The 115,251-nt window shown below is 38.1% G+C and overlaps 5 protein-coding genes and 3 long non-coding RNA genes across 18 annotated transcripts; 6 read left to right on the forward strand and 2 right to left on the reverse strand.

Moving 5' to 3' along the window:
• Window positions 1–4,056: 4,056 nt before the first annotated feature.
• Window positions 4,057–11,003, reverse strand: LOC136241053 (uncharacterized). Of its 5 annotated transcripts, XR_010694117.1 has the most exons (8): window positions 10,892–11,003; window positions 10,561–10,611; window positions 8,935–9,038; window positions 4,829–4,964; window positions 4,625–4,776; window positions 4,537–4,579; window positions 4,446–4,488; window positions 4,058–4,259 (listed from the first exon to the last, which is right to left on the reverse strand). It is a non-coding gene; the product is annotated as an uncharacterized lncRNA (long non-coding RNA). The 5 variants fall into 5 exon arrangements; XR_010694121.1 differs by lacking the exons at window positions 8,935–9,038; window positions 10,561–10,611; window positions 10,892–11,003 and adding exons at window positions 8,297–8,435; window positions 8,488–8,827 and having other exon boundaries at window positions 4,057–4,259; XR_010694118.1 differs by lacking the exon at window positions 8,935–9,038 and having other exon boundaries at window positions 4,060–4,259.
• On the forward strand, window positions 10,737–13,038 carry LOC136241054 (uncharacterized). Of its 2 annotated transcripts, XR_010694123.1 has the most exons (6): window positions 10,737–12,314; window positions 12,370–12,439; window positions 12,494–12,548; window positions 12,602–12,696; window positions 12,750–12,840; window positions 12,896–13,038. It is a non-coding gene; the product is annotated as an uncharacterized lncRNA (long non-coding RNA). The 2 variants fall into 2 exon arrangements; XR_010694122.1 differs by having other exon boundaries at window positions 12,494–12,696.
• A 4,513-nt stretch (window positions 13,039–17,551) lies between these two features.
• Window positions 17,552–21,123, reverse strand: LOC136240383 (uncharacterized). Of its 2 annotated transcripts, none has more exons than XR_010693786.1 (3): window positions 21,023–21,123; window positions 18,851–19,155; window positions 17,552–18,620 (listed from the first exon to the last, which is right to left on the reverse strand). It is a non-coding gene; the product is annotated as an uncharacterized lncRNA (long non-coding RNA). The 2 variants fall into 2 exon arrangements; XR_010693785.1 differs by having other exon boundaries at window positions 17,552–18,256; window positions 18,529–19,155.
• Window positions 21,124–23,307: 2,184 nt separating this feature from the next.
• Window positions 23,308–68,665, forward strand: LOC136240380 (uncharacterized). The gene is made up of 10 exons (XM_066031341.1): window positions 23,308–23,508; window positions 51,732–51,895; window positions 53,016–53,137; window positions 54,848–54,961; window positions 55,017–55,082; window positions 55,144–55,212; window positions 55,260–55,398; window positions 66,705–66,881; window positions 66,927–67,031; window positions 67,367–68,665. Exons 2-10 carry the CDS (start codon window positions 51,745–51,747, stop codon window positions 68,287–68,289), a joined length of 1,866 nt encoding a protein of 621 aa, XP_065887413.1. The 5' UTR covers window positions 23,308–23,508; window positions 51,732–51,744; the 3' UTR covers window positions 68,290–68,665.
• Window positions 68,666–74,707: 6,042 nt separating this feature from the next.
• On the forward strand, window positions 74,708–76,375 carry LOC136239860 (uncharacterized). The gene is made up of 2 exons (XM_066030610.1): window positions 74,708–75,803; window positions 76,364–76,375. The coding sequence occupies exons 1-2, from the start codon at window positions 74,724–74,726 to the stop codon at window positions 76,373–76,375; spliced, it is 1,092 nt and encodes a 363-aa protein (XP_065886682.1). The 5' UTR covers window positions 74,708–74,723.
• Window positions 76,376–85,776: 9,401 nt separating this feature from the next.
• On the forward strand, window positions 85,777–97,286 carry LOC136240556 (uncharacterized). Of its 2 annotated transcripts, none has more exons than XM_066031550.1 (12): window positions 85,777–85,972; window positions 89,133–89,290; window positions 89,485–89,606; window positions 91,332–91,445; window positions 91,504–91,569; window positions 91,970–92,038; window positions 92,100–92,247; window positions 92,632–92,814; window positions 92,880–92,975; window positions 94,199–94,570; window positions 94,622–94,699; window positions 96,277–97,286. In XM_066031550.1, exons 2-12 carry the CDS (start codon window positions 89,140–89,142, stop codon window positions 97,122–97,124), a joined length of 2,247 nt encoding a protein of 748 aa, XP_065887622.1. In that variant the 5' UTR covers window positions 85,777–85,972; window positions 89,133–89,139; the 3' UTR covers window positions 97,125–97,286. The 2 variants fall into 2 exon arrangements, with proteins under 2 accessions (XP_065887622.1, XP_065887623.1); XM_066031551.1 differs by having other exon boundaries at window positions 89,133–89,255; window positions 89,495–89,606.
• A 2,714-nt stretch (window positions 97,287–100,000) lies between these two features.
• LOC136240557 (uncharacterized) lies at window positions 100,001–103,695 on the forward strand. The gene has a single exon (XM_066031552.1). It carries the CDS (start codon window positions 100,146–100,148, stop codon window positions 103,389–103,391), a length of 3,246 nt encoding a protein of 1,081 aa, XP_065887624.1. The 5' UTR covers window positions 100,001–100,145; the 3' UTR covers window positions 103,392–103,695.
• Window positions 103,696–104,346: 651 nt separating this feature from the next.
• LOC136240558 (uncharacterized) lies at window positions 104,347–113,516 on the forward strand. Of its 4 annotated transcripts, XM_066031554.1 has the most exons (9): window positions 104,351–104,938; window positions 105,114–105,235; window positions 109,614–109,727; window positions 109,785–109,850; window positions 109,906–109,974; window positions 110,758–110,917; window positions 111,840–112,022; window positions 112,078–112,173; window positions 112,389–113,516. In XM_066031554.1, exons 1-9 carry the CDS (start codon window positions 104,749–104,751, stop codon window positions 113,390–113,392), a joined length of 2,004 nt encoding a protein of 667 aa, XP_065887626.1. In that variant the 5' UTR covers window positions 104,351–104,748; the 3' UTR covers window positions 113,393–113,516. The 4 variants fall into 4 exon arrangements, with proteins under 4 accessions (XP_065887625.1, XP_065887626.1, XP_065887627.1 ...); XM_066031553.1 differs by having other exon boundaries at window positions 104,347–104,938; window positions 109,614–109,850; XM_066031556.1 differs by lacking the exons at window positions 104,351–104,938; window positions 105,114–105,235 and adding an exon at window positions 109,090–109,454.
• The last annotated feature ends 1,735 nt before the right edge of the window (window positions 113,517–115,251 follow it).

Raw genomic sequence — 115,251 nt, forward strand, 5'->3', positions numbered from 1 at the left:
TAGCTGATCCCTCTACAGGGGGATTTATGTGTAGCTGAACTCTCTACAAGTGATTTATTTGGAGCTGAACTCTTTATGTAATGGTTTCTTTGTAGCTGAACTCTCTACAAGGTGACCTCTTCTAGCTGATCTCTCAACAGGGTGATTTGTTTTTAGCTGAACTCGCTACAGGTGATTTTTTGCAGCTAAACACTCTACATGGTAGTTTCTTTGTAGCTGAACTCTGTACATGATGGTTTCTTTGTAGCTGAACTCTTTACAAGGTGACTTCGTCTACCTGATCTTTCTACTGGGTGATTTGTTTGCAGCTGAACTCTCTACATGGTGGTTTCTTTGTTGCTGAACTCTCTACAAGGTGATTTCTTTTACCTGATCTCTCTACAGTGTAATTTGTTTGTAACTGAACTTTGTACAAGGTGCGTTTTTGTGGGTGATCTCACTGCAGGTTGATTTGTTTGTAGCTGAACTCACTAAAGGGTGATTTGCTTGTAGCTGAACTCCTTGCATTGTGTCTAGTTTCTAGCTGATCTCTCTACAGGGTGATTTGTTTGTAGCTGATCTCTCTACAAGTTGATTTGTGTGTAGCTGATCTTTCTACAGGTTGATTTGTTTGTAGCCGATCTCTCTACAGGGTAATTTGTTTGTAGCTGAACTCTGTACAAGGTGCTTTTTTGTAGGTGATCTCACTGCAGGTTGATTTGTTTGTAGCTGAACTCACTAAAGGGTGATTTGCTTGTAGCTGAACTGCTTATATACATTGTGTCTAGTTTCTAGCTGATCTCTCTACAGGGTGATTTGTTTGTAGCTAATCTCGCTACAAGTTGATTTGAGTGTAGCTGATCTCTCTGCAGGTTGATTAATTTGTAGCCGATCTCTCTACAGGGTAATTTGTTTGTAGCTGAACTTTCTATAAGGTGATTTGTTTGTACCTGATCTCTCTGCGGGTTGATTTGTTTTAGCTGAACTCTCTACAGGCTGATTTACTTGTAGCTGAACTCCTTACATTGTGTCTAGTTTCTAGCTGATCTCTCTACAGGTTGATTTGTTTGTAGCCGATCTCTCTACAGGGTACTTTGTTTGTAGCTGAACTCTCTATAAGGTGATTTGTTTGCAGCTGAACTCTCTACATGGTGGTTTCTTTGTTGCTGAACTCTCTACAGGGTGTTTTGCTTGTAACTGAACTCTCTGCAGGGTGATTTGTTTCTAGCTTATCTCTCTACAGGTTGATTTGTGTGTAACTGGTCTCTCTACAAGCTGATTTGTTTGTAGCTGATCTCTCTACAAGTTGATTTGTTTGTTGCTGATCACTCTAAAGGTTGATTTTTTTGTAGCTGAACTCTCTGCAAAGTGTTTTGTTTGTAGCTGATCTCTCTACAAGTTGATTTGTTTGTTGCTGATCACTCTAAAAGTAGATTTTTTTGTAGCTGAACTCTCTGCAAAGTGTTTTGTTTGTAGCTGACCTCTCTTCACGGTGATTTGTTTCTCTCTACAGGGTGATTTTTTGTAGCTGACCTCTCTTCAGGGTGATTTGTTTCTAGCTGATGTCTCTACAGGGTGATTTTTTTATAGCTGATCTCTCTACAAGTTGATTTGTGTGTAGCTGATCTCTCTGCAGGTTGATTTGTTTGTAGCCGATCTCTCTACAAGGTAATTTGTTTGTAGCTGAACTCTCTATAAGGTGATTTGTCTGTAGCTGATCTCTCTGCAGGTTGATTTGTTTTAGCTGAACTCTCTACACGGTGATTGCTTGTAGCTGAACTCATTACATTGTGTCTAGTTTGTAGCTGATCTCTCTACGGGGTGATTTGTTTGTAGCTGATCTCTATACAAGTTGATTTGTGTGTAGCTGATCTCTCTGCAGGTTGATTTGTTTGTAGCCGATCTCTCTACAAGGTAATTTGTTTGTAGCTGAACTGTGATTTGTTTGTAGCTGATCTCTTTGCAGATTGATTTGTTTTAGCTGAACTCTCTATAGGGTGATTTGTTTCTAGCTTATCTCTCTACAGGTTGATTTGTGTGTAGCTGATCTCTTTGCAGGTTGATTTGTTTCTAGATGATCTCTCTACAGGTTGATTTGTTTGTTGCTGATTGCTCTAAAAGTTGATTTGTTTGTAGCTGAACTCTCTGCAAAATGTTTTGTTTGTAGTTGATCTCTCTACAAGATGATTTTTTGTAGCTGACCTCTCTTCAGGGTGATTTGTTTCTAGCTGATATCTCTACAGGGTGATTTTTTGTAGCTGACCTCTCTTCAGGGTGATTTGTTTCTAGCTGATCGCTCTACAGGTTGGTTTGTTTGTAGCTGAACTCTCTACACGGTGATTTGCTTGTAGCTGAACTCCTTACATTGTGTCTAGTTTCTAGCTGATCTCTCTACAGGGTGATTTGTTTGTAGCTGATCTCTCTGCAGGTTGATTTGTTTTAGCTGAACTCTCTACAGGGTGATTTATTTGTAGCTGAACTCCTTACATTGTGTCTAGTTTCTAGCTGATCTCTCTACAGGGTAATTTGTTTGTAGCTGAACTCTCTATAAGGTGATTTGTTTGTAGCTGATCTCTCTGCAGGTAGATTTGTGTTGATTTGTTCATTGCTGATCGCTCTAAAGGTTGATTTGTTGCAGCTGAACACTCTGCAAAGTGTTTTATTTGTAGCTGATCGTAATTTGTTTGTAGCTGATCTCTCTGCAGGTAGATTTGTGTTGATTTGTTCATTGCTGATCGCTCTAAAGGTTGATTTGTTGCAGCTGAACACTCTGCAAAATGTTTTATTTGTAGCTGATCGTAATTTGTTTGTAGCTGAACTCTCTCTACAGTGACTTGTGTGTAGCTGAATTCTGTGTAACTGAATTCTCTAGAGAGTGACTTAATTGTAGCTGAATTCTCTACAGGGTGCATGACTTGTTTATAGCTGAACTTTCTTCAGTGTGACTTGTAATGTTCTGAATCTCTATAGTGATATATTTGCTTAACTCTCCACATGGTGACTTGCTTCTTGCTGAACTGTCTATAAGATTAACTGTTTGCATCTGAACTCCCTACAGAATAACTTGTGATGTAATAAAATTCTATAATGGAGTAAATAAATTAGCCGAATGCTCTATTAGGGTGACTGTTCTATTAGAGTATCTCGATCTCGCATTTGCTACACGGAGTTGGCTTTAGAATCATAACTCGGTGGTTTGTAATTCGATTCTTCTGTACTACTGCAAGGACTTTCTATGAAGATTATTCCAGCTATACACCGATTTTCAGCTCATTGCTCTAAGCGGTTTGCCTAGTACGCGTGTAAACTATTACTTTTTTATTCATAAAAATCTATCGCGTAATTGTGACACAGGTTGGGTTTTGTGTCATATCTCCATGGTCTTTATCTCGATTCCTTTCAAACCACCAAAAGGCACTCCCACGATGGTTACTCCATCTACATAGCAATTTTCAACTCATTCCATGAAGTGGTTTACCCTGTAGGCGTGACAACAAATCGATCTTGTTTTACGCGAATAATCGGTCATAACTCCTGAACCATTTATCGGATTTGTACCAAATGTGATGCTAGGATTCGCCTTTGGACTCCCTTTCTGTGTGCCAAATTTCATGATGATCGGAGTACGCGTTTGCTTGTTATAGCAATTTTTGCAAGTGTGCGAAAAGACGAAGAAGAAAAAAAAACGAAGAAAAAAAAACGAAACTTTGGCAGCTCGTATCTCGGAAATGGCTGGAGCGATTTCCTTCAAATTTGGAATGTAGACTTCCCTGGCTGGGGGGCAACTGTGTAGCAAATTTGGTTCCAATCGGATAAGTGATCACTGAGATACAAAGGTGTGAAAATGACGTTTTCGTTCTTCCTGTCAATATACTCACGGGTGTGGCGCGCCGGCTTCTTGGGCCGCACGACACACTACCGTGTGTCTTGATACACAATGTAGTATAGCTTACCACAGCTTGTTGGCATGGTTACGTGGGCACAGTACATACAGCTAACGTATTATTAAGTTCTTATGTATTTTGTGCTATTTTTTAAGAATTTATGTATAAAAATGTAATTCAATAAACTGTAACACACACAACAACAGGTCCATTGTCATCCCAAGTGGCATTAATTTAAGCTTGCCTTTATGTAGAACTACATTTGTATAGACAAAAAACATTAAGATGTTCCCTGTCACGGTGGCTTTTCTTCATCTATACCAGGCCTGACCCAGTTGGTGGTTGCTGTACATCAATTCAAGCCATACATGTAGTACTATTTTCACCAGGCTGCATCTGCCAAGACATAGTTATTTTAAAGAGCACATAAGCTACAATTACCAGTATAAAATTTATGGTACAACTTTATAACTGACTGAAAGAAACTGCAAAAGAATAGTTGTAAATGCTCAGAACAGTTGTAAAGTTGTAAATGCTCAGAACAGTTGTAAAGTTGTAAATGCTCAGACATACAGTACTTACCAGTTGTATGTCATACAGCTTCAGTTCTCTTCGCTGACTGAATCTGCAAAGGATATCAGTTGTTAGTGAACAAATGCTAGTGAAAACTTACCAGCTGTCCATCGTACAACATGGGTACTCTCTGTTGAGTGAATCTGCCAAGGATATCGGTCATTATTATGCAAAGGCCGTGGTCATACTTAGCAGTTGTCTGCCGTAAACTTGGGTACTCTTTGATGGCCGAATGATATTGGTTGTTAGTGCACAAAAGGCTATTGCAAGTTGTCCATCATACAAAGACCATGGTCATTATTGTCTATTGAACAACTTGAGTATACTTTGCTGACTGAATCTGTCAAGAATATAAGCTGTTATTAGTATGCAAAGGCCATGATCATACTTACCGATTGTCTGTCATTATAACGTCAGTACTCTTTGCTGACCGAATCTGCCAAGGATATCGGTTGTTAGTGCACAAAGGTCATCGTACAACTTGAGTACTCCCTACTGAGTGAATCTGGCACACTTTACTGGTTGAATCTACCATACCAAGAATATCAGTAGTAAGTGCACACAGGCTATAAGTTATGAGGGACAAAACGTTGCAAAACTGTGTAAAACATGACTTTAAATTCACAAAAATCTAGAGAGCATCATTCGAGAATACATTACTTCACTAAGGTAATCACTATAATAACCTCAATGATTTCATCAATATAATATTATATCACTATAATAACCTCAATGATTTCATCAATATACAGGTTTTTGCAATTGAATTCGGCGACTTTGCAATTGAATTCGTCCCGTTTGCAATTGAGTTCGTCGCTTTTGCAATTGAATTCGTCCCGTTTGCAATTGAATTCTTCCCGTTTGCAATTGAATTCGTCGGTTTTGCAATTGAATTCGTCCCGTTTGCAATTGAATTCGTCGCTTTTGCACTTGAATTCGTCGCTTTTGCAGTTAAATTCGTCCATAACAAGAATGGCAGCTGGAGCAAACATGAAAACATGACTGATGTATGGCCTCCCTGAAAAACAGCTGTCCTTCCTGCTACGTGCTGGTTGTGACACTCTACCAACCCCTATGAACCTGGCCAGATGGAACATCATTACTGACCCTAGATGTGCTCTTTGTCAAGCTCCTCAACCCACAACAAACCATATTTTGACTGGCTGTCCTGCTGCTCTAGATCAAGGCAGGTATACCTGGAGACATGATTCAGTTTTACAGGTCCTTGTTCATGGGCTCCAACAGCATTTACCTGAAACATTCAAACTTTACGCTGACCTTCCTGGTTATCTAGCTAGTTCCAGCCCCCCTAGTACCATCCCAACCAATCTTTCCTCCACCCTCAGCAGGCCTGACTTGGTATTGGTTTCTAATGATTCCATTTGTTTGTTCGAATTGACAGTACCAACTAATACCCAGCAACATCTTCTTGCTGCTAGAGCTAGAAAGGAAGATCGATATAGCTCCTTGCAATATGACCTCCAGCTTTCTGGGTTAACTGTCAATCTTGTTCCAATTGAAATTGGTTGTTTAGGCCATTTTTTGCCAGAAACAATTGCTCAAATGGCTACTGCTTGTGAAGTGCCAAAGAAAACCATAAGATCCTTGTTTGAGCAGGCAGCTCGCATTGCTGTGTCCTGTTCTTACAGAATTTTTAATTCTAGAGCCTCCCCGGGCTGGGATCTTTTAGACCACCTTAGGTAAACTTTAAGTATTACATATATGTAGATATAGTTTTTTTTTTTTTTGTGTGTATTGTAATTTAATTTACCTTTAGTTAATGTAAGTCTTGCCAGGGCTCCTGTACTGATCCATCAGCACATGGTACCCCTGTGTCTAGGCCCCTGTATGCTTGTAATGTATATTTTGTCTTAATCATTAAGACGTTTATTCTCTCTGTAGCAGCTGCTACAAGAACTTGTTCAAGTACAACAGTAGTAAACAACTCTTTATAAGGCAATAATTCTTCCTCTACAGCCTCTCCAACAACATTCCAAACTCTACTACGCCATTCGCGATGGGTGTGGTCACTCGCGAGCAAGCTAATTAACTTGTCAGACAGCTATCAACTTCGCGTACTACCAGCTTCAATTACCTTCTAGTGTCTCAAGTGTAACTCTCCAAGGCATAAATAGTTCATCTCTTAATGAACGGGTTGGTTTCTTGGAGCCGTTTTGTTTATGACGAATTGTAATGCAAACGCGACGAATTCTATTGCAAAACCGACTAATTCAACTGCAAAAGCGACGAATTCAATTGCAAAACCGACGAATTCAATTGCAAACGGGACGAATTCAATTGCAATACCGACGAATTCAATTGCAATACCGACGAATTCAATTGCAAACGGGACGAATTCAATTGCAAAGGCGACGAATTCAATTGCAAAAACCTGTAATATTATATAGAAAACTGTCAATATTCACAAATTTGCAAGAATTTCATCCCTCAAACATTTCTAGCATTTGTTGTCATTTCATCGATGCTTTTTTAATTATACAGTATTTAGGCATACTTAGCAGTTGTTGGTGGAACATGACTGTTGGCGTACATAACATCTATGCTTTTGGGTAATGTCGTACACCACATTTATACCGCTGCAGTACCGGGAACATTGGCTTGATCGTCATATCATACACAAAGTATTAGGAGGATCTGTAATTATTATTAAGTCCTATATAAGGTAGGTAGTCAATTTAACTTTTAGGAACAGTATGTAAGCCACAGTGGTAGCTAGCAACATGCATATATACATTTGGCCAAGACTGTGATATTAATATAGTCACCTGTAGTAACACTGGTCACCTGGCTACTTGTTCTTCCTTAATAAATTTTGTTACAAAGGCCAGCTACCCAAACATTTGATAGCACACACTGAAAGAACAAGTAGGCCTTACATAATATACATTTGGTACGGACTATTCAAGCGTAGAGAAACATGTGTAAAACTACTGGAAGCGAACACATGCTCACCTCTTTGATATGATTGGTTATAGTACCTATCTCTAATGAAAATTTTAATGAGCTGGACACATGCAAGTACTGTTGTTTTCCATGAGTAATGGTGCACTGCAGTGCTGATTCACTGGGTAGGCGCGACCACATGTCTGCACATCCCAGACCAAACTCGTTTCTATCAAATTTTCTATTTAGCCAAATTTTCTGCTGACGCCTTCATAACTCTATAATGTTTAGCACTATGGGTATGATTTCAGTTAAGTCATACAAGAGACCAAAAAGTAAGCTGCATACTTTCGTATAGTGTGGTGGAGACTTTAGTCTATAATAAAAATGATTCATTGTAGATTGGTCACTTACTACGCACAGTGTAGAATTATTCACAGATTCTTTAACTATTATGTATGTGATTGCACCCAACATTCTTTGTTTGTGTACAGTCATGAACATCCATTGTAATGCCAGTTTACAGCAATGATTACCATTTTACCAGACCACCACTGGAACGTGAAGCATGACAAAGTGAAACTTGACAATCTATGAGGTACATACAGGCTGCTGTTGCTTCCTCCAAGAAAATTTCGTAGATCCTCTGAGGATGAATTACAGAGAAATTTCAGTAATTTATCATAATTGTCTCAAATGCTGATTCACTGGGTAGGTGCGACCACATGTCTGCACATCCCAGACCAAACTAGTTTCTATGGAATTTTCTATTTAGCCAAATTTTCTGCTAAGTGACTAACCGACTGACGCCTTCATAACTCTATAATGTTTAGCACTATGGGTATGATTTCAGTTAAGTCATACAAGAGACCAAAAAGTAAGCTGCATACTTTCGTATAGTGTGATGGAGACTTTAGTCTATAATAAAAATGATTCATTGTAGATTGGTCACTTACTACACACAGTGTAGAATTATTCACAGATTCTTTAACTATATGTATGTGATTACACCCAACATTCTTTGTTTGTGTACAGTCATGAACATCCATTGTAATGTCAGTTTACAGCAATGATTGCCATTTTACCAGACCACCACTGGAACGTGAAGCATGACAAAGTGAAACTTGACAATCTATGAGGTACATACAGGCTGCTGTTGCTTCCTCCAAGAAAATTTCGTAGATCCTCTGAAGATGAATTATAGAGAAATTTCAGTAATTTATCATAATTGTCTCAAATTATGGCTGATCTCATATCACTCACTAGTCTGGTTTCATTTAGCCACCAGGGTATAACCAGAAAACGCCAATTCAAGTATTTTAGTCATCATAGTGTAAAAACAGTGTGTGTGTGTGTGTGTGTGTGTGTGTGTGTGTGTGTGTGTGTGTGTGTGTGTGTGTGTGTGTGTGTGTGTGTGTGTGTGTGTGTGTGTGTGTGTGTGTGCATTTGCATGTGTGTACTGTGTAGCATAAATATTTATTATGTATATGTGTGGGCATTTGTATGTGTGTACTGTGTAGCATAAATATTTATGCATATGTGTGTGTGCATGTGTAATGTACTGTAGCCTACCTATACACACATGTAGGCTCACTTATCTCATTCATAAAAAGGATAAGCTTGATCACTGATGTAAGTTCCAGGGGAGACTACAGTTCTCTCCTGCAGTGTAGCCTTCTCCATCACATCGTGTAGGTACTGTAGAAACAGGAGTACACACCATAAAACTTTTAGTAGCCACCCACACTATGAATAGGAACACATATATACATGGAATCCTTGCAGCACACTAATCCCTATAAACACTGTAATCAACTAGGATGACCTTCACACATACCCGTACAAACATATGACACTCAGTTATGTAGTAGCCCTACGTGGAATTTAAAAAATCGATGCACTAAAATTTTCTCCAATTTCCTTCTTCTATAGCTCATTTAAATTGCCATGCACTACTCTTTCCATCAAAATCTTAGGTATCTATCATGTGTCATGAGATATGTCTTTTATTGCATTTCGCAATACAAAATTTGTTACACCAGGTTGGTTGGGACATTGTGGGTGCCAAAATTTCCATGAATTAGATCATTGTGCTGATTGAGGGTTGCTCTACACATATCACACCTGAAAAGTTACCAGACACAAAGTAGGCTGTACACAATAATTAATTTTACAGAAACATATTGCACATACCTGTTAGCTGTCATTATAGCCATGAGCAAACAGTTTGTACAATGATTGTTTTACAGTATACAGTCAAACCTCTCTAATGCAACGCTCAATGGGAGCCATAGATTTTGCTGAATCAAGGAGGTTGTTGGATTATCAAGTCACCTCTGTAATCCGACATTATGCAATAATTATGTCAGATTATGCAGTAAATAATAGGTAAAACAGATCACACAATGTTTTTAACATGAATTAATTTTAGAATTTGTAAGTACAGCTTTTTTCTATTACTGTCAACCAATTAAATACTTTGGTTGCTTAAAAATTATTTTCTGTGATTATTCTAATGCCGCTATTATTCTCTGTCAGATTACAAAGGTCAAAAACAATGCATTTCCAAGTTTAGAGAATCAAAGTTTGTGTCGGATTACAGGGTACAGAGTTGTCAGATTACAGAGGTTGTTTTCTATACAAAAATGTTGGTAAATGACATTTCGGTCGGATTAGAGAGGATTCTGGATTATGCAGGGGTTGGATTAGAGAGGTTCAACTGAATATACAATTACTGTTTTACAGAGGACACCTGCATAACCTGGACATGTAGTTGAGGCCCCAAAGTACCAGCTTTTACATGTAAACTGACCTGGAAAATCAGGACATCTTAATAATCAGGACATCTTAATAATCAGGGCATTTTGGTTGATCCCAAGGTGTCTTTAATACACAGGTTCCACCGTAATGAATTTATATTTCATTTTGAATATCAGTACACTCTCCTATCTCACATAGCTAGACCAACTTTTTCGGGGGAAGTTCCACTGCTTGGTGCATATTGGCAAAGCCATTCTCTTCTTACTGTTTAGGCTCTGAGACTATTATACTTTAAAATGTGGCACAGTGTTTGCTTGAACACAACAGGATACAAAACAAGCACGTTGCTCGATAGCGAAAGGCTTAGTCAGTCTGGCTATGCGAGATTTGTTGGACTCCTGAACATACATACAAACTAAATCATCTGTACATAATACTTGATACATCACTCTTAACCTACACTTCGGATGGTGGTGGTCTATCAAAGCGTCGTACCAATGATGGTGACTGGCTATACAATATGACACAGTGGGACATACAAAATGACACAGCGAGACATACAATATGTATGACACAGTGAGACAAATAATATGACACAGTGGGACTAACACGTGCAAAGCAGTGATGTCATGCTTAGAGGTGTGTCCAGAATGCGTGTGACTATTCAAACTGGACCACACCCATTTTTCTCCCTACAAAGATAAAGTGGTCTAGCCAGGTGAGACTAAAGGACAATACAAACATATCATAGATCCTTTACACTCTAAGGATCTATGTACATATCCACTCACCAAGAGGAATGTAGTAGTGAATGTAGTATTCACAGCGGAATCAACACTAATAACTAACTAGTTACTGTCTGTCCAGTTTGCCACATAACTGTAGGAATTTGGGCAGTGGTCTCAATGGCGGATCCAGGATGGGGCATTTGGGGCAAATGCCCCCCCCTTCAAGAAATTGCATACAAGATCGAGATACTCTAATAGAGCAGTCAATTACTCTAATAAAGCAGTCACAATGTTCACGAGGCAGTGTAGCTTACCTATGAAGCTATAAATAGGATTTTATTTTACATAACAGACGTGATATATTTGGTAAAGGATAACTAGCTATTATTGTTGTGACCTTTTTTTTTGTTTTGGTCTTCAACTGTTTTTCAGCAAGGTGCCCCCCCTCTTTCCAAACTCTGGATCCGCCCCTGGGTCTAGGACGATGAGTATCAAATCACGTGATTCGTAAGTGTTCGAATTTATAAGCAACACTAGTTTACAACCGGATGCGGTTAGACCTCTTTTGCCCAGAGCTCAGACTAGCAGTGTGTGAAGTCTAGTGCAGTTCTTTTCATCCGAGTTTTTATCGATGATTCTTTGTTTCATTGCGCACTGTTCTATCGGGTCGGAGGCACTTTTATGCGAGCACCGCCTCCAGAGCTGAGTCAGTGTAGCTATTAATGTTCACTTCTTATTGCCCGGCGTGGTGTACTAAATATTAATCTTTTAGGTGTTAGCTAGACGCGCATAGTTGTATCGCTCTCAAGACTAGGTTCGCCACTAGTATTACGGTAAGCGTACATGAATTGTGCGTGTGGTTCATTAAAGTTTCTGTTTATTATTATTATTAAATACAGAGAAAAAGGCATTATGCCTGTGAGTCCTGCTCATTACAATAAACAATTACATTAAGAATAAAAGTTATCAATCAAAATTTTAAAGTTGTCAGTAGAATTAGACGACACTACATAATTGGGTAAATTATTCAATGAATTGATGGTTCTTACTGAAAAGAATTTACTTCGAACATTCTTTTGGGCATGAGGTTTAAAAAGTTTGAAGTCATGTCCCCTTGTTGCACTTGACAAATTCAGGTGGAAAAATAATTCAGGTTGAAGATTAACATTCCCTTGTAAGATATTATATAGCATAATCATGTCAGCCCGATGCCTTCGATATGACAAAGTAGGAAGCTTGAGGGTAACCAGACGTTCATCATACTCCAAACTAGACAGATCCTGAACACATTTAGTGGCTCTTCTTTGCACTCTCTCCATCCTGTCACAATCTCCAATATAATTGGGTCCCCATACAACATTAGCATATTCAAGGTGAGGTCTTACCAGAGCCTTGTAGAGTATTGGAAGGGTCTTTCTATTTAGAGTGTTAAATGATTATGTAGTTTTGTCTTTAGGTACAAAAGCAAATACAACACATTTAAAAGGTTTGTTAGTTTACTTGTTGTCTATACTGTTTTACGGGCTGATGATTCAATGCAGGTACTGTATGGAAGTTGCTTTGATGGCATAGTTTGCTGCATCATGCACTGACATAGCTAATAATAGCTTGGTAAGCAGTAGTGCTTCTTTCCTGCCAGCTTTAATTTTTTCTTTTCAATGATAGTAGCAATAGAACTGCTGCTGCTTATTATGATTGCACAGCAGTTCAATAGTTACAGGTATGTCTGTTGTCGTATTACTGACTAACTATTTTAAAGTATTCATTTTGTAGGGCTGAATTGTAGAATCACATGCTACTGATACTTCGTTGTGTAGATGCCAGGCACATGATCATGATTGAGTTAACTGTGTTTGCGCAGTGAACAGGTATAATAGCTTTTCATAGTTGTCTATTGGAGAATACACCTCTTCTATTGTAGAACAGCGTGTGGAGTTTAGGAGATGTGAACTAGGAAGAAGAATTATGTCCACACATGTACGTCTGGTGAATTTATCAGCTTCGTTTCAGTGGTAAGGCCACAAAAGAGCATTTGAATCATTGTTAAGTGATCTCTTTTGTCTGTAGGCGTCGTTTGATGATGAGACCTATATAGAAGAAGAATGATGTACCTGCTACTTTTATCAAAGTGAACACTACTGGACACATTTCATGTTGTTTACTCAATGTTGTACAATTTAAAATTTTTTTATATGAAACCTCTAATCTTATAATAGTAAAGATATTCACATCAGATATACTACATTGAGTTACACCACAATTATACATTGGTGAGTATATCAAATATGTATTTCTTACATATGCACATATTATACTTATGTAAACAGAGGTTATACACGTGGTTAACCAGTAGTGTATAAGTTAATTATACTCATATCAGGGGTGGATCCAGAGTTTGGAAAGAGGGGGGGCACCTTTCTGAAAAACAGTTGAAGACCAAAAAAACTTACTGAAAACCAGTTGAAGACCAAAAAGAAAAAAAAAAAAAAAAAAGGTCACGACAATAATAGCTAGTTATCCTTACCAACTATATCACGTCTGTTATGTAAAATAAAATCCTATTTATAGCTTCATAGGTAAGCTACACTGCCTCATGAACATTGTGACTGCTTTATTAGAGTAATTGACTGCTCTATTAGAGTATCTCGATCTTGTATGCAATTTCTTGAAGGGGGGGGGGGCATTTGCCCCAAATGCCCCATCCTGGATCCGCCACTGCATATATTATACATAGTAGTGTAAATGGTATCTATACACAGGTACAACCATGGTGTATAACAGATGTGCCACACATGTGTATCCTTGGTGTATATAATAATACATCAGTTATACACCTATGTATTTCAAATGTTTTGCATGGTGTAACTAAAATCCTATGGAAACCTTTTATGAGAAACTTCGATCCAGACAACAAACATAGTTTCCATTTTGCATGTCCTTGTATCATCTGCTCCAAACATCCCAAGCCACCCAACTTTGGTACACTTGGCAGCTAATTGTAAATATATCAGTAATAATAAGTACTACATTCTAATCTTAAGTTATGGGGTCTGGTACTTACCAGATTACCTTTAGTACAATTGTACACTAACTCACTTTTACTTTTGTGTAACCATGTACACCTTTAACATTACACTACAAAGCTAATAATTGGAATTGGAAATTGTATCTGCAATTACTTCTGCATCTCCTGGACCAGGACCTTATTAGTGCCGAAGGTGTAAAGGAGCGTGATACTAGTGGTTCCAACATTTGACTACATAATTACTTAAACCTCAAGTAAACTTCGAGCTTCAAGTCCATATAGGGCATTCATCCTATAGTATATTCACTGTTGCTCAGTGGTTTATTGCTTCATCACCTTCAAGCTGTTTATGATACTGGCTTTTCAAAGAAAGCCAGGATTAGTCAAAGTACTTTTTGTTGTTGTTATTATTATTATTACTAGGACCGTGTCACATACAACCAACATGACCACCTAACACCAGGGCAAGGCATTTACAGTGTGCAGCTACCACCATATTGTTCAAAAGAATAAAACATATGTGATAATACCTAGCATGAAACTGACTGCTATTAAGGTAAGTGACTGCTCTATTAGAGTATATCAACCTATGCAAGTTTGCAAGCTGGACACACTGAGCTTAACTTTTGTAAACAGTAAAGGATGGAGCTAGACTGTTACTAATAAGTAAGTGTGTGTTATATTACACAGTTAGCTAAGTGACTGCTCTATTAGAGTATCTTGATTGTACACTATACAATACAATTAGCTAACAGACTTAATTTCACCCTTCTTATAACATTATCTTGCAAGCGCCCTCCCTCCAATGCCTGACAAGCAGGTGAAACACTAAAGTATTTATTATTATTATTAACACTTTACAGTGACCAGCACTAAAGGTTTGATAGCAACTTGTGCTGCAGCCTTAGGATTACCTAACCTAATTACAAGGATTTAGACTTCAATGAGTTATAGCTAATATGGTGTAACAGAAAAGGGACCAAACCTGCATGCTATTTGTAAACTAACAGAGCCTGAACAACTCTTAATAATGAACTCAGTAATAATTTTGTAAGCTTTCTGTGCTGTAGAGCACCAGAAACAGAACTATGTTGAAATCATTTTTTAACTACCCTACCAGTATTACTGACACTCTATGGCTGCATATTAACTGCTAGTACCTGTTAACGTAACCAGGCACAACCCAGGCAATTACTGCTCTCTCTATAAGGACATGTGTCTGCAAAGGTATATCATAAAAAGATGAAACACAGCTATATCCTGAGTGTTACGCTCCTTTGCACTATGCAATGCTTCTGAGCTCCTGCCTGGACCAATGACATTAACTTCACATTCTGATGCATTGTACACACACATACTGAGTGAGTGCCACTCACTCCTGCTAAAACACAATGTTTAGGTATCAGTTCAGCAATGCAAATTTTGAGAATCCAATTTTGCGATCTGGAAATTTCTGCTTGAACTCACAGTACACTTCTTTAAAATTGCTCAGAACCAGTCATTTTTGAATATGCCCACGTTTTCCCTCCTTCACTGATACGAATCCTACTTTCCAGGAATTACGCGACTGATATCATCAGATTCATAGAAGCTACAAACAGTGATAACTGTTTCTGGTGGCAGTGAAGGTCTGCTTGATGGACCAGGAAGAGAAAGAATGCTTTTTTCTTCTACCAGCTTCTTTGACTATCATTCCAAATACTCTGAGCCACCAAACTCCTGCTGTACGTTCTTCAATGACCAGCTCTTTAGTAAAACTGTAGCACCTGAACTTGCTCACTTGTTCTCTTTGTTTTCCATAATTTTAAGTCACCAAACTCAATAAATACTAGTCATGCAGCAACTGCATGTGATATCATGTACATTTCTATGTATAGGTAAGATGTGCAGTGCTAGGAATAGGATTCTTCAGTGGATAAACAACCCCCATGCATGTAATAATCATCTAGGTGGAGCGAGGCGATTATAACATCATTCCTGAAGGTTGTTTATTCACTGAAAAATCCTAGCAATGCATGTTCATCCACAAACTCATAATTATGCTTATAGTTTTTCAGCACTGGCACTTACATCATAGGGACTCTTATAGCACTTTTGTGGTAGGGCAGTGTGTATGTAAAAGCTTCTTTCCACTTAATCTGTATGACACTTTGTTCATATTTATGTACCTGGATGATTGCACAGGTACTACTGTGCATCTGAAAAATCATATTACTAGCACCATACAGAAACCATAGTTCACACCGAGGATTTGTGTGTGTAATTGCTTGACCTGTCACAACTATTTCACTACATCCTTTCTTCTAGGTCTGCTTAAAGGATCATAAATATTAATGATGATGTTTAAACACCTTCATGGGGTTTTGTATAGCAAGAGGTATATGTGTCACTACAACATTAAAACAGAAAGTGCATAGCTAGCATAGCAGGGGAAGTAATTCTGAACCTTTGCTTGCCATGCAGTATATAATTGCAAATTGGGTTGGCTTTGATAGCACAAGTTCATTTCTTTCTATTGACACTAAGGTATTTCTTTTTGTTAACAGTAAGGTAAACATCATGTAGAAACTGAAACTGTGCTATGTGTACACCACCTGTCATGTAGGTTTATAATTATACAATTACTTTAACTATAGCTTGCATGTAGTTTAACTAACCCGACATGTTTATTATTTATTTAAATCATATTATTTATTTGTTTATTATGACATGTACTTTAAAGCACTATCACCATGCACGCTACACAGCAATATAAGACACTAACTAATATGTCAGGTCAGTTGTCCTGCATGTAAAGCAGGTACCAATTAATGCTTTTGTTTGTTTTTTTACAGCACGTTGAAGGCACTAGTAGGGAAGACTCACTGAATAATTGAACTACATTCCTGTCAAAACACAGACGAACAACTTTGGTGCTTTGCATCATTAATTTCAGTATACTTGCAGGATGGCATAAGGAAACCTCATGTTCTTTGAAAGTAACATCACCATGCATGCTACATAGTTATATGAGCGGTGCTGGTGATCAATGCTTGGTCTCTGTGCTAGTACCCTAATAAAATGCTAATCATGTACCTTATACTCGTTATTGAGGTCTTGCACATTACACAATATAATAATAACAGCCAACGCTAGAGCAGAATCTTGATTTTAAGAGCATAACTTTGAGCATAATAGGCTGGATTTTTAATAAACTATTTTTAAAGCATAATAATTGGCTCAAGCCTATTGTTCATATACAAAATTATTGCCAAAACACATGAAATCCTTAGAAATCATGTGGCTGTTGTCATGGTAACTTATGTAAAAATAGGCAAAAACACATTTGAGGATAATCATGTGCATAAAACACAGGTGGTGTAGATCTGAAGCTATAATAAAAAACTTGAAATCTAAGTCAGGGAAGTTTATAGCTACATTATAACTATTCACAGTATGTTCAAGTCATGTAAACAAAGTATGTGCATGGCTACACATGATGCATGCTGGCTGTTATAAAACACACTAAAATTTACCTCACCATACCATATTAGGTAGCACATGGATTGCTATATATAGCTACATTGTGGAGGTCTAATGGTACTCATAGATAATTAATCACTAAATCACACTTATCATTAGCTAATAAGAAGTCATTTCATTATGGAAAAACATCATACACATGAATAATAATATTATACTGTATATGTGACCAGATTTGCAAAAAGGTACCTTTTCCACACATTTTACATACCTGCAAACAAAATGATGTAACATTTGAATCCTTACACTGATTAACTTGCACTTGGTATCAAACTGCAGCCAGATACCATAGCTACACTCATGGAAAATTTCAGGCAATGGTATGCTATGATTAAAAAGTTATGATGCTTTGAAGTTCAAAATATGGGTCAAATTTTGTGTGTGAAAAAGGTACCTTTTCGCAAATCCAGTCACATATATGAATGTAAGTAGTATGGCATCTGAACTGACTTATTCAAGTGAATATATATCATAACACATCACTGCGATGGTCAGCCATGGATGGTCTTTTATGTCAATGTTTCAGTGTTCTTCACCATTCACAATGTTGTGGACTCTGCTACAGTGGCAGAAGATTTTTCACAGTATAGGAGAGCTTTATTATCCAATTTATTGCTAACTCTACCTGGAATGTGGGAAATTGAGTGACTGCCCCATACTATACAATTCCTTCATTAACTATCCCAGACCTAGTGATTTACAACAAGGAAAACAACTCACTGGCCATGTTGTAGCAGACTTGCCCCTTGGGCTCAGGAATGAGGCTGCCAGAAATTGCAAGCAGGGACAATTAAATGAAGTATCAAGAGATTATGGGAGTTGTCTGTTACAATCGAATAAGTCTATAGTTAAGCCACCATATACCATCATCACTAACATCCCTACATTAAAGACAAAAAGGAATCACATAGTTGGTTGCTGCAGTTTCCAACTCCTTATCAAGAAGAATATTAATTATATAGCTATATAGCAAGAAATTAAACTACCCTGAATGGTCCGATTACAACTATTTTGTTCAATATATAGACTCTAATAAAGACAGCTGTAAGGTTGTTTTTACAAGGCTAATAATATTGTTGTTCTTGTTTCTCCTTGTGGGATAATACTACCCCATATCTGTGATATTTGTAGTGTATCTGAGGATTCACCTCACCTCAGTAAAATATGAATTTCTGCAATTGTTAGTTCATCAATGGTTCTTCCTTCAATTTAATCAATTCTGAGTCCTCGTTGATGCTGCTGCTGCTGCGAGAGCCAAGAAGGTACTCATAATGATAGTCTATAGTTTACCGTATAGTCGGAAATAAGCTAGTGGGGTTTTGCCAAACTAGGCTAAAATCTGCCATATCTCTTGTCAATTTGTATTAGTAACTAACAAATTCGCCAAATTTTTCTTGCCAAAATTCTATATGGTGACAAATTCGCTAAAGTTTCCTCCTGCCAAACTTTCTGGCTATATGGTATGTAGCTCTTACTTGCCACTGCCTGCAAGGTACATCCTTTCATGTACCGTAAAGATACTCAATCTGTGACTCAGTTATTCAACAAACCAATAGTGCCAGTTAAGGATTCTCTCATGGTCTGAACACATCAACAAGATAGCTAACCAACAAAGCCAATTCCACCAGTACTTTCTTACAAAAAAATCTTAATCAGTCATGAGTGCCAACCATAACTGTCAAATCAGCTTAATACACAACCTACATTAGCCCCCATACTAGAGTATGCTTCAACTGTCTGGTCTCCCCATCTAGCAGAATTGAAATGGTCCAACGTGACTCTACATAACAATTTTAACATAACATGTATACAACGCAGAACAGCTAGTGTCACAACAATGTTAAACCACCTGAACTGGCCAACTCTTGAGCTCAGAAGAAATAAAGCCAAGCTAGCTAAATACTTTTTACAAAATCATCAATTATCTTATCGCACCACATGACTATTTTACTCAGTCATCTTCAACCACTCGAGGTCACAGCATGAGATATACACAGCTCAGTGGCAGCCAGAACAAACACATTACACTCCTCCTTCTTCCCATCCACTACTATGGAACTCCCGGCCCTCCCAGAAGAAATTGTTAGCTCACCAGACTAAGAAAATAATTTATATATGTGACTGGATCTACGAAAACCGTTCTTATCGCCCAAGACAGGAAGTTTGATTTTTTCACACAAACACAAAGCTTAATAATGAATGCGCTATCAAGTTTCACTGCCACAGTCGACCAGAGTAATGTGGTCTGCTTTTTTAGAGCACAGTGGCAAGCCGTACGAGTGGTCTGGAGTCTTGATGGAGCCCTGGCCAACCAGGAGATGGCTCCCAGTCTGTGCATGTGGCTGTACAGCTCCGTGTTGTTGGACAATGACCTGTGGCAGTGCTGTGAATTTCCTTTCATTTTAGCCAGTTCTGAGCCCTGAATGGCCCATAACTTGGCCTAATTTATCCCAATTAACACATTTCTTTTCAATTTTTGAACACCATCTTGCACGCCTTCCAGGGCCCCTGCCTCCCACCCTTCTGGAGCTCGCCTGATACAGGCAATCTCGGTTTAAAAACTATCTAAAATGGCGGGAAACTTAGCTGTTGACTACTTCTTCAGTGGATGATCAGGAAGGTAAGAAATTGTTGTGAAACGTGTGAAAATTTGGTATGCGTAGCTACCACCATTGGCCAGCACTCTGAATATTTAAAACCGACGTTTCTCGATACTTTTAAATGCCGCGGGGCGATAAGACCGGTTTTCCCAGAGACAGTCACATATTAATTTGATCATTAATTTTGTATCTGCAGCATACATGTAGACCGCCAAGGCGTGGTCTTGCAAAAACCGGAAAAAAGTTGCTACGGCTTCAAGTTTCACGATAGTTTATGAGAAAAGTGAGGACAAAAGCGAGGGTAAAAGTATCGAGCGTTCTATATATATTGCAAAAACCTTCCCTATAGGCGGAATAACTCACCATGCAGCAAATATGTTATATACTTTTACCCAATAACTCATTTTATACCAGTGCTACTCTATCTTTTATTATTATTATTATTATTACTAGGACCGCGTCACATACAACCAAGTACATACACCAACGTGAGGCTATTAGGTGGTGAATGCATTATCCCCAAATCAACTCAATATGTCACAGTAGTGACAGATATAACACAATAGTGGCATCGTAACTAATGGCCACCAGTAGCTAAGTGCCAGTACATCATTGGTGTGGTATAAATGGCACAGTGATGTGTACAAAGTATATGTATACAAAACATACAGGAGAGAACTATACATTATTGTAGTATTGTATGCAGCAATACAATATAGGCAACATCACCATGCAGATAAAAATTATTAGCCAATATACAGCAATGCATATCAACATCAACTAGAGCTAAGTAAGGTTCATCAGTGATGTAGCAATGGCACAGTGATGGGTGACACACTATAGTTATGCATACACAACTTGCAGGAGATAGCTACACAATGTTGTAGGCGTATGCAAGCCAGATGAACCAGATAAAGAAAGACGCTTATTGTAAAGAGCTTTAGTGGCATATGTCAGTTTAATGTTTTCTTGTATTGTTTATTTACGTGAATGAATCCACTGGCAGCTGGCATGGAGACTTGAGATGTTACAAACATAAAAACTTACTTGTAATCTTCTTGTTTACACAAGTGGCTTCTGGCTCTCCTGCACGGGCATCACTGGTCTTCTTCGCGCAATATGTAAGTAATTAAGCAAGGGTGTGGTACTGGGCGTTATATAGAATTACACGTATGGTCAAGCCATCAGCACAAACAGGAGCGACGATTATACGTTTGTGCCTTCATTCACAGGCGAATCTACCCCCGGTTAGTTCATGTCTCTAGGCCTCGTAGTTTTCTCAAACATTAATTATTAATTATTTAATTATTTATTTATTTATTTATGACGTAATTTTAACCGCGTTTCGTATTATTCTTAGTACTTGGTTATATAATAATAATTGCAGGACTCTGAAAGAGTATACGTGCAATATAGTATGTAGTTAAATTAAGTAGTTAAGTAGTTAAGTAGTTAATTAAGTATAAAAAGAATTATAAATTATAATTTGTTTTAAAAATCAGTAGCAGATCTACGGAATGCCTCAAAGGAATCCAAATTAACAACTGAGTTAGGTGAACTATTCCACAATCTGACAGTAGCTGGGAAAAAAATGAATTTGTGTATATCAATTCTTGAAAAAGGTGTTTGATATCTTCTATTGTGCCCTCTAGTAACAGTGTCGATGAGAGATATCTCATACTAGTGCGACAGAACCTTGCAATATCTTATAAAACATCATCAGTCTACTTACTTGTCTTCTAACCTCCAAGCTACACCATTTAAGCTCACTCAGAATACTGGAAACACTACTTGAAAAATCATAATCAGACACCACAAATCTGGCAGCACGTCGCTGAACACTTTCAAGCTCTCAATGTTAGTCTTAGTATATGGTGCCCAAACTATTGATGCGTATTCTAGTATTGGTCTCACATACAAGAAATAGGCTTGGCTTCGTATTTGAGAATTACAATGATATAGATTACGCTTAAGAAGTGCCAATACACTATTAGCTTTTCTGCAAATAGTGGTAATATGTTTGTTAAAGTTCATCTTAGAGTCCAATATCACACCAAGGTATTTTGCGTGACTAACCATTCTTAGTTGATTATTATACAGGAAATAGCTTGTGGGTTTTGGATTGCTTAAAGTAACTTGTAATACTTCACATTTATCTGTGTTAAATGTCATCATCCACTTATTAGCCCACTCTTCAATTCATAACAAATCCTCCTGTAAGAAACGACTATCATCCGTAGTATGTATTGGTCTATAGAGCAGACAATCATCAGCAAACAAGCCACAAGAAGATGATACACAATCAGGCAAGTCATTAATGTAAACTAAGAATAATAAGGGTCCGAGGACAGTGCCCTGGGGCACTCCACTAATAACATCGATGGGTGATGATTGAGAACCATTACAAGTAACATATTGAGTGCGGCTGCTCAAAAAGGATGAAGTCCATTCTAAGATCTCATGACGTATTCCATAATGCTGCAACTTATGTAGGAGATAACGATGTAACACCTTATCAAATGCCTTAGATAGGTCAAGTAAGATAGCATCAGTTTGAGTTTTCTGGTTAAGGTTTGACACTAAGTCATGAACTGTGTGTAACAATTGTAGCTCATGCAGTAGAGTGTTTGGCACGAAAACCGTATTGACACTTTGAGAGTATATTCAGACTATTCAGATGTTCCATAATATTAGTGTGTACTATTCGTTCCAGAGTTTTGCAACACACAGATGTTAATGAAACTGGCCTATAGTTTGTAGGGTTACTACGATTGCCCTTCTTAAATATAGGGGCCACAGAGGCTATTTTCCAGTCGTGTGGAATCCCTCCTTGTTTCAATGATGAATTAAACAGCAATGTTAAACTAGGAGACAATTCAAATGCCATCTCTTTCAATAGCTTGGGAGGGATACCATCTGGACCTGTAGCCTTGAAAGGATCGACTTGTGTCAATAGGGTATATACTTTTCAATAGATGTTTCAAATAATGGAAGATCAGGGTATGGGCTAGGACCCAGGTGTGGAGCTGGTGAATCATTATCATGAGTAAACACTGAGGCAAAATGTTTATTTAATACTTTATCCAAATTATCAGTATATGTAACCCCTTCGTTCTGTAACATAGGCACACCACAATTATCTTTACGGAGAGATTTAATGTAACGGAAAAAATTCTTCTTTCTTCCACTTCTAAATAGGTTAAACAGTGAGTTTAGCACGGTTCCTTCGTATTAGCATTAAAAAAATTTCGTAGGAATAGAATTCGTACGTTTTTTACCCTCAAAAAATGGCGGATGCGTTGTTTTGATGACGTAATAAAGTGCCACGCCTTGGCGCGTACATGGTCTATACGCTATATCAGTTCCGAGTCTTGTACGCTATAGAATAATAAATAAAATAAAAGCTGAATAAATATTGTGCGGTTAATTAAATATATGGAGTGGTCAGATTAAGAAAGGAAGTTGGACACTAGTAGAAACAGAAGGCATTCAAGGCAAGAATCCTATTCAACGAGCAGTGAGACTTCGGAGGGGTAAGTCATTTTGTGAATAGCTAGCTAGAGCTACTGTCACATCAAAAGTTTTCATATAGAGCAGTTTCAAAACCATGGTAACCAAAAATTACGCAATGGACACACCCAAATCGCCATGTTTTTGTACCAGACTGTTTCATGTTGCAAGTTGAATTCCTCGCTAAATTCATGCCAAGACTTATTAATACGTAAGTAAAAGAGATGCCAGTGATAGAATAAAGCATGTAGTTGAGTTATTACGCATTGAAAGATCCGTACTGCTTCCCAACAGGGTAGTTTCGTACTGTAGGAAGGAGAAATGCGTAAAGATGGATTTGGCCAAATTTTGACCTCTTCACCGCCCAAAGATGGTTAAAACTCAGGGGCGGATCTAGGATTTGTAAAAGGGGGGGGCTAACTCAAGGTTGGGTAGAGGTGTGCAAAGCACACTTCCCAGCATGCAAAGCATGCTGGAACTAGGGGGGTCTGGGGGCATGCCCCCCCAGGAAAATTTTGAAAAATAGATGCTAAAATACTGCAATTTGGAGACATTTCCACATAAAATTCATAATATTTTCTGCCTGTAGATATTTTATGTACTGCCTTTAGATTATAGGTATGGCTCTCTAAAGCATTTTGCTAATGGAAAAGTTTGGTAGGTACAGACAACCAAGTACATGATGCACCCCTCTCACAATTGCACAATACTGAATAGGTGCATGTTAGAATTATTAAGAATGTTGAAAGTGGAAAATTTTGAAATTTGAACAACACAAGATTGAATCTGAGAGCATTTTCAATGGAAATTGTGCACTTGAATTAAGTATTGCCATACATATTAACTACACTAGTAGATGAAAGAAGCCCTTTAAACAGACCAATGCACTTCATTGTATGTATAGGGGCTGGCAGATTTGGAAAAATTCCATAACAGAACCAACTACATGTTTCCAGTGAATGTTCTATTAGAGTAGTTAGCTGACTGCTCTATTAGAGTATCTCGATCTTGTACACCTCCAATGCTGATCCGGGTCCTTGTTACATAAACTTTAGCATAAATCCACTGATAATACCTTGGAAAGATGTTTATAAGGTGGTTTTATGAGTATTTGTATTATTAGTGATCATATAATTATGCTATAATAATAATAATTAGCCAGAATCGCTCATGTGCTGGGATTCCCACTTCGTGTGAAAAATCAGACAGCAAAATAAGACGGCTAAAGTTTAACTGATGGTTGATTTCGACAATAAAACTTAACTCTAGCAAAATTCACCACTAAGAGTCTTCTTTTGCTGGCGTTTTATCACAGTTTGGTAGTACGCCATTACCGGTCTCGTGCCTTTCAGGAGCTCTGGCTAATCCTGGGATAGCTGGATGTGGCTGTACGCTGCTGTGGTGTTAGGTAAAGACCTATACTGTAAGTTTCCCCTAGTTTTAACCACCTTTGGGCGGTGAATAGGTCGTAATTTGGCCAAATCCATTTTTACGCATTTCTCTTTCCTTCAAAACTGCCCTGTTGGGAGGCAGTACGTATCTTTTAATGCCTAATAACTCACCTGCACATTTGTGACCGGGCCTGCGAAAACAGGGCATGTGGGCACAAACTACACCCCGTCACTCTACAGGTCATATCTCAGTACTGGTACAGAATATCTGCATTCTGTAACTTGCATCATAATGCCAATTAAATGCTAACCAAAAGCTGAAAATTGGACCGCAATAGCATAATGGTATAAAAAGTTATGAGCGATGGAAGTTTGAAAAAGTAGGTAAAAATCATGTGCCCACATGCCCTATTTTCGCAGGCCCGGTCACATTTTATTCTATCACTGGCATCTATTTTACTCACGAATTAATAAGTCTTGGCATGGATTTAGCAAGGAATTCAACTTGCAACATCAAGCAATCTGGTACAAAAACATGGCGATTTGGGTGTGGTCCATTGCGTAATTTTTGGTTACCATGGTTTTGAAACTGCTCTATTTGAGAAGGTAATCAACATGTCATGAATTCGTAACTAAAAAACGGCTTTGTTAATTGTTGCAGAGGTTAAACACTGTAATACAAAATGGATATTTAGCCCACGGTATGCTCAGTTTAGTTGGTCATTTGTTGTGTAGCTATATAAAACATTAGGCTGAATTCGCGGGGGGTAGCTATAACAGTAGCCATTTCCAACCTACTGCATGACTTTTCACCACATGTATACATAGTTTGCCAATCAAAAATACAACCACATTCAACAATTCTTTTACGAGCTGCTGTACATGATAGCCAATGCTTCGTACAATATTGAAATACGCAAAACCAAAGTCATTAGGTCAAGTCATTAGGTCTAAGTCCTTGAAATTAGGTTAGGTAATCCTAAGGCTGCAGCACATGTTGCTGTCAGACCTTCAGTGCTGGTCACTGTACAGTGCTAATAATAATAATAACAAAGTTAGAGAAATAAAATTCCCCATAGGAAGCCCATACAAAAATTCTGTACGGCGTAATGTATGGGAAAATACAGGGCACCATGGGCACTTATTGTCAACGGTTATTGAGTTTTCCGCAAGTTTCTGTGTCATCTGGCAAAGTGGACATGCTGATTTTGATCGTATTTTGAAGAAGAGACGTTTCCGGTGGTCCACAACAAAAATGTTACTGGATCTGCAAAATGGGGTCTTATAGCCTTTCCAAATTTCCAAGTTTGACGAGTCATGTGTTTAACCTATTGTCTTAAAATAACATCCAGAAATATTGTTATGTTAGGAGTGTAAAGTGACTAAATTTCAGGCTGGTAGCTGCCTTGCTCACAAGTCAAGTTATGGATTGTCAAGTAGCGGGGGGCTACATGCCTATAAGACATTTTTCTTAGATCTAATTGGAAAGGCCCCTTTTTGCAGACCCGGTCACAAATATGTCTTGTGAAAAGCTATACTACCATCTAGGACTGTTCAGAATTCTGTGTACAACCATCCTGGTATAGCTATCCATGCACATCAATCCAAGTATAGTTTGTAAGTGAGCAGCCAAGTCTGTTGTGTTATGAGGAATCACTTTATAGTGTGCAACATTATGCATAACTTTTGAAAAAACAATGTTAGGCATGTGATACCACTTTGTAAGAATTCATAACTACCTGTTTGTGATTCCTAGAAATCATTAATTTTTGTACTTGCTGCAAAAGATCGAGATACTTTAGTAGAACAGTCAGTTGGAATTTTGATCTCATAGATCACTTTACATCAGCATGTTCCCACCCCCCAGCTAAGAAAATCTATGAAAGCTATACCAATACAACTACTAGCCATTTATAATACATAATTATACTAGAAGGGATTTGACAGGCCTGCATACAGCTAAATGTTTCTTTAATGTGAATCACTGATCCATTTTGTAATGAAATCACAAACATAGCTATATCTAAAACTAGTTAGCTAGCTGTTTTTTTTTGCCTACTGACCGACCCATTTGTCTTAAAATAAACCCAAGCGATAACTTTTCAAATAGATAAGGCCTCAACTACCAAATCAACAACACAATTTCACCCACAAAAATGATTAAATTCCTTGAAAAGTAGTTTGAAAACACATTTCTAAACAATACAAGCTCACAGTGATACAATACTAGTTTTCAATCATGAACTATTACACTTCAGAACCCAGTAAATCACACTACAGCAAATCCAATCACAGATCATCATGAAATGATTTCAAATCACGTACAGACTGCAAAGGTGTCGCACCCCTCGGAATGTATCCCTATAGCCGTTAAGAAATATGGTTTTAGGATTAGGAACAGCACCTCTAGGATTAGGAACAGTGCCCCTACGATTAGGAACAGTACCCTTAGGATTAGGAAAAATGCTCCTAGTTAGGATTAGGCCAGGAATACTTGATTGCTTGTTTCATTATTGAAGAAAATGCTCTACACTAGGCTGTCTGTTACTATAAAGGTTAGCTGAAGTCTTGTGAAGGCCAATACTTACTTTTTCTGAGGTGCAAGAAACATGCAGGTGTGCTGTGAAATGATACCCAGCTGCAGCTTTCTTAGCGTGTGCATGTGATTGATAATAGCAATAATGAAGTTTAAGGCAGTGGGGGAATTTCACGTCAGGCATTTTTCTAATCCTAAGAGCGCTGTTCCTAAGGCCAGGCAAACTTGAACTTGATTTATTAATATTGTTTGTCATCCCACCCTGAATCATGAAAGATGCCTGACGTGCAACTAGGATTAGGGGATGGTTTTAGCCGTTAGGTTAGGGTATGAGTTAGACTTTTATATTTGTAGTACAAAAGCAAAACAAGTAGCCAGCAAGCACCGGTGGTACAGTGGTAGGGTGTAATACTCCAAACCTTGATGTACGGGTTTGAATCCTGGTTGAGTCACTTTTTTCTTTGTTTCTTATATCTTTTTGTGTTATGATCTTTCTAAGCTTGTTTTGAAATTGCAATGACCGGCTAAATATCAACAGCCTAATAATCAGTCAGTCAATCAGTTAGTCAATCAGTTAGTCAATCAACCAATCAATCAAAAAAGAGTAAAGAAAACCGAGAGCAGGAAATAGGGGGATTGAGAGATCATTTGTGTTCACTGAATTCACTTGTGGCATACAAGAGGGGTCAATAGGACTGTAACGAGAACAGAATAGCAATGCTTGTTATATATTGCATGTTGGATTTTTACATCACAAAATACATTTTTGGCAGCATTTTTACTAAATCCTTCTATCAAACAATTGAGGTACCGGTACCTATCACTTAATCGACAGCAGTCTTTGCCTGACACAAGACAAAGTCTCAGAATAGCTTCTCTTTGCTCATCTGCTTTAACTAGATCCCAGGATTTGGTCTGGGAATGTAATTTCAGAAAAGGAAAAAAATGGTTGTCAAGTAAAAATACATAGCAAAATGGAAATGTTCTATACCAAGTCTACATAAAAGACTTAAATTCAACTTGCCAATGGCATCAACATGCAAATCAGCTACGTACCAGAATTGAATGGGTACCAGAATCAGATGGTAAACAAGTACCTGAAGCTCCACAAGAGATTGTACAATCTTCAAATGTGACCGGATTTCATATAACAAGGCTTCCACACACACAAAATCAAACTTACGATTTTACCAGAAATGGATTGCTGGTCTAATACACTATCATATTTCACACTGTACTTCCTTCAGCACTGGCAAGTCTGGTTTCTGTAGCAGCTTTCTTCCGACCCTGTCAAAGCCACGAGTGTGAGATTGGCACCATTAAATGGCCATGGCTTTGTGATAATGGTGTGTAGTGAGCTGGGACTTTACAGAGAGCTCGCCAATAGTGTTCTCAGTCAATTTGGAGTAATTTGAGGGCCATGGAGGGCCATGGAGAGCCCAAACTTGGCCTCTGGATTCCAATTGTCTTCTTACTCCATTTTTTACCCGTATATTAAGACCACCGTCCACCCCCACCCTTCCACCCTATTACTACCACCTGTGATATTATTACCCGCTCGAAAAAAGCTGCTCAAAACAGGGCAAATGTTGGGTATCAGAAATGTATACACCCACTCAGTGATAGCTAGTGAACAGATGAACAATTGGTGTAAATTTTGTCTGCACAGCTGTAGGCACTGGGAAGTTATTACACAATGATTCCTTAAAATTGCCATATCTCCTAACAAAGCTTTGTGCGTCGAAGCCTTGTTTTGTCAAATTCAGTCACAAATGATACTATACCTCCACTGTGTAGATCTACAAGACTGGTAACTTATAAATTTAACAGGGAGGAACTATAGTATTTGCATGCATGTCTGTGCTTACGTAGTCCATAGTTGTGGTTGTAATTGCATACTTGTAATCTACTTATGTAGCTGGCACATGTGTTGTGAGTTGTAGTGCCTACTAATCTTTGTGATTGTGCGTTGTAGTGATTGACAGTGTTTAATAGACTACATACTATTCGGCTAAACTTCAACTTACACTATTTAATTAAAATGCAACTTTGTGATTGACCCCCAAATGGATGTTGTAATATGTAAGTTGCCACCAACTTTAAACTTGTTTGGCTGGGTATGAACATCATAATCAGCTTTCTGTCATTGTTGTGACTTAGCTGCAGAGATGTAGCCAATTAGAGTTGTTCTCATTCAACGATTGCTCAGCATTTCAGATGCCATCTGATTTATAGCAGAATGAAGCGTTGATCTGTACTTGGCTAAGAAATTGACAATGGCTGCTTGAAGTCGTGAATTAGTGTGGGGATCAATTTTGTTAATGGCATTTTTGAAAGTCTGCACAAGCCTTTCAGCTTCACCATTAATTTTGATCTTGGTATGCTGAATGCCTCGACTTTCACAAAACTTCTGAAAAGTAGCTGAAACAAACTGTGGACCATTGTCGGGGGTGGCAAACCAAAAATTTGTCTATTAAGTGACATGTTTGATAGTAGCTTCAGATTCCATAGTGCGAATTTCAGGCCACTTACTGTAAGCATCAATGATCAGAATCCACATTTGTCTCTATCAGATGCAGTGAAGTCTATGTGAAGTCTTTGATATGGCTGAGCTGGTAATTCTGATTGGTGCAATGGTACTCTGACTGGGTCTCTATAGCATTCTGAGAACAGTTTCTGCAAGCTTTGACAAAATTTTCAATTTGATTGTCAATACCTGGCCACCAAACATGTAAAAGAGCTAGTGACTTCATTTTCGTCTTGCCAGGGTGACTTTCATGCAAAAGATGTAAGATTTTTGAATGAAAATTCTGTGGGACAACAGCTCAAATACTCCAAAGTAAACACTTGTTGGCAATTGCGATATAAAATCTCTTGTTGAAGAATGGTTTGAGGTTGTATGTCTGGTAAAGATCGCAAAGAAGTAGGCCATATGTGTAAAGTATAGCTGTAAACTTGTGATAATACTGATACTTGCATAGTAGTTTTCTGGATATCTGTAGCTGTGGTAAATTAGACAGTCCATCTGCATTGGTGTGTTGTGTTGATGGCTTGTATTGAACAACATAGTCATAAGCAGACAAAATAATTGCCCACCTTTACAAATGGCTGACGGCTGTTTCAGGGATACCTTTGGTTGAATGGAAGATTGGTTTGTGATCTGTAATAAGGTTGAACTTTCTTCCCAGTAGGTGTTGTCAGAATTTCTGTACACCATAAATGATGGCCAGAACTTCTTTCTGTGTTTGAGCATAGCTCTGTTTGGCTTTAGTCAGTTCATGCAAAGCATAAGCAATAGGTTTCTCCGAATCATCTGAAAGTGTATGAAAGAGAACTGCTCCAATACCTACTTGGCTTGCATCATAGGAAATGCTCAGAGGAAGATTGGGATCATTGTTTGACAATGTAGTGGAGGATGTCAAAACTTCTTTGATAGCATTTACAGCTTGTGAGTGTTGTGTGGTCCAACACCAATGGGAATCTTCGTGCAACAAATCATTCAACACTGCACACATTGTTGATAAACCATGTGTAAATCTGTCATAGTAATTAGCCATTCCCATGCAAGCAGTTCTGCTGGTTCTTAGGAAAGGGCATTTTGATTATTGTGTCAATCTTGGCTGGTTGAGGATGTATACCTTCTCTTTCAATGACATATGACCAAGGTATTCAATATTATTTTGAAAGCACTTACATTAGCTTTGTCCATTCTGAGACAGAAACCATATTCTTTGAGTTGTGCAAAAGTTGATTCAAGGTTTGCAAGATGCTCCTTCTCTGTACTGCTGGTAACAAGACGTCATCAAGATAATTGGCTGTGCCAGGAATATTTTGTATGACTCTCTCAATAATTCTTTGAAAAACAGCTGGGGCACAACTAAGGCCAAGCTTGTAGTGGTAAAAGCCTTGATGTGTGCTATTGACAACAAAATTTTGAGATTTGGCATCAAGCTGAATTTGGAGATTGGCATCTGCTAGATCATGTTCAGTTTTTGAAAACTTGCGACTTTGATTGAACTTGTGAAATATATAGGTCTTCTGGAAGTGGAAATGGGTGAGTATCAGTTTTGAGTACTGGATTTAGTGTCACCTTATAATCATCACATATTCTTACTTTCCCACTGGGTTTCTTGACAAACAACTATGGAGGTTGCCCAATCTGAGTGCCTACCTTTTCCAGTACACCATCTTCAATATAACTCAGCACCAACATTTAGTTTAAGAGCAAATGGCAATTTATGTGGCTTGCGATACTTTGGTTGTGTCATCTTTGAGGATCAACTTTGCAGTAATTGTAGTAAAGCAAGCAAGGCTTGGTTTGAACACTGAATAATATTCTGAATGAATTTCAAGAAAGATTTGTGAACATTCGTCTTGTACACTCACCAATGACACAATTCCAAACTACTGGAGGTCAATTTTGTTGAGCTGCATTTGACCATCTCTGTCAATAATATTTACACCATTGCGTGATCAGAGTTGGGGAAGTACAGTTACATATTACTTAAAATAAAATGTAACTTAATAATATTACATATTAAGTTACTTGTGAAATGTAACTTAATATTATTAGCTGTAAATATTAAAGTTATTGAATGCAAGTAACTTCACGTACTTTAATATTATGAATACTTCACATGTTTTCACACAGATGGTGGGCATTAATAGCAATGGTCTATGTGGTCACGTGGTACGCATCAGTCCAATGGACTGGGCAGCATCCTTTAATATAGGTGAAAGGTTAATGGATTGAGGTAATGGATCACTGAGTAGTTTAATGGATAAGGTAGGGGCAGGTGTTTCCGAACAAAATTTGTACATGTATTAGAAAATTGTTTGTTTCTCCTTGAGAGAAGAACATATTCTAACATGCTTGGTGCCGAATTGTAGCCAATAAACTAGGCTATCAGTGGTATAAATTGTGAGTGGTAAAGTATAGGGTGCTAGGAGAAAGAACAGCCTAAACTTGCAATTTGAGAAAATGCTAAAAATTTATGTGGCTGGGGTTTCCGGACACCGGTAAAAGTAGGCGTACCTGGCATTGCTATGGGAATTGCTGCACTCCACTGAGTGCCGTGGCCCAGCAGAGGCTGATAGCGTTCTGTTTGGCTGGTTACTTTGTTTATGGCAGCGATTTTTTTAGCAGCAGAAATGCGTTATGCTGCTCCGGACCTTGCAGTTGTCTTACAACGCTTTCGAAGATGCGACGTTTGATCTACTGCCTGGAAATCTGTACCAGCCCTTACCTGAACACACAAACAGCATACTTTAGCAATGTGGCCCAGCGGATCCTTGCTGCAGGCTTCTCCGGGCTGCTGGTTGTGTGATTGCGCATTCAAGTTGACACGACGCAGGTAACGGGCTTGGAATCCAGTTATACTATCTCTAAACCGTATATCCGTTCACTGTATAGTGTGATTGACAATTTGTGGTGCATATGGTCGCTTAGAATTACGAACGATGCCCTCAATCTACTGTTAACACGCGTATAGAAAGTTTTTTACACAAAATATTCTACATGCGCAAGCAAATCGTGACGAATCTCAGTAATCCTTGAAGCTATCGAGATAAAACTTTGGTATTTTATAGCACACAAGTGGATTACTTAGGTACTCAAACCATAGCCTGATTGGTTTCCATTCCATCCTTCAGTAGCGGATTATAAACGAAGTGTCCGGAATACGCAGCTGTCCGGAAACCCCCTTACTTACCTTAGTAAATAGCAGTATAAAAGCCATTTGTAATGTATTACTGGCTCATTGTTGCTCATAGTATTACTCGTTACATCGCGCTGATCGCCACTCGTTACCTTGCTCGTTATGTAATATTATTACTTTGTTCGTTACTAGTAACGAGTTAATAGTTTCTAAAAGTAACTTAAGTTATATTACATGCATTTCGCAATGTAACGCGTTATATTACTTCAACTCGCAAATTGTAATTAGCACATATTTATCGAATCACGTATTGTGGTTGTTGGTGGTATTAAGTATTCATCGAATTACATTTAGTAGATGCTGGTAGTATCACTATTAACTATATTTTTGGCAGGTGGTCAGGTTGTTTAATCACGTGATCGGGTGCACGTGATCCCCTCTCAACGCAGGTCGGTGACAAGCACGTAGCTGCTATTGCGTTTTCGAGCCTTTGTTGTAATCTGTATGGCTCGATGTAGGATTTTTGGCCCCTGCAGCTAACTCGAGCCTATCTGGATGAGAGTTCCATAGCCCAAAGAAAGCCCATAATGGGGTAGCAGGGGGTTCTAAGTGGCTAGTTGGAGTAGTTTAAACCTTGTCAAAAATGATCATCTTGTTTGACCTTGGTTTTCCTATCGCCCAGATGAGGTCTTGTCGCCTTTGATAGGCACTGTTAAGCGTTAGCGCCATATGGTTAGCACGTGTGTCTGCCTATTCATGGCTACCTGGCCACCTCTGTAAACCGTGCCAGCAGCGCAGTTTAGGAGCTGCAAATTGCTATTGGTTGTTGATACTGGCCGGTATAGAAAGGAATATATTTCAAAACGTTAAGTGAGTGATGTTGTATCAGTGCCATGCCCCGCTGGTCTGGCGAGCAATCCGCTGTCAGCGGACTACCCCAGCTTCATCGATACTTAGCTGCGTGACACTACAGCCTTTGTTTGATTGAAGTTTTATGGTCATAGTTATGACTTATGCTAAGACTGCTTGCTATAGGTGTGTCACCAGCGTGGTGCAAAGTTGGCAGTATCAGTAGCCGTAGCTATAGCTTGTTATAATGTACGTGTGTATGCAAGTGCGTTTTAGTGGCTGCATGGCCTGTTGGATTTTAGCACTGTAGTCATGTGATGACCTAGCTGATGTGCAGTTGCGCTCTGTCCCCAGCTCGCAGTGCAGTGATAGTGAGTAATATTGGCTCACCTATTTGTGCACTCTTGACACAATCATGATTGACATGTTCCCCATATCCGGAGAATTGAGGCACAGCCCAGTCTGGTGTCTATGTGTCACTACTCTGATACTGCTTAGGGGAATCTCACATCTCTATTTATAGTGTAAGTATGTGTGTTAACCATGCCTGGTATGATTTCAATAAACTAGTACATGATACCGCTGGCATGTGGTAATGATCAAATACCTTAGTACAACTTTGTCTTGTTGCCTGAAGTAGTGCTACTAGATCTAGACTCACTCGGTTGCTTTGTTCGGTGGTCACCATAGCTGTTATAGTGTGTTGCTTATCTGTCACATCCTGACTAGCTGGATATAGAATATTCTAGTCTGTTTTTTGTTTGTTTTTCTTTTTTTTGATTGCTAGGAGTTCTAGTCAAGGTGTTCCCAGCGAGTGAGCTGTACTAGTCGCAGCTGGTCATCTTGATTATTGGTTATTGATTTAGCTGATATGTGTGTACTGTACATGTGCTACTGAACATCGCTGCCACATCTAGCTACGGCAAATAATATAGTCTGGTGCTAACGCTCAAGTTGATGACTGACTACACTGTGCTGGTCACTTAGCAGGTATAGTCATATGCTCTCGGTGTAACTGAAGCGTGCTTAAACTGTGGCCACAGCTGCTGCAAGTCCTGCCATTTAGTGGTAGTGATTAGCTGATGTGTCACTGTACCATGCTACAAATGTAGCTGTCCTGTCATTCAGTTAAGTGTAGTAACTGATATGCTACTGTATAGGCAACTGAGTAGCCATTTTGTTTACTGCCATCGATGTTGTCATGTATAGCTGATACATATCTGTAGTGAACTGTGCTATACCACAGTATAACTGTCAAATATACTGCAAATGACACTGTCAGGTGCTATCGTTATAGCTGATGCAGGAACTAGGCCTTTATGATCAGTGTGGGTGAAGAGGAGTCTTTAGAGCACATGGTTGGACATGCTAAGTATGTAAGATTTTGCAGAGACCAAAGCCCAACCTCATGCGATTGCTATGGCCACTGTACTGCATTACTGACATAGTTGTCTCACCCACTGTGACTGATACTGAGTGATAGTGATGCAGTCAGGTGAGAAAGCTCATAGCTGCCCTGTGCTGTTACTATCTGTAAGATCTGTCGATGGTGCAGGTATAAATAACGCAACTAATGTGTAGCCGCAATTGTGATGTGGTCAGGATTATCTATCCTGGCATGGCTGTTACGTCTGCAACTAATGCGTCAGGTGTTTTCAGTATGCAGTTGAAATTCCTGACACTTCTGCTGTACATTATTTGTAGCAATCTATCTGATGTGTGGATGTAGAATCATGACAAAGCCAGATGTCACATCTACTACAATTGATACAGTCAGATGTAACAATATACCTGATATATGTGACTGCACAGTGCTACTGATGTAGCTGTCGTGTCCACTGAAGCTGCAATTGATGTAGTGAGCGTGTGTGGTTACACTGGTGATATTTCTGCTACCTCCATTGTAATTGATATAGTCTGATGCTAACAGTATAGACTGTACAGTGCTACTGGTGTAGCTGTCCTGATCATGATGCAGTCAGGTGATGATATAGCTGATATGTAGCTGCCCTGCTGAAGTTTCTACCACCTCCGCTGTGACATGTTCCTAAGTAACAATATAGCTGATGTGTGGCTGTTGCTACAGTGCATGGTAATAATGTATAGCAGTACTATGGCTGTCCCATTTTTCATTTTTTTTTTTTACCACTGATGTAGTCAGAAGCTAGCAATATAATGACTGTACAGTGTTGTTGACGAAGCAACTACAGCTGATGCATGCAGTATAACTGTCGTGTAAATGTGTGATGACAAGAGGTCACGTTCGCTGTGATTGATAGTCAGGTAGCTGATGTATGCATAATTGTACTGTGATACCAACATAGTTATCACATTAATTTTACTAGAATTGATGTTGCATCATTCATGTTTGAGAGCTGCCAATGTAGCCCATGTTTGAGTACTATGGATTTAGCCCACGTTTACTGATGTAGCTCATGGTTGAGTGCTATCGACATAGCTCACGTTTGAGTGTTACTGGCGTAGCTCATGTGTGATTGCTACTGACATCACTCATGTTTGAGAGCTGCGAACTTACCTCATCTGAGTGCTAGTGACATAGCTCATGTATGGCTACAACTAATGTAGTTCATGTCTGGTGCAGCTCGTGTTTGAGTGCTACCAGCTTACCTCATTTGAGTGCTACAGACTTACATAGCTCATGCCTGGGAGCTCCTGTCTGGGTACTATCAATATAGCTCATGTCTGAGTGTTACCAATGTAGTTTCTGTTTGAGCATCAGCGATGTAGCTCATGTAAGCATGTTTGAGTACTACCAACATGGCTCATGATCATGTCCACATAATGCTAATGATATAGCTCATGTTTGAGTGTTACTGACATAGCCCATGTTTGAGTGTTACCTGGACGTAGATCATGTTTGAGTGCTACCAACACAGCTCATGTCTGAGTGCTACTGATGTAGCTCATGTTACCAGCTTACCTCTTTTGAGTGCTATGTACCAAGTAGCTCATGTACGAGTGCTACTAATATAGCTCATGTTTGAGTGTTACCAAACATAGCTTATGTCTGAAATTGAGTGCTACTAATGTTCGTAGCTCATGTTTGCATGCTACTGATGTAGCTCATGTTTGAGTACTGCTGATGTAGCTCATGTTTGTGTTTGAGTGCTACCAACATAGCTCATGTCTGAGTTTAGTAGCCCGTGTTACCGACTTGTATAATTACCTCTTTTGAGTGCTACTGACATAGCTCCTGTCTGAGTGCTATTGATATAGCTAATGTTTGAGTACTACTGACTGCTCGTGTTTATGTGCTACCAAGATAGCTCATGACTGATACTGAGTGCTACTGATGTTTGTAGCTCATGTTTGCTTGCTACTGACATAGCTCATGTTTGAATGCTACCAGCGTACCTCTTTTGAGTGCTACTGATGTAGCTCATAATTGGGTGCTACTCACTCTTGAGTGTTTGCAATGTAGCTCATGTTTTGAGTGCTACTGATGTAGTTCATGCTTGAGTGCTACCAATATGTTTATGGCGGAGTTCTACTGTTGTAACTCATGTTTGAGTGCTACCGACATAGCTCATGTGTGAAAGCTTTTAACTTACCACATTAATTATGGGTGCTACCGATGTAGCTCGTGTATGGGTGCTACCGATGTAGCTCATGTCTGGGCACTACCAATGTAGCTCATGCCTGAGTGCTACCGACGTATAGTAGTTCGTGTTTATGTGCTACTGACATAGCTCGTATTGTGAGATGTAGACTCATGTTTGAGTACCAACTTACCTCATTTGGGTGCTAGCAACATAGCTCATTTCTGGGTGTTATAGCTGCTCATGTCTGGCTACTAGTGATGTAGCTCATGTCTGAGTGCAACTGACAGCTCATTTTGGGTGTTACCAACATATTGAGTACTACCGATGTAACTCAGATTTGGGTACTACCAATGTAGCTCATGATCATGTTTGAGAACTGCTGACATAGCTCGTTTGAGTGCTATACCGTCTTAACTCATGTTTCGGTGCTGCTGACATAGCTTATGTGTGAGTGCTACCAATGTAGCTCGTGTTTGAGTGCTACCGGTGTAGCTTATGCTGTGTGAGTACTACCAACATGGCTCATGTTGTGAGATGTAGCTCCTGTTTGAGTACCAACTTGAGTGCTACCAACATAGCTCATGTCTGGCTACAGCTACTGATGTAGCTCATGTCTGGGTGCTACTGACAGCTCATGTCTGGGTGTTACTGACATATTGAGTGCTACCGATGTCACTCAGGTTATTACCGACGTACCTCATGTTTGAGTGCTACCAATGTAGTTCATATGTGACTGCTACCAATGTATTTTTCTACAGTTGTGACTCATGTTTGAGTGCTACCGACATAGCTCATGTGTAAATGCTTTTAATTTACCACATTTGAGTGCTACCGATGTAGCTCATGTATGGGTGTTACCGACGTAGCTCATGTCTGGGTATTACCAATGTAGCTTATGTCTGAGTGCTACTGATGTATAGTACAGTGGAACCTGTCTATAATGGTCACCTTGGGACCAGATATATCTGGCCTTTATATACAGGTGGCTGTTATAGAGAAAACCTGTATAAGGTGGTCAGCAGCATTTTAGTGGCTATGGCCGTTATAAATGAGTGATTATTATTAAGAGGCTCGCGCCAACCGCAATGCAGTAATATTTTAGTACAGAAAGGACAAGGTGAGCTTGTTATGAATGTTGGTTATAGCTATTGAATACGTTTAAGCAATGAAGCCTGATAGATTATATAGTATTCATTGAAAGGCAGGAAGTGTGATAATTGTGCATTAATTAAAACGGTGCCGTGGTGCCAGACAGTTGGCTTAACAAGCCACCATAAAAGGTAGCGACCGCTATATGAAGGAGAAAGTTATGTATACAGTGATTCATAGGCGAATTCTTGGTTGGCCGTTATACGCGTTAGACAGGTGACCGCTTAATGCAGACAACAATGCATACATTTGTATGGGAAAATATTTGGGACCTTTTGTCCATGGCCGTTATGCAGAGGTGACCGCTTAATCCAGGTGACCGTAACACAGGTTCCACTGTAGTTCAGTTTGAGTGCTACTGACATAGCTCATACTGTGAGATGTAGCTCATGTTTCAGTACCAACTTACCTCATTAGAGTGCTACCAACATAGCTCATCTCTGGGTGCTATACGTGTCTGGCTACTAGTGATGTAGTTCATGTCTGGGTGTTACTGACATATTGAGTGCTGCTGATCTACCTCAGGTTTGGGTACTACCGATGTAGCTCATGTTTGACTGCTACTGACATAGCTCATGTTTGCAACATAGCTAGTGTTTGACTGAGTGCTACCAATGTAGCTCATGTTTGAGTGCTACCGTTGTAGCTCATGTGTGAGTGCTACCAACATGGCTCACATTGTGAGATGTAGCTGATGTTTGAGTACCAACTTACCTCATTTGAGCGCTACCGACATAGTTCATGTCTGAGTGCTACTGACAGATCGTGTCTGGGTGTTAATGACAAATTGAATGCTACTGACGGCTCAAGTCTAGGTGTTAATGACATATTGAGTGCTACTGATGTAGCTCAGGTTTGAGTACTACTGATGTAGCTCATGTTCGAGTACTATTGACATAGCTCATGTGAGAGTCCTACCGATGTAGCTCATGTGTGAGTGCTGCCAATGTAGCTGATGTTTGAGTGCTACTACCGTTGTAGCTGATGTTTGAGTGCTACTACCAGTTAGTGTAGCTGATGTTTGAATGCTACCAACGTAGCTGATGTGAGTGCTACTGACGTAGCTGATGTTTGAGTGCTACCGACGTAGCTGGTGTTTGAGTGCTGCCAACGTAGCTGATATTTGAGTGCTACTGAAGTAGCTGATGTTTGAGTGCTACCGAAGTAGCTGATGTTTGAGTGCTACCGACGTAGCTGATGTTTGAGTGCTACCGATGTAGCTGATGTTTGAGTGCTACCGACGTAGCTGATGTTTGAGTGTTACCGATGTAGCTGATGCGAGTGCTACTGAAGTAGCTGATGTTTGAGTGCTACCAACGTAGCTGATGTGAGTGCTACCGACGTAGCTGATGTTTGAGTGCTACTGACGTAGCTGATGTTTGAGTGCTACCGACGTAGCTGGTGTTTGAGTGCTACCGATGTAGCTGATGTTTGAGTGCTACCGACGTAGCTGATGTTTGAGTGTTACCGATGTAGCTGATGCGAGTGCTACTGAAGTAGCTGATGTTTGAGTGCTACCAACGTAGCTGATGTGAGTGCTACCGACGTAGCTGATGTTTGAGTGCTACCGACGTAGCTAATGTTTGAGTGCTACTGATGTAGCTGATGTGAGTGCTACTGAAGTAGCTGATGTTTGAGTGCTACCAACGTAGCTGATGTGAGTGCTACCGACGTAGCTGATGTTTGAGTGCTACCGACGTAGCTAATGTTTGAGTACTACTGATGTAGCTGATGTGAGTGCTACTGAAGTAGCTGATGTTTGAGTGCTACCAACGTAGCAGATGTGAGTGCTACCGACGTAGTTGATGTTTGAATGCTACCGACGTAGCTGATGTTTGAGTGCTACTGATGTAGCTGATGTGAGTGCTACTGAAGTAGCTGATGTTTGAGTGCTACCAACGTAGCTAATGTTTGAGTGCTACTGATGTAGCTGATGTGAGTGCTACTGAAGTAGCTGATGTTTGAGTGCTACCGACGTAGCTAATGTTTGAGTACTACTGATGTAGCTGATGTGAGTGCTACTGAAGTAGCTGATGTTTGAGTGCTACCAACGTAGCAGATGTGAGTGCTACCAATGTAGCTGATGTTTGAATGCTACCGACGTAGCTGATGTTTGAGTGCTACCGACGTAGCTAATGTTTGAGTACTACTGATGTAGCTGATGTGAGTGCTACTGAAGTAGCTGATGTTTGAGTGCTACCAACGTAGCAGATGTGAGTGCTACCAATGTAGCTGATGTTTGAATGCTACCGACGTAGCTGATGTTTGAGTGCTACCGACGTAGCTGATGTGAGTGCTACCGACGTAGCTGATGTGAGTGCTACCGAAGTAGCTGATGTGACTGCTACTGACGTAGCTGATGTTTGAGTGCTACTGATGTAGCTGCCAATCCACCTGTCCCCAACTGAACCAGGCCTAGCTATCATTCCCCTTTTCCCTCCCTCCTAGGGGCTATACTTTAAAATGTGGGATCCAACCAGCTTAATTTGTGGTCAACCAATCCATAAATTCCTTTCAACAGAAAATTCCAGCAACCTTACCCTAAAAAGGCCAGGTACCCTCTACGCCTACCTCCAGGATGTACTATATTTCACTCCCTTCCTGTGTGAAGGGAGGAGAATGAGTATAAAATCGATGACTGGTTAGTGGGGACTTCCGGTGGTAGGTGATAACTCACTCGGCGAGACGATACTGGAGCATCTACCGATACAATCAGTTGTGATCTGTGTGTGCCACCGCGGCTAGAGCACTATTGATCAAACTAGTGCCGGAAACTTTCTTGAGAATCTTCCTGGTCACATTCTGACGGTTATCACTGTGGTTCGCGGGGTAAAAGTAGAAGTTGATACCCTATTATTCATCACGATATCATTCCGTTTGAGGTAGAGATGAAATATCATTGCTCTCCATCTCGCACTTTTACGCACGACGAGTTGAAGTTCGATCACACGAGCCAACAAATGGCGCCTTCTGCATCACGTGCGTAACTGGATGGAGGCATGCGTGATTCTTTTTGTGCTAACCACAGTTAAGCTATTAACCTCCATTATATATAGTACGTAACGCGTTATATTACGTAACGTGTTACCCCATCTCTGTGTGTGACACAAATTATTGACATTACTGCAGACCGGGAGGGAAGGTCTTCACACTTCGCTAGTGTCTGGAAATATCCTTGAGGTTTGATTTGCTGACCTTCTAAAGCATTGAGCTCTCTGTTTGTAGGTGTCAGTGGTGGCTAATCTAGATCTTTCCAGGTGGAGAATTAATACAAGTGACAGGAGAAGTTGAATCTACCATAAGGTGAAGTCATTTTCCCAACTCTGGAAGTTGCAGTATTTGAAACATCAGAGGAATTTCTTCAGAAGAATTCCCAAGTGTTACTACTGCTGAGTCAGCTGTAGGTTGTTGTGGAGAATCTGATAATTGTGGTAAGAAATGTGTCTGTTGTCATAAGGAATCTGAAGATTCTGCAGAGGTGTTTGAGTAAACTGTAGCATTTTGGGAAACTGCTGAGACGATCATGATGGATTTGACCAAACAGAGCGCACCATGTTATTTATGACTGAACATTTATTAGAATCACCTTACAAGTTACTTCATACAATCATGTCATTACAAAAACCACGCGATAATCACAAATACAATATATATCTTACAATACATTACATCCCCCACACTAATTTAAAAGAAATTGTACAAATTCCAACATTTCTTATATCAGTCATTGCAACTCTAAATCCCGGTACATTTGTTATATTAGGTCAGTCATTACAAATCTTCCTGTTAAATGAGACAGTCAGGTGGCCTTCTCTGCCTCATGGGGTACTGGTGGTCAGTAGCTGTGCTTTCAATGGGGGGTAGCAGCTCCCTGCTACCATTGGGCTCAATGACATCATTGCCAGCATCATTGAAAACTGAAACGTCGAGTAATTCATCAAAGCTGCTTTCGTCATCGGAGCCACGATCAAACTCATTGTCCACAACTAAGCCATGTCCAGCATTTCTCCCTGCTGAAGAGGAGTTATCTAGTTCCTTTGGGGTATCCCCCATCACTCTCAGGTGATCAACATGGTGCTTCCAAACCTGGTTTGTACCAACTTGTACCAGGTAAGTTAGAGGTGCCTTCTGCCTTAAAATAGTCCCAGGAATCCAGCTAGGACTTGAGCACATGTTCCTCACCATAACTCTTTGGCCCAACCATCAATTCTCTCGGATTAGCCTTCAAGTCATGCTGCTGTTTCTGTTCTACCTGTTTAGTGGCCACCTTATCTGCTACCTCCTGGTGCAGTAGATCCATACATGTATGGATGTCTGGTTCAAAAATAGCTTACATGGTGGCCATGGTGGCACTCCAGTTGTTGAGTGAGGTGAACTCCTATAAGTTAATAGAAAAGCCATAAGCCACTGTTCAGCTGTCAAATCCCGATAATCATCAGCTCTTAAAGCTCGCTTATTGCTACTTGCCTTAAGGAAGTAAGCGAATTCAGTGGAGATAAACTGTGGCCCATTGTCGGATACTAATTGGTTAGGCAGCCCATATGCTGCAAATAGCCTCCTTAAAGCCTTACCTGTAGCACCAGCTGTGGTTGACTTCATACCTACTACCTCTGGCCACTTGGAGTGGGTACTGGGCATCGACTATGATTAAGTAGCTATGGGACCAACACATAGCGCATTTGCCAAGGTTTCATGGGCCAAATCTGAGGGTACATTGGGGCTACGGGTGGTGCATTCCTGTTCTCTTGACATGGGATACATGATTTCATCATTTGCTCAATATCTGAGTCTATTCGGGGCCACCAAACATAGCTCCTAGCTATCATCTTTATAAATTATGTACTATCCCCATGTGGGCAGTGTGCAAAGTAACTTTTCAAACAAGTCCTGACAGTGAAAGTTCAGTGGACATCAAACGATTTGACCAGACATTTAACTTTTGTTGTTTCTCCTTTCCTGTGTTTCTGCCAAGTTACAGTAGATGTTTGCTTCTGGGGCCACCCATGTACTGTAGAGCTGATTACTACTCAATCACTCACACCAATACTACAGTATGTTAAAGGGTAACTACTGGTCACGCAAAAGAGCTTCTATGGAATCGATTCAAGTACTGGTACTGGAAGCTACAAGTACTGGAAGTGGTCTGAAAGGTAACAGATTGATGCATCTTTAGTGTAAATTTCATATGCGTGCTTACTATCCTTGGAGAGTTATGTTGGCTTGATTTTTTTAAAACGGTTTATCTCGAAATTTCTAATGTGCGATTTGAATTGTTTTTTCCAAAATTCAGTCACATATGTAAGTGCCTTATTAGCTCGGTATCCCTGGCAGTTTCCGTCTTCAATGGAGCCACCATCAGTAGCAATATATCAATTTGTTGTATGTTGAACAGTTTTGGATCTGGCAAGTAGGGCTCGTTTTGACTATGTGGCACTGGAAGATAGGATAGTCTATTCGCATTTGCATGTGCCTTGGTGGGTCTGAAAACAATACGATAATTATAGCTAGACAACTGCAATGCCCGACATTGCAGACAAGCTGCTGCCAATGGTGGTATACTTTTGCTAGGGGCAAGAATGGTGGTTAGTGGTTTATGGTCAGTGAGTAATGTAATTATGTAAAAGGTCGGCCATAGAGGTAGGCATGGAACTTTTGCACCCCATAAACCAATGAAAGGGTCTCTTATTCCAATTGCGCATAGTTGTGCTCACTGGTTGTCAATGTTCGAGAGGCATAAGAGATGGGGCGCTCTGATCCATCAAGAAGGATATGGGAAATAACTGCCCCAATCCCATAAGCAGAAGCATCACCAGCCAACTGTAATGGTAAACTAAGATCGTATTGGGCTAATACAGATGTGGATGTCACCTGGGATTTGGCCTGCTTGAAAGCCTTGTCACATTGTCTAGTCCACTTCCAGGACTTCCCCTTCTTTGAAAGTTCGTTCAATGGATACAATTGGCTAGCTAAATTAGGTATAAATTTCCCATAGTAATGGAGGAGGCCCAAAATGACCTTAACTCTGTCTGGTTATGAGGAATCAGGGCCTCTTGCACAGCAGCTACCCTTGTGGGAGACGTGTGTAACCCCTCAGCATTAATGATGTGCCCTAAGTACACTCTATGAAATCACGCTTACTAGCCTTTAACCTCACACCATACTGGTGTAGACAAGATAGCATTTCCTCCAGGTTACTTATATGATCCTTAACTGTCTGCCCCGTCACCAAAATGTCATCTAAGTAGTATAGCACTTGGGGAAAACCCTGTAATATTACATCCATAGTGTGCTGGAATATAGTAGGAGCCGAGGCCACTCCAAACAGTAACCTAGTATAACAGTAAAGTCCCTTATGTGTATTTATAGTCACATGCATCCTAGAGTCCTGGTCCAATTCCATCTGCTGGCAGGCGTGCTTCAAGTCCAGCTTAGTAAACATCTGGCCTCCTGCAAGGGAAGTAAATAGATCTTCTGGATTAGGTAGGGATCCAGGATGTTGATCAACCTCCTTTGGGCACCAGTACAATTGGTGCAGCCCACTAACCTTCTCAATAATTCCCTCTCTCTCTAGACATAGTAGTTCTTTCAATAGTTGCCTTGATGGCATAAGACACTGGACGAGGATGGTGAAATACTTGCTTGGTCTCAGGTTTCATTTAAGGTGTGCGGTGAAGGTCTTAATTGTACCTAATCCTTCAGCAAAAACATCTTTGTACTTCGACTTAAGTATAGCCCAGTCCTTATCAATGGCTGCCATCCCAATGGTTTTCCAATCTAATGTAAAGAGTTGGAGCCAATCTCTACCAAAAAGCTTGGTCCATTTCCGTCTACCACCATAAGATCTAGAGTTTGCTGCTGGTCCTTGTATGAGACTTGCACTGTAATTTCCCCTTGCAAAGCCATGGCCTTTCCTGTGTACGTTTGTAGGACAACCGATGGTGGTGCTGATGGTACATCTGGAAATAGTTGTTTTTTACAACACTTGAAATGACAGAAACTGCTGCCCCTGTGTCCACCTCCATTTACAGTGGTTTACCATTAATACACATTTGCACTGTAATGGGATGTGACCCCTTGCATTGACTTTATAAATAGGAGGACGAGAATCTGGGGATGGCTCAGGTGATGATTCAGAATGAAAGTAACCATTTGAAATAGCTTTATCCACATGTACCCACTTGGTGCTAGGTGATTTGGTATGACTAGGTCTGGTAGAGCGACAATTCTTTCCAATATGCCCTTTCTTTTGACGCCTTCGGCACACAGTGTCTTTAAAGTAGCACTGACTAGGTAAGTGGTTAGTTTGACCACAATGTGAACATGGTTTCACTCATGGGGTAGCACCACCTCTAGAATGCTCTGGGTGAGATTGGATGGCTTGGATACTTGTTCCCTGATCTTGGAACTGTTTAATGTCATGTTTAGCCACCTCCATAGCTTTAGCTATACCCACTGCCTGGGGGATCGTCAATTCCACTTGCGTAAATAACTTTTGCTGGATCTGTTCACTTCTGAGGCCACATACAAAATGGTCCCTAAGGGCATCATCCAGAAATCTGGCAAATTTGCAATGTATTGACAGTTTTTGTAATCCGGCCACAAAGTCCACAATGCTTTCTTCTGATCCTTGTGTCCTGCGGTGGAAATGAAAATGTTCGGCCCTATCACTATTTTGCTTGGTTTGAAGTGTTTTTCATCATGTCAGTCAAAGTCGTTAAGTCTTTATCTGCTGGTTTGTCTGGTGCTAAAAGGCCTCGAAGGACTGAATATGTATCATGGCCAATGATACTTAGGAAGACCGCCACTTTCTTTTCATTGGCCATGGCATTCGCAGCGAAGTACAGGTCGACTCGATGAAGACGTAATGGATTCTTCATCTGGAAGAAAGTCAGCAATACAGCCGTAAGATGTCATCCTTGTCACCAGTGTAGCGTTTTGGGAAACTGTCGAGATGATACAACGGATTTGACCAAACAGAGTACACCATGTTATTTACGACTGAGCATTTATTAGAATCACCTTGCAAGTTACATTATGCAATCATGTCATTACAAAAATAACGTGATAATCATAAATACAATAATATATATATTACAATACACTACATAAACAACTGCTAGTGGAGATGACTTACAAAGTCTTTGTATATGACCAACTTTTCCACATTTCAAAAATTTCGCATTACAAAAATGGCAAGTACTACAAGCATGATTCTTACCACAATTGTTGCATGATCCTGGCTGTATAACCTGTTTGGATGGGTGTGTGTTCTTAGGGAACTGCAGGTTGTTTAGAAGTTTGGTTTTTTGTTGTAAACTTTGATTTCTTGTGATGTTGACTGAAAGCATTCACTGAGCTGGTAGAAGTTCCTGGGATCTGGGAATTATGCCTGAATAATTTTGAGCATAATGATAGGGTAAAAGAATTGGGAATTATTCCAGAATTTTGAAGTGATTTAAGGGCATATTTGGCATAATTTATGATTCACATAAGCTGTTGAGATAGATACACTCTGATAGAGCAGTCACTTACTCTAATAGAACAGTCAGTGGAATAATTTGTATTCTATTCCAACAGTGAATAAGCATCTTGCCAATTAAAATATAGCTTTCCTGTTTAATAGAATAGAATTTCTACTGCTCCTAAACTTTACAAATTGCAAAAGTAAAAAAAATTAAAACTTTGGAATATTTTGAGAATAATAAATAAGAGCATAACGATAACTTTTTTGGAGAAATTTGGAATAGCACAATGATGAAATTTGTTAGCATAATTCCCTGAGGCCTACACTTAAGCTACTCTTGCTCAGCAGCTTCTAAGGTAAGGGTATGCTGGAACAGGCCCTCTAATGACTTCTTGTGATCATGGGTCAGTACGTAGTTGTTGTAACAGATGTTCATTGTGAAGGGGCCCATCACAAATATTATTTATCAGGTAGATTGTCAGCTAACTGAGCTTGGTTCCAGTCACACATCAGAGTGAGTCATTGTCGTTCGGAAACATATTCTGAGAGAGGCTGCATCTTTCCTTGTTTGTAAGAATAAAACCTGTGATGTTCAGCTTAGTCTCTTCACACCGTATTGTTTGTCGAGCTTCTCTTTCAGATTTGCTTAGGTGCCTTCTTCGGGTGCAGCTGGAGCACAAAGGGAACACAAAAGTTTGAAAGTAGATGATCACGTGCAAAGAGCTTCTCACTTCTTTGTCTCGGCATTCTTTCCTTCAGAAAATGGATTGAGTAACAACCGCTGTTCAAAATGGCGACTCCATGAGTTCCATTCATGCTATGCCGGATTAAAAGTATCAAACTGCGAGAAGGCCTTCTCACTATCCTGTACTTGTCACCAGTTGTAATAGCCAAGTGGCATTGTATTAAACACTGTCAATCACCACAGTGTACACATTACAATCATAGTACGATCACGAAGATTAGTAAGCACTACAACTCAGGAAAGTACAATAGCACATGTGAAGCAGATTACAAGTATGCAATTACAACCACAACTATGGATTAAGTAGCTAAGTACAGACATGCACACAAATACTACAATACTTATTATGGAGTTTGTATTGGATAATAGAATCAAAGAAGTGGTCCATCCAACCTGAGCAGAGAGTCTGAGTCAAAGATACAATCTAGCTATAAGGACAGAAAACAATCAAAGGACACTGAAATAATGCTTATAGAATGATTACTGCTTTTAAAGTTGTCTGCCATCTTGATTTGACAAATCCCAATAGCTTGTTTTGATATGTTGAGCATATCTGCACAAAACAGCCAAGCTGTGAAAAATGGTGTGGTCTTAAAAAGCCTGGGTGAAAAAAGTTGTGAAATCAAAGGTGGCTGCCAAGAAATGGCTGCAATGATTTTATGCAAATAAATTAATGCACACAGCCATTATTAAAATTATTAGCGTTAACATCATTGTAGCCATTTCTTGACCTTGGATTTCACAGCTTTTTTCACCCTGTTTAAGGCTGCACCATTTTTCACAGCTTTGCTGTTTTTGTGTGGACTTCGCTTCTTTTGTACTTTGGTTCCAAAACTAGGACTTTGGGGTTTATTTTTACTCACTTATACATGTATTGTATTGCATGTTTTACTTCAATATTATTGTATATATAGTATGCTAATAGAGCGCATATTTTTTGAGGTCTTCTAAAGAACATACATAGAATGTTCTAGAGCAATCTCTAGTACTTCTGTTGGTAGATCTATGAAATTACAATTATAAGCAGATTTAAACCTAGAATTTTCATTTGTACAGTAGGAGGTGATCAGCCAAGATAGCAGTGGTTCAGTGGTTATAGATGCGGGTGTTAGGTATGGACCTGAGGTCCCTGGTTTGAACTCTGGTAAGTTATTTTTGACATTTTTGTGAACCTTTTTTACCCTGTATGACTGCTCTATTAGAGTATCTCGATCCTGCAATTTTATACTTGTTTGTTTTTGCTTTATGACTTGTAGCTGTAACTCTATTGCTTTTCAAACCATCAAAAGGCACTGCTACGATGATCAACCTATGTTCATACCAATTTTCTTCAAGTTATTCCCATACTTGTAGCCGTGACAGAAGTTTGATTTTGAAGGTGAATAAAATTAATGCTCATGACTCCTTGGATATTCATCAGATTCATAGCAAACTTGGTACATAAATCACCTTTATATGCTTTTCATTTGTGTTGAAGATAGAGGCAATAAATGAGTTGCACATTAGCAATTTTTAAAAGTGCGCACAAATAAATAGCCCCTGTAGCCCCCTATGGCTTAAGAAGAAATAACTGAAGAAATTACATCGAAATTTTGAATGCCCATATCTCTCAAATGGCAGGTACAAATTTAATCAAATTTCCTGTGTGATCTACCCTACCTGGCGGACAGCTATAATGCAAAAATGGTGTACTTTGGAGATGAGACCATGCATGGAGCTATGCACGTGCGAAAATGGTGTTTTCTTTCTTTAGGTTAATATATTCACAGTGTGGTACACCAGCTTTTTTGGCCACACAATACCACACTGTACCATTGTGTGGCCAAAAAAGCTGATGTACATCCGCCCCTGCCCTTGTATGTACATCAAGACACAACGGTTTGTGTTGCTACTATAATCTATACCAAAACATCCAATCTGTGGGAAAAGGGTGCACCAAGTCCCCTTCCTCACTCTCCCACCCAAAAAGGAGGAAGAAAGTTTTGAAATCAAAGGCAGGGGCGGATCCAGGAGCTGGCAAGGGGAGGGGCACTAACAGGCTAAGTTGTCAGTGGTTGGGGAAAGAGAATTTTGAATGTGGTGTGAACAGCTTTCCCAGATAGTTAAATATTAATTTACTACTATTAGGAGGTTAACTAGGCACCTCATTTTTAGAGATAGCCAAACATCAACTTGATTTACCCTGACTTTTTGGGGAGGGGGACTCTTTTCTTCACAGTTTGACTGTTTGGTATAATACACATATGTGACCGAATTTTGGAAAATCACCCATATGGGCGCATTTGGCACCTAAAATATTTAATGATCAAATCACAAACTTTATAGTGCAAATCTACTTGTTGATGGTTTTAGGCCATTCTCAATACCTTAAATTACAAGATAGTTCTTGAAAATATTTTCAAAACTGTGCCCTGCTCTTATTAGCAACCCACTAAACATAAAGATTCTAAATATTTCATGTGCACCCATATGGGTGATTTTCCTCACATATAACTTCTTTTTGTGATTGCAATCTTCAAAGCCTGGGGCTTTTATTTACTTGTCATTTTTCTTTACTAAGAGAAAGACTGAATAATAAAAGTGAAGAAAAAAACTTAAAACTTTGGGTTTTCATATCTCATGGATGGCTAAAGTGAATTCAATCAAATTTGCTGTGTGTACTTGGCAGACAGCTATAATGCAAAAATTGTGCGCTTTAGATAAGGGACCATGGAGCTACAGTATGCATATGTGATAATTGCATTTGTCAGTTATATGCACAGTGTGGCACCAGTTTTCTTGGCTGCATGACACACTACGTATGTACCATGGTTATGACTGAAGTAGAAATTAAATGTCCACTAGTATATAATCCTGCATGTGTAGATGACCTCGTTTGCTTCATTGCTTCTATAATCCCATTCCTTACTAAAATTTTATTTTATCTTACTCTTGTTTGTTCACTTCTTTGTAACATTCATGACTTACAGTATGACTGGTGAACCATCTACACTGCATGAAAAAATGGCACTTGACATATGTGACCGGGCCTACAAATACAGGGCATGTGGACACAAACTACACCCCATCACTCTACAGGTCATATCTCAGTATTCGAAATGTATATTTCCATTCTGTAACTTGCATCATGATGCCAACTAAATGCCTACTAAGAGCTGAACAGTGCAATGTCATAGTATAATGGTATAAAAAGTTATGAGTGATGAAAGTGTGAAAAAGTAGGCAAAATTCATGTGCCCACATGCCCTATTATCGCAGGCCAGGTCACATATGTTTAATGAAAGTCAACTGAGTGCATGTCTAACTGACTATTAATTATAGAAAAAGGATGTGGCCATTCCACTTTGTCGTCACCTGTAAAAATATTTCACTCATTATACAGCATTAAAAGTGAAGAACAGTATGAGAAGCACCTATGCAATCAATCCATTCACTACAAAAATTATGGACATTTCTCATGATAGCCAGCGCTAAAGTCATGATGCATTACTGTGAATCAATACATCCTTGGTAGTGGCGAACGGCGAAAGCATGGGACACAAAAGAAAATAAAAATAAGTCCATATACATTGCAGCTGCCTGCAGTTGGTAAAAAGGAGTGCAGAAATCAGCCCATAGCCTTAAGCATGGCTTGTCTGAAGAAATCAGTCAGGCAGTTAGCCAGTAGAAATTCAGTTTAATAAAAATCATAGGTTGGAAGGGCATTTTTGGGCTTGACTATGCCAAAACGATACTGCCAAGCTGGTGTGAAAAATATGAGGCTGGTTTTTTGGAGATGTTTGGGCAGAAAAGCCTAAACTCCCGTATGATTATTTAGTATTAACTTGTGGCATTGTGATTCATCCTTTGCTTATAATTATTGTGGCGATACTATATTATGTTTCGTATACAGATATTAACTTGAAATGGATTGGAAAGGTGGAAGAGTTCTGTTGAAGCATATGACAGATAAAATCAAGTCTTTGGGTAGCGGTAATTCACCTGTTTGGGATGTGGTGCAAAAAGAAAAATATGCACAAAACTTAGCTGGCAGATTTGCTGCCATGAAAACCAGTGGTAAGTTAAGAAGACTACAGAGATATAAATAGCACATAACAGTATAGCTGTTATATTATACTGTTACCTTAGTTTGGTTGTATGTAATTGTGCAATTGTGAAGTTGTTTATAACATAGACAAATCACAACGATTTTCTATTTCAACGAAAATTTGACAAATTTGGTATACAAATGAGTGGCATTTTTCCAGACTACAATTATCCAAATTCTTTCAACTAATACAAAGCTATTAAAGTGGTGATGATTTTATCATACTATGATAATCTCGTAGCTAAAATATCAAAATGTCCTCTTGCCAAAGTTTCTTATATATATAGTATATGCCATTGTTGGTAAATAAATGCCTGAAATGTAATGGTCATTGGACCAGAACTGTTGAAAAATCTTATATATTTTAGTTATAGATATGTACATAGTTATGTTAGTCAGGTAACTAAAATGAATATTTTTGCAATGAAAGTACTTTTTCAGTTTGGATAATACACTATCTAATAAGCATATGTGGTTGGCTGTATATTTAAAAATAGAAATAAAATTCACATAGTTTTAAATCCGAGAACCTTTTGGGTTACTTTGGGCCACCATTATTATATTACTTGTTTCCTATCACCACCCGCATCATTTTTTAAGTACCCACATCAAATTTTAGTTATTTGAATATAGATCATGTGAATGCACTATTTCATGATAAAGGGAGGCACAGGATGACCTATATGGTGTTGAGGTATATGTATTAGCTGTGTATAAAACATAGCAGAATAAGTTGGAGTCCTTCCATTCTTGTTCAACAGGGTGCGGTACACACTTTTTGCACCTTTCAAGATCAAAATACTCTAATAGAGCAGTCACATTCTCAAATAACAAGAATAATTAATAATCACCTTCCGCCCACATCAATTTTTGCTCTAGGAAACAAGTAACATAACTATGATGGCCTTATGGTTAAAAGTTGGTATTATAGTTAAAAGTTTGTATTATTCATTTGGAGGATAAAGTGTATTGCTAAGGTCCTATTAGAACTAAACTGTAATGTACCATTCAGAGGGGTTTTACTGTACTGGGGTCATATATCAATTAAGTTTAGCTTTACAGTTTTTAAAAACATGTGTATATTTGTAGCAATGATTAATATGTTAGACTGGAGCAAAGGAGAACAGAACCAACTGTTTGCTCAGATATTTTGTAAAGTGGCTGAATTAAATTGGATGTGGGAGAAAGTTATGGAAGAATTTTGTAATCAGGTAACTTGTTGCATCTGCTTGAAGCGTGTGACCGTCTCAGCAAAAACCCAGCGTGTTCGCACAACTTCCAATTTTTTTAATTTCTAATCACCAAAGTTTCAGCCTTCTGTGGTGAGAATTTATGAATTATAGCATTAGACAGTAGAAAAAGCAAGACAACCGATTTGTATAGTGAAAATAAATGACAAGCGCTTACATTCGCAGCCATAACTTCTGTTTGCATTAGTCTACAACATTTGAAATTCGCTTGAAATGTTCACTATGCATTAGCAAATCTACCAAGGTATAGTTTTAGCCCTGTAGTTACTTACGCGTATGGGTATTAAGGTGGTTTAGTTAATACACGTAATAAGGGATACACACACATACACGAATTATGACGATCTTGTTTATGTTTCTGCATCGTAAACAAACACACATGACACGCACACCATTAGGGCTACGGAGACAGAACCAAGATTTTTGAACTCTCCATGAGTGGGCAAATAAGATGGTATATAGTTTTCATTGATTTGAGTCTTCCTTCTCTCCATTAAAAGGTTGGGAATTTTTTTGTAACATGCATATAATTTTACGAAATTTTGTTTTTCTCAAAATGCATGCTTGTGTGAACAAGTCAAGTTTTTGCTGAGACGGTCACATATGCTTAATGGATTGATGAGCTATAACTATTCAACATAGTTAGTCTAGTTCATGTATTCCCAGCCATTTTATGTCATCGTGTATGATGTCATCGTGTACATGTATTTTATGTCATCATGTATGGTACTAATTTTGGGTTTATACAAATTTAAATAAGCATTCTGTTAGTATCTACTGTATGTAAATGCATTTAACACATACACTTGACTGCATATCACTTATACAGTGCAGTACATAGCTAGAGATATACTTTCTGAGTTGTCAAGTTGTTATATTGTAGCTTGCTTTACTTTCGTGCAAAAATTCCTCATGACAAAAAAATTTTTGTGTAAATATTTTCATATGATTTAATATAAATGACTGCTCTATTAGAGTAGTTCAATCTTTTGTAAAAAGTTTAGTGTAAGAAATTTTTTACAAGTTTTGCATACGAAAATTATTTTACAACCAAAAAAGTAAATTATGGTAGTGTTTAATATGTATAGTTGCAGGAATAGACAGTGAGTTGTTATGCACTGTATTTATCTGTACAGAAGCCTGCATAGACATTTAATTTCCTATAGATAATTTTGAACCTAGCATTTAATGAATCCAACTTCTATTTTGTTCCAGTACTCATGTTGATTTCTTATACTTACTATTGGTATATATACTGTAAATCAGGAAAATTTCAACATAGAAAATTTTCGTCTATTAAAATTTCGACACTACATATTTTCATCACTTGCATAATCGGCGAAAACATTTTGACGGATTAAGTAGCTATACGTTAATATTTGCACATGTGAATTATCCATATAATAGTTAAAAATAATTCGTCGTTTTAATTTTCGTCGATACAGCCAGTGACGAAAATTTTTTGATGACAAATTTTTCTTAATTTATGATATATTGAGTGGTGATGAAAGTGCTTGACCTACAGTTTGGATTTTTCAAGCTGAAACACAGATACCTATAAAATCTTGGCATTTAATTATGTGTATCGTATGCCTTAGGATGAAGTACTGTATTCAGCATATAACTGGGCAAATGTGGTATATACTTATCCTCCATTGTTACTCCATACAGTATACAAAATATCAGCACTGTCTTGAGACATTGGTTGAGACAGAGAAGAAAATTGATGAACATAACAAGGAGTTGATGGCTTGTCATACTAGAGTAGTCAAAGCTAGGAAGCAGGTACTGTGTGTGTTTTTATAAGCATTACATTAATGTTGCTTGCATGAAATTATAGTTTGAAACGGCTATAAAGAAAAGCGATGGAATTTGTATCAGAGCACGAGACGATGAACTGAAAACAGTTTAGTAGTATTACTTGACTGCTCTATATATATATACTTTTTATTCTGGTAAAAAAACAGGTTTCATCTCTGTACACCTCCATGCAAGCAAGCAAGGCAACTGCCATTGATGCACTGGAATTGAAAAAAGTACATAAAATATGGTTTATTTACCAAAATAATATTATGTTTTCAAGGTAAAATGTGTAAAAGTGGCACTGAAGGAACAAGCTAATGCTTTTGTTGGCTTGGCAGAAAAGTGTCAGCCTATTTTCACTGCTCAGCGAGCCATTGCAGCAATCATTCCTAAGGAAAATGACACTAAGAATCATCATAGTGAGAAGTATAGTATCTTTGTATGCTACTATTATTTTGTAGTGATTGATGGATGTGCACTTGAAAATATTTGAAATAGAGCTGCTTCTTACGTAGATGCTCTGAAAGCTCATAAACGATCCATCTTGAGTATAAATTCCACCATTAACATTTGTGAGCTATTGCCCTTTAAAATAAATTTATAACCATGCATTCAGTGACAAATTTTATTACACCTAAGTGGTTGGTTTCCACTAAATAAGATCATAATATGTCAAAGGCGGATTTAGAAGGGGGGGGGTACTTGGGGCACTGAAGTACCCCCCTCCAAAATTTTACAATGAGCAAGCTAGGAAGCTTTTAGAAGCTGTACTACAGGTGCAGCTGCATTTTATACAAATGCATAGTCAATGAAAAGATGGAAAGAGCAAGGGGAATAGCTAAACCTATCCAAGAATTACTAAAAGGGGTTCAAAATTAACTTTTGAAGTAAGTCTTACCTTAGAAGTTGCTAAATCCAAAATACTCTAATAGAGCAGTCAACTACTCTAATAGAACATCCAACATTAAAACTATAATTTTCAAGAAGTTACCAGAGTGTAGCTAAAATTAAACCTATTCTTCTAGACCTGTGCACTGCTACCCTCACCATTGTACCAAACATCCTGCTATATACCGATCACTTCAGGTAAAAGATTTATACCTTTAATGTACTATAAATTGTATAAAACATCATTAATTGAAAATCTATTCTGAAAATAACCTTTTCTGTCAAATAGGTTAGGTTTTTAGGCTCTGCTAAAAACTTGATTCTTGGGTTGAAATGCTTCTCTTGCAAGTAAAACAGTAGTCTTATATAATAGTGAATTTCTTAGCTTTTATAAAGTTCACAAGGCTACAACATCTGAGAACTGTTTGTTTTTGTTTCCCTTACTTGATCAAATCCCATGCTACATTTGTATAAATCTAGCAGCTTTGGAGTTTGCACTATCAAATCCCTTGAAGCTCAACTTTAAGCTTAAATGATACTGCAGCATTTATGTTGTCATGATCATTGTGTGCTAAAAAGGGGTTAGTTGTGGCCAAAAACTAGTTGTATTTGTAGACTGGTGGTAAAACAATTATAATGGATCCATCATTTTAAAAGTTAGGTTGAAATAACAACCTGCACTTCAAAACAGTGACTACATATGAAGTAGATCCAATCCTGTGTTTTAAATATTCTCCTTGACCTTACATTGTCTATACACTCTTTGACAAGCCACTATTATACATTTTCTTAAAATCCAATAACAAGAAACAGTGTATAGTTCTGTTTTTTAATTAAAATTACTTCCAACTGAACTCATTCAAATTAAAATTACTTCCACCTGAACTCATTTATCTTGTACCCACATTGGTTAAAAATTGCTTCTAGATTCAATCTTGTGATAGTCATTTTCCAAAAATTTCCAGGAGATTTGGGAGTATATATGCCACCAGATCTAGAGCCCCTCTAGCTGGAAAATTATATACAGTTGAGTGCACGTGCACTCCATATACTGGTGAGTCAGTCTACTTGCCCTCTCCACTCCCACTTACCCTCTCTACTGTTTGGACAGCTACACGTGTAGTTTGAGCCATGAGACTGTAAATTATGCTATACTTCAAAACACTAAATTTGATCATGTGCAGCTGCTGACACCCATATGTTTCCACTGCTAGTTATTTAAGATGTTAGTCTAAGATTGAATTTTAGCTACATGGCTGTACCCTTTAGTTATATTGACAAGCTGTACAGGGGCGTAGCCAGCCAATATTTGATGGTTGGGCATAACATCATCAACTTAACTACACACACACACAAGAAACACGCTCACTTTCATGTGAGACTTTATCAAAGAAAAGTGTATGCACACAAGGCCTACAGCTACCTATGCTATAGTGTAAACAAATGTTGCTTGCATGCAAACATTTTACTAGCCATAGCTATGCTATTCTAATACTTGTAGGGTATGCATCCACTGACGATCTTCGTAGCTGAGCATCACGTGACATCAAACTGCTGAACCTACAAGAACCAACAATGTAAATAATCAACTGGCAGTATAGCTTACAGACCAACCACCACAGCGATATGCAATGCTTTTCAAGTAAACGCCACATGGCCCCAAATGAAGGCCGGGGGCGCTAATTTATGAATTATGAGTCCATAGATAATTACAAATATCAGCATGCCAAGAAAGCTTCGTCCGAGACTTATAGCAGCCAATGTACATTTTGCATGTATCTGGTGTAAACCCCAACTCGGTTAATCAGTAAAAATTGTGCACGTGACACTTTATAATGACTTGACCTTTTCTCCATTTCCAGCTCCATTTGCATAATTATGCTATTATTGTTATCTAGAAGAGTACGTTTTCCCGTTTTCTTTCATCAGTAGTAAGTTAGGCTATATGGTGTTTTCCTTATCAAAAAATACGCTTGACAAGTCCACTGAAACGAAATCTTTTGCTGCCAGCACCATCCGCACTGAATCCTACTGACAATTATCACTAACTATGATTTAGAGGTACAGTACCACGCTTCGACTCCATTTTAAATTTCGAATTTAAGCCGCGCCAAGGAGCGTGGCACGTGCGCCTACACAAGTGTAATTATAGGGACTTTCCAAGGGATTTTCCGCGCAATGGATCACGTGATACACCATCTATCTCGATCCCTTCTTCGAAGTCAATGGTTCAACCGTATGGGGTGTCTATTATCTATGGTTCAACAAATAAGGTACACGTTTACACGTTTACAGTATTAAAGTAGGGTTGTTTTGTGTGCTGCTGTAAATCCTTGCGTGAATCTTAAGCTACTTGTGATGGTTGGGCAAAAGTTTGTGATGGTTGGGCAAGAAACTGTGATGGTTGGACAAATGCCCGCCCATGCCCACCCTTGGCTACGCCACTGAAGCTGTAGGGGAATAATGGTATCACATAAACAAAGTGACATAATTTTTCACTCAAAATTACTAACAAATTCAATCTCAATAGGCCAAATTTGCAAAATTTTCCTGTGGGGGCATGCCCACAGACCCCCTAGATAGAGCATACTCCGCATGCTGAGTGTGCTTCTCACACTAGTTGTATCAACTATCTTGCTACATATATAAATATCCATGTTAGCACCCCCCTTCTGAAATCCTAGATCCACCCCTGTATGTAATGATGAATTCGAAAGTGTATTAAGATTAAAGTTTGACTAAGCTGACTCAAACAATTTTGTGCACAAAAGTCAAACACGATGGCAAAAGATTTTTATGATTTGTTTTATTTGCCAAATTCAATAATCAAACTTTTGTTTATTTCAAGACCCATGGTAGTGAGTCATGCAGCCAAGAAAGTAAAAGGCACACACTGCAAATATAACCAGGCCTGCAAAAACAGAGCATGTGGGCACAAACTACACCCTGTCACACAACAGATCATATCTCAGTAATGGAATAGAATATTTACATTCTGTAACTTGCATCTTAAAGCCAATTAAATGCTTACTAAGGTCTAATTATTTCATTGCCATAGCAAAATGGAATAAAAAGGTATGAGTCAAGGAAGTTTGAAAAAGTAGGCAAAAATCACGTGCCTAGGTGCCCTGATAGTCACAAATAAACATAAATTAGAGACAAACACCTTTTCTATTTATTCTAATTCACTCACCTAATTTGTGACAAATCAGTGCTGGTTTGTTGTGCACACCCTGATTAGTTGGGGATCATTTTCATCATTAAGATTTGAACTGGAACTGCTTTCACAAAGCTATAACTTTGAGAGACTGTCTAGGTACAACTGCCACCATCATGAATACTAGGGCTGAAGGATTTTTAGTATTTGAGTGCTCTCTATAGTTAACGATCACAAATACTATCTACTTGTAGTCATACCCATTTGACATGTTTTACACTGACTGTAAGCAGTTTATACAGCTTTTTAAAGTGACAACAATGATACATGACACACTGTATTAAAGTACTGATGTTAGTGTTCCTGATAAGAAATATTATTAAGTCAATCAAACTCTATAACCTTCATTGTGTCACTCCCTGATGGCAAATGCATCATGTGAGCTGGGTCATGTGATCATAACAAGTACTCGAGTACCACTTTTACTACAGTATCCGAGTGCCAAAATCCTTAACAAGTACTCAATTCAGCCCTAATGATTGAATACACTGTAGGCAGTAGCATATAGCTAGGCTTTATGCTATTCCAGGGCACTGGGTGGGCAAGCCATTCAGCAATGTATCACACATACACATGCATACCCTTCTTAATCATGGACATCAATAAAGCATTTTACAAATGTGTTATGCATCACCACTTTTGCTACCTATACTACTGTATGCAAGATGACTAACATAACTTTCCTCTAAGTGGACACTAGCTAGCTATTGGCCTTGTTAATTCACACATACATTTGCTGCATATATTTTAATGCCTGACTAGGAAGAAGCTTCAATTAAAGCATGGGGTGCTCTTTTTTAGTGTTCTTTACATTTGCATGTTATTAACAATCATTTTGCTCAATGTAGGGAGGGATTTACCCACTGAGCTATGCTGTAATACCATGATTCATCTCGTGTTTTGCTTCTTTGTATTGCTTAGATATCTACTTCATTTTTAATAGTTTGTTTGGTTTTTTGTGTTATAGCATACAGCTATAGATGTGTGACTCTTCTATTAGGGTGACTGCTGTATTAGAGTATCTCGAGGTCTACCAAGGTGTATGTTACTATTTCATATTTTCATCATGCTAGCATTATGACTACAGCTAGGTAATAATAGGATGTGTCATGATGACCAGGTCAATAGATTGTTAAGAGGTGTGGTCTTGAACTCTCTAGTGCTTGATTGTTATGATTCATCAACCAAGATCACGTTAATAGGCATGGTATTGAATCTATTGTGAAATTACAGGCATCTACCAAGTGTGATTACTTAAAAGGTTTGTAGTGCTGCTCAAAGAAAGTGGTGATAGGGAAAATTAGTGCCTCAATATAGTTTCATTGCATGAAGAAGGATGAAGACCAGCATGATTGAAGATAAAAGGAAAGACAAGGCACAGAAGGCACACATTTGTTGGAACCCAAAAGGCACATCCCACTGGTGAGTTTGTTATGATGGTGTAAAATGGTGGCTGTGTGCTGCTTGGTTTGGCTTCCAGCCTTGCGGTTGTGGTCAGGCAGGCAGGCAAAAATTAAACTTCTATATCTGGCTGCCTGTAAGTGTTTTCTTGTTTTTAATGCTGTATTTCATATGTTAGGTGGACTAATATTATTCCATAAAGGTGATTTTCATCATGTAAATTGCTTCTAGGATGATTTTTAAAGGTGGAATTTAGGTGGCACTCATCATTTTTTGGGGGATCCTACTTAAACAGTACTACCATACTGTTTGATAAGGAGAAACAAGAAAATGAGCCAAAGAAAGGAAAAATCTCTCCAACCCCACGATTTAAACTGCAGGCCACTATAATTAAGCTGCATATTGCCAAGTACTGAGGACATTACTTCAGCTAAGTATTAGAGGTGTACCGATATGGGTTTTTGGCATGTACCGATATCCGATATTGATCAAAAGAAGCCGATAACCGATACGATATTTGCATTAATATTTTAAGCAAACAAAAGTGTACATTTACCTACCCTACAGCAACATGTGCATGCATTCATTGCTATACTCTTCCTGTGGTGGTGTACAGCTTGGGTTTCTATTGCGCAATCCAGACAATTAGGCACCCACAAACATTTTATGTAGATATACTCCCATGAAGCCTTAAACGGATATTTCTGCATTACTCCGCATTCTAATGACTTGTGAGAAAGCTGGTAGCTACAGCAAGTTTCCGTTATCCAGTGATTCTTCTTTTATTACAAAGGTACTCTATAACTGCTTCATTTGTAAAGACTGTGATAAGCTTTCCAGCAACAAACACTAGAATTGCGTGTGTTTATATGGCTTCTCGTAGCGTAGCACTTGTTGCAGAGTAAACAATAAGCCAGAGCATAAAGAATCTATGGCCAGAGCCACATGGATAACGTAGAAAACCAATGCATAATCCGTTTATGTACACTGAAACTATTGCTACTGTATAAATATCGGTAGCGATATCGGTCCTCCTGCTGTTCTGTACCGATACCGATATTGGTTAAAAATGCCATATCGGTGGCCGATATTGTAGCCGATCTGATTATCGGCACACCTCTACCTGATACTATGTTATCTGTTATGTTATGTAATGATATCTGATACTCACAAAATGAGTGGTCCTAACTAATTCCTTTAACTCCAATTAACTATTAATTGTGGTATTACGTAATGAACAGACTTCTTATAGTGATGTAACGTAGAGTATAAAGAGTCGCGTGATTGTAATTATCATGAGTTGTTGTAATCTTGAGTGTGCTGGTGATTGTTGTATTGATTAACAGAATTATTAACAATTGTTTGACTTGTTAGTGAACGCACCGCAGCAACCGCCACATGGTGTCAGAAGTGGGATGGCTGGCATTCAGTTGAAAACGCCGGAACCTTTCGACTTCAATAATCCAGACAGCTGGTCCAAATGGAAAAGAAGATTCGAACAGTTTAGAGAAGCGTCTGGTTTATCGGGAGAATCTGAAACTCGACAAGTGAGCACACTGTTGTATACGATGGGAGAAAATGCGGACAACGTTCTAACTTCCACGCGAATTACTAGTGAAGAACGAAAGAAATATGACACTGTCCTGGCCAAACTTGACGGGTTCTTCAAAGTTAGAAGGAACGTAATTTTTGAAAGAGCCAAATTTAATCGTCGCAACCAATTACCTGGTGAAACGGTGGAGCAGTACATCTCCGAGCTTTATGCCTTAGTAGAGACTTGTGAGTACGGAAACTTAACAGAAGAGATGCTCCGTGACAGAATTGTTGTTGGAATAAGAGATGAAGCCATTTCCAAACGCCTTCAGCTCGACCCGGAACTAACGCTCGACAAAGCTAAGAAGGCAGTACGTTTGAACGAAGCTGTACAAGATCAGCAACGTCAGTTAAAAGGTGAAGGGACTATGCAAGATCCTGTAGTAGTGGATGCTGTATCCAAGTATTCCAACAAGAGAGCCATTGGTGGAAAAACCACACCCCACCCACAACAACTCAGAGGAGGCATGTTGCCAGACAGACAACAATCTGCACAAGCATGCAGTAGGTGTGGTCACAGTAGACATCCAGAAGGTGTTAAGTGTCCAGCTATCAGTGCCACATGCCACAGATGTAACAGAAGAGGGCATTACAGCTCACTTTGTTTTTCCAAGACTAAGAAACAAACATTTTCAGTCGACACTTCACCCACTGATGAATTATCTGTAGATACCACACCCAGTGAGAAACTACCTCCTGTTGAAGAACTGTCCCTTGATACTGCATTCCTAGATGCCATGGCAACCAGTTCAGAATCGTCTTGGTATGTTACAGTGACTCTGGATACCAAAGTTGTTCAGTTCAAACTAGACACTGGTGCTGCAGTAACAGCCATATCAGAGGAAACATACCGTGCACTTCCAAAAACAGAGTTGAAGAAGCCCTCTAAGATATTGTCAGGACCTGCCAACCAAAAGTTGACTGTACTGGGACAATTTACAGGTGCTCTGTCTAACAAAGAGATTTCATCTAGACAGGAAATCTTCGTAGTACAGGGCTTGAGACACAACCTCTTAGGATTACCAGCCATCACAGCACTGCAGCTCATTTGCAGAATTCATACTATGGTTGCTGAGGACATTTACAGCCAGTTTCCCACAGTTTTCCGAGGTTTAGGCACTTTAGGGGATGAATATTTGATTAAACTCAAGGATGATGCGCAGCCACATTCTCTTCATACCCCTCGTAACATACCACTACCGCTTCGTAAGAAAGTCCAAGAAGAATTAACTCGAATGGAGTCTGGTGGTATTATTTCTAAGGTTGACGAGCCCACACCATGGTGTGCTGGGATGGTGGTGGTTCCAAAAAAATCTGGGGCCATCAGAATTTGTGTCGATTTGAAGAAATTGAATGAAGGTGTTCTCAGAGAAGTACACCCGATGCCCAAAGTAGATGAAACTTTAGCCTTGTTAGCTGGTGCCACTATATTTTCCAAACTCGATGCCAATAGTGGGTTTTGGCAAATTCCTCTTGCCAAAGATTCTCGCCACCTTACAACATTCATAACCCCATTTGGGCGGTATTGTTTTAACAAATTGCCTTTTGGCATCACAAGTGCCCCAGAACTATTTCAGAAACGAATGAAGAGAATTCTTGAGGGTCTGCAAGGGGTAGTATGCCAGATGGATGATATCCTTGTGTTTGGTTCCACCCCACAAGAACACAACTCTAGATTGTTGGCAGTACTTCAGCAACTACAGTCAGCTAATGTCACCCTGAACCGTACTAAGTGTGAATTCAACCAAAAATCTGTGAAATTCCTGGGACACCTTGTTGATAGTCAAGGAATCAGAGCAGACCCAGAGAAGATTGCAGCAGTATCTAATATGAAACCCCCTACTAGTGTTACTGAGCTACGCAGGTTCCTGGGAATGGCTAACCAGTTAGGGAAATTTTCTCCCCGGCTATCCCAAATTAGTCAGCCATTACGTGAGTTACTGAGTCCGTCACATGCTTGGGTGTGGGGCCCAACACAGGAAGATTCATTCATAGCAATTAAAACTGAATTGACACAACCAACAGTCCTGGCACTCTATGACCCTGAAGCCAGCAGCAAAGTATCTGCTGATGCATCCTCCTACGGGTTGGGTGCGGTTCTCCTCCAACAGTCAGGCCAAGTCTGGAAGCCAGTGGCGTACGCATCCCGCTCCATGACGGAGACTGAACGACGCTACGCCCAGATAGAAAAAGAGGCCCTGGCAGTTACATGGGCATGTGACAAATTTGCAAACTACATACTGGGTACTCACTTTCTAATAGAATCAGATCACAAGCCACTCATCCCATTGTTGAATGCCAAAAACCTTGACCATTTACCTCCTAGAATTCTTCGTTTTAGACTCAGAATGGCCAGGTTTAATTACACTGTGTCACATGTACCTGGAAAGCTATTGACTACAGCTGATGCCTTATCAAGAGCACCATCCCCACTTTGTGACAATCAACTTCAAGAAGAAGTAGAATGGTTTGTTGATACTGTAGTAGCAGCTCTACCAGCTGGGGAGCATCGCTTGAAACAGTACAAAGATGCTCAGGATGATGACTCGACGTGCATGACAGTGAAAAGATGGTGCCTAGAGGGTTGGCCTGCCAAATCTCCTACAGATGTTGACCTGAGTGCATTTTGGAAGGTGAGAAGTTTCTTTTCGCTTCATAATAATTTGCTATTATATAACCAGCGTATTGTTATTCCTTCTTCTTTAAGAAAGGAGACCTTGGCAAAGATTCACGAGGAGCATCAAGGGATCGAACGCTGTAGAGCCAGAGTGAGGTGCTCCGTTTGGTGGCCTGAGATTACCAAGGATACTGCTGAGATAGTTCGTCAGTGTCCCACATGTGCTAGAGAATCCCAACAAAGGAGAGAACCCCTGATCAAGTCGACACTCCCAGATTATCCATGGCAAATTATAGGGACAGATTTGTTTGAACTGGAAGGTACCAAGTACTTGTTAACAGTAGACTATTTTTCAAGGTACCCTGAAGTAACCAAGTTGACTACAACTACCTCAGCAGCTGTCATTAGCCACCTCAAAAATGTGTTCTCACATCATGGAATCCCGGAAGTAGTTCACAGCGATAATGGTCCACAATTCTCAGCTCTAGAGTTTACTCAGTTTGCAAATGAATATGGATTCTGTCACATCACAAGCAGCCCCAAGTATCCCCAAAGTAATGGGCAAGCTGAACGCATGGTTCAAACTGTTAAACATTTACTGAAAAACAGTAAAGATCCATACATGGCGATGCTTACTTATAGGTCAACACCTCTTCCCTGGTGTGGAAGGAGCCCAGCTGAATTGAGTATGGGGAGACAGATCCGAACTTGTGTTCCTACTGCAGACTGTAAGCTGATTCCTCAATGGACCTATTTGGCAGAATTTCAGAAGTCTGATGCCACATACAAGCTGAAACAGAAGGACAATTTTGACAAACGTCATAGGACCAAGGATTTACCTATGATCCCCGATGACACTCCCGTTTGGATAGACTCTGATAATGGTCCAGTTTCGGGCAGAGTGGTTACTTCAGCAGAAACCCCCAGATCCTATCTTGTAGAGACTCCTTCAGGTCAACTTCAGAGGAACAGAATCCAATTAAGAGTTGTTCCTCAAGAATCTAATGCTGGGTTTCATGAAGAACTGTCAGAACCAGAAGAGCCTCACCGAATGATGACTAGAAGTCAAACTGGGACTGAGATTCGTCCCCCCCGTCGTTTCTCTTAAGGGGGAGATGTGGTATTACGTAATGAACAGACTTCTTATAGTGATGTAACGTAGAGTATAAAGAGTCGCATGATTGTAATTATCATGAGTTGTTGTAATCTTGAGTGTGCTGGTGATTGTTGTATTGATTAACAGAATTATTAACAATTGTTTGACTTGTTAGTGAACGCACCGCAGCAACCGGCACATTAATTTTTGTCTGCCTTTTTTCTCTACACTGACTATTTTAAAAGGTAACCAAATCACTAGCCAATTAAGAATGCAGCAAGACTTCATAAGTCAAAATGAAAGATTTTTGTATTTTGCACCTACAATAGTAGCCACACTTGATCAAGAGTGGTATCAGAATTTTGAAAATAAGGACTTCAACATTGTTTTTGAGTATCAACTGGTGGTCAAATTTGAATAGTCACCGCATTAATTTTATGAACCAAGGTACTGTAATAAACATAGAAGTGTTTAACCAAGTAAATATGGTATACTGTAGTTACATTAACATTTTTTCTTGGCTGCACTAGATATTTTACCTCTGTGGATGTGCCCTTTTTGTACAGCCAACTGTTTTTGCCCAAGAATTAAAAAAAAAAAAAAACTTGACAATGTGCAGTTACCCTAATATGTTAGATTAGTAGTTACTTTTTCTAGTGCTCTTCCAGTTTCTGATGAGACTATTAAATGGCTGAATGTAACAATTTTACTGCATTACTGGCTTTTGCACTTCAGCATTATCTGGACTTGCATTTACATAAGCAAGACTCCTAAACAGTTACAGCATATCCCAAAAATCTATCTGCATCCATGCATCCAAGTATAATTATAGTGGGGCTATAAATATATTTCTCCTCAAGATTATTGTTAGTTTGTGTATATATAAATTACATGCTCTTGGTATGTCTTCTAGTTTTTATTGACAATATCCACAAGCTTATTGAATCACTCAGTAAGAAGTTGGGCATGGAACCACCTCATCAGGGAGGAATTGGAATACATTTTACACCAGAAGCATCTCCTTCACCTGTTCTTGATGTCAGCAAGCCAGTCAAACCTGTTGTGAAAATTACAGGGATAAAATTAACAGGTAGACACTGGAATGTGCCCTTGTTGTAATTGTATATGTATGTAGGAAACATTGGAATGCCAGTTCCTCCAAGAAGTCAGAGATCACTAGAAATCCCTTCTTATGAAAGTGTGCATTTCAATGCAGACAGAAGGAAAGGGAAGACAATCAGTGAGTTACTATTATATTTCACTAAACATTTTAGTTTCTAAAGTCAGGGGCGTAGGAAAATATTTGGTGCCCAGTGATAAAGCTGAAGACCCCAAAAAATGTCGCAAGTGTGACTGTTTTATTAGAATATCTCGATCTTTTCAGTGATAAATACGGTATAGTACAGTGTGTTGACACCCATTAGTTACAATATTTATGGGTTCCCAAGCACCCATGGCACCCATGGCACCCATGGCACCCATGCTTCCTACACCCCTGAAAGTGATACTTAAATATTAACAACTAGTAATGTAGCCTCTGTTGATGATTATCTTCCAATCTCTTTGAATTTACAGATAAGAAAACTAGCAATGCAAGTATTGGGTATGTCACCATACAGCACTCTGGTCTGCAGCGGATGAATGATAGTACTCAATCTTCTCAAGAGCACATCGCTAGTGGTCACACAATATACACAACTGCTGCAGATTCAATGATACAAGATTATACTGGTTCAAAGTTATCTAGAAGTTATTCTGATTCTTATTTGTTAAATGGCAGCTTTACTTCACAGACAGTAGATTCCACTGGGGAACTTTTGTTTTATTCTCAAATTCACTCACCAGCAAACAGCAATTCATCACAGTTCTATTCCCTTCCACATATTCCTCAAAATGTTGATGATCATCTTCCTTCAGCTGATGTGCTGCTGCCACAGGTTCCACAGTCAGATTCATTCAGTTCTTCATCTGATGATGAATGCAGTCAGAAACAGCATCTGAATTTAATGTTACCTGGAGACCAAGAAATAGATCATAGCAGTAAATATCTTACATTAAAGAGAGGAACAAACATGCCTTTTAGAAGCAGGTCTCACAGTTTAAATGCAGATTATTTTGTGCCATCATATGAGACACCACCTCCATCAAGTTCTTGTGCAGATATCAACAGCACTGTCAGTGATGAATCTAAGCAAGCTATGTCAGGGCTATGTGTTGATGAGGCATCCAACAGTGGTAATGAGTTGTCATCTCTTCAACCAACAAATCATTATGACAATAGACAACAGGAAAGGCTACTGTCATCTGAAGTTTCAAACAGTGACAGTTCAGTAAATATATCATCACTCAACCAAGAAGTTTACACTTTTGTAGCTAACTCTCTAAACCCAAAAGGTGATGAAAAATGTGAGACATCTTTGGATGAAATTTTGCAAGGTATTGTCAAAAAGAATCCTTATCTCATGATAATCCTGTTGAAGTACCCCATGAAACAATAACAGGGAAAACCCTTGAACCAGACCACACCAATGAGATAGAGCATGTATCTGAGGGTAGCTCACCATTGTCCTCTGTTTCTTCAAGACAAGAAAACGAAGTGGTAAATGACAATGATGACCAGCCAGGAGAATGATGCGAGGGACAACTATATCTGTAGTGCACATAATTATATGCATATGTGTGTATGTATGTACACACACACACACACATACACACGCACACACGCACACACACACACACACATATACACACACACACACACATATACGTATATGTAAGCATTATTTGCAAACTGGTTTACAAATGACTGAATGCATCACTTTAGTTAATTTTATTATTTTCTTTTATTTCTGATAACCTACATTATCACATAGTTTAACGCAACCTCATTATGAATAATTTTAACATTTGTGACTTGGTCTGTGAAAAGGGGTCTTATAGCCTTTCCAAATTGTCACGTTTGACTAATCATAACTCCTCATGTTTTCATCCTATCACCTTCATATTTCATCAAGCTATGGTGCTATGTTAGGGGTATAAGGGGACCAAATTTCAGGGTGATACCACATTCACAAGTCAAGTTACAGGTTGCCAAGTACATGCAATTGAAAAGGCTATAAGACCCCTTTTTGCATACCAGATCACATTTTACTTGATTGTTTACCTTTTTGTAATTGACTCCTTATTGCATAATTGTGGGTGGATCCAAGGTTTGCAAAGGGTACACTAGAGTATGGTTTGTACATAAAATTGCTCTATCAAAAATTTCATCCCTGAAAGATATAAAACACCTTTGGCTTCACCACCCAGATCCTGTTCCATATACCTATACCGGATTTAATAAAAACAGGCTTCTACACACATCAAGATTTGTAACTTTAAAAAACAAAACTCAACATAGGAGTACCCTATCATTTTTTCAAATTTTGTGCATTAATTGTGTTAGTTGTTCTTCCTTCTCCTGAACTAGAGGGAATTGTTTACAGTCATTTTCATCTGCTAGTTTTGTGTTAATCTGTCTTAACATCTAAATCAAATTGCTTTGCACTGTACAGTAGTTTAGTTAGATAGGCATACAAAGGATTTCATTTGCAAAATATTTCTAGCAGGCTAAGTGTGTCCATGGGATGGTGCTGCAAATGCAAACTTTCATACTTAGTAACTGGAGGATTAATTCTTAATAGTGAGTGTATAGCTATGTGGTGTTCTATTTCTAGCTGTTCTATTAGAGTATTAATTTGACTGACTGCTCTATTAGAGTATATCTCGATCTTGCCTACAGTAATTCACCTAATATCGGACGGGTTCACCCCGGACGCGATTATACACAGATGGATTACAATATTTAAATAATTACCTAGGTCAAGGTTGTACGAGTTCGCAAGTATCAGCCTTCCCGGATTCCTCGTCTCGTCACAGCAGCCTTCCAAAGATTTATCCAATTGATACAATATTAAATCGGAAAAAAAGATCGATTCAAGGACACCCACCGTCTCGAGAGGTGGCCAACCAATCTCGTTATGTACAGACTTGCTCAACCACAAAATTACGTAATACCGGAAACAATAATATCACGTGACGATTGTAACATCGGTAATGCGAGAGCGGGACTTTATCGCACGGCGATTCTAATGGATTCAGGACTGAGTCATAAAGGAGTTCACTTCACCCTCAGGCTCAAGCTTACCGTTTCTTCGTGTTCCAGCGTATGTGTTGTACTGTGGAAGGTTGGCACACGTGGTACTGATGACCGGTAAGCTATTCTACAACAAGGAAGTAGGAGACTAGTGTTCTATCAGTGTGTTCAGTGCTTAACTGGTAAAGCAGATATCATTGACATTGTATATGCACACTTTTATCATTACACTTAGGCATGATCACTGGAACAGTTTAACCAGCTAATCTTTTATGCACTGTTGTTCAGTATGTAATTTAAAACAAATATTCTAAGTACAGAGTCATATGGTGGGAATTATTCCTAATGACAGGTATGTATACCAATAGGATTGTAATTCCAAGCTTCTAGTATAGCTCTGTAACCAGTGATAGGCATAAACTGATGTCACCCATCTGCCACACTCACACAAACGGATTGTGTGGTCAATGTAGTGGCCGGATGTTCAAACATTGATTCATTAGGCCACATATTAGTTTATCATCCCCACCTACATCGCCGTTTTACTTACCTTATCAAGGATTTTTTGTACCACTGGTGGCTAAGGGATGCCAATTAGCACCTTTTATAGTTTGTACCTTGGTAGAGAAGTCTAAGAAATTTACATTTTGAGTCATTTTAGCTAGCTAAGTAAACTATCTAGTTAGTAAAAAATACAATAAAAATCTACCCTCCTGCACTGCTATTTTGAGTACAGGAGGATGAGAAAGTTTGTGGCCTTATAAGTCACTTTTCATTTAGAAATAATTTATTCATAAGAAGGACTGTCTATTTTGATTGTATATCAGTGGCCTTGTGAAGTGTACCAGTCACATTACAGTGGTATTGTGTACCAGGGGACCTTGTGAAGGCCAATGGTGACATTGTTGAGATTATTACTGGCATGTGTAGGCCTGGTGGGAGATGCTAGCAGTTGATTGTAAGGTGGAGCACTTGTGTGCTGTGTCATGGTCTTGTGCCGTTTGCCTCAATGATGTCAATGGTAGATAACTGTACCACAACTCATCAAGGGCTGCTTGTAGTATCCAAGCTGACTGTCAACAGAGCATTTTAATTGCTGGCACCAGTTTGGTTAATGCTTGCAGATCTTAAAATAAGTTGTATATACAGTGTGTGGGCATGTACTTAACTATTAGACTGACCAATACATGGAGCATGAAGTCTAGGACAGACAGTAAATCATCCAATGTGGTATTCATTACATAGAGTAGAACTGATTATTGTTAATGTTGGTTAGTCAAAGCGTTAGGATCAGTTGCTTGTTCCTTTGTTGCAGTGAGGATTTTAGTAAAGGTTTGCCAGGGTGAGTGCTAAGATGTGGAGCTCATGGATGATATGTTGAATGGAAAGAATGAGCAAGAATTAGATGATTAGAAGGTAAAACCTTGGGAAGTTGAACCCTTAACTATACGTGGCCATTTAGGACTCCAGCTATGTTAAATACATATCACACATAGTGTAGATGTATTTTATGACCTCAGTAATAAGAACACCTCATTATAGTGACCATGTCAAGTACTGTATACCCTAAATATTTTGAGGGACAAATATTTAGGTTGAGCAATGTTGCTAAAAATAAAAATTTAGCGGATTTGCAAATACTTCCCAAATGTATTGGACTACCGCATAGAGGGAAACTTTGGCGGGGGAAAACTTTGGCGAATTTGGCGATTCGCTACAAATTCGCCAAAGTTTAACCCGCCAATTGCTCATAGCACTTGAGATTAGTATCTTTATAGCTATGGATTGAGCTTGAATTCACCAAAGTTTATTTCGCCAAATGCGATTTAGCTTGCTATTCGCCAAAGTTTACCCCCACCAAAGTTTCCCTCTATACGGTATATGGAGGTCTAAATATTTCAAGGCTGAAAATTTCGCTGATAACCCCCAAAACCACGGAAAATTTCCTCCTTGAAATATTTAGGCTTATACGGTAGGTCTCCCTAACATAGTTAAGGTACACTTCATGACCAGTGTTGGGCAAGTTACTAAAAGTAACTAGTTACATATTACATGCAACTGAACTATTTAGTTACAGTTACATATTATTCATAAAATAAAGTAACTATAATAATATTACATATTATATTACTTTGTGTCCACAGCCTTAAGCTGTCACGTGAAACTACCACTTTATAACATGACATGATTGTGTTGTTGGACAATGTGCAAATCTTGGTTATAAGTAAGAAGCTGGTGAATAAGCTTCATTCAGTAGGCTTCGTTACTTCGTTGTAGCTAGGCGTTACTCAGAGGATAACTAACGAGATTAGCAACTTCGTTACTTGTAGTAATGATATTACATAATATTAGACTCGTTACAGTAACTATATTACTTAGGTAACGCATTACATTTGTAAGCAAAGTAACTTGAGTTATATTACCCATTTTTATAGCGTATTTTGTTATATTACTTAGTTACCACAGAAGTAAAACGCGTTACTCCCAACACTGTTCATGACCTCATTATATTGACCATGTCAAGTAGGTCCCAAACATAATTATAGTGTACTTCATGACCTCATTAATAAGACCACCTCATTATGGTGACCATGTCAAGTAGGTCCTAAACAAAGCCAGGTGAACTTCATGACCTCATTAATAAGACCACATCATTATAGTGACCATGTCGAGTAGGTCCCAAACATAGCTAAAGTGTACTTCATGACCTCATTAGTAAGACCACCTCATTATAGTGACCATGTCAAGTAGGTCCCAAATACAGCTAAGGTGTACTTCATGACCTCATTAATAAGACCACCTCATTATAATGACCATGTCAAGTAAGTCCTAAACAAAGCTAAGGTGTACTTCATGACCTCATTAATAGACCACCTCATTATAGTGACCATGTCAAGTAGGTCCCAAACACAGCTAAGGACCTCATTAATAAGACCACCTCATTATAGTGACCATGTCAAGTAGGTCCCAAACACAGCTAAGGTATACTTCACGACCTCATTAATAGATCACCTCATTATAGTGACCATGTCAAGTAGGTCCCAAACACAGCTAAAGTATACTTCATGACCTCATTAATAGACCACCTCATTATAGTGACCATGTCAAGTAGGTCCTAAACAAAGCTAAGGTGTACTTCATGACCTTGAGCCTAAGGTGTACCTCATGTCAGGCAGCACTATATTAACTAGGCAGATGCTAGCAGCATCGTGGGGCGAGCCTGAAGGGAATAAGTGTTTTATATTAGTATAGGTCATAATTGAATGTTGGTCTTATTATCTAGCCATTCATGCTAATGGAAGATATGCACATTATATAAAAGTATGGGGTTGAAATGTGGTTTGAGCACCAGTAGGAAAAAGGACAGGAAAAGCACGGGTAATGTACCATTCACATTGGAATTCATTTAAGAGATTTTCTCCAGAGGTCATGTTACTGTAGTTGATTGCAATGAATGTCTGATATTTTGCACCTCGGTCATGGTCTGAGGAATCGTTGGAACAAAAGTTCTACATACGTATATCTGGGTTGTTGTGATCTTCTGTTATGTTTGTAGGTAAATCAGGTTGCTTTATATGTGTAGGTCAGATGGCACGGATACTGTATAGGTACATTTGTAAGATGATCATTTTCAGGTAAAGCTGATATATTATCATGATTGATTGTAATATTACTGAAGTATACATTATTTGCTATCAACCACTGCAAGGCAGTCAGTATCTTTGATCGTCGCACACATATAACTGGTGAAATTAACATTTGTTCTACTTTTGACAATCCCTACAAAAGGAAGTGTTAAATGGTTATTAGACATCATGTGTGTGAGGAACATAACTTACAATAAGTTCTGGACCAGGATCCATATTATTAGCAGCAGAAAATAGCTTTGGGACACGGCTATCATTGTGACAATGCCTACAGGGGTACTTATGTCAATTATTGAAATGCTTGGGAATTTTTCAAGACATACTGAACAGTGTCAATTCAGCATGAAATTCTGTAATCTTGGCAATGACTGCAGGGTCACTAATGTCAACCGGCACATGACGTTGGACATGTTGTGATCGGTCCACATTCACATCAGTATTTGCTACTACACCAACATTTGAAGCACTATCAATATAGACACATCATGAAAATGAGTCACAATAGTTGTTAGTATGATATGCACATATAAACCATCTGCAAGAATGTGATAGTGAATTTAGACCATAATCAGTTCTATTTTTTTATCAGTTGTATAGGATTCAGTTTAATATTGTATGAACAGCAATTACTAATCTATTATACTCAAATATTTTGTGAGTCTTACAAATTTATATATAACAAACGTACTAATTCTGCCTTCTCTGCTGTATGATTGTGTCCCTTTACTCTTGTGTAAATGGAGAACTTCTCCGGCAGTCTGATATTCTCTGTCTCTCCTTCTTCTTTCTTCTGCTACCTGTGAAGTTTCTCGATCTCTTCTCAATCTATAGCTACTGCTCTCTTCTCTAAGGCGTTTTTCCCTGTCCATCATGGACAACCAAGTTTATTTCATGGTCGACAACACGTGCCGCGACGTGGTAGACGAGATGAGCAGTGCTGTAATCTACGCCGCTTATTTTTCCGTGACATGGTCGATGACACGAGCATAATATATGATATGGAAGTGCCGTAGTCTACGCCGTTTATTTTCCGTGACATGGTCGATGACACGAGCATGAGGTGTCTGCCTTAGCTGGAATTGCAAGTAGTCGGCCACATGCTGCATATTGTGCTTTTACCCACGGTATGATGGGCCGCTGGGTCTACCTGATGAGAACCATTCCAAACATTAGTTCTTTACTTCAGCCATTAGAGGATGCTATAAGACTCAAACTTTTTCCTTCTATCACTGGACATGTTGCATGCGCCACCGGTGAACGTGAGTTGTTCTCTCTGCCATGTCGTTTCGGTGGGCTTGGTATGGGTGACCCTACAGCTTTCTGTGAATCTCAGTTTGATGCTTCCCTGCGAATTACTGCACCATTAAAAGACTTGATTATTAGTCAGGTAGCACATGCTCATCCCCCAGATACTCGATCCATCAAGGCTCAGGTTCACCAACACCGGCGTGAGGCTTCTAAGAAACGGGCTCTTGAGATCAGAAATGGTCTCTCTTCACAGCTTCAAAGAGCTATTGATCTGAATAGTGAACCTGGAGCCTCTTCTTGGCTTCTGGCTTTACCACTGCAAGACCAGGGTTACCATCTGACAAAGCAGGAGTTCTGGGATGCTCTTCACCTGCGTTATGGATGGACTTTACTGAATACTCCTAGCCACTGTGTGTGTGGCTCGCCTTTCACTGCTGATCATGCAATGATCTGTCGACATGGTGGTTTGACTTTTGTTCGCCACAATGACCTGCGTGATACAACTGCTGAATTACTTTCAAATGTTTGTACTAATGTTGCAATTGAGCCACCACTTCAATCCCTGAGTGGCGAAGAACTTACCCCTCGATCAGCTAACTGCCAAGATGATGCCAGGGCTGACATTCATGCACGCGGATTTTGGGGGCGGCGGCAAAGTGCCTTTTTCGATGTAAGGGTTTTTCACCCAAACGCACAAAGCTACCGCAATGTTTCGATACCATCTGTGTATAGGCGTCATGAGATGCAGAAGAAGAGGGAGTATGGTGACCGTGTCCGTGAGGTGGAGTTTGCATCTTTTACTCCATTGGTGTTTGCCACAACTGGGGGCATGGGGAAGGAAGCCATCACATTTTATCGCCGGCTTGCTGAGCTCCTTTCCAAACGTAGTGCTTTATCATACAGTAGTACTTTGGCGTGGATTCGCTGTACCCTGTCTTTCTCCCTGTTGAGGTCAGCGACGATGTGCATCCGTGGAAGCCGCGCCATCTCGTTTAGATCACCAGATGCTTCCCCGGAAATGGGCCTAACAAATGGCCCTAGGGACTTTTAGATGTCCCGCTTTTCAGTTCTTGTCCAGCACTTTTGTCTCTTGTGCTGGGGATGGTAGGAAAGGGCATTACATCTAGCCCGGGAAAAAAAAAAAAAGCATATATGGAAGTGCTGTGATCTACGACGTTTATTTTCCGTTACATGGTCGATGACACGAGCATATATGGAAGTGCTGTAATCTTCGCCGTTTACTGTACCGTGGCATGGAGTATAGTGGGCATTAATTCGGTAAGTTTTCCGATTTCTTTTGTAATTGTTTGCGCATGGTTGATAACACGAATTTACGTGGGCGACTCGCTAGTGTGGGGCTCGCTCAGGCTCGCCCCAACAATGTGCTTGTACTGGTCATTGTCTTGATAATAGAGCTACAACACAAGTATTTTGGAAAAATAGCTTACACTGTACTTGTCAGAAATGTACGAGTCTGATGGGTGTTGTGACAGGTCAGATACATTGTACCTGCGTGTTACAATCATTAACATGTCATCGCAGCTCATCCCTTGACCAGTAGAAACAAAAGTAGTGTTGCACTGATATAAGATGTTGCCGATAACTGATAATGGATATTTTCAAGCTGATAAATATAGCCAATCTGATATTGCACAACATGTCTATTTTGTAGCAATTTTTATTAGAAGTTTGATTGTGAAGGACCGATTTAGCTTGTTTACAGTGGTAGCATTGCTACAACAACAGCTGACAGTACATGGAAGCGGTAAAAGCAATCTTGAAAATGCAACTTAATGCATTTGTAAACATCATTTGATGCATATTATTAGCATGTTTTAAATAAATACACATATCTGTGTATGCTGCTTTTTGTCATCTTGGCACCGATCCGATACCGTTATACGTACAAAAACACAGCCAATATATGATTTTTCTGATAACCGATCCGATTATCTGTGCAACACTAAACAGAATAGAAGCAGATGTGTCCTCTTATGCTGTCTACACCATGCAACTATGGATGAGACATCACCATACAAACATGAACAATGTTTACATACATGTATTTAATCACATTAGAGTAAAAGCTAGCCAGCCAATCCAAGTGTCAGTAGCTGACATGTTCTCATCAGTCTTCACTGCTCCATAACATCTGTCCTCAACCTCCATAGCTAGTATATGACATCTAGTGTTTCGTGTGCAGGAGCCTCACCATACTGTACTAGTGTAATCAATTTGAGGTAGTAACTCTGTTACCCTGTGGGTGATCATTATTATGAATAAGTGGATGGAATGTGTTTGATGGTTGACATTGTGTTCACACATCTGTACACAGAATAAATGGTAAGAAATAATCAAATGGGTGGGTGATTATACCGGAATATATCACCCAAGAGTAAATAATAGTATTGCGGAGTTATTGATTGATGTGTTGGCCCTTAATGAATGATTGTATGAAATAGCATGGATATTTCATTGATTTTGAAAATAGTAATTTGAAAATATTTTCACTTGGTATACTGGCTGAAATGGCTAAATACACCAACTAGTAAAGGCAACCCAAAATAAAAAATTACTTGAATATCTGTGTTACGTACTTCACATAATCATTTATTATACAGGCTAAAACACTCTTGGTAGTTTTATACATCACCATAAACTTTTTAAAGCTCCTGGTGTTCATAGTCAATAAAATTGATTGGCCATATTTAAATATATTGCTACTGTAACTATCCAGTGCCTTCCGTCATTCTTTCAGTTTCAAAATATTTTGCTCAAGTGAGTGTGGACAAACGCACATACGTAAACAATTTTCCCATGCCAACTTCACGTAAACCTACGGCCAACTGCACACCCACACACAGGCCAGCTGTTAGCATGCCACTTGGGAAGGTACAAACAGTGGACTGGATCACTGGAATGGACTACTGATTTTTGGTTTTTAATTTCATTGGACTGGCGATTCACTTTTTGTCTTTAATTGTCAGGGTACAGGAATGTGCTGTTAGTTGTTGTGTTAATGAAAACATATTCTTCAGAAATGCCTATGTACTCCAACAATGCACCCTATAGACCACTTACATAGCATAGCATGACTTGCTTATAAAGTTGAATGTGTACATTGATAGCAAACATTTTAATGCCTTTCCCTATTGTAAACCATACAAAAATTAGATATTCTAGATTAACTGCATTTGCACAAAGATAAATATTTTCAGGAGCTTGGGATGAAATGATCTAGCTATGCATTATAATCTAATTACATCCGTACATGGTAGCTGCTACATTGTGCAGTATAGTAGCAAGTTGTAATAATGTGTACTGTGTGATGTACCACTACTACAGCCACTAGTCAACTACTGTGTATATGTACGCATTAATTGGCTTAGCATCATTGTATGTTTGCACATTTGGCATTTCTAAGAAATACTATATAATATATTGCCCATACCATACACCACAGTTTTGGGACATGCCAATGAAAACAAGTGGGCAGTTGTATTGAAGAAGGTGTAATAGCCAATGTGCTCAACAAAAAGTGTTGAAAAATGAATCATGAAGCAAAAAAATCCCAGTTCAGTAGTCCATTCCAGTAACCCAGTCTAGTATGTGTACATTCTCGTTCCAAACAGATGATGCCATTATAATAACAGGATTATTACCTCAGTAGTATAGACTCCAGTGGAAGAGTACCTGCTTGCTGTAAACACCTAATATGGAGAGGAACATACTTCATAATAACATCAATTGCTAGTCTAAACCTGCATTAGTGATGCACTAATGGAAACTTTGAATAGGAGACACCTGATGATGGACAGGGCCAAGCATGTAATACATCACCTAAGATATTAACAGAAGGTTTTTTTTAAATGTTGTAGTAAATGATACAATGTATGTAACAGCTTAAAACAATGTAAGTTAATATTCTAAATAGTGGTGAAGTCTTACAAAAAATATTTCCAGTGAGTTTTCACTGCCCTCTAAATCCAGGATTCATAAGTCATAGGGTAAGAATTATTTCTTTGCCTTAAGTGATGGATATGATACTACATACTCAACCCTGACATTATATGTGACTGGATCTGCAAATGGGTGTCTTACAACATTTTCAATTACATGTACCTGGCACCCACTCTTATTAATTGATTGATTAGCAAAACCCATTAAGGGTAAAACGCTAATGTATGAAAATCATGGCAGCAATTTAACAAGAACTGTACAGGTAAGGCAAACTTGATTACTTGTTTCTCATCTACAAAAATTTGGATTTCCATGTGAGCAGGAGGTCATGAAATACTCCAAATCAAGCTATCTATTACTATAAAGGTTAGCCAAATAAAAGCCTTTTAAGAGCTAGTACTTATGTTTTGCCACTGTTCAAGTGCCATTTGCTGTGCTGTAAAATGATAGCCAGCCTTCTTAGTAAGTAGGGTATAAAAATAAGTTTGAATAAATATCAGGTCTCAACTGAACATTTAGTGTAGTTATAATTTCTAACAATTCTGTGTAGCATCTTGAAGGATGAAGTAAAAGAATATTTCATACAGTAAACTACCTTACACGGAGGAACACATCAAGGAGACTAGAGTAAAACACTGAAATTATTAAAAGAAATATGAGAATGTTGAACTTGTATAGAAATGATAATCTTGTATAGTCACCGGACTTGTTTACTGGCCGGGGTGAAAAGCCGCTTAAAGTTAAACACACCTGGGCCATAACTCAAGACAACATGGTACAACAAATTTATGAAACATTCATATCTATATTCATTACCATTGGTGAGTTGACTGAAGTGGTTGTCTAAGCTACATTCACAACTGTGAGGTTAAAAGTTACGTCCATGTAACAACACTAACTACATAGCCCATAGCTTTCTTGTCAATATGACACTTACATCAGTGGAAATGACAGTGAAGGGATGGTCAGAAGTTGTTTACTGTAGTGTAGTGAAGACACCGGGTCACCTTGTCATAACAAAATATAAGAATTGTTTGCCAGAATGGACGCCCTTATGGCATCATAGCATCACCATGGAGTGGTGGACATGGCAACTCAGATATAACATAGTCTCATTGGTTGCTGTGGCAGTGGAGGTAGCAAGTAGAGAGCATTACACAGACAGATGTTAGCAAAGTAAAGTGATGGGGTTGGCATATATGGCTGATGATGATCTGTCATGTGATAAGTGACCTACCTCCATCGGCATGACAACAAAACTTGATGGAAACCAGCTCCAACTACAGTTTGACTATGGTAATACTGCTGCTTTGCATAGATCATCTGTGCCTGCGAGTATTATAACAATTACGTACCATGGTAACGGTCACCATAACAACCTTATTGTAATCCACTATTGAAGTCTCAGCCAGCTGAAGCCACAAGTGTGGATTGAAACACTTGTACAGCTTCCAACAAAGAAGTGAATGCAACAGTTGGTTGACCAGCATATAGTTGTTGCAGTCCAAGAATATGTGACCGGATTTGCGAAAAGGTACCTTTTTCACACATAAAATTTGACCCATTTTTTCAACTTTCAAACTTTGTAACTTTTGTATCACTGCAAGCACGTATCTGTAATTTTCCATGAGTATGCCTACATTATGTAGCTACTACAAACATTGAGGTACTTGTAACAGAGTTGAGGTACTTGTAACCCTAACCGAAACAGCTCTCTGTTGCAACATGGTACGACACACTGCCGTGTGTCTTGATTATTGGTAATATTATTATTATTATTATTGGTAATATCATCAGTACTACTGTGCTGTATGATAAATTAAATAAAACACATTAAAACATACACACAATGAAAAAACAGTAAATATGACAATTAAACAAAAAGGAATATATCTGTCACAACTGTCAATAAGATGTCTCATCAATAGCCGCTCCATCTGCCAAACTTAGTGATCTCCATTTCGTTCGTGATCCACGCACACATAATAAGGCTGCTCGAATAATTGCAAATGATAATCGTGCCCTCACATATCCCATCACAACACTATAACTCTTTTCCAATTTAACTGATAGAGAGTCTGCAAGCCTGCGCAAAAAATAATAAGCCTCTGAGCCAAATAAACCATCTACAGAAAAGCACAGAGGCGTGAAACTGGCACGACGCGCCAGACAAGCAGCACCATACCTCCTCCTTTTCTCAACTTCAGCAGTACGAAGGACAGCCTGAGGTGAACGAGATTGATATGAAGGAGCATCTGTGTCAACAACCCGAACATCAAACAAAGCATCAACTTGAGACTGCCAAACACCATGAATTCTTACATCAGCAATCAGGGTCTCAGAAGATGGATCATCCATCTTTTCTTCGCAAACCACAGGCTCCTTTTGAACCTGTCCCCAAGCCAATGAAGCTAGATCACAAATTGCATCACGCACCTCATTATGTCTCTGACAAACCAAGCCACCTACACGACAATCTAAAGCTTGGTAATATCATTATTATTATTATTATTGGTAATACTGTGCAGACCTTTACTAGAGTATAGTGCACAGGCCACAACATACATACAAGTATACAAATTATTAAAAATAATTGCTAGTTTTTGTTTCAACTGATCAATATCATTGGAGTCAATCACATTTTGGGGTAGATCATTCCAGATTTTGATTGCCAAAGGAAAAAAGGAGTACATATAAGAATCAATCTGTGTCTCCTGTTCATACAGGATCTTTAACTCCCGTGTTTCCACTACTTGGGATGTAGTTGATCTGTTTACCTGTTGAGAAGCCATGTATAATTGTTTAGTTTTGTATGTAGTTTATTATTATTTTTTGGTCTTGCCAGGACTCCATACTTTTTAGTAATAACTTGGTAACCCTGAGACTGGACTCCTGACCCCTTGTAATTATTTGCTCATGTAATTGTCAATTATTATGACGTTTATCTCTCTTTAACTAATAATACAAGAGTAATTGTAATTTGTAACTTTTAGAGTGATTATAGGAGTAGTTATTAGCATATAGCTTATTGCTTTCATCCTTTATTATACTACACTCTTAGATATAGCTATAGTGCACCAAGGCATGTACTTGAGTAAATGAAAATTTGCCACATTTTTGCATAATTGTCCGTATATGCAGCAAACACACATGAATATAATTAAAATGTACCTTAAAACAAGTATCAGGCATAATTACCATACAAAAATTAATTAAAATTCTTCAAATTTACACTGATTGCTGGTCTGAATTAATTAGAATTTGGGCCATTTTCAGTGGTTTTAAATTTTTTTATTTCTGCTTCCAACTATAAACAGATATTGCAAAATCTGCTTTATAAGAAATTTAGCCCTACCTGTTATGCACACATTGGTATCAATAAAATTTTTATTAGCAATTATCTGTGGGAGGAGAAACGTTTTTATGAAATTGCCTAAAATGGATGTTTTCTCTTACAAAGTATTTATCGTAGACAAATTTTACAATTTGCTCTGATAGATGTGTTGAGGTTTTGACTAGTTGCCCATGGATATCAAGATGTTGAAGATTTGAAGTAATACCAAAACGTAGATACAAAAAATCCAAAATGCAGTAAAATCCAATTAGCGTCCAATTAAAACAAGTTTCCATAGCAACCAACACTTCAGAGGGTAGAGTTACTTGAGGTACTTGTATGGCAAAATTTCTAGATGACAAGCTTAATTGATTACATTATTGCAGCACAAAATGTAAAAATCACATTTTACTCAAGTACATGCTTTGGTGTACTATATGAAGGGATTTCACCGTTTTATCATGTTAGCTCACATGTTAGGGATGTGTGTTGTGCTTTTGGAAAACAATGAATTATGATAACCACATCAATTTTTCAAAAATCTGAGTAAAAAACTGCTAATCAAGTTTCATTGGCCCAAGTTGTTCAAAATTCTTGTTGTAGCTTGAGTTACCACATCTGATTTTGGAGTCCGTTCGATATTAGGTGAGTTACTCCTTGAAATTATCACTGCATGGTCACTATGGCCAAACATTTTCTGCGATCAGATTTTCAATCTTACACTTATTATATATGTGACCGGAGCGCAAAAAGGGTCTTCCACACACATCCAATTTATAAACTTTGGCAATTCATAACTTCAGATTGGAAAACGTGTTTGCCTTGACATTTGGACAGTAGTGAGTACCAACATAGGGTAACGGATGGCGAAAGTTTCAGGTTTGTATCTTTCTTGAACACAAAGTTATGATCTTACAAGTTCATAGAATTGGATGTGTGTGGAAGACCCCTTTTTGCAAATCCGGTCACATATTTGCTAATTATAAAACTCAAATTAGCTATATGAGTATAGTACAATATCTACACATATTAGAGATCTTAAGTCATTGAAGGTAATTATAGTACTATCAATTTGTAACTTGTTCCACAAGTGAATTGATTGGGGGAAGAAACTGAATTTATAAGGATCAACTGAGCTGAGGGCTGGACAAATTTGATACTATTTCCATGTGTAGTACTAATGGCAGGTGTAATATAATTTGGCATTTCTAGTTCAGCAAGTCCATGTAATTAAAATTTAAAAAACATTAGTAATCATAATTCTTTGTGTTGGCATTATACTGATTTCATATTAAGGAATATTTAATAACTGGTACACTGTAATCTGAGACAATAAAGTGTGCTGCTCGGTTTTGAATAGCTTCAAGTTTGTTATAATGCCTTGTGAGTGTGGTGTCCAAACTGTCGCAGCATAATTAAAGATTGGTTTGATAAACATGTTGTAAGCATCCAGTTTCACTTGTTTATGGCAGGATTTCAGATTTCGACGAATAAAGGCGAGTGTGAGGTTTGCCTTTTGACAAGTGGTATCAATGTGGTGTTTAAAAGAAAGCTTAGAATCAAGCCAAATATTTGGCTTCAGTGACTGCAGCAAGTTTTTGTCTGTGCAAAAAGTACTCGGATATCAATGAGTGTTGTTTTAGTGTAATGGTTAACGCTGTACATTTACTAATGTTAAATTTTTGGAGCATACTAGTAGTGACCTCGGACCATTTTTAATATTTGCATATGTTGAATATTTTACATTCCAGGTTTGTAATAGAACCATTAGGAAAATCAGATCTGAAAATGGAACTTAAATATCTTATTCCTTTGTCACTTTATGGTACAAAATGTCTCACTGTGTATGAGATTTTTGTACAGGATTTTCCAATAGGAAAAAATGGCACCACAACTTTAGTATGTTGTAACTTTCATAAATTTAAGGATATGAGCTTGAACATTTTACCACAGAATGATGAAGAAATGTGCATGTCAAATTGGTATTATAAGCCACACCCACCAAAATAATACCTCAGCAATTGTGTCATACATGTGTATGGTTATACAATATATTATTTTGCCTATGCATTTTACTTGCTTTTGCAGTGGATATTTTTTGAATTTCTGTTGCCTAGTAACAGTTGCTATGGTTGTTGGGTTAATTTGCAATAGGACGGATGGCTAAATCTGACCACAATGCAATTGTGAAAGCAATTGTGAAAGCATGCATGCGAATATAAGAAAGTATGTTACGAAAATCATGTTTACGATTATATACTAAGTGTATCATGCTGCATCCCTGCAGCCAAATGGCTGACAACTGAATTTAAGTATGTCACGCACGGAAGATGTGTGGTGAGTTCATAATGATGCAACCTGCTATATTTCAACTTGGGCCATGCATATAGCATTGATTAACCATAGACCAGCTGTATGCAAAGTTAGCTATAAAGGCAAATGAGTGTTCAGGACTGGAACTGTGTTGAAAATAACACATAGCCACAAAACTACACAAATTTTCCAAATTGTGTAACAAACTAACAGACTGCAAAAACAACCTTTAACCTGTTGTACGTGATTATACAAATGGGCTTTGTTCCCCGACTAGACATTGGGTGACCTGCAGTTCGAATCCTGGGGTTGGAGGGATTTTTTTTCCTTACTTTGGCCCCTTTTCTGTTACACCTTTCCAGCTATAAGTCATTAAGTCAAAGTCATTGAAATTAGGTTAGGTAATCCTAAGGCTGCAGCACATGTTGCTGTAGACCTTCAGTGCTGGTCACTGTAAAGTGTTAATAATAATAATAATAAATAATAAATATTGAACCATTCCATTATAACCAACCAACACCTGCCAAGAACTATCATCTAAAAATGTACTCAGCATTAGATATAGCTACACTTACACTATCACGAAAAAACATATACTGTAGGTATAGATACAAATCGGTACTTTCACTTCTGTCATATTTCGTGAGGCCAAACTCAAGAATTATCAGCTCAATCATCCTCATTTTGAAACCAGCGCCTTTTTTACCCCAAGAAGTATACGTAATCCGCTAATATAAGTGCAGAAAAGGCCATGAACCGCAATAATTCACTTCTACAGTACAAATTTCCGTACGAAATAATTTCTATTGAAAAAGTATGGTAGCTACGCGAACCGTGACTTTAGCTTTCATAATAAATGAACGGAATTTACGGGTTAAGTTTTAAAGCACACGCAGCTCCTACAGATTGCTAGTAGTCTACAGCTGTAGATAACAAACGGTGCAAGTTTCTAAAAGTACCAATACCACTTTGCATAGGAGGTGTAAAAATGGTAGGTCCGAGGTCGCTAATAATAGACTCAAACCTACTGCTTTTCCCTGTCCCTATATAGTATCCGTTTTCACCGTCCCCTGTCCCCGTTCCGGTTTTACTCCACCCCTAATGTCTTGAATTCTTAACTGAAAACCGATGTATATCTACCAATTGCAAGCTCGAAACTTAATTCAAGTTAGTATGCAATTTGGATCGGACTTTTAAATGCACTCCACAAACACTGAATATTTTTGATTGGAGTGTGTTTCGTATAATTAATGCTACTTGGCGCCCGCCGTATATAAACCACACTATTTCATGCACGATAGCGCAACGAGTATCGCGAGGGCAAGCCGAAATATTCAAACCACAAAGTATAGCCAGTCACCTAGGTTGCTTCCGGGATTATCCACGCCAGGTTCATTATGCTGCAGAGCATTTAGTGAGCACAGCCGCTATACTTATTATAATTTATGTCATTTGAAAGATTCCCGTCGCCGTACGCAATTTAAGTGTTCTGACGACTGAGTAGTTAGCCTCGCGTAGACAGCCATATAGACTGTCAGACATTGGTAAGCATAACTGTTGGTAAGTGATATAGCTACGCGTATGCCGTATGAATATGAACTCTGGTTTACCAGACTCTTCTTAAACACATGTAGCTTTTTCAATTTTTTTTTATTAAGTAATAAACGCTCAAACAGTGGGCAGAGAGGCAAACGTAGCTAGCTAGCTAGCTATATTCAGCTATTATATTATATATATATATATTTTTTATATTGTTATTGATTAGCAAAACCCATTGGGTAAATCGCTAATGTACAAAAACAAAATTTTAATGTCTATGCATTTTGCAAACGGTTCTTGAAAGTAAGTAAGTCTATATTGTCAAGATCTTCCATATCTAAATTGTTCCAGTCTGGTATTGATCTTGGTAAGAAAGAGCTATAGTGCACGGCGCACTGTAAAAATTAGTAATGAATTTTACTAATTATACGCTTTATAGTTTGTGGACTATTTAGCACCTGAATGTAATTCACCACAGTTATTGGTTGCCTATAATTCCAGTATAGTTCTCAGAAGCTGAAGATTCTAGGTATTATAGCTGTAGTGGTAAGTCAGTAACATTTCTATCACAGGCATTCTAAAATATGTGTATGGCAACTATTCACAGTCCTTATTTGGAGTGTATCAGTATATTTGATGTATGCCAATAGATTATGGGTGCATGCATGGTACTGTGCATATGCAAATACACTTCACAGTAACTTTAGGTGTAAAATACAGTAAAATTTTGACAAAGTTCTATATTGTGTGGAGACATGATACTGTTTGTATATACCTGTAAGATTCCTCCAATCTGTGTATAGCTAGGAGGTTAAAGTTCCAAGGTGCAATTCCAGTAAATACCTCTTTGTGCACTCTTGACTGACATATAACCATGCATATAAAAGTGACATACTTTACTTTGGTGAACTTGCAATGCTGCCTCATTCCTCCTTTTTCATTTTATGACTAACCTAAGATTCCATTTCTTAACAATAACTATAGTATGTCAAACAAATAAGGATGTTACAAAACTTGATATAATTATAGCTTGTACGTATCATTTTTGTTGCAGATGTAGTAATTGTTATAACGTAGCAATTTCTCGGTACTTTAGTTTTGTAATTAAGTAAATTAAGTTTTTAACTTTTTCGGGCTGCCAACACGGGTTGTTGGTTGACCCTCAATACGTTTAGTGTATTGTAAAATATTAATAATAATAATAATAATAATAATAGCAGTAGTCTAAATGAGACTATATAAGGAAATGTTTAGCTAAATGCTTAACTTAAATAATAGCTTAAGCACCAATTAAGGAAGTGACTAATGTCAATTGTAAATAACACATTTCTGGTATTTATAGTAACTATACCTGTTATGAATGGTCCACAAAAAGTGATTAGTATGTTTTGATGAGTTGCATATTTGGAATAATGTTATGTCCAAACATCAAGGTCCTTCCACGACTGTTAAATCCAGAAACCATAATAGATAATAATGCTGTAATGGCATAGCTAGCTTTCATGAATACCAGAGATTGGGGTTTTGAGCTAACAGCAACAATGCATGCAAATTTATTTTTATTCATTAAGGTTTAAATTTACAGTGCCAGTGCTGAAGATCACTTGGTCCTACAACCTATTAAAATGAAAAAAATATAGTATCAGTTGTCGATCCAATGAAAGGTTTTCAAATTTTACTAATTATTTTCCCAAGCACCACCTCTATAATGGCATGTATATCCCTAGCCAGTGAAACCATACATCAATGAGGACTGTATATTATGGTAGTACTAATCTACCATAGAATTTGGTAAGGTGATTAGTTCAAATGAAGGTGTAAAAAAAACTGCATAAGAAGCCACTTACATCAAGGAAGTTAACAGTACAGATTTGTTTTGACTTGTGTCAGTAACTAGACATTATTACCTTATATACTGCCAGACTGTGATCGCAAAACCAATTTTAGTTCAAAACAATACTACTTTGCTATAAATATAGCAACCTAAAATGCACCATTCAAACTATGCATATTTGAAAGCTCAGAGGACTGCATGGACTGGTGAACCATGCAACTAAATATTTTCAGTTTTGCCTGTGTTTTTGCCAGCACTTCATTGTATATACAATGTATGTAGCCTCTCTTTGCTATTTTGCAATCCATTTACAAACTGATTCAGCTATACAGGTTTTCTATGTATATATGTCATACAGTACAGTAGTACTGTATACTGTACTGTATGTTAGGGATCATGGAGGCTTATAACTTCTCACAAAAATATTCAGCTTCACATTATGTTCATGGCAGTGAAAAATCAAGCCTGTATAGCCTTAGCCTTAGCCATTATTAAGTTGTGCTTTCCAGTCTGAAGGTATCATGCAGGCAGATAGTTATAATCAGTCAGATATCAGAACATTACACTGAATAAACAAAATTATAATCTCCAATTTATTGGAAGTATTTTGGGTCATATATACTTAAGGCTCTTTTGGACTTGGTTATACGTAACCAATATATATACTGCCTATAGGCACTAGATGTCATTTCAGCCCGACAGGACTGAAATGACAGCCCAACACTTCAGCCCAACTGGATATGGACTTGCTTTTTGTATCTTTCGTGTATCTTTGATGGCAGTGTAAGGTGTCAATTCATGGTAACACGTGCTTATGGCTTCCCTATGTTTATAGTTAATGGAACTCATGTGCATTTCCCTAGTGACTGCAGAGGTACTTCTCATACTGTTTTTAATTTGTACTGTTGTGTAAAGTGTTGAAAATATAGTGGTTAAAATGAAACATAGTGGCCAGTCTCCACTTTTCAGTGATTGATAGTTGAGGTGCACATTTAGATGAAAGCATTAATTCTGTTGTCATTCTTTTTTGATGTGGTATGCATGGTTACAAAAAATAAGCAAGAGTGAATAATAAGGAAATTACACTCTTGGTATAAGGTAAACTAGTTCGATTATCATAGAAATAAATATTAGTGGAAAAAGGAAGGTCGCCTACACCTGAAGATATACTAGTGGACATTTAATCTCTAATTCAGTCATGCATATAGACTGAAATAGGGATGAAACATCCACTGGTATTGATATCTTCAGGTGTACATAGACGATCTCCCTTTTTAAACTATATGTACTTTTATTTTTATGATCCCTAAAATTCTAACTTTACTATATAGCTAGCTGATGGACAAGAAAATGGATTACATTGATGTCCAGGAAGTCACAGATGAGACTAAATCTTTGAGTGGTACTAATTCACCTCTTCAGAATGCAATACAACAAGAAAAGGAGGTGCAAAAGTTAGCAATAAGATTTGCTGCTACTAAAACAAATGGTAATAATCAGACATGTGCATTGCATGAAAGACACAGTTAAGTGAAGCCTTTTTCAGCCAAACACTTTCATGACTTCATTATGCAGGTGGTTGCATGTATTAGGCAGATCAGGTAATTCTTGCAAAAATCACACTGTTGCTATAGTTTAATGTAATGCATTTTCCTGTATACGAGGTGCTAACTCTTCTTGTAGCCTTGGCTAGTATGTTGCACTGGAGCAAAGGACAGCAGAACCAGCTGTTTAGCAAAATAATTGGAAAAGCAGCAGAATTAAATTGGATGTGGGAGAAAATATTGGAAGAATTCTGCAATCAGGTATGTAATATAGAAATTAATATAAGAGCTTAAGCTATACAATAGCTTGCTTGTTTATTTTAAAAATTATTAATGAAGTAGGGTTCCAGTGATAAAAAAGTAGTGAAACAAGAAATAGCATAATGGTAGCTAACTGGTCTATGCATGTGGGAAAATCCCTACATTTACATGTTTCCACCATCTGTTCAATGAATTTTTAATTGCACAATTTTTTGTTATAGCATAGCTATGATATGCACATGTAGCTGTGACTGCTTTTTTACAGCATCTCGATTTCTCTATCTGCTGAGCTATACACAGGATTGGTTCAATGCTGTGTTTTGCTAACCACTGATTACTGCTAGGTCTTTAAGAGCTGTGAGCATTTGATTAATTAAGGATATGGCCCGATGCGGATGTTTTATAGGTGCATCTATTCCCTTAAACGCTTCAAAGAATCTTGTAGTGTCTAACTATACCTCCTTTAAGGAAAGTGTCGATAAAAGTAACACCTCGGCATGGTTTCCTTGCATGGATTTGAAGAAGGTGACCATGACATTGAAGATACTGTAAAAGGAATGGCAGAGTGTAGAAGGCAGACACTTGTCGGAACCAGAAAGACACATTCCACCAGTGAGTTTGTTATTATGGTGTGAAATGGTGGCCGTGTGCTGCTTCATTTTTCCTCTAGCCTTTGGGCAGGCAGGCAGGCAGACTATAAATTTCAAGTTTTAGCAACTTTCAATATCCAGCTGTGTGCAAGCATTTCGTGCTTGTAATTTATGTAAGATTATTTCATTAACGTGACTTTTATTGTGTATGATTTTTCTATGATGGCTTTTAGAGGCGTGCAGCTACAGCATTTTGGGTGGTGCCCATTATTTTAGGAGGAACCCTACATAACAGTACTATGCCATACTGTTTGACAATTTTGTGTTTACAGATGGAGAAATGAAAGTAACAAATTGTGTTAGTAGATATTTAGGGAAAGAAGAGAGATGGCATAAGATATGGGCTTGCAAAACAACAATTCCCTTGTGTCATTTACTGTATAGGTGGAAATTTCCAAGGGGCAAAATTTTTGCAAATTTTGTGAGTGATGACAGCTTTGTGAAAACATAATCATAGGCTATATGTATCACTGTCGATTGTTTCATGAACTTTGTGATTGAAAATTGAAAATTTTGTCCCTCAAAAATTTCCTCCTATATTATTATGATGACTACATGTGGGCTGGGAATCTTTGCTAAAAGAATGTATGGATGTCTCTGAAATGATATTTGTTTAATGACATCAGTCAGCTAAGAATATAGTGTAGCACTATTATGTGACCGGGCCTGCGATAACAGGGCATGTAGGCACATGATTTTTGCCTACTTTTTCAAACTTCCATCACTCATAACATTTTGTACCATTATGCTACGGCATTGCAATTTTTAGCTTGCGGTAAGCATTTAATTGGCATCATGATGCAAATTACAGAATGGAAATTATATTTTTCCAGTACTAAGATATGACCTGTAGAGTGATGGGATGTAGTTTGTGCCCACTGCCCTGTTTTCGCAGGCCCGGTCACATATATTCATTGTTTCGTTTTTGACATTACAATGCAGATGAACCCTGTGTTGCTTTTAGGGTGTGTTACTTGGTGATTATTGTATCATGTGTTGTCTAGACTAGCTGATTTATTTAGTACTTTCCATATTCTTGAATGTATCTATGATAATTTATTCTTCATATGCATAGTATGCTAAATATCAGCACCATCTTGAGCTACTGTTTGAGGCTGAAAAAGAGATAGATGACCATAACAAGAAATTGATGGTTAACCATTCCAGGATAGCCAAAGCCAGAAAACAGGCATGCATGTAATTCCATGTGATGAAGTAGTATCAAACTGTTTGTTTGTTGTATGTAGTTAGAAGCAGCTGTGAAGAAAGGTGATGAAGCTCACGCTACAGCACATGAAGATGAGTTGAAAACAGTTTAGTTTTATTTTGTTTACACTGCACTTTATATATTATACTAAGGCTGTGCGATAATGAAAAAAACCTATAATTATTTCAATAACAAAAACAATTTTATCTCTATAATAAAATATTGCCATAAAGTAGTTTTCCAAGTACTGTTTTGTGTAATAATAATTGTATAAGGCTAATATCTCTTGGAAAAATTATTTTTATTCAGCATTACCACAGCTGATTGTGACCTTACTCACAAGAGTACTATCTGCCTGCTTCTAATGTACAATAGCGTACGGAGATTTACTGTTATCTTGAGATATCAATAATAGATAGTTCATTATCTTTATCAAGATGATGACATGGGTATCATGTTATTGTTATTATTGTACAGCCCTATATACTCTTCTACATGTATTTTAGCTGTCATTGCAGTATTCTTCAATGAAACTGGACTTACAGTCTCTCAAAAATGGCCTGGAATTAAAAAAGGTATCCTCCTTTATAATTATTATGTACACATTAAGTAGTGTCAAAACACTTGCTCTTATAGGTGGGTTACATACAGGGAGCACTAAGAGAACAAGCAGATGCTTTTATCAACTTGGCTGGAAAATGTCAAGCCATCTTCACTGCTCAGTGTGGTATGACAGTGATTATTCCTCAAAATAGTGATAATACATCTGCTGCCAATCATCAGAGTTAGTTCTGTCAACATGTATATATATATCTGCACTATAATGCTTGCAACTGTATACTGCAACATTGTAAGTTCAGTACCATGTACTTGTAACCTATTTTACGTGATGAGGGAAAACGTAAACTCCTGAATGTTATTTTTGAATGGAGGAACATTCTTAGGCCTGAGTCAAATATGCTCTGCCCAAACTGCTTTCAGGAATTTCCCAAAATTTTCACCTATTATGCTCTTCAGTGTTTCCATCATACTTGCATTTTGCTCCTAAGTTTGCAACATTTTTTACAATTATCTTGGAACATTTATACAGTGAATGTTCTATTGCTTACATGCAATTGTAAGATAGATAATATAGTTATAATCACACAATTATTGCATTGTCATCTAGCCACAGTTTTCCATGAGAATGTTCACAACCTTGTTAACTGCCTGAGTGAAAAGTTAGGAATGGTTGCACCACATGAAGGAGGAGTTGACCTTGAATTTGATGCTGGTTCTCTGTTGCTATCATCAGGTGATGATATTGTGATGAATGGATTGAATTTGGACCCTGCTATGATTGATCATTCAGGTATATGATTATATATTAGCAGTTACATTTGCTATGATTGATGTAACATTGTGCGCCATACTTAGACAACAATGAATTGCCTGTACCTCCAAGAAACAAACAACCATTGAATTATCCATCAAGTGGAAGTGTACATTCAAAAGCAGACAAAGAAAATCCCTGTGAGTTATATAAAATGATACACTTACCTAAGGTCATAAGCAGATCTGAAGGGAGGCCAAGGAGGGTCCTCCCCCTGCCCTTCTCTTGCCCCCCTTGTACTTACAGGACCATATTGACACAATAATCATGCATTCGCACTGTATTCAGAAGTACAGAAAGCCTATGGACAAATAGAGGGTAAAAGTTATAAATGCACTATATAGTTAAAACTGCACACTGTGAAGAAAGTGAGGCAAATTTGAATTTTTGTATTAAGATCGAGATACTCTAATAAAGCAGTCACTACTCTAATAGAACAGTCACAATTCTTATGTCATTGGTTGAAAATTTTGCAATAGTATCTTATTTTGATTTAGTACACTTTACCATCAAACAGGTTTTATCTCATGATCAGATAAGCTAACTAATATGCTTTGTAAAGCATAGCTACACTTTGCTAGCTAATTAAATAGCTATCAAAAATGATCCCAATGAAAAATTTCCTACTATAGTCTCTGAAAGTGTATGCCCTCCATTCATCTAACCATACCAAATAAATTTATGTAATGAATATAACTTGTGTACTAGAGTTCCATTCTTCTCTTCTTAACATTACAACATCTTGCCCCCTCAGCCCCCTTCCCCCTTCCCGATAGTGTTTCCTAGATCCATCTATGTGCAAGGTAACTCAAGCAGATCATGATTCTGTACATACAGTTAAGCTAGAGTCCTACCACATACCAAAAAATCCTTTAAGATATATAATAGTATAGGCAGTACCAGTGGTGACTTTTCCTTAACCTTGACACTTTGTATGAAAACTTGCAGATCCAGCAGCATTTTATATTCATCACCAGGAAAAGTATTTGTGGGTTTCTATATGGCTGTTCTATTAGAATATTTGTCAATAGAATTTGCTTAATGAACAGTGTACTGTAATTTGGTCATAACCAAAGTGCACTAAAGTATTGGTAAATGAATAACTTTAAACTTCACCTCAGCACAAGTATAGATAAAGCTGTTAAGCGCAGTATTTAAATACTCATCTTCTTTGGTGGTTTGAAATCATATAGTAACTTTTGAGTTTTCTTTCAAGCCTTCAGCTTAGCATCAAACAATATCATTGATGCCACTGGGCATTGTGTCTGATAAACCTTTTAAAATCAAGATTATTAAATATGTTATCATGGGCACAAAATTTGATCAGATTGCTAAACGCTTTTTGTCTTAATGTTTTCTACAGTGATGGGTACTACAGACAATCAAGGATACGTCATTATCATGACTAGCTCCGAAGAATGCAATGATTATGAAGATGATACATATGTCCTAGAATGCACCACAAATAGCACCAGAGTATATGAAGACATTGAAGCACCACTAAGCATCATAAATGACTCTGAAGATTATGAAGACATTACAGAATACCAACAAGGCATACATAGCTCTCAAAACCAAAGTGACAATACAAGGATGAAGTATGCTACCATTGCAGGAAACTCAGATGCAAAGGATAAGATCCAAGGAATGTCTCATAGCTATTCAGATTCTCATTTGGCTTACACCAGTGCTCATGAAGTGAAATCTAGTGAATTGCCAGTGATAAAGCGTTCAGGTTTATTATCGTGAATAGCTGTGTTAGTCAATTACTTGTGCCTTGATTTAGGACTTCCTGTACCACCTACAAAGAGTAGAAAATCATTGGAAATTCCATCATGTGGAACAACAGACAAACAGAATACTTGTGAGTTACGTATATAATGCCTATGTAATAAGTTACTGTAATTCGCTTTATCTTCATGCAAAAAAATTCTTGTAAAAACATTTTCGTATAATTTACGTGAATGACTGCTCTATTAGAGTAATTCGATCTTATGTAAAAATTTTTGCGTGAGAAATTTTTGTACAAGTTTTGCATATGAAAATTATTTTACAACAAAAAAAAGCAAATTACGGTATGGATTTTTCACAACATAGAAGTAATGATATTACATAATTATGTTTAAACATAAAGATGATTCTTCATTGCAAAGGTAAACCTTTTGATATAGACAGCAATATCTGAACAATTCAAGATGCTATATGTGATGTAAAAGGGCATGCATATGCACTTGACAGCAGACAGTTTCTTTTTGCAGCATTAGCTCAGAAATTTCATAATACCATACAACAAGAAATTTTGATGGGAGGACGAGTTGACTAAGCTAAAAATAGATTTATACTGGTAGATAGCTGAACAAACTTGATTCTGTTGCCACATTTAGCACTTGGTGTAAGTAAGTATGATGTAGTTCAGTAGCTGCACGGTAGATTAAATGATGTAACATGAACATCTTTGCTCCTCAGTCAGGGAGATTTTCATAAACAATCAAAATATTTTCCAACGGAAGTGAATTGCCTAATAGAACAGTCATTGTATTACCATTATTTGCTTGGTTAAACACCACACCTTCAATAGTAGCTGCACTCACGTGGTGCAATGATTTTGATTTTGAAAATAAGGGCTTCAACATTGTTTTTGAGCATTGAGTCAGGGGCGTACGTAGGAATTTTGAAAGGGGTTTCCACTATAGCTAAGTGACTGTTATATTAGACTATTGCCTGACTGCTTTATTAGAGTATCTTGATCTTTTCACCACAATCACAAGCTATAAGTGTTGCTGTTGTGTGAGAAACTATTATTTAACTAAGATAAAAGTTTGCAATGTGTCCTGTTCCATGATAGATTCTGGAAACCTCAAGTTTCAGCTTCTTAATGTTTCAAGCAGTGTGTAAAATCCAAAGGGGTTTCCTGAAACCTCTGGAAACCTCCTCGGTACTCCCCTGTGAGTGGTGGTCAAATTTGAATAGTCACTGTGTTGGTTTTTAGAACGAAGGTAATAAATGTCATGGCATTTAACCAAGTATATACGGTATGTTTGAATTCAAGTCACAAAGCACTTGTTGAATTTTTAGGTAATAGCACTGGCCTAACACTGACATATCACCCTTTTTATAGTTCAAATGTCTAAGTAATGACATTATAATTGTATAAACGTCTCATGTACAATATTAGTGTCCTACAATTCGAGTAATGTAGCTTAATAATCTATGGCTCTGTCTTATTTTATATAATTTCCTATACATGTTGTACTTATTACACTTACAAAAATACCTAGGTGCATGTACCCACGCCACCTCTGATATGACCGTGACGTAGCATGCATATTCACCAGCTGTGAAGTAAACACTATTGAGTATTGTGCATGCATATTAAACAAATCTCTCCAGGCTATATAACAATCAAAGCTAAAAATTGACATTATTAATTTTTTTCTGCAGTGAGACAAAGTGGTACTACAAGTGAAGGATACAATATCATGACTAGTGCCAATGAATGCAAGGATAATGAAGATGATGTATATGTTATAGCAAACATCACAAACAACACTGGAGATTACGAAGACATTAAAACACTGCTAAGCACCACCGATGACTCTGAAGAAGTTTATGAGGATATGACAGACTACCAACATAACTTTCAAAACCAAAGTGACAATGCAAGGCCTAGGATGAAGTATGCTACCATAGAAGCAGACAAGGATCACGCTACCCAAGGAATGCACCATAGCTATTCAGATTCTCATTTAGCCTACTCCGATAATAATGGCTTTACTACATCCCCGTCCTCAAATTCCAGAAAGTCAAATTCTGATCAGATGCATCCCCAGTATTCTCATTTACAAGATGCATCCATTTCTCCACCTGAGCACCAACATCCCAAGGTGTTGTCTGATGAGATTATGAAAACTGAAAAGTCTATAGCTAGTCACAAAGTATATCCTACAGTTACTAATCTAGGTCTTCCTCCCATGAGAAACAGAGTACGCTGCTTGGAGACTACACAGTTTATGTCACCCGTATCCACTTTGTCTGCCAATGATTTCAAACACGTTAAGTCAAGGTCAACTGCAGATATTTCCCGCATTGATGACTCGTCATCTCTTCATCAATTGACACTTCCAGTCAATATGCCAAAGTCATGTAGTTATGATCAAATAAACCTACTAGATATTGATGATGATTACTCCTTTATAGCATACTCCCCAACCTCAGAAAATGATGGAACACTATTGAGAAAAAATTTTGAGAAGTATCTCCAACTTTCTCAAGCCACCCCTGGTGATTAGCCATGTTAGCTACTTTAAACTGCAACACTGAGATTTTGCTTATTTATATAATTTGTTTGGTGCTAGGTATTATGTTGTGTATGTAGCTATGCCTGAGAGCAATATACGATAAATAAACATCATGTGAATTTTCCTCAGCCCTTGTAGCAAAATGAAAGTAAAATAAACCCGCTAACTGTAGTTAAATCCAAGAACGGATGTCTTCACTAAAATGAGCAACTTAGAATGAGGAACACATACAGTGCCACGGAACACATACAATAGGAAAACCCCAATCCTGTATATGATCTTGTAACAATTCCAAACAGCAGCAGCTGCATGAGCAGGCATATATACATTGTACAATATGTGCAATTGAGTGAATATTATACAGGTTTAGTCAAAAGTTAAGGTGGACATTTTGAGTGGTATTACAGGTAATTTACCATGTTGGTATCTACTCTGCACAACTTGAAAATGCTCTTAATCTTGGTCACATCTGGTGACTATATATACCTAAACCATTTTTAAGGTTTGCATATAGTAGGACTTTGCATTATTATATTATTTTGTTATGATGAATTATATAGAAAATTGACCAAATGATAGACATTGCTACGTAACATAGATTACAACTCGTGACCTAAAATATATGACACATCGATGCTGATGGCTTTGTCTCTATAATTTTATCATTTTTGAAAAATCTAGCTATTGGCATTTTCATTGCTACATAATACATAATAATATACCCTAATATTTGACTATAAACTGTTCAATACTATTCAACATATTTCTGTTGATAAGTCAGTTATGTAAAGTGAAAATAGTAAGGGCCCCAAGACAGAACTCTGAGGGACTCCTGACCAGGGCCGGCTCACTTTTTTAACATTGGGTGGGCCAAACTGTTATATTCTTGATAGGTGTAAAAGTCACTGCACACTGTGTTTGCAACATGCAAAGCATTTTGCCCTCTAGGGGGGTCTGGGGGCATGCCCCCCAGGAAATTTTTTGAAATTTAGATGCTTGAGAATGAAAATTATGATAATTTCGACAGAAAATTTGTTAAACGTAATCAGTATTCTAATAGCTAGCTAGTATCCAGCTTAAAATTATTGCCAGTCCATCTTTCCATTTTGTTGAAAGCTGCCGGCAATGCAATGTTGGTAAATCAACCAGTTAATATTAAACTTAGCTACAAAAACCTTGTTGTATAACTTATAAGCTATGCATTTTCCTCTACCTGTGGCAAGTGTGGCAAACAGTTCTTTATCATCATAATGAAGGAAGCTAAATTCAGTAACCATGAATCTTGTCCAGTTCAATGAAGACACGTGTTGTCACGTATGTTGAGGCCCTAATTAAACGCCTGAATAATGCCATCCATAAACGCCTGTCCTAAATAAAGGCCAGGGGCGTTACTTTACCAGGCCCATGGTGTGAGATACCAATCGTGAACGGCCTCCTACAACAACTAGAGTCTAGTCTACAGCTATGACAAACAATGTCAACAGCAGCTGTTACAAGGAGAAACATGGCCAGCCGCTTCAGTGACGATTGGAAACCAGGCGCCAGCATAATTAAACTGGTTTGCTATGGTTATGGTTATGGTTATAGTTAAAATATTGAGGCAGGAATTATTGGGTGGGCCATGGTCCACCTGGCCCACCCTGCTGAGCCGGCCTTGCTCCTGACATGACTTGTGAGGATCTGCTAGAACAGAGTAACAGATAGGCTTACCATTTGATAAAACTCCACGTAGATATCTGTTGCAAAAAATGGCATTCTTTAAACAAGCTTACAACTAACTGTAGGTCGTGGCTTTATATTTTGCTAATTTCCGCATCACACGAGCCCCCCGTGAGAATGTGACTAATTGCGGAGTTTGCATTGATTGATACAAACTCGCTTGTATAGACTAATCTCGATAGTTTATTTTGCAAGTTTTTATACAGCTGATCGATATGGTTAAGCACTGCTTTAGCTAGCTATTTTGTATTATTTTATGTGTAACATGTTAAGGTTTCCACTCAAAGTAGTAAGGTGCCTCTTTTTGTACACAGACTGACCTTTAAGGGAAAAGAAACAAGTGTTAATTCTTCAATGTCAGCATATAGTTTTAACACCTGTGCATATGAGCCTTATCCACAATGACGTTTTATGACATCAGGAGAATAAAGATGGCCGCGATAGTTGGGGGACTGTTATACAGGCGCCTATGGAGAAAAAAAATTTAATTGCTCATATTTCAGCCAGAAAAGAAGATATCGAGTTCTAAACAACAGGTACAGTCAAGTTTTATATAAGACATTACGATGAACGAGTTTTGTCGCGTTTCAAATTTTTTTCTAAATAGCGTACGTTTACAATAGCTTTTGTTACTTCGTATCCAAACCTGTCGGTTAATGGTCGATATCTCCATGTCTAGCTGAAATGTGAGCGATCGAAAAATTTTCTCCATAGGCGCCTGTATAACAGTCCCCCAACTACCGCGGCCATTTTTATTCTTGTGATGTCATAAAACGTCATTGTGGATAAGGCTCATTTAAAAAGTGGCACATGACCAAAAACTCCCACAATAAATTATATCAAGACACGCGGTGATGTGTCGTGCGACCCAAGAAGCCGGCGCGCAACACCCGCGAGTATATTGACATGCAGGAAGAACGAAGACGCAATTTTGGCACCTTCGTAGCTCTGTGCTGCTTTGATGAAACAAGACGATTTTTGCTGTGGACACGTCCGCCAACTTCAGTACTCCACATACCAAATCTGAGTGAAATTGGTTTCAAGAATTCTGGAGATATTCGACTTCAAAAATTGGCTTAGTTTCTTGTTTGTTTTTTTTTTCTTCCTCTTTTCGCACACTTAGGCCACACCAAGTCATACCTTAGTTTCTGGTCACCCGCCCGCATGGAAATCTGGAACTACAGTTTATGGGGACTATTATTGTTTTTATAGGCGCTTAACGGCACGTGACTCACCTATCTGGTTTATCACGTATTTAACACGTTTTACAAGTTTACCACGTGTGTTCATAGAATGAAGGTGTTATTGTTATTGCTATTAGTGATGACAATTGTTAACTGTTGCGTAGTGGACAAGGCTAATCACAAAGTGCTGTTAAAGTGGAAAATCATAAAATGTGAAACACAAAACACAGTTGCAGAGTTTTTTGGAGTGATCTGTCAGCAACATTTAGAAGTGGAGGTTGACTCATTGACTGTGGAAGCTGCCTATATAGGTAGGAGTAAGGAAGCACTGGATTCAACAGATTTAGACATTGATTTAGGTGAGGTTATAAGTACTTTTGGTTCCTTTTTAAAATATGAAGTTAAATCAAAGGCTACACAAGTAAAAAGCACCAGTAGTAGCGTTTCAGCATTTGCCATTATGATGGCTGCTCAGAGAGAAGAATGTCGTGGTAGATTACCCGATAAACTAGAGAAAGATACACTTACAAGAAAAGAAAAGTTGTATAATGATGTAATTGATTTGCTGGAAAAATATAACCTTTCATGGAAAGGCAGAGATGCCACAAATAGCTATGGGGTGCGTCTAGTTAAAGTACTTGTTGAGTGTTTGTGGTACCTTGATGGTCGTTACCAAATCTTCATAAAGCAAGGTTATCCAATACCACAAATCTTTACCAGCTTTACTGGCTACAATGTTCCAGAAGCATCTAAGCATCGAAAACGTAGCCTTGATAATATGGCTGCTACCACACTCCGTGATCACTCAACATCACTGCTGTCATGTTTGCAAAGTACCTACTGGAAAGAACCAATGTTTGTAAGTTTCAAAAAAGAAATTGAGTTGTTGACAGAAAGTTTGTTAGGCTATCAAGACTACCTAGAATCACAAAATAAAAAAATAAGGCTTTCGCACAATTCATGTGTCCCTATTCGAAAAATTTCAGAGTCTATAAGTATTGAAATCATTAAAAGGAAACAATTTATAGCTCCATGCCACAAAAGCTTGAGCGTGGCTCTATCACAAGCTGAAGCATATCAACATTTGTCTGTAGGAGAATTTTGTCCTAGTGATGTTCAGTGCCGTTACAGGTACATGCAAAGGTTAAAATCAGGTTTAAATGTTCCCTTTGTCCTTTTGACCTACTCTCCTGGAAACAACATGGGAAATTTATATTTTGTGTGGAATTTTGAAAGCAGTGACACCATAGAAACTGTTTTTCAGAAGAGTTTACCTGTTGTTGATACAATTAAATCATTATTGCCACAATATCATACAAGAGCGATGCGTAAAGCACTCCTGTCAAAGTATGGCTGCATTACAAGTAAAATTCAACCTGCACTCTTAAGGCAGTTTTATAGAGATTTAACTGGGGATTGTTCATCGGCTTCTAATCTTTCTGAAAAGGAAATTGATCTTCGTGTGGCTCACATCATTGATATGGAGCCAAGTGATCCAAGCACAGTTTTTGATCTTCGTTCCTTAAATTCTTCAAGTGATCGCAAAAAATATGACGTTTTTTGGGAATGTTGTTCAAAGTATTTAAATGAATCCATCGGTACTGCTGTTGATGACAGACGTCATTCTGATGTGGTGCATCTGGCACAAGCTATATCTATTCGTGACCTCCGTGATGAAGTACAAAAGAAATGTCCTGAAGGTACTTCTATACCGTCGTTGGAATGGATCAGACTACAATTTTGGCCAAAGTCAAAAAGGTCAAGTAGTATTCATTATACTGGAGTTCTGAAAATCAAATTTATGGTACAAAAACGCCAATGGCGCAAAGAACATTGTGATGCTCATTATGGAGCAGCTGTATTTAGGTATTTACGTGAACTAGCCATCAAATTCTGTGAATACACTGGTTTTGTTTGCTTAGATGATAAGCACAAAATTAAAATTGGCGAGCCTGGGTATCCATTAGCTGCAGCTGAACGTGGTCGCCGTGTTGTGGTATCTGCTACGAAGACATTTGAGGTTGGGGACCATGACTTTTCAAGAGTGTCTGTAATCCCTTCAGTATCATTGTTGGTAGACGTTCCAGCTGATATCTCTGAGTCTTGGTATTCTGGTCGAGTAAATGTTTGTTTAAAGGAGAGTGCATTTCAACCCTCATCTCCACTTAGACATATGTCTGAGTTGCATAAAATTCTTACTCAAGCTAATTTTGACAAACCCATATTATGTATCTACACAGATGGTGGCCCAGATCACCGAACCACATATGTTTCAGTTAAGCTTTCTCTAATTGCCCTTTATCTTAAGTTGGACTTAGATTATTTAATTGCTGCCAGGACACCGCCTTACCATAGTTGGCGAAACCCAGTAGAAAGAGCCATGTCACTTCTAAATTTGGGATTGCAATGTGTTGGCATGATGAGAAGAGAAGGCAGTGAATCATTTGAAAGAGAAATGGCACAATGTGGCAATATGAAAGCTATAAGAAAGGCAGGAGACAAAAGAGAGGGATTCAAGGGTGATCTAGAGGACTCTGTAGAGCCAGTTAAGGGTTTACTATCTCAAATATTTCAGAGACTAAAGTTGAAGGAAAAAGATGTAAATTGTATTTCTCCTGCTACGGACACTGAAATCACAGAAATGTGGGAAGAATTGAAATCTATTGATCCTGGATGTGGTGATCCACAGTCACTGAAGACAAAGTCAGCAGTAACAGAAAACCCAATACTAAGCCAATTTTTCTCCCACTGCTGTCGAGAGCGACATTACTATTTTGAAATTAAGAAATGTGGCAAGGACGAATGCCATATTTGTAGGCCTGTCAGATTAGCCTCATCTGTGTTTCAAAATATCCACCACTTTCCTGACCCAGTTCCAGCAGATAATGATCATTATAAATCTTTTAGTGACATTTATGGACATAACACTACAGAAGAACATCGACCATCTTTAAAGAAACGGTCGTCCAAAGAGAAGACTCTGCCATTTCATGGAAAGCTTCAGCATGTTAAAAATGCAAATCTAATGCTTGAATGTGAAGAGTGTGGTATGTGGCGGCTAATTTATGCCAAAACAAAGCTTACCAAAGCACAGAGTGATAATTTGCAAGCAGCCCTTGAAGGAATGTCATTTTCCTGTGGAGCTCCGCTTCAAGAACTAGAGTTACCATCTGACTTGATTGACACTGTGTTTGTACGTAATCTGAACTGTCATGAACCTATTGAAGCCCTGTACTATAGTGCTAAATACGAGCCCATATGTGTATACTGTGCAAAGCCACAGGGTTTCACTGATGATAAGCAGTACCCCCAATGCAGTGACTGTAAGGATAAGCCTGTTGTTACTAAAAGGTAACTTCAGATTTATAATTTTGTCTACATGAATGCATAGTATACACCTTTGAGATGTTGTAGTTTTTAGAGTTTTCTTTTTGTGTTTGCTATGTACGTTTTTACCAGTCATCAACTTTTGTGTTTTCAGTACATCTTGGCAGTATTTTGTAAGTGTATACGTATGCTTATGTTGTGTGTGTCTGTCTGTTATTCACTGAAGTTTTAACATGAAAAATTAACTGGAAGTAGCTATGCAATTAAATTTAGTTATTAGTGAAAGTCATGTTCATCCTTTGCATTGTGTGAGGGTATAGTATAGTACAGTATATGAGGGTGTAGTATAGTCCTCAAGTCCTGATCATCCGCCCGCCCGCATCAATTTCTTAGGTTGGGTGTGACCAGAAACTAAAGTATGACTTGGAGTGGCCTTACAAAAAACGCGAACGCCATATCCGATTGCCTTGAAACTTGGCACACACAGAAGGGGGGTATAAAAGCGCATCTCTGTACCAACTTTGAACAGGCAAAGAGTTATTAGTGATCATTCACGAAAAATAACACTAATATGTTGCCACGCCTACAGGATAAACTGCTTATGGGAAGACGCTGAAAATAGGTGGGTGAATAGGTTAACTATTGAACCTCAAACTTTTGTGGTTTGAAAGACATTGAGCTAAAAACCAGGAAGATGCAATGAAAAAACCAACAATGTGTAATCGAGATTAGCTAATAAATAACGACTACTTACCATGCCTATCAGAAAAACCACTTGGGGTAACGCTTTGAAAATCGCTGTACAGATGGAGTAATCATCTTAGAAAGGCTCTTCAATGGTGTAGAAGAATCAGACTATTTTCTGGTAACAAGTTTGCAAAACTAATAACAGTTGGAGCATTATTGTAATTCATAGGAAATTCTTCTGATAAGTTCAGCAGTAAATCGATTAAAAACATGTTATGACCAGTCCTTATTGCTACTTATCTATTGATCAACGTTGTACAAGGAGAAATGATCTAACCATGAAAAACTAATAGCTTGGTGGTTACAGAGCAACAATTTCTCACAAAGCAACCAACAGTTTTGCTGCTAGCTATAGTGTTTCAGCATTTTTACATCTCCTCACCTTCCTATATGCTTTGATAAACTATGTGGGAAATAAACTTTACAATGAAGGTCATTTCAAGATGACTACTCCAGTAGACCAGTGTTTTAATAAAGTCGCTGAGGAAGTCAATGTTTCATTAGAGTGCCTTAAAATCATAAAAACACAAAAATAAACACTCAACTGTTCATTTGGTGCACTTGCTACCTGAGTTCATGACCTTTCTATACATTTTTTAAGGTGGAAGTTGCTCTTTCATATAGATGTTTGAAAAGTCATGGATTGGAGCAGTGGAAAAACTTTACTGAGACAAGCCTTAGATTGGAATAGTGGGAAAACTCTACTGAAACAAATGACAAACAGAATCAAATTCTGGGGTGGAAATAATGCAACTCTTGACTATGCACTGCAAAAGGAGAAAGAGACACAAAATTTGGCAAGTAGATTTGCTGCAACTAAAACTGAAGGTAGGAGTAGCTATGCATTTAAGTTGTTATCTTTATCTTCACTTAACATATTTATCCTTAATATTCACATCTATCCTTATTTCATTTCAGTTTTTGGTAATACATTATGTATTTCAAATTCTGTGACTGAAAATACTTATTGTGTGTACAGCATAATGACTGGCGGTTTTTATAGCAATGTCCAGTATCTTACACTGGAGCAAAGGAGAGCAAAACAAACTGTTTTCCCAAATATTTGGTAGAGTGGCTGAATTAAATTGGATGTGGGAGAAAGCCTTGGAAGATTTTTCTAATCAGGTAAGTAAACATGTTCAATACTGCTGTAGATATAGTGATATCATCAATACATACTGTCTAATTTAGCTATTAAAAGCTTTAAGCAGGTGGCTTAGATCTATTTATAAGGAACACATATACGGTGTGGGATCCATAACAGCTAAAAATTTGAGACTGCAAATCAAAGGCACTGAACAGTTTAGCATGGAGTATGTATATGCCCACATTTAAACAAAATTCTCTATGTAGGCTGAGGTATCTAAGCTGGCCCCATTTGAATTTTAGCGTTGCACTGATCAATATCGAACAGTACAGTAGCACTGTTTAGGTAGGGCTCCCCCTAAAATGATGCACACTGCCTAAAATTCCAATTTCAAAAATCATCCTAGAGACATCTTACATGATGAAAATCACCTTTATGGAATAATATTAGTCCATCTAACATCAAATGCAGCATTAAAGACAAGAAAACACTAATAGGCAGCTGGATATAGAATTAATAAATGCTAAAACTTGGATTTTAGTCTGCCTGTCTGCCTGCCTGCCTGCCTGCCCGCCCGCCTGCCTGCCTGCCTGCCTGCCTGCCTGCCTGCCTGCCTGCCTGCCTGCCTGTCTGCCTTCCTGCCTGCCTGCCTGACCACAGTCGCAAGCCTAGAGGCCAAACCAAGCAGCACACTGCCACCATTTTATGCTAAAATACTAAACTCACCAGTGGAATGTGCCTTTTGGGGTTACGACAAGTTTGTGCCCTCTGCCTCTTGTCTTTCCTTTTTATCTTCAATCAGGCTAAGCACCACATTTATACACCACAAACATATTTAAGTACTTATGCTTGGTAGATACCTGTAACTTCACGATAGGTTCAATACCACGCTTATTAATTAATAAACCCAATCTTGGTTGATTAATAATGATTCAGCACTGAGACCATGATACCTCTTAACAGTCTGTCACAGTGACACATCTTGTTATTGTTGGCCTAGCTGTATTGATATAATGCTAAAATATGAAATAGTGGCACACCCCTGATAGTGAAAGGCTGACTTGAGATACTCTAATACAGTAGTCACTAATACAGGTAGAACAGTCACACATGTATAGTTGTATGCTATAACAAAAAAACCAAACAAATTAGTGTATTAAAAATTATCAGTTTAAAAATGAAGTAGGGATCCAAGCAATAAAAAGTAATGAAACAAGAGATGAATGATGGTATTACAACGTAGATCGGTGGGAAATCCCTACTTTGGAATTGTTGTTATAACATGCCAATATAGGGATTTTCCAACTGAGCTATGCTGTAATACCATCATACATCTCTTGTCACTACTTTTTATTGCTTGGATCCCTACTTTCTTTTTTAATTAATTACTAAAGATCATGTTTCATAATCACCAATGCAGCTTTCTATTCTTTACTTTGCAAGCAATGTTGCCTATTAACTAGTGGCTCAGTACAATTATATTGTTGTGATCATAAGCTGTGACTGCCTCTGAAAACCAGGTCTTATTGCCTGTACCCAAGTATTAGGTCAGTCAGCAGTATTAAGTCAGTCTATTACATTTTTATGAATCTGTAAATTGTGGAAAAGCATGATGCCTCATACCTCAACTATGGGCTTGATTTCTTCACAGTTTGACATCACTTTGGTTAGCGATATGCGTTTTCACCAGCCACAGCAACTACAATGCATGCACCATGGACTTACCTTTGTCCTCCTTTCTCCATTAGTATGTAGGTGTTCAAGGCAATTGGCAGTAACACGGCTTCAATTCTTTAATTACTGTAGTGTTGTTGGATCAACTACAGAAGCACTTTGGGTGGAATGTACCTGAAACTGAAGCAGAATGGCCATTATGTTTTAGTAATGAAATGCATTCAGCTGTAGTTAACTTTAATCCCTTGGTTGTGTAAAGGGACTAATATAAACTAGTATATAGCTGCAGGTGCATGTAGATGATCCCCTTGTTTCATTGCTTTTATTTCTACAATCCATATTTAAATCTAAAATTTATTATTTTTTTACACTTGTAATAAACTTACTGTTGACTCATTTCCATCCACCATCTCATAGTGTATGTATTCCTTGAATGCACCTGATATGTATGTGTTAGATTTTCTGCCACCTAAATCTATAGTAAATGGCTTTCAAGGATGAGTGTATTGTTCTATAATATGTGAAAATTTTGTAGCATAATATAGGTGGAACCAAGAGTTCATAATATATATATTTAGGTATATATTATGTACTCTTGGTGGAACCCACAATGAGCTAAGATTTCATAAGAACCCACAGTTGGTTAAGCTGGCCAAAGAATTGGTGAAACTTTGGTTTAGAATGCTACACATTCATAAGTACAGTTTGAATCATTCGGCATACCATTCTGCACAGGAGCAGATCCAGGATTTTGCTAAAGGGGGGGCACACTGGTAGAAGTGACTCCACAGTGTCCGTGAAATGTAAAGCATGAGCTTCCTAGGGGGTCTAGGGGCATGCACCCCCAAGGAAATTTTTAAAAATAATATTAAATGTTTTGAGATTGAATTTGGTGACTGTTTGTTGATAGTCAACCCTGGAAGTATGAATGCTACACTGTAAACATAGTAGTGGTCACAACACACTAACACAGGTGTGATATTGTTGTCCAAACTGGCACATCCTTACAAGAATAGTATGCAGTAATATGGTGTGCATAGTATATTAGTCACACTAATAATAGTGTGACCATACATGTACAGCTGAAAAAAAGCACTTGTGCATTCAGGAGTGGAAGGGTAGAATGTGATGGCTTTATTATCAAAGTCAACTACTCATCATAGTATTATTGTGAAATATTACACCATCTGCAGTTTCACAATTGATGTAACATTCCTGGAATGTCAACAATATGCAAACAGTACACAACACTATTAGTCAGTCAGAAACTTACTGCTTTCAAATCTCTACTTATATTGTTTCAAAATGTATATAAAACCTATACCACCAAGCCTGGAGTTTGATTGTGGGTTTAATTTCACTCAACTGAGGCTACCTTAAGATATGTTTGGGCCCCCACTGATCATCAGTATTCATCTCTCTACTGTTGACTGGATTAATCTAATGGAAATTCAGTGAGTTAATGTTAATCAAGAATAAATTTACCCTTCGTTAATGCAAATTGGTTACTTTATTGCAAATTGGTTACTTTATTGATACAAACATACCAGCTTTGTTCATCGACTTGAACTGTCACTACAATAAAATGTGTATTTTGATTTGTGCATACCACACACACATCACATACTTCAGTGGAGTATGTGATGTGTAGGAGATGATGGTTCACATTTGCTATAATGGACAAATGGGTTCACATTTGCTAACTAATGGACAAATGTGAACTATCATCTCCTACACATCACATACACCACAGGAGTGCATGCTATGTACAACACATTTAGAGCATACCACATAAATTATGCACAAATACACATTTTATTGTAATGTGCCTGTGCAATGGCTTAGTACAAAATGAGTTTATTTATAGCACATAAATTCAAGCTAAAACACAGTATTAGCATTAACATAAGGTCTATCACAAAATATTTAAACATGTTGTGTGCAGCTGCATGAGTTTTCATCTCCAGAGAATTTTTAGTTGCATTAACTAGGGTGTGGATGCTATCATAGAGTCAGTAACTCAATTTAGAACAGGTGTTTTAGTTGTTTAAAATGACAAACAGTGTTTATATTATGCTACTCTTGACTGTTTTATTAGAATAAATGACTTTTATATTAAAGTATCTTAATTTCTAAATGTAGAGGGCACTCTAACCCATCTATTTCCCCTGCGCTATGCCTATATGGGTAGCAATTTGCTAGAGACAGGTTTATGTAATAAATAAACTGCATCAAACATGTTTGAATTGTGTATAAGGTGCCTAGCTATGTTCAATGAACAATACTATTAGAAATTTTCTGAAGGGAGGGTGGACTGGATCCCCTGGCCCACCCCTGCTGTGGGCATGTGCATGCTTTCAGGTTTAGATTTAGAAACTATGAGAAAATATTTTAGACTCTTTTACCATTAAAATAAGCAAGTGTGTATTAGAGTGATGGACTGTTTGGTGCATCCAATATAAGTGGGAAGACCATGCTACTCTCCCCCATTTCCTTAAGAACTTGAATAATTATTTTTGGAAAAACTGATGGCAAAGCACCGGAGGGATGTGATAGTGTCACTGTACAACAAGCATGTCAAATGTAAGTTTTATATACAGTTACATGTAGATGTATTGTTAATCTTAGGATCAGGACTTACAGGCTTCTGCCTTTCATATAATCCCTGTATTATTATTAATAATTATGTATAGTAAGTTTTACACAATTAGCTATGTTCTTTCCTTTTGCTTGCTCATATAGTATTCAAAATATCATCACCGTCTTGAGATGTTGTTTGAGACAGATAAAAGGATAGATGAACACAACAAAGAATTAATGGACTGCCATGCTAGACTAACAAAAGCTAAGAAACAGGTAGCCTTGCATATTTTGTATGGAGAGAGAAACTTAAGGATCTTAATGTCCTTTCAGTATGAGGCAGCTTTAAAGAAAGGAGATAAAGTTCGTATCGGTGCACGAGAAAATGAGTTCAAAACAGTTCAGTTCACTTTGTTTCTCAGTAATAATTTAGTTAATCCTTGTATCAACTTAGATGTCATTGCAGTATTTTTCCATGCAAACAAGTGTAGAGGCTCTTGTTGAAAAACTGGAACTGAAAATGGTATGCAAAAGATTCTCTGAAGCACTATACATATACACACATGCTATGCATACTTACAATTAACACACAAATTATAATTAAGCAATCTCTGATATACAGTATAATTATACTATCCAGGCAAGCTGCAGAGTGTGGCCTTCAAAAGTCTGGGTGAAAGTTAAGAAATCACAGGTGGTGGCCATGAAATGGTTGCAATGATGTTAATGATGATAAATTTTAAACAAAAAGGATTAAAGTATTTGCAGTTTTGCAATTAAACTGTTTCTGTTTGATAAAAGTTATTTTGCTGCTTCTGGTCCTGAAGGAAGGGAATTACTTGAGTTATTTAGATTTATCACTGTATTTTAATTTCAAGTGCAAATGCACTGCTGTTTGAAAATTTACTCTTGTTATACCAGCATTTTGGTCTTAGAATTAAAGATCACTAGTAAAATGTAAAACTTTGCAAAAGTTAGCATATTCAATACTGATACTATATTGACAACCCCAAGAGGGTAAATACTTGTGGATATTGAAGAACATAAAGATCAAAGTACTTAATAGATCAGTCAAATAGCTACCCTAATATACAATCATTGTGATTTATAAAGCATTTTACATAAACATGCATGTGTGCATATTTTGTACAAAATAAATATTTAATAGACACTTTTAGAATGAAAAAGGGAAAATAATCCTTCGAACTCAAAATGAAAAATGTGTATTACAAAAAAAACAACTGTGTAATAATATTTATAATTGTGTATACAGTTACTGAAAAACTTTCACCTTCATTGGTGACAGGTAACCTATGTAAGAGCAGCACTAAAGGAGCAAGCAAATGCCTATGTCAACTTGGCTGGGAAATGTCAGGCTATCTTCACTGCTCAACGAGGCATGACTGCGATCATTCCAGCGATCATTCCTCAAAATAATGATGCTTCGTCACTCTCAAATCATGACAGTTAGTGCTATATTTTCTTTTATATAATCATGTTAATTTTTCAAGTGAATATAAAATACACCATAATAAATGCAGCAGGATTATATGTATATACATAAAAATATGGAAACCCAGCAGGAATTTACACACACAAACCCTTAAAAATTGAGTTGAATTATGGATAGCAGCCAAACACACAAAGTAAAGCCTATGTTAGTCATGTGAAATACAGCTATTGCTGCCCAGCAAACTAGCACTGGGATGCCTGTGTATCACTCAGGCACTTGAGCCTTGTGTAGGCGAATCCTCCTGGGGCAGCACTAGTAACCTGCAGGAGGTCTCATGGAGAGAGTTCACAGAACTCAAAGTTCCACAACGACCCCAACACCTCTAAGCCAGTTGGGCATTTGTAAACGTCAGTACACAATGATGTTACGGCTGGGTGGGCTGTTTCCCCAGTTGACATCAGGACACCAAATCCCCATTATACAGCTGGGTAGACTGGAGCAATGTGAGTAATGTTTCTTGTTCAAGGAAATAACAACACCAAATTGGCATAACCAGGCATCAAATCTGATTACCAGGCCAATGCTCTGGTCACTTGGCTATACTGCCTCGCACATTCAAACACACATATGTATATACACTCACATACACACACATGTACACATGTTATACAGAAATGCAAGATTGACATGCTTAAAGAGAAAAAGGAAATAGTTGCATATTGTGACCGATACTATACATATTGTGGTGGATACTGTTTGTGGTGCTGATACTGTACCTATCAGTGTACTAGCTAGCTAATGGAAATATTTTAATATGTACACTATTAACAAGAATTAGAAGGAAATGCACACAATTTTTTTAAATTGCTAAGATCATTCGTAACATTTGGGTTGCAATGAAAGTTTATTATTGCTTTGTCCATTGAATTCTCTAGTATTTAATGACAATATTCACAGTCTTGTTGACTCACTGAGTAAGAAGTTAGGGTTGCTACCACCACATGAGGGAGGAATTGATCAACCTGATGCATCGGGAACAATTCCCTCATCAGTTGATGATAGCAAAAAGAATACATTAACTATGAATCCTAGGAGAATGGCAAAGATAAAGCATACAGGTACATCTACAGTAAACTGTTTTCCTTCTGATAGTACATTTACACTGTGGCTTAGGCAACATTGGATTGCCAGTTCCTCCAAGAAGTGCAGAATCCCTAGAAATCTCATCTTATGGAAGCATTTATATGCCTCCTCAAAGAAAGAAAGTCTGTAAGTTATGTGATTCATTCAGAAATATAAGTGAGAGGGGATGCTTGGCTGGAACCCTGGAACCATGTAATTAAAGGTTGCATCCATTTATTAGTTCTCATCTCCATAGTCATAATATCATTGGCATGATAAACTTCTATTGTAACCCTCAACGTACTGTACATATCAGGCAATTTCTGTACAATTGTATATAAATATAATTATTTCTTCTACAGTGAAATGGAACAGCAATACAAGTGTAGGATATGCTACTGTAAGTGACCCTACACTATATGAAAGCGTTGAAGATTTGCAGCAAAAAATGAAATTGCGTGATCTCCAAGTTCGTGAAAGCTGGACCGATGACTTAATGATGAACTGTGCTAGCACCGAGGCATGTTCAGTTATGCATTATAGCAGTGGTAATATTCAGATGAGGCCCCGAAGTTATTCCAATTCTCACTTGCCTTGCACTTCAGTATGTGGTGAGGGAGAAGAACCATTGCAATCTTTCTCACTACCAAAAAGAAAAACCTCTGAGTTTTCATCCTTACCAATTATCCCTAACAATCTTCCTTCTATAGAAACACACAAACTCTCTATTAAAAACAGGCACCATTCTTCATCTGAAGACCTGGTTAAAGCTGACCAATACCCTTATCACAAAGGGTACCTTACATTGATGGAGGCAACAATGGAACATCCTACCCCATCTGTATATAAGTCTCACAGTTTGGATGCTGCTAGTTTTGTGTCATTACACGATAGACCACTAACACCACCTAGGTCAAAGTCTTGTGAAGCTATCAGTAACATTAGCTTTAAACAAGTACAATCAAATGTAGGCAGAAATGCAACTACTATCAGTGGCAGTGATGAGCTGTCAATTTTTCACCCAAATGATGATCACATAGTGGAGCAACACAAGATACTGCCATCCACAGAAGAGGGTCAACTAAATATATTTGCAGCACTCAACCAAGTAGTTTACCACTTTGTAGCAAACTCTCTTAGAGCAGAGAATGATGAGTACAGTGGAGCAAGTTTGAGAGAAATTTTTGAACAACACTGTCACAATGAAAAACCGTTTAAAGTTAGTTCATCATCCAAAGGGAATGAGGAATTGTCAAAGCATGACCAGGAAGAAGAATTTTACTATTCTAGTAATGACTCAGTATTAGTTGATGATTCTCCAGCACACCAAAATTATGTGCCAAGCAATCAGAAACAAGAAGACTAACTACCTAATACAACATTACATATTATTATATATATTTTATGCAAGTGTCAACTCTTAACTGCTACTATATGCAAATTATGAAAAGCACTGTAATTATGAATATTACTTTATATTTTATGTAAGTGTGGACCCTTGAAGTAGTCCTATGGGCTACAGCAGCTACACAACCCAAACCCCAATAACTATGGGAATAACTTCACACTTCATTTTCCACATGGATGGGAGTTCAATGGATAATTAAGTCCTTATATGTCTCAACATTGCAATCTGAAGGGACTGCACTTCATTTTCATGCAAAAATGTTTCTGAAAAAGCTTTGTGTAAAAATATTTTATTATCATTTACTTGCTCTTTAGCTATAATAGCTATAGCTAGAGTATCTCAATCTTTTGCAAAAAAAAATTTAGTATTGTATATGAAAATTATTTCATTGCAAAGAAGAAAAGGCAAATTATGGTACTATACTAATTATGCAAATTATGAATAGCACTGTGAAAAGGTAAGATAACAATTAGCAAAAATTATAGCAATGGAGATTTCAACGAAAAAAAATCACAAAGCTAGAGCTAATTATAGGTTTACATAGGGATAACATAGCTACATGTACAGTGTAATCATTGACCTTAATATACAGTATAGTCATTGACCTTAATCATAAATATCGTACATGTACGTATATACATATATAAGCTATAATTATATAAATTATTTATGTAGCTAATGTGTACATCATTTCCAAGAAATGTGACAAACTGTTTAGGAAAACTTCCAGTTTACTTCCAGAAAGATACTATCATTCTGGAGGTACTGACTTGTGTCAGTAATCCAGTAGATGTCTTCATTTTGGACAAATGGAACACTACACTACACCATGCACAGCACTCATTCATCCCATCACTGGAAACTCTCTCATGTCCATTTTCCAGGTAGTGTCCAGGTCCCATAAGATGTTTATTGTTACTGACCTGATTCAGCAACTTCAATTCACAGTTCCTTCAATGGCCGATGCAGCTTACTATCATATTGGCCCTTTGTGAGGTAGAGTAGCACAGATAGGTGAGTTCTAGGCCTGAGCCTATTATGCTCAAAAATTTACCTATTATTCTTTCCAGAATTTCCCAAAAAATTCTCCTATTATTCTTTTTGTTGTTCTTGTATCCAGCCTATTATTCCATAATTATTCTCATTCAGTATATACCTGTAGCTAGTCGCTTAGTTTTCAAGATGCTGCTATAAGTAGTTTTGTCCAAATTATTAATAGCCATATATGAAGCATTCCACCTTATACATCATTTTTCTATCCATAATAGTTACAGCAGACTTAGAATAGCTATCTACAGTAATAATTGAAGTGTATTTAATTATTAGTGTATTATAATAATATGCTGTATCTACTTTATAGCTACTAAGTTAGGTAGATAATAATGCTCAAAGACTTGAAGAAGATACACTGGTATAAGATGTACAAGTTTCAGAATTGCAGATAATCATGCAGTTAAATCCCTGATGCTGGCTGCAGATTGTTAACATGAAAAGATTTGACTGCTCTATTAGAGTATTTGAGCGTTCTATTAGAGTATATCGATCTTTTAGAGGCTTTTCAGCTCCTTTCAGCCAGCACTCCTGTCAGCTTTATATCATTTGTGGTAGCTTAACTCTTTCTTCTAGGTAATCAAGAAGAGACACGCCCCCTAATTCCACCGATTATTCCCATGGTCGTCCGATTATTCTAAAATTATGCCTATAACCATCCTATTATTCCGGAATTATTCTCATGAAATTGGTGACCTATTATTCTCAAGATTATGCTGGCATAATAGGCGCAGGCCTAGTGAGTTCCAGCACCTTCTAAAAATCCT

This window comes from Dysidea avara, chromosome 12 (genome assembly GCF_963678975.1).
Source record: "Dysidea avara chromosome 12, odDysAvar1.4, whole genome shotgun sequence".
NCBI classification, from domain to species: domain Eukaryota; kingdom Metazoa; phylum Porifera; class Demospongiae; order Dictyoceratida; family Dysideidae; genus Dysidea; species Dysidea avara.

What these genes read in the sequence shown, in the direction of transcription:
- LOC136240380 (XM_066031341.1), top strand. Translation starts at nt 51,745, where the DNA reads ATGGATTGGAAAGGTGGAAGAGTTCTGTTGAAGCATATGACAGATAAA. An exon ending in GAGACGATGAACTGAAAACA is followed by an intron (nt 55,083 to 55,143) that starts GTTTAGTAGTAT and finishes GTAAAAAAACAG; the next exon opens with GTTTCATCTCTGTACACCTC. An exon ending in TGACACTAAGAATCATCATA is followed by an intron (nt 55,399 to 66,704) that starts GTGAGAAGTATA and finishes TATGTCTTCTAG; the next exon opens with TTTTTATTGACAATATCCAC.
- LOC136240556 (XM_066031550.1), top strand. Translation starts at nt 89,140, where the DNA reads ATGGACAAGAAAATGGATTACATTGATGTCCAGGAAGTCACAGATGAG. An exon ending in ATCTGCTGCCAATCATCAGA is followed by an intron (nt 92,248 to 92,631) that starts GTTAGTTCTGTC and finishes ATTGTCATCTAG; the next exon opens with CCACAGTTTTCCATGAGAAT. An exon ending in AGCAGACAAAGAAAATCCCT is followed by an intron (nt 92,976 to 94,198) that starts GTGAGTTATATA and finishes TGTTTTCTACAG; the next exon opens with TGATGGGTACTACAGACAAT.
- LOC136240558 (XM_066031553.1), top strand. Translation starts at nt 104,749, where the DNA reads ATGGATTGGAGCAGTGGAAAAACTTTACTGAGACAAGCCTTAGATTGG. An exon ending in GGCAAAGATAAAGCATACAG is followed by an intron (nt 112,023 to 112,077) that starts GTACATCTACAG and finishes ACTGTGGCTTAG; the next exon opens with GCAACATTGGATTGCCAGTT. An exon ending in TCCTCAAAGAAAGAAAGTCT is followed by an intron (nt 112,174 to 112,388) that starts GTAAGTTATGTG and finishes TTTCTTCTACAG; the next exon opens with TGAAATGGAACAGCAATACA.
- LOC136239860 (XM_066030610.1), top strand. Translation starts at nt 74,724, where the DNA reads ATGAGAACCATTCCAAACATTAGTTCTTTACTTCAGCCATTAGAGGAT.
- LOC136240557 (XM_066031552.1), top strand. Translation starts at nt 100,146, where the DNA reads ATGAAGGTGTTATTGTTATTGCTATTAGTGATGACAATTGTTAACTGT.